The following is a 116806-nucleotide window of genomic DNA, read 5'->3' as shown; positions in this document are numbered from 1 at the left end:
ATTTTTGAAACAAGCCCCAGGTTGGATGCTGTGCCACAACACTGGGTGAGATAAGGAGGCATCACCACGGGCCATCTGTTCCAAGCACAGCCGGAGAGCGCTCACCTTCCCCCAGCCCTGGGCTCTGCAGATGCCTGCCAGCAGCCAGGGAAGCCCTGAATCTGGGCTAATTGAGGGCATCTGCAGCCAGCCAGCTTCACATTTAATGGGGATTTGCTGCTGATGGAAGTTACAAGCGAATTACAGATTCCAGCACGTCATGGTCTCGCCAGAGTCAAACAAAAGCACGTGGTGATAAGAACAGAGTGCTGCACACTGGGACCTGAGGTCTCCATGGACCTCACTGCTTTGTTAAAGCATTGCTGATAAGCTATGTAGAGCTCTACGTCTTTCCTAGAGACTGTGCTTTCCTCAGTTGTGGTGATAATGCCATTTATAATTTCCAGCTCTCCTGTTTGTTTTTATAGCAGTGTAGGAGGGTTTCTTTCTCTTCAAATCAAATCATAGGGCCTCACCATTTCTAGCTCAAAGTCTCCCTAATGCTGCTAATCTCCTATTAACAGCCTACTGACACAGAAGAGACAACAGAAAAAGACTGATTGCCAGCCCTCTGGCCCTGTGACCGTGTGCTGGTCAGATCTGGATTAATAGCTGAGGCGATTTACCTCAGGAGGCCTTGCTACAGGTGCCTGGAACTCTAAACTCTCCTCCAACTGCCTGGCAGGAGAGGGAGGAGGGGAACCACTAAATCCACAGATGATGCACACACAAACAAGGCCCTGCTGAAAATCATTTTTCTTCTCCTATACAAAATGAGGATGACTGCAGGGAAAAAAAAAAATCCTTGACTTTATACAAAAGGCAACGAGGTGGGCATGGGCATTCCACCCAGGACACAAAACCTACTGTGGTACTCCTTCATACTATCTGTCACTGACAGCAAGTTCATTTAGCTTCTCTGGTGGCTAGAAATTGTTATCCAGGAGCACAGGCAAACACCCTGCTTCCCTCCTGTGCTGGTGCAGTAGGACAGATTGCCTTGCTGTGTAGCTGGGACCCTTTCAGCTTTAAGACAATTTAAGCTGCTCCCATTCAAGGAAAGATGGAAAAACAGCATCATTCCTATTTGGCAACAAGCGTCCATGTGACAGTCGGGTTCAGCAGCCCGAGCAGCCTCAGGCTCCCCTCCCGGGCTGGGCTGCACCTCCTGCGTTGGCTGTGCTGCTCCATGACCCTACATAGCAGGAGGAGGGTGCTGGCAGGGTGGGTGCAGCTGACCAGCTGCACTTGACGTCAGCCAGCAGCACAGTGTCCGCTCACAGAGCATCATCTGAGCTGCACCAGGACTCTGCCTGACTGCCAGCCAGGGACACACGGGCAGGAGCTGCTGCTGCCCAGGCCCAGGTCAGCTGAGGAGGATGCACACGTGCCCGACTATGGAGCTCGAGCATCCCTCGTCTCCGCAGAGATTATTGTGTTTCAGAATGATTTCATTTTGCTCGTTAACAAATTGCCGGTGAAATAGGTAATTGTTCCTGGCCTGAAGTTAAACAATCCTATTACTGAGTGTTATTTGCAGGTCAGAGAGCTGCAAGAGGTTTGGCCTTCGAGGCGCCACACTGTCCCCTCTAGGAAGAGGGGTGAAGTACAAAAACATTCCACCATGCCTTACAGAGAAATTAATTTGACCTATAAGCATTGGTATTACAAGGCTGCTTGTCCACCTTGGCTTCTCACACAACCACACATTGCAGCTCATACGGAGCTGCCATTCAGAGCAACTCCACCCTTCCCCTGACCTTCCCAGACTCTAAAATAACTGCATCAGTGTTGTAGCTCTCTCTTTCCATAGGTCTCCATTCATCAGGTGCATCTGCAGGGAAACAGGATCTGACTGTTCGCTGCTCGCTCCCCCACCTGAAACAACAGCCCTGTTCCAAAAGCTGCCTCCGTGACAGCAACACCTACTGCAAACACCACCAGAGCAATGCTGGGCTGCCTTCCTAAGGCACACAACACTGCTGGCTGCTCCCCGTGAAAGAAATCCTTCAAGAGCATCTTTGAGTGACACAAACTTACCTTGTTTTTGTGCTGTCTCACTCCTTTTCTGAGTCTCAGTGAGGAGCATCCAGCCAGTGAGAGTCTTTTTCAAACTTGATTCCTTATCCATATTTGGGAATTTGTGCTGGGCACTAGCTGGTACGAGGCACGTTCTTCCCACAGTGCACTTTGGGACTTGTAGTTCCCAAAAAGGAATGTTGTTTTCCAAATTGCAAAGCCGAGCAACAGGAACAGAAATCTGAAACGCCTTTACCTCTGCCTTTGCTCGCTGCTGGGCCCTTTCACATGTTTTCTGTGCAGTGGTTTCATCTCAATCCTCCAGGAACCTCTTCCACAGTTAGGGGCGGTGCGCCAACCCCTTGGATGCACCACTGTGTAAAAGCTGCTGCTGCAGAGTGCTCCTGCTGCAGCCCAGAGGGGCAGGTACATGGTCCTGCCTCCTGGAAACAGCTACCTAGAAAAAGAGAGCTTTTAATCGTATTCGCCACACTGAGATGGTATAGAAAATCCCCTTTGTAAGATATGTTTCACTCTTTAGCATGTTTTGTATTTGCCCATTTGATTTTTTAATTACATAATCATAGTAGGGGGACAGATAAATGTGTCAGTTGTTCAAAAAGGTTACAGGGTAAATCAATCCTGTCTCTCCTGTAGAGATCCATTTTTGAAGAGCGTTCGCGCTGACTGCGGTAATTACCTTGTAACCAAGACACCCTGTTGTTTTTAAATAACAACCCAAGGAGAATGAGAACCGCTGCCTGCCGGGTGCTGCTGGGGACGCTGTCATTACGCCCGAGCTGCATTAACAGCGTGATGTGCTCCGAACTGCGGACACGGGGAGCCGGGGGAGAGGTGCCGGGAGGAAGAGGCGGCCGGGAGCGGAGAGCATCCATCACCGGCCCGCTCTCCCGTTAGCATCGCCTCTGCCCGGGGCGAGGGGAGCTGGGACACTCTTGGGGCTGGGACACCCTCGGGGCTGGGACACCCTCGGGGCTGGGACACTCTTGGGGCTGGGACACCCTCGGGGCTGGGACACCCTCGGGGCTGGGACACTCTGGGGGCTGGGACACCCTCGGGACTGGGACACCCTCGGGACTGGGACACTCTCGGGGCTGGGACACTATCGGGGCTGGGCTGACGCCCGGCGGCCGCGGGCAGAACAGCCGAGACGGGCTGTTCCTTCCTCCCTTTGCCTGGGCAGCCACACGAGGGAGGAGATGAAGGGAGCGCGTTTTGGCAGGGATGGGCACCGACCCCGGTCCCGGAGCTGCGGCCGCAGCCGCTCGGAGCGCCCCCGGAGTGCCCGCTTGCCACCGCTGATCCCCCCAGAGTGACAGTGACTGCAAGGGAAGGGACCACAGTGGGTCATCCTGTGCCACCTCCCTGCTCAGTCAGGGGCATTGCAGAGCACACGGCACGGGAATGCATCCCGGCGATTCTGGAATATCTCCATAAAGGGAGACTCCACACCTTCTCTGGGCAATCTGTTCCAGTGCACGGTCACCGCACACTAAAGAAGTTCTTCCCCCCTGTCCAGCAGAATTTCTTGTGCATCAGTTTCTGCCCATCGCCATTGTGCAATTGCTCGGTACCACAGAGCAGAGCCTGCCTTTATCTTCTTAGCACCGCCCTTTAGGTATTTATACACATTAAAGAGGTCCCTCCTCAGTCCTCTCTTCCCAAGACTGCACAGACCCAGCTCCCTCAGCCTTTCCTCGTAAGGGATGCTCCAGCCCCGCAGCCATCCCCGTTGCCCCCCGACCCCGGTCGATGCCCTCCTGCAGCCGTGACTACACGTCCCGGCGGCCCGCGGGGCCGGGATGCTCTCCGGGACGGCCCTTCCGCTGCCGGGCGCCTCCATCCCGGCTTTCCGGTGCCTGCCCGAGCCGAGCGGAGCCGGGCCCCGGCGGGGGCGGTGGCGGCGCTGGAGCCGGAGCCGGAGCCGGAGCCGGAGCCGGAGCCGGGCCCGTGCGGGGCCGGGGAGAGCCCTCCCGCCGGTGCCATGAGGGCCGAGCCGCCCGCCTGGGCCCCGGGGCCGGCGCAGGCGGCCGCGCTGCTGGAGGAGGCGGCGGATCTGCTGGTGCTGCACCGCGACTTCGCCGCCGCCGTGGAGCGCTGCGAGGCGGGCTGCGACAGCCTGGGCCCCGGCCCCGGCCCCGGCCCCGGCCCCGGCCACGAGAGGTGCGGGCGTGAGGGGTTGACGGGGTGGTGCTGGGACGCTGCTCGGTGCCGCATCAGCGCCGGGCTGGCTCCCAACTTCAGGCCATGCCTGCACTGCTTTGGGGTTTCTTTTAGCCCCGTCGATATTAAAATGTTTAATCTGTGCGTTTTTGAGGGAAATGCGGTGTGCCCAGGAGCCTTCCCTTCGTTCTTTCAGAGATGCAGTCACAGTCCATATACTCGGAGGTCAAATTGGCCTTTTTGAAGGGGACAGATAGAGGGGAAGAAGAGAACTGTGTTCACTGAAGGTCACTGGAGAGGATGCAAGGGGAAATGTGGCTGTAAGAAGCACTTATTTGGGTGTCTGTTCCTCACCAGTTTTGCAGAAGTGAAATGCTCCCTTTGTGTTGTGGGGATCCAGGCGCTGGCCGAGATGAACCGGTGGAGAGAAGTTCTGTCTTGGGTCCTGCAGTACTACCATGTCCCTGAGCATCTGCCTCCAAAAGTTCTGGAGCTGTGGTGAGTTTCTGTCTGTTGCTGTCAGATATACAGCATATGTCTTATGGGGTCTTGTGTTAGGTATAACTGCAGGCCAGGCTTGGGTATTGCGTGATATTTCACTTTGTGTGGTGTGAGTGAGATCTGGCACAGGCCTGTTGTGTGTGTGCTGGAGCATGCCTGCAATATTGCTTCATGGTGATCAAGGTTAAAATGGGTGATCTCGAGACAGTAACATCAATAGCTGCACCTGTCGGCTGCCTCAGAATCCTTTTTGTGCTTTGATGTAGACCCTGATTGATACCTCATGGGTAATATCTGTCAGTGATGTCAGCTTCCACAGAGACTCGGGGATTTCTCATACTTCTCCCTTGCATCCCAGCATCCTGCTGTACAGCAAGGTGAGAGAGCCGCAGGTGATGCTGGAGGTCGGCAGCAGCTGGCTGGGATCCCAGGCCAACCGGAGCCTGCCCGAGTTCGGCTCGCTGCTGGAGCTGTACCTGGCGCAGGTGCTGCTGCCGCTGGGGCGCTTCGGGGCCGCGGAGGAGCTGGTGCGGGGCTGCCCCGCCTTGGACAGCGAGCGGCGCCTGCAGCTCCTCGGCACCATCGGCGACAGCCGCGGCCGCTGGAGGCAGGAGGAGGAGACGCGCCCGGGGGCTGAGGAGCAGCAGGACCCAGCCGCAGAAACGCTTCTGGGTGGGCTTTCCCTCTGTTGTTCGTGCCCCTTTGTTACAGTTTCAGTTTCGCTTCAGTTTCATTTCAGTTTCATTTCATTTCAGTTTCATTTCAAACTGGTGAAGTATTGACTGCGCATTAAGAATATTGCCATGATAAGCAGGCTATGAGGAATTCCCGTTGTGTATCACAGCAGGAAATAGAAGATTTAGTGATATCTTTGCTGAGAATTGAAAAGCATATTTAGTCTCTGCCAACATCTGGAAATGACAATTAATGCCCAGGATCAAAAGGTTTGGGTTTGGGTTGTTTTATTTTAAAGTAAAAAGAGGAAAACTAAGACTACCTGGCAATCCTTTAAGGGTATGTTTTGTTGGCTCTGTGTACAGTTTGCTTATTTCCATTTAGAGTTGAGTCCAAGTAGAACAATCCCTGCCTAGCATTTAAAGTACTGCTTCTTCTCCAGAGCTGTAAATCATTGGATGTTTTCTCCCTGGCACAACTGTGGTATAAGATCATGTTGTAGTAAACTAGGGGCCTAAAAAAAAAGTATAATGAAGTGTATTACAAAATTGTACTGTTTCTCTGTTGTTTAAAAAACCAAACCAAATCCAACTCTCATGCAGTCAGACTGCCACTACCTTAGCTTCTTATTGGCTATATCTGTGTGATTACTTTTTAAACTTTACTTTGCCCTAACAGCCTTTCTGTTCCTGTTTTCCAGGAGTGCTGTCCCAAAAGCTCCTGACCATGCTGACGTTGCTACGTAGAACACTGAGGTCCATGTCAAACCACTTCTATTTACTTCCTTACAAGAAGATGCTCTTGGCCACTTTTTTGCTGTACCTGGTGGTGGTGAGATTAGACCCAGGTATGGGATTAAGATTTCCAAATTTTAAAATTCCATTGTGGTTATGGAGAAGAAATGAGTTGTTTTTAATAAATCTGGTGTAAATATCTCAGGGAGACAAAAATGGGTGACTAGGATCTTAATGTGTTGAAGCTGAAGTGCATGTAGAAAGATGAAGCTCCACAAATGCCAGTTTTCTGCAAACTCTTTCCAGCAGCCAAGGTACAGACTGTGAGAGACAGGCAGAGCTGTCCTAGACTCAGCCTTTTCCTCATCAAAGGAGGGAAGAGAAATTGGTTTTTATTAATTCTAGCTGGGGGTAGTTCTTTCTTAGTATGTTTAGTGTATGTTAGTTTTAGCTAGCTAGTTTTACCAATTAGTTTTACCTTTTTGTTCTGTTTGCAGCTTCTCCCACGTCCCTGCCATTCATTTACAAACTGGTCCAGCTCTTCCGACAGGCTTGGGCAGCTGTGCTTTCTCCAGTCCACAGGCCTCCAATTGGAGACTGAGTGTCTGCCTCCACTCAAAGTGTCACCTTGTCTTGGCCATGTTACCAGGCTCTGTAACATGTTCAAATCTGAGCTGTGGACTCCTGGACTTTCTTCAGACAGGGAATGGTGGTGGATGAATTTCGAAGCCACAGCAAAAATTCCTGACATTTTGCTTGGTCCTGTCCAGCACTAGGGTACAGCCACTCCTTCCATACCTACAACTGAATAAGAATCTAAGAATATTCCTTTTCAAACACTTTGCTTTGGATGTGTCTCTTGAGTGAGGGTTGTGTAGCCAGTTATGAGCTGTGGAAGAAGTTCTCATCCTTGCAAATGCTGAGCAGTTCTCTGAACATGTGCAATTCCTGGAGGACCAATGATTAGGGGAATATTCTGTTTTCCCTGAAGACATCTGAAAAGCCTAGTTCCTGCAGCATGGGATTGAGGACAAGCACATGGAAGAAAAATACAGGAGAAATTCAAGCCTATTGCATTTTGAAAGCCATGGTTTCTCTTGTGACTGATGCCTCTTTGGACAGGCGTACTGGATTTTAATCATATTTAAGCCAGAAAGATGAGGGGGTGGGCCACAGAGACTGTTGTGTTGTATCTACTCTTCTTAAATTACTCTTCTTGCAAATTACAGCACTCAGTGCTTGCCTGATGCATAGTCATTCCCAGAAGCACTTGGTGGTGGTGGTGGTAAGGAAATAGACTTTATTTTTTTAAATTATATTCTATGTTATTGTCTAGTTGAACAACTGAAGTTGTTGCTTTGTTTTGCTCTTTCCCTACCTCTGGCTTTGTTTATGTAGATGTCAAAAAGTCTCTCTGTCTATCTGGAATTGCTCCCCAGGTCCCCAGTACCCAAAGCCCTGGGCTAGATGGGACTCATGTAGCAATGCTCTGTCATTCAGAACAAAAGAGGATTTTTTAATAGAAAAAGATACTTCTCTGACATCACAAAACTTTCCCCAGATCAGTGGCAGGAAAATTGTACACCTGCAGGTCTGTCACCAGACCAGCTCCATTTCTGACCACTTGGAGCAGAAATTGGAGGTTTGGGGTGATAAATTAATTTCTCCTCCATCCATTCATCCATCATCAATTGACAAAGGTAAATTCCAAGGAGGGAGCACTGATCTAACAAAATAATGCTTTTAAACTGTTTTGTGCTGGAGGGGACAAGTTAAAAGTGAGAAGCCAGGGACAAATTTGCCTCTATCATGCCAGCACCTGTGCCAAAGGGGTGTAAACTCCCTGATGCCAGCCCAAACTACAAAATGTCGTCAGAGCAGCCTTTTGGTGGGAGCACCCCAAAGCCAGTGCAGATCCCAGTGTGGTGTCTTGCAGCAGTAGTGCAATAACTGTAGCAATAACCATTCTCCAAGGTGGTGGCTGTTGCTGTTTTCTTCACACAGGGGGTGTTGGCACCCTCAGACTGTTGCTTTGCTCCCTGCTGGGGCACTTTGCAAACAGTCTCATATTCATTACTAAAAGTACTTGTTTGCTTCATCTTAAATTATCCCAAAAAGAGCTACACCCCAGCATTATCGTCAGACAAACTCAGGTTATTTGTGAGTGTAATAATGACCTTACCTAGTTGTCTCAAGAGATTTTAAAACCCAAACCAATCCCATATGCCTCCCCAAAGTTTTGTCTCTGCCAGGACTCTACACCAGGTCAAGTAGCCTATAGCTTTTCCATATAAAAAAGTAATTTCTTATATACTCTGCACACCCACGGAAGAGCAGCCTTTGATATTGCTAAATGTTTTCTTTAATCCAGCTGTAAGTGTAGTTACAACACTGAAGCCAACACCTGATGTGAAATCAGATAGAATGAAACACAGATGCTCTGTCTGGAGCTGAGCTCTTCCAAGCAATGACCAGGATCAGTCCTCTGCCCCCCTGCTTTGCAAGGCCTCAGGTTGAGTCCTTTGTAAGCCAGTTAATGAGATGGCAAACTTCACTCTGAAGTCAGGCCAAATTCTGATCAAAGTGACTGTTAGGTAATGCACACTTTTTGCTGTAGTCTTCTGGCATCATTTTTAGGTGGATGGCAGAGATGCTGTTCTGGAGGTTGGTTTGGACCAGTGGTTTCAACAGACCATACATAGCTTTTAGAATGCTGTTAAATGTCATTTACCAGGACTTCTAACATTAAACTTTATTTTATGTTGGTAACCTTTACTTTATTGGAGTACTACTGATTTAGAATGTATATTGTTTTTAATTCATCATGAGAGAGCAAGAAGGCAGAAATAAGCTATCAGGGTTTTTTTGCAATTAATACTAAAACTGCAGTATGTAATTTTTATAATAAAGTGACTACTGATTTACCTCTGTAGAGTTGCTTGTTTGTGCTGTGATTTGAGTATGTGAAAAAAAAGGGTTTATTGTATTGATACACTACAAAGTATATCAAAGTTTTCAATAATTGTTTCATATTGTTTCATAGTTTCAGCATGTTTGAATTGAGTAGAAAATGTCTTCAGTGTGAGATCTAATCCACTGATGATGTTGGCAGAGTGTAAGTCTGCATTTTGGCATGGCCAAGAGCAATACTACCAAGAATAAAGTACCTGGTATTCATCATTATTAGATGAATGTATCTTTATATTAGAACTAACTACAGTTCTGACCTTGCTGTATTAGGAGAGAAAACCTTAAAAATAAAAAGTAAAAATGCGTAACACAGTTCTCTTCAGGGATAATGCCTGAAAACCAGTATTTTATCAATGTAGCAGTGTTATACAGGTACTTAATTACTAGACTTGGGAAGTTCAGAAATCCTGAAATTAAATGCTCCTGGTTCTTCCAGCAGGTGGCAACAAACTAACAGAAAACAATTAGACAGGAACACAGGAAACTGTTAAAATCTTCATTCACTTACGGAGGAAGGTATTAAAATGAGTGGGAAATCAAAGACACATCCGAAATTAAAAGGAAAAGAGATTTTTGTGTGATCACCTAAGAGCTAAGAGTGCACTGTTTTGTAAAATGGCATAATAATGTTCTAGAATAATCCATGATTCTGACACTGCTGGTAAATCATTCAGGTAATGAGCCTGTAAGGAGGGAGCGATGTACATCCAGTAGAGGAGGAAAAGCATTCAACTGTCCTTCATTGGCCTCTTGATGTATTTCAATCTCCAGCATGTTTGCCCAGCATATTGAGTTGGGGGAAGAAGGAGAAATCAAACATCATATTCAGAGTGATGGAGCCCTGCAGTCCTGGCTGTATCTGAACACCTGCCTGCCCATGGGAAATGTGAATCTACTCCTTGGTTTGCTTTGTTTGTGTGCACAACTTTTGCTTTGTGTGTTAAACTGTATCTCAACCCACAGGTTCTCCCTGACTCTTCTGATTCAGTGCTCAGTTGCCAGCTGGGGTTAAACCAGTACAGCAGTACTTCTGAGTTCTAGATTATTAAAAAATGCCATTTTCAGAGATGTGTCTGTCTTTAGAGAAAAAGGCTTTAGGTTTCATATGGCAGAGGTTTCTGCCCACAGAGGTTGAATGCCAGCATCCATCATGACTTTCCAAGAATCCAGCAAAGAGTAATGATTTGCAGGTTTATGTAAAGAGCAGCAAAATGAAGACTATACCAAAGTGACTTTATAAAAACCAGTATGAACTAGTTCTAGGTGTCACTGTAAAAATGTAGGTGTTAAAGATACTTCTATGCTGGTTGCCAGCAGTGGCAGAACAATCTATTGATATCATCATGTCAGAGCAGACTAACCTACATTTTAGAAATTAAACATCATCATAAACAATTGATATATAAAGTCAGGGGATACATGATGCAGATTCAAGCAATTAAGTGTGCCTTCCTTTTGTTACTTAAGGGTTGCAACCACAAGGATTTCCCTACTGAGAGAAGCTGCTGCTTTCCAGTGGTGAACTAGTGCAGAAGGAGCAAAGTGGAGGAGGTGACTGCACTAATTTGGTGTCAGAATTGTTGGGGTGATGCCTCCACATCTGTCCTGCAATAAACACTGCAGTAAGAATCAAATTTCTTTCTGAGCTTGGGCAGAGAAGCGAGAGTCCGTACTGAAAGCTGTTCCATACTGCTGACAGCACATGGAAAGAGAAGTAATAGAAGTAAATTGAGATGTTAATAAAGAAGGCAGGAGATAATTTAAAAGCACTAGTAGAGCACACTTAAGAATGGTAGTTATGTTTACTTTTTTACTTCTCTATTTTTGTTTTTCTTCTATCCTTCTCTTTTCCATTCATTTGCTCTCTTCTGCCTTCTGCACTGGAATTCAGGTGTGATTTTCACCTACAGAAGTTTGTGCTGGCAGAACAGGGAGCTGGGATGCTGTGTGCGTCGCAGGTGATGTACACCCCCGAGGTGAGAGAAAGCACATGTACAACGTGTTCCACGGCCAGGCTCCAGATCAGTCAGCATGCCAGCCCTGGCTGCACTGGGTTTGTGTGGAGGGTTTGCCCGGGAGGGTGCTGGGGCAGCAGGGTGACCTCGTCCCCGGCGCTGTGACGCTGAAGCGCAGCAGCAGGTGCTGGGGCTGGGCCCTGGAGCTGCTGCCCTGCAGAGCCAGGCTCCTGCACAGACCTGCCGGCAGGGACCCCAAAGGGAGGGAAACACCCCTGGACACACCATGGTAAGGGAATGGGGGAGCCCTGGGCACCCAGGGACGGGGAGGGCTGTGGGGTCTGGTGTTGTTATCAATAGGTTTTGCCACCAAACCTGATCTCACACACCACTCACTACGTAAGGAAATGGGAAAGGAGTGCAGAAAATCTCACTGAAGCATTACAGCATTAAGTTTCTTCAGAGAGTCCTTAAATAGTGAGATAATATAAGTGAGATTTATAAGTTAAATTACATGTGGAGTCATAGCTGCTTGGTTCTTTCTGTGGAGACCATATTTTCTCAACACCAGTACATTTTCATACGAGACAATTCTTTTTTAGAAATAAACCAAAAAAGTCATTTGTCTTTGTGTCTGTTTCAAATTAATTTAGCCCCAGTGGCTATACTGTCCACAGCTATACAGGGTATGCATGTGTATTTCTGGAGTCCATGAATTCTTTTATATATGTATGCATTTAAGTAAGTGAAAAAATGCCCTTTGTTTTTAAGTTTTAGTGGTTTATTATAAATTCGTAGAAATCTCTCAAAATCGCTTAGAATGTGAAAAATCCATTTCACCTTGTACCCCAGTATATCTCTAGCACGGAGTCTAATTTTGGGGCAGAGGAAGAGCCATGTTACCTTCTGCCAGCTCATCTCACAGGCAAAATACTTCCAGGGGCTTCCCAGACTTAGGGAAGTGAGTGAGTTTGTGGAACAGCTGGAACACTAAACTCTCCCTTTTGCAGTAAATCCTGGAGAGAGATTGTCTTTTTAAGAGTCAAAGCTGTCCCAGGTGTAGTTTCACTGTTTCTTTGTTAAACCTGTCCTGGGTCTACAGACATTTAAGTGGTGGGATGTGAAACATGAGTTTGGAAATGGCTCCAAATTAAAATATCACATTAAAAGATCAGTTTACTCTGGCTGTGAGGCTGAAGAAGGCCCACCCTCTTCCCTGCTAAAAGTCTGGCATCTATTTTAATGCTCTTCACTATGCAAAGTCAGAAACCTGTTTCTCACTGTCTTCTCTCTTTGCCAGAATATTTCCGAATTATTGCTGGGGAAGGAGAAGATGAAATAGCTCAAAAAGCAGGCTTGAGATGTGGTTTCAAACTAGTGCTGCTGAAAACAGTCTGAAAAGTCTTCAGCTGCAGTCCTGTATGAAGTTTTTTATAATAACTTCCTCAGGCAGCACTTACTTGTTCTATCTGTGAAAAACAGACCAATTCCTCTACAGACCTGAAGAAATGAGCAGAGCAGTTAATATTTTAAAATACTGCTTGGCTTGTAATTATAATTTTGCTTTAAAAGATATTATTTTTTAAAAGCCAGCTGGCCTCATTGCTGTGTGTGAAAAGAAAAGAAACCCTTATTTTTCTTGCTGCCTGCCAGCCTCACAGATTCATACTGGGATTTGAAACAAAAGGCAGAAACCTGCCCTGTGGAAAGCCAGCATTAATTGAATTCTCTAAGCCCAAATATGCCTTCGGTGTCTCCTGAGTAATCCTCCAGATTGCAACACAGTGACTTATGAAGCCCCCCTGTCACTCAGATCACTCAGAAACTTTTGCACAACTCAGTTGACAAAAACCAGGGTTGTGCAAGAACACTTGAGAGCACATGCATTTGCGGAGTCAGCAAAAATTCTCAGCTTGGAAATTAGTACTGAATAGAAATGATTTATTTCGTTGAATAAAAGCTTTAAAAAGATTTAAAAGATTTAAATGTTCATGTTCATTTGAACTTCTGGGGATGACTAGCTGGGGCAGTGCTGACTTTTGAAATTCTAGTTGCTTCTGAAAAAAATATCTTCAGTTATGTTTCTTAAACACAAATTTATGCCAATTTGTGAAGAAAACGCTGCTCCATAGATGTTGCTGGTCACACATTGTGACTGAAAATTTAGTTTTTGGGGAGGATACATTAAATTCTCAGGTCACAGAATGATTTTGCTGGGTAAGCAGTTACAGAATTTAATTTAAAATAAAATTAACTGGTCAAATCTGATGGTGCCATTGGTTATCTCTAAATGCAGTATCACAAAACAAGGATGAGTGAGGACCATCCTCTGCTCTTAAAGCCAGGCCTGCTTCATAGCTGGGCATCTCAGTTCTCCTTCCCTCTCCAAAGCCTGGCAGTGGTCAGTGAGCTGCTCACTGGAAACCATTCTGGACAATGAGTTGTTTTCTGCATTGTCTGGATAAATATTATCTGGCATAAGCCAAAACTGTGCCATTTTTTTGGAATTATCAATCAGCACAGGAGATCACAGGCCAGTTTTCAGTACTATGATATTTTTTTACTCCCTAGTACAGACAGGGCCCTGGGGATCACAAAACCAGAGCTCAGGCAGCTTTAATTGCTCCAAAGCAGAAACCAAATCTGAAAAAATCCACATGCCTGAAACCATTCTCTCCTCAAAAAAATGCCTTTCACTACACCCAGTGTTGCAACTGCTGGGACTAACCCAGAAGTATTTGCTTTATAATTCTGCTTGTGAACTTATGAAATCCAGCAGCAGGGCCCTCATGCTCCTGCATGTGAGGATTTTAAGTGTACAGGATTTTGGAGCAATTGACAGCTGCCTGCTTTAGGCTGGTGTTACACAGTTTTCTCTTCCTGGCTGCCACAGAAAGAACACTGGAAATAATGAAAATACACTTCACTGCAATGGCACTGACAAGCAATGGAGTAAAATTGTGATGTAAAATTAATGGCTGCTCAGGAGCTGGAAGGAACATTTATTTTGACCAAGAAAATCTGGAATAATTTCCTTGGGTGAAAGCAGCTCTTCCAAATTTCCACACTAGCCTGCTGTCAGAGAGTAGAAGGATCAAAAGACATGATCTGCCTTGGGTTACCCAAGGGTGAGGGATGCCACGTGGCTGTGTCAGGTTCCAGCCAGGATAAAAATAAACTAAACTGGGATGTGCTCCTCAGCAGGGCCAGTCCAGGAAGAAAGGTGGGGTTTGAGTAATTGAAATTTATTTTTCCTGACTGTTTTAATGCACTTCTATAGTACAGCACACACGTCTCAATTTTTTAAAGAACTGTCCTGTCATTGTCATATTTTCTGAAAAATTCCCTTTGCCCAGGATTCTTCTCCTGGGAAGCTGAGAAACCTCAGAGAAAAAGGAAAACAATATTATCTCATTTGCTTCTCCTGTGATTTGCTCCTTTGGAATGTGGTTGGAGATTGTTTATCCAACATGTGAATTGTTTTGACTTAAAGACCAATCACAGTCAGGCTGTGTCAGACTCTGAGGAGAGAGTCACGAGTTTTTGGTTAGTATCTTGTTTAGCCTTCTGTAAGTGTCCTTTCTCTATTCTTTAGTATAGTTTTAGTGTAGCATAACATAACATAACATAACATAACATAATAATAAATTATTCTTTTAAGAACATAGAGTCAGATTCATAATTTCCTCCCGTCATTGGGGGACCCCAAAAATACCACACTGTCCCAGTGTCTGGCATGTTCAGTCCCATTGTGGTCACGGGGCTGAACAACCAAACAAACAGCTGACAGTGACAATTCACTGATTTTTTGGAAAAGCAATACACTGGGAAAAGGTGACCACCAGGAATAGGGAGGGCTAAGGCACATGGATTTTCCTGACCCTGCCTCTCCTCTCTCCCCTCAGCGTGAGTGCATCTCTGTCCACGTGGGCCAGGCTGGAGTGCAGATAGGAAACGCCTGCTGGGAACTCTTCTGCCTGGAGCACGGCATCCAGCCCGATGGCACCTTCAAGGACCTGCAGGACAGACTCAGCTCTGATGACTCCTTCACCACGTTTTTCAATGAAACAGCCACTGGGAAGCACGTGCCACGGGCTGTCATGGTGGACTTGGAGCCCACTGTGGTAGGTCAGTACAGAAACAAACCTGCAAAATGGAGATGAGATTGCTTTTCCTCACATCACCTTATATCTCCACTGGCACAAAGTGGCCCTTTGCCCCTCAGGCTACAACTAGGTAGCAAGAAATCAATTTTCTTGTGACACAGGATGCCAGATTCTGTCATAGGTCTTATAAATATAGGAACAGGAGGATCCCCAGCAGTTTAATGGCTGGTACACGTGGTGTGTACAGCTTCTCTTTGCATCAATATTTAATTTGGGTTTGTTTATCATGACATTTTTGCCATTCAGATTCTGCTTTTCTTCTGTTTGGATTTAAAGCAGGAGCCTGATCGCTTCCCTCCAATAATAGAAGAATGTCTAAAAATTGGGACACCTGAATTTCTTCACACTGTTTTTTTCTGGGGACTTGTGGATGCAGGTTGTACTTGTCACTGACAAGCTCATGAGAAGAGAAGTGGCTGAACTGAAGATGCACAATAAATCAAACAAATACAACAATGAAAAAATGCTCTGGAGACATTTCCCTTCTCCATCAGCATCTGTCTTTTGGCATCATGAGCTCCTGATGCCAACAACAACCAGAATTTCTTGGCACTGGAGCATATTCTTACTGTCACCATGATATTTTCTAAAAAATCCCTTTGCCAAGATTTCTTCTCCTGGGAAGATGAGAAGCCTCAGTTTCTCCATGTTTTGCTGCTCTGGAATGTGGTCTGGAGATTGTTTATCCAAACATGTGAATTGTTTTTAATTAATGACCAATCACAGTCCAGCTGTGTCGGACTCTCTGAGTCAGTCACGGGGTTTTACCATTCATTCTTGTTAATCCTTCTGATGTATTCTCTCTCTTTCTTTAGTATAGCTTTAGTATAGCATTTTAAAATATAATATAATATAATATAATATAATATAATATAATATAATATAATATAATATAATATAATATAATATAATATATATATAATATAATGAATGGAATGGAATGGAATAGAATAGAATAGAATAGAATAGAAATAATAAATCAGCCTTCTGAGAACATGGAGTCAGATTCTCATCTCTCACCTCATCCTCAGGACGACCCTCACAAAGATCACATTCTTACAATTTCTCTTTTTTCTTCAGATGAAGTTCGGGCTGGCGCCTTCCGGGAGCTTTTTCACCCAGAACAGCTGATCACTGGAAAGGAGGATGCAGCCAATAATTATGCCCGTGGCCACTACACCATTGGCAAGGAAAGCATTGACATGGTGCTGGACCGTGTCCGTAAGCTGGTAAGTGCCAGCAGCTCTGAAACAGCAGTTTGGGCTCTGCAGAAGGAAGAAGGGCAGAACTAACAGCTTGTTAATTGCAAATGATACCCATGGCTCAGCAAAGAGATTGCAAGTCATACAGATGGTATTTGGACATGGTACAGAAGAGAGAAGCCCAGTAGTTCACTTCCCAGCTGCATGATTCCAGGCTTTTTTATCAAGTGGTTATGAACATGTAATTTTTAATTATTAGCACAGCCCTACAGCACCTATACTGATACTGAAGGGTGGATTAAGCAGTTGTACATTGCTGGTTTCAGCTAGAGTAACAGAACAGTGTGAAGTTCAGAGAGAGAGAGGCTTGGACAGATCCTTATGTTATAAGTTGAGACAGTGAGGAAAGCAAAGCTTGGAACTATCACCAGCCCTTTCCCAGGAAAACCTGACATGAAATCTGTGCTGTATACTGCCTGTGACTGCTCACTCCTTCAGCTCAGGACAAGCGCACATGGCAAAGTCTGTTCCACCTTTTTCAGTCATTGCTGTTTCACTTTCCCTTTTGCTTTCCAGACCGATGCCTGCTCTGGCCTGCAAGGATTCCTGATCTTCCACAGCTTTGGTGGCGGTACGGGCTCTGGATTCACCTCCCTGCTGATGGAACGCCTCTCTGTGGATTACGGCAAGAAGTCCAAACTGGAGTTCGCCATCTACCCAGCCCCTCAGGTCTCCACTGCCGTGGTGGAGCCCTACAACTCCATCCTGACCACGCACACCACGCTGGAGCACTCGGACTGTGCCTTCATGGTGGACAACGAGGCCATCTACGACATCTGCCGCCGCAACCTGGCCATCGAGCGCCCCACCTACACCAACCTCAACCGCCTCATCAGCCAGATCGTCTCCTCCATCACGGCCTCGCTGCGCTTCGACGGCGCCCTCAACGTGGACCTGACCGAGTTCCAGACCAACCTGGTGCCCTACCCGCGCATCCACTTCCCGCTGGTGACCTACGCGCCCATCATCTCCTGCGAGCGCGCGCACCACGAGCAGCTCTCCGTGGCCGAGATCACCAACGCCTGCTTCGAGCCCAACAACCAGATGGTCAAGTGTGACCCCAGGCACGGCAAGTACATGGCCTGCTGCATGCTCTACCGCGGGGACGTGGTGCCCAAGGACGTCAATGTGGCCATCGCTGCCATCAAGACCAAGAGAAGCATCCAGTTTGTCGACTGGTGCCCAACAGGCTTCAAGGTGAGTGGATTCGGTAGATATCAAGGTGAGTAGGGCTGCCATAGCGGATATTTTTGCCCAACGTCCGGGAGGAATGGTGCATCTGACTCCATCTTATCAGAAGGCTAATTAATTTATTATGCTATGTTATTCTCTATTATATTACATTTAAATTACATTACATCTAAACTGAATCTGCCAAGCACCCAACTGCCCAGCATCTTGTGACTGTCACACACGTGGATCCAATTGGCCAATGACTCAAAACTCACACCCGAATCCAGTTACCAATTCCCTTCAGGTAAACAATCTTCCACAATGCATTCCACTTGTGAACAAACAAGGTGCAGCAAATGAGATAAGAATTGTTTTGATTATTCTTTGCTTCTCTCACTGCTTCTCTCAGGTTCAGAGAATGTGAATCTCACAGGGCTGCCACAAGCTTCTCTATAGTGTTGAAAGGGGAGGTTCAGCCCAGCAGAAAACTTGTATTTTTAAAGTTTTCTAGTAGAAAACTTGTATTTAAAGTATCTAATCTATTTCACCTATTTCCCCCAGAACATGGGGTATGGGGATACCCCAGTCATCAGTTTCTCTGGGTCTGGACTGAAGGCACTTGAGACAGTAACTCATGTTTGGACTCAGGTGTTGATTATTTCTTATCAGTAAAACAGTCTCACTGCTGTGAGTTCAGCAGCAAGGCACAAAATGGCCAGCAATCTCTGGTTACAAGGTCTTTTAAGACCAAACTATCCAATTAAGAACTGACACCCAGATTATTTTCCCTTTTAACCCAATAACTGATCCCAAAGAACCCTCAGTGCAGATTTCCCTGCCCAATTACAAAATGCCACCCAAACCCATGAAGAAGGAAGAAGAAGCACGAAGAAGAAACCCAGCACAACACCCTGTGCCCTCCATCTTGCTCCCATCCACAACACACTAAAAATCCCAAAACCTCAATTTCTCACCAAGTGATACAGCTACACTGCTCTCTATAATCCATTTCACACTTTTGTGGATTCCAGTCTATCTTGAAGTCTGGGAAACTTTCTCCATGGATGAGGGTCAGAGTCAGTGCTGCCCTGGGGGTCAGGGCACCCCAGAGCAGACAGAGAAATATTCCCTGTGCCCTAGGTTTCCACAGTGGGGGAATATAGATATTTCTCAATGAACGTAAGAAGGATGCATTTATATCAAATGTGCCTTTTCTCCTTTGGACATCCCATTGACACAGGCTCTTAGATATTTAAATAAGTAGAAATTAGAAGTGCACATGGGTTAAAATTGAAAGAAGTTTTAATTTCAGACCTGACCTTTGGAACAGCCAATGAGCATTGCCTCTGAGGCACAATCTAAAATTGAGGAAATACCAAAGTTGATAAAATTAATAAAGGAAGGAAACACTCATATTAGGGAATCTCTTAGTTAACCTAGAAATATTATACAGCCTCTTCCCACTGCTTACACAGCAGTGTCTGGAAATACATTTTCAACATTAATACAGACATTACCAGTGGAAAAGCATTTGTCATACAAGCAGCTCCTTCAGCAATGAAAACTCCCAACTGGGAACCAAGTTTTTATGTTAGTTTCTACAGAGTATCTTGGTGAAACACTATGTTCAGTATTGAGTAGCTGTTAAAAAAGCTACAAACTTGTCAGTGTGCATTGATGTCACAGACATATTTTATGAAAAATCCCTTTGCCAGGATTTTTTCTCCTGAGAAGCTGAGAGGCCTCAGAAACGAGATGTAAACAATGATTATCTGCTGCTGTGGAATGCAACAGGTGCATCTTTGATTGGTCTCATGTGGTTGTTTTTAATTAATAGCCAATCACAGTCCAGCTGTCTTGGACTCTCAGTCAGTCACAAGATTTTATTATCATTCCTTTCTTTTCTTTGCTAGCCTTCTGATGAAATCCTTTCTTCTATTCTTTTAGTATATAGTATAGTATAGTATATATAGTATATAGTTTTAATATATAAAAATATAAAAAATAATATACATATCATAAAATAATAATATATATATAATAAAATTATATATATCATAAAAATATATATAATAGATATCATAAAATAATAAATCAGTCTTCTGAAACATGGAGCCAAGATTCTCATCTCTTCCATCGTCCTGGGACCCCTGAGAACACCACCACACATTAAACAGTAGAATGGTATAGATATTAGAGTGAGTAAATAGATATTAGAGTGAGTTTCATGCTGTTTGACATTTGTGATGGCCTTTGCCACCTGGCACCACTCTACCCCAGCATTTTCTCTCACCTTCCTTCAGCTCTTTGGCTGCCTCCTGCTCCTGCTGTTAGGAAATAAATGGTACACATAAATAAGTGGTACAGCCTTTTCTCCCATCCCTGTTTCCAGGTTGGGATCAACTACCAGCCCCCTACGGTTGTCCCTGGAGGGGACCTGGCGCAGGTGCAGCGGGCTGTGTGCATGCTGAGCAACACCACGGCCATCGCCGAGGCCTGGGCGCGGCTGGACCACAAGTTCGACCTGATGTACGCCAAGAGAGCCTTCGTGCACTGGTACGTGGGAGAAGGCATGGAGGAGGGAGAGTTTGCGGAGGCCAGGGAGGACCTGGCTGCCCTGGAGAAGGACTATGAAGAAGTGGGAACTGACTCGTTCGAAGAAGAGAATGATGGGGAGTAATTAAAAAATGCATTTTGTGTCCGTATCGCTGTACGGCGTGTGTCAACAATCAGCTCAGCTTTTCTGTATGTTGTAAACATAAATTTAGGAGAGGGCATTTTTTATTAATTATCCTGTAAGATACCATCAGCTGTAGTCTGGGGTCCCTGGGGCACACACTAGGGAGGCACTGGGGAGCACTTGAGAGGGACTAGAGGCACTGGGGTGGGATTGGGAAGATGAAATCCAAAAGAGAATCAAAAAGGATCTTCCCTGTGCTGCCCCACCTGCTCAGGTGTGCTGCTCCCCTCTCTGCACGGCCCTGGGGCACAGGGATTGTCCCTTGGCACACCTGAACAATGCCCCAGGAGCACCCAGGTGTTCCCCCTGCCCTGCAGATGCTGTCTCTGCTGTCCTTTGGGAGATTCCTGGGGATCACCCCCTCCAGCAGGTACAGTAACCCCCGTGAAAGGTACAGTAACCCCCCTGGAAAGGGGGGGGGGGCAGCCCCTCCTAATCCTCACTGACCACACCTGGGGCTGCCCCGACCCTCCTCATCCTCCCTGACCACACCTGGGCTGCTTCACCCCTCCTCATCCTCACTGACCACCGCGGGGCTGCCCTGGACGGGGATTTCCGCAGGGGTTTCACTGAATCCCGCTCTGAGCCTCACTCACCAAGCCTCGCAAGCCTCGCTGCTTCCACGTTAAACCTGAGGCTGCCTGGGATGAAGAAAACCAGAACCGATCAGTCGGGATCGCAGCATCCCAGAGTTACCGGGATGGGCCGGGATGGGGCACCGCGGAAAACCCGGAACGGATGTACCTGGAATACGGAATGGGGGAAAACCCGGACTGTTTTTTTTTCCTGGAATACGGAATAGGGGGAAACCTGGACTGGATTTTTTTCCCCCAGAATACAGAATGGGGAAAAACCTGGACTGGTTTTTTTTCCTGGAATATGGAATGGGGGAAAACCCAGGCTGAATTCTCCTGGAATATGGAATGGGAGAAAACCCGCACTGTTTTTTTTTTTTTTTCCTGGAATATGGAATGGGGGAAAACCCAGACTGGATTTACCTGGAATATGGAATGGGGGACAACCCAGACTGAATTCTCCTGGAATATGGAATGGGGGGAAAACCCACACTGTTTTTTTTTTCCTGGAATATGGAATGGGGGGAAAACCCAGACTGGATTTTTTTTCCCCAGAATATGGAATGGAGAAAAAATCTGGACAGGATTTCCCCCAGAATACGGAATGGTGAAAAACCCGGACTGGATTTTTTCCACAGAATACGGAATGGGGGAAAAACAGGACTGGATTTTCCTGGAATATGGAATGGGTGAAAACCTGGAGTGGATTTCCCTGGAATATGGAATGGGGAAAACCCTGAAATAGATCATCTCAGAACATCAAATAGGGGAACCTGGACTGGATTTTCCCAGAATAGGGAATGGGGGGAAAGATGGGGGAAAACACGGTTTGATCCCAGTCTTCTGTACAGAAGTGTACAGCAGAAACCATGTTCCTAAACCACGCAAACCAAAGTGTTCCAGCAGTGCATGCTGCTCAAACACTCAACCATCACTGGAGCCGCCCAGGTGCTGTAAGAGACCGGCTGTTGGTGCTCGTGGCTTGAACAATCACTGGGTGCTGCTCCAGTGATGCTCGGAGGGGCCTCCCAGGTGCAGGGGATGTGCACACCTGGGGCTTTTTAGATCTCATCCTGACCACCAACATTACACTTCATTTTATTTGCAAGCACACTCAGTAATTAGGAGTCCTGCTCTTGAAGCAGTTAATGCACTTTTTGGGGTTATTTGGACATTAGGAGTGCCGTGGCAATTATCAGCAGCTAACAGCTTTTGTCCAAGGGGCGGGCAGTGTGTTTGGACACTCAGACACTGCTGCCTTTCAGTTTGAGTTTCCCTTTATCTGAGCCCATTTTCTGGGCTCTGCCTGCTGCCTGCTTTGGAAGGGCCGTGTCACGACTGAGTTCTGCAGGCAGAGCTTAAAACATTCTTAAGGCATAATACTCCTCCTAACTGAGTGCCCAGGCTCTCACAGGGGTCATCACCAAAAGCTGTTTCAACTGCACACTGCTTTAGCAACTTCCACCTGGCAGATCTAGCTCCTGTTCAGCCTCCAGTGTCCTTTTGCACTTTGCTCAGGTGGTTTCGTTCTCTCTGGCCAGTTTATGGCTTAGAGGTTCTCCTCTCTCTCTCCCTTCCTTTCTTCCTTCCTTCTACCAGCCAGTCGCCACACAAGCCAGTAATAGAAAGGGAACATCACTAAATTTAAACTATTGCTGAGAACCTCTGCCACAAGGCAAGGCACTGAGTTATTTGTGAAACTGAGCCCTTGCGCTCAGAAGTCCCTACAGATACCCACATCCCCTCTGTGACGATTCAGGACAGTTTTCACTGTCCCTGTGCCTCCACTGAAGACCTGCTAAGACTGAAGAGTTGTGCTGCCTCTGACAGAGCCAGGCAGTGTGAGCAGAGGGTTTGCAGCTGGAACCCCTCCACAAGGACATCCCTGATGGGCTCCAGATGACCCCTGTCAAATCCTCCCGTGCGTGTTTCCTCCCCACGGCTCCGTGGGGCTGCACAGAGGTCCCTGACACAGGGCTGGGAGCGCAGCTGTGCGCGGACAGCTCAGCCTCACAACGCTTCCCCCAGCGATTTGCATGAAGGGACAAAAAACCAGCAGTGAAAACCCCTGGGTCCCTTTCTCCCAGCCCCCTCCGTGCCTGCCGGGAGGCGGCGCAGGGCGGCTCCGAGTTTCACTTTCTGTGTCTGCTCCCGGCCGAGCGGGAAATGAAAACTGAGCGGCTCCGAGAGCGGGGCGGGCGCTGCCGCTGCCTGACGCGCTGGGGCCGCCCCGCTCCGCTCCGCCCGCTGCCCTGCCGGCTCCCTCAGCCCCTCAGCCCTGCCGGCTCCCTGAGCTCTGCCGACTCCCTCAGCCCTGCCGGCTCCCTCAGCCCTGCCGGCTCCCTCAGCCCTGCCGGCTCCCTCAGCCCTGCCGGCTCCCTCAGCCCTGCCGGATCCCTGAGCCCTGCCGGATCCCTGAGCCCTGCCGGCTCCCTCAGCCCTGCCGGATCCCTGAGCCCTGCCGGATCCCTGAGCCCTGCCGGATCCCTCAGCCCTGCCGGATCCCTCAGCCCTGCCGGATCCCTCAGCCCTGCCGGATCCCTCAGCCCTGCCGGATCCCTCAGCCCTGCGCTCCCCCGGATGCTCGCTCCCTCCGGTGCGCCGTGCGGGGCTGCCCCGTGTCAGCGGGCGCGCTGCGAGCGTGAATCGGTAAGAAAGCGTTTTGCTGCTTTGTGAGATAGGATGCTGGAGGCGCACTGTGTCAGGAGGGGAGGAAATAGAGAGGGAGATAATAACGGAGTAGTTTGGCAGCTAAGTGGGAATTCTCCTTGCAGTCGCATCCCGTTGAAGTTGGAGGTGATGCGCTCTTAGGCGCTTCCTTCCCCTCGAGGGTGGTCGTCACGCTGAGTCTCTGCTGCAGCCAGCACGGACCATGGAAACACAGAATAATTTGGGTTGGACTTCGAAATCATCTAATTCCAGCCCCCGTGCTGAGAGCAGGGACACCTTCCACGAGAATAGATTGCTCAGAGCCGCCTGGTGTCCCTGCTGCAGCCACTGCCTGCCTTAGCATCATCATCGGCACCCCAGGATCCCCGGGGAGGAAAAGGAGCTGGCAGGGAAGGGACAAGGGCCGGAGTGGGAACCCTTCTTGGGCACAGTGAAGGGACAGCTCAGGGTTTGTCGTGAGAAGCCAGAGTCTTGGGCGGGCAGATGGAGACTGGAGCAGGGCAGGGAGAAAAGGAGAAAGGGCTGGGCTGGCTGAGCGAGAGGAGTGTGAGCGTTGTGATGATGATGATGGACTGGAGGGTATCTCTGCTCCCTGTTCTCTGCCCAATGCTGGTGCCAGCTGGGGCACTGAGGTACCAATCCCACCCCTGACCTGCAAAGGAAACCAAAGCAACGCTGCTGCTCCAGTGAGAGAGGAGAAATGGGGATCAGGAGGAGAGCCTGCTGCTCAGTTCCTTGCCTCACTCACCTGTTGTTTTATGTACCTGTGCAGGGAAAAGGAGGTCAAGTGCAAGTCTTAGGAAGGCTGTATTTCTGAAAGCCTAAACAAGGAGGTTCCAAGGGTTGGGAAGTTCTGTTTGTGTCCCTGCTCCCACAACAGGATCCCCAATATTGGTGACTCGGAGAAAATTTCATGGAACCAGAGACACAAATCCTCCTGGATCCCCCAGCACCTTCCTGCCCTAAGATCCCTAAGATCTTTCTACCTTTTCCTCAAAGACATCCAGCCCCATGCTTGCTCTTTAATCCCACTCTTAGTCCTCCCTTTCCTGTCAAAACCTGTGTATTGCATGTTTTCTTTATCCCTAGCTATTTTTAGCTACCTCTGTGCTCTCTCCTTTCTGTCTCTTTCAACATCCCCACTGCCCGGGAGCATCCCTGACCTCCTGGCTGATTCTACACCAGCTAAACCCAGCTCACTTTCAGAAACCTGAATGTGCCATTAAATCGTCCCCAGGAAAACAGGCAGTCAGTGTTCAGGCTCTGTTTTGGCAAGAGAGAAATCAGATTAAATTTATCTTTTCCTGCGTAGCTGTTCTATTCACCATGTTTGGGTATAAAAAGTGATGCTCTTCACTCTGTCTTTGAGAGTTTGGGTTTTTTCCCTCCAAAAAAAACTTCTCAGCAAATTCGACAATATTTGGTGAATCTTAGTGTGTGACACTTAGAGATCAAAAGAAATCTTCAAAAGTAAACAATCAAAAATACAGTTGGAAATAAATATACTTAAGCCTAAAGGTAATAATCAGGGAAAAAACCCCAATTTCTAGCTTTTCTGCCTGAATCTTCAGTAACTTTGATATCTGACACTATTAGGCATAGTTAACCCAAAACCATGCTTTTAAAGCAAAGATTTTTTTTTAACATGAAAGACAGAACCAGGATTTTGCTTATTTCCCTTTCTTAGTAGCTTTTCTTCATTCTTTCAGTGCTTCGCCTTAGGCTGATTTTATGTGCTGTTTAATATTTGTAGAATAATGATTTCTGAGCTTTTTTTGGGTCTCCACCCCCCCTTCCTCTGTGAATATCCACTTTTTTCTGATTCTGTCTCCATGCTGGCAGTGATCTTTTAGAAAGTTTCATTTTTGCGTAATTGCATTTGAATTTTTATCAGATTGTTTTGTTTGTGTATTTTAATTTTGCTTTAGTAGCTTTACTTTAGTGAGTTTTTGCTCAAAAAGCTTTTGCTTTTTGAGTCCCAGGAGACTCTCAGAGTAATGGTTTGTTGAATACTCGCTTAAAAATCAAGGCATTATAATGGTTCTCTTGTGTGAACAGTTACTTTGCCTGTGATCACTTGAAGGAACAGAAAAAGAAACTGGTTTGTTGGTACTTAAATATCTTTCAAAATTACAGTCCAAAGTGCCAGAGCAGTGCTGTGACTCAGGGCTTAGAACCAACGCAGGGAGCCCAGTACAGAAACCAAAGGTGCTCATCTGGCCAGAAGAGAAGGTGAAACTTGACCTTTTCAATACTTGGGCTACTTTTTATTTATTTTTTTTTTAATAAAATACTGCTTTTTCCAAAACAGAGGAGTTTTGCAACATCTGCTTTTGGGCAATTGTAATGGTCTTATTTACCAAATCTTCCTGAACTGGGATATGTGGAGTTCCTTGGCTAGATGGAGCTGTTTCTGTGGAACTGAAGGCTCATTTATTTATTTATTTATTTAGCCACAAGAGGAAGACAGCATCAGACCCCATTTCTGTTCCCTTAGTAATGTGATGTTAATTCAAATATCCCATCTGCTCTTGCAGTGATCTTTTTTATTGATATTCCAGGCTGGGCTGGATGGAGCCCTGAGCAACCTGGTCTAGTGGGTGACAGGGGGTTGAAATGAGATTATCTTTGAGATTCCTTTCCAGCCCAAAGCATTCAATGGTATTTTGATTTTGCCTTTTTCATAATGGGAAGGTCTCTTCTGTCCTTGAGCAGTGTTGTTGATGGGACAAATGAGTGGACATCAAGAAAGAAGCGAGAAACCAGAGGTGGCACCAAGGGAGGTCATGGAGGCAGAAATTGAAGTACAGAATAAGAAAGAGGAAACCAAAGAGGTGAAGGCCAAAACCCAGAAGTTGATATCGGTCTTTGGTCTGGCAGACTTAAAAAATGGTAATAATGTTTTGCCTATTCTTCAGTGTCTTATTTTCTATTTCTCATGCCTGCTGTTCCCTTCCCTGTCCATAGGCTTAATTTTCTTCTATTCCTTATCTCTTCACTGAGGAATATAATACAGATAATTCTCATTTTGCCTTGCCAAGTAACTATTTTGAGTTTTTTCAGAATGGAATACATGAAGATCTCAGAGCTTTTTTCTCAAATTGGCCATTGCAGCCAAAAGTGCCTAGCTGCTGGCTCTGTCTCTCTCCAAACACAGCCAGCATTGCTGGATTTGCTAAGCCATGGATTATGAGGCATTATTAAGCCATGCCTGTATGAGGTTATTCTCCTCATACAGGCAGTCTTTGCCTCCTGTTGTTCTGTTTTATGTTTAGGTGTGTTATGAGAGGACAATAGAGGAACCGGGAGAAATCTGAGAAGCATTAGCCAGGTTTACTTGGATTTTTCTGCCAGTTGCCAAACAAAACCAAATGTTACCTGCTTGAGCAACAGAAGGATAGGTTGAACAATTGATCAGATTCAACCAAGATGCTGAGCCCATAGACTGAATGGCTGAATGTGCGCAAGAAGAGTTTGCCACTTTCAAATAACTTTCACTTTCCTTTCTTGTGCCTATCCCAGGCCTCACTTTGCCTCTTTCTCCCCAACAGAAGCTATTGGACTGTACAACCTTGGGCAGAGCTGCTGCCTGAACTCCCTGCTCCAGGTGTTCCTCATGAACATCCACTTCACAAGGATACTCCGGAGGTACCTCCTGTTTCCCTCCCTGGGATTCCATTGCTGCACTCCTGGCTCCACTCCTCCTTTCATATGGGATGTGCTTTTGAGGGCTTGGATCACTGAGGGGCTATCAGGATGCTTTTGGTCCCTCAGCAAGGTCTCTGCCTTGTGGTGTCTGTCATGCACTGACAGGCCCTGCAAAGGTAGAAGCTGCAGTGTTCAGACTTGTAAATCATCTCTGATTCGTGTCCTGAACTGACTCTTTGTGGCTCTTTTCCCTAACAGGATACATATAATTTTATAGATAATAATTATATATATAGTAATTCTACTTATTTAATATATTTATATATTATAGAAATATAATAATTGTAACATATATAAAATATATAATGTATAATTATATTATATATATTATGTAAAATATATAAATATATATAATAATTAATATTAAATATAATTATAAAATATATTAGAAAATATAATTTATTAATAAATTATTCATGAATAAACTAATTATTATGAAACCAATAATTTATTAATAAATTATATAATTATATAAATTATAGTTGTGATTTATAAATTTATATAAATATATAATTATTATATGTAAATTATTATATAAAATATTAAAATAATATATATTTCTATATTCTGTATTATATATATATAAACACATAAAAACACACAGACACACACACACATATATAAAACATATATATTATTTTATATATATATAATATATATAATTTTATTCCAGGTTTACTCACAGGCCTTATAACAAAGGACATGGCATGTGTAGCCATATCACTATTAATTTTGTCACTTGAAGCATGTAAACACAAACATACCCTAATCCCTGGCCTCCAGGCCCTGACAGAGAAGTGTTGCAGATCATGAACACTCAGCATTACTTTATTTTGCTTGACTGTTGTCCCTGTGTGTTTTGAGGAGGATTTGGGCTCCTGTCTCCCTACTGACCGCACTAATAACTGCTTTGCTTTGTTTTCAGTTTACTCACTCCACTGCAGATTTAGTTATCTAAGTGGATCATTCCTATTCAGTCCTTTCTTCCATGCTCACTGCTGACCAGAGGAGAAAAGACAAATTTCAGATATGCAGAAATGATAAGTGTCATCAGTGGGCAAAGCTAAATAATGTAGACTCTAGGTTACCATGCTTATTTGAAGAAAGAAAAACCTGTGGGCTACAATGAATTTAGGGAGAATGTAGATGTTTTGTTGGCATATAGCTGAAATAGGAGCATTATGATATATGTGCCTGTGAAATTTTGAGGGCATGTTGAGAGTGAGGATATCAATATGTGGGAAGCAAAAAAGGTCTGGAATTGGATATAACTAATGTTGTTTCTAGAGACACAAAGCACTTGAGGTCCTGCTTGGCTTGTCTCTTATTCAGGAGCAAGCCAACTTAAAATTTTGGCCTTTTACTTTAGAGCTGTCAGCCTGCACTGTGGGATTCCCTTTCCCTTCTTTAGCTGAAAACATTCCCATTCTGGTTCCTCCTGAGCTGCTGTCCCTGCTGCTGACCTGTGCTCCTTCAGGTGTGATGTGTGACATTTCCCCTCCAAGCCCCTGATCACCGCTGGTGTTGCTTCTCCCCCGTCCAGGATCACGGTGCCAGCCTCCCCGGCCCACAGGAGGAGCAATGTCCCGTACCAGATGCTCCTGCTGCTGGAGAAGATGCAGAGTGGCAAGTGCAAAGCTGTGGGCCCCACAGAGCTGGCTTGCTGCCTTTCAGAGCACCGAGTGGAGTGTAAGCAGCCCTGCCTCATCATGCCCACCTCTGTCTGCATTTATCCAGCACTTTCAAGCAGCCCAGACTCCAGCATCTCCTCCAGGAATGCAGAAATGCCAGGAGTTAGGTTCACAGTGGCACAGGGCTCCTTGCAGCTGCCTCCCAGCTGAGTTCAATGCTGTGTCTCACTGAAGAGAGGAAAAAAACAAACCCTGCTGGATGTATTTGCTGATATCCAGAGGGTGGGAGGACTGTCAGGCTGCTAGAAGATTCAGCTGTGGATGCTGTGCAGGGCAGAGAGCACAGTTCATAGTTTGATGTGTTTTGCTCTACTTTATCATGATAGTGAAATAGCTGCTTTACTTGCTAGAAGAAAGGGATGGTGTGGAAAAGAGAATGGGTTTGCACAAATCCCCCTCCTGCTCCTTCTTGTAGGGGCAGAGAGAAGAATTTGCAGGATAGATCTCCCAGCTGGCCAAAGTTCTAAAAGAGAAAGGTTTGTAATGCACGAGTGACCAGTGACAGTGGGATGCCAAGAGTCTGTCTGTGTGCAGTACAGAGGGTATAACCAAATGCCATCTTTGCCATATAAAAGCCCAAACAGCAGTTTTCAGAACAGAAAAGGGAGGTGCCCTGACCTTTATGAAAGAGGAACACAAGACAAACTCAGTATCCCTGTTTGCATCATTTTTCTCCTGACTCTGAGTGGCTTTTCATTCAGCCATCTCTCTTCCAGTTAAAGAGAGATAGGGATCAAGGGGTTTATCTTATCTGTGTGTGAGACATGTGGGTATACCCTGCTGTCATTTTAATCTCAGCACTCAGGAGCATTTTTGCCTTCCTGGGGTGTGAGGGGATGGGAAAAACAGGTCTGTGGAGTAATAAAGGTGAAAAAGAGAACAGAATCTTCCCTGTATGTTTCTGAGGAGGATTCAAAGGGGACTGTTTACAAGGGCATGGCAGGACATGTGACAGAAGTGATAAGATAAGGGGTTATGGCTTGAGATGTAAACCAGCTTGAGAGCTGGTTTAGATTGAATATTGGGAAGAAATTTTTTATTGTGGGAGTGGTGAGACCCTGATGCAGGATGTCCACTGTGGGTGCTGCATCCCTGAAAGTGTTCAAGGCCAGATTGGAAGGTGTTTGCTGGAAGGTGTCTTTGCCCATGGCTGGGGGGAATGGAACCATATGAAATTTAGGGCTCCTTCCAACCCAAAGCATTCTCTGGTAGGTATTGAGCATCCTCTTGTCCCTCATCTGGTGACAAGATTTTTGCACTGGGTGGTACAAACACTTCTGTCTTCTCCCACTGCCTGCTCAGGCCACATGGAGCTGGTGCCCAGTCTAAGATTCTGTCCCCAGCAAGGGACAAGAATCTGGGTCTAAGAGGGGACAATAAATCCCCCTTTGCCATTTGTGGGAAATCTGTGCCTGGTGCTGTTCATGATACTGACTAAGGTTGTGTTTTCTGCTCCTGCAGTGTTTGTGCAGCATGATGCTGCTCAGCTCTTTCTGACTCTCTGGAACTTGTTAAAGAAGCAGATGAAAAAGCCAGAGCTGGTAAGGATGGTGACTGAAATGAACCTTTGCCCCTTATCATGTGTGGTTTCCTCTGCTCCTTGAAGGATCCCATTCACTGGCAATTGTCCTAAGTTAAAGTTTTAAAATTATCTCTTCTTTCATTGCATCTTTCAAATGGGACAGAGAATCTTTGTTTCATAAGATTTGACATTTTGAATCACAGTTAAGTTTTGTTCATTCTGCTTTCAGGCCATGCCAGTGTCCATTCTAATGGGAGAGCTGATTAATAACTAAAACATTGATCTTTTTGCAACATTGTATGTAGTTATATTGAATTTCTTTTTTCCCCCAAATTTCTGTAAACATTTATTGGTGTATGTTGACTCAGCTTTTCCATTCTTTGAAGTCAGCCACATGCATTTCACTCTAATTAGTCACTGATAGGATGTGATGTATATAACAGCTCCTCCCATGGGACTGGGAAAAGTGACTCTTCCCTGACTGTCACAGTTTCATTAGTACAGAAGACAGACTCCTGTTGCAATTTCAAACAAAACAGAACAATTCTGCATCAAAGCAGATATTTTACTCTCTGATCTTACAGGCTGTGTTTTCTCCCTCTGTTAGGGAACGAGGGGGAATTGTTCTCCTTTAAACTGTGGGAAGTACCCTGTCCACATAAGTTATTGTCACATCTTGGTTCCAACCTCAAAGGAATAATAATCTTGCTTGAAATGTGTGACCACAGAGACTTTCCCACCCACAGGGAAACAGCTCAGGTGTCTTCTTCTTCATAAACTTTGTTTTGGCTTTTTTTTTCCACCCCTCCAGGTTAAAGAGCTTCGAGATTTGTATACAATCTGCATACAGGAGCATGTGGCCTGTCAGAAATGCTCTTTTGAAGTAAAGAGCAAAAACACCATGTTAACCCTTCCACTCCCAGTGCTGGATGCCAATTCTCACAGGCTGAAGTCTCTGGTAAGTTTAGCAGCAGCACTTTTTCCTTAGGAGATGGTTCTGTTCTTAGTGGATTTTTCAAATGCCAGCGGACCACTGGATCTTATAGATTCTCTGACCACTTTATACTGTTTCAGCATGAAGAAGCTGCTTTGAAAACCTTTAAGGCTCTGAAAGTATAAAAGACATTTATACATCAATACCTTCTTTGTGGAATTTGTGTAGCCCTTTTTTTCCCAACTTTTATAATCACATCAGCAGCTGGGAGAAATGAGGTACCTTTTGTTTCAGGCTGCAGTGTTTTGTCCTTTGAATAAAACATGCCTTCTGTAACTTTGCTGTTTGCTTGGACCCCCTGAAATAATGTAGAAATAAAAATCCAGCTGAAGGAACTCAGTTGAAAGAAGTCTCTGTCTTCTCAGGAGGACTGCCTGCAATACTTCTTCCATCCAGAGGAGCTGACTGGACAGAACATGTGTTTCTGTCAACAGTGTGGGAGGAAAACACCTTTTCTACAGGTAATTGGAGAATTATTTCCCCATGTCTCATACCCAGAACTCCCTTGAGGACTGGGGAGGGTGGGGAAAGGACTCAACCATAGCAAGTTTAAGAGGAGATCAACACCTCAGATTTGCCAGCAGAGTGAGATATAAACCACAGACACCTCTCCTCCTGTTAGGAAGGAGGTCCTGTGCTCTGATGTCTCAGGAGGTTGATTTGCCTCTAGTGCTACCAGCATGGGGCTAGGAGAGCACATGGGAAGTGAAGCAGCCCTTGAGACACCCAAGGCTGGGTGCTGATGACACTGAAGCTGAGAAACTTGGCTATCACAGCTCTGTTTTGTGTGCAGATGGGCTACCAAGGTTTGGCATCTGCTGTCCCTGGGAATTAGCAAATATTTACTGGAGCACTGGCTGTTCTCCATTCTGCACACACGGGGTGGCAGTGGCTGTTTGCACCCCGCCTCCCCAGGGTTTGGCCCCAGTTTTCAGCTGCATTATTGATTCTTTCCAGAGCATGAAGCTCGTCCATCTGCCACAGACCCTGACCTTGCACCTGAAGCGCTTCTGCTTTGAGAGATCCTCTCGCACGCACAAGCTGAGCCACTCCCTGCCTTTCCCACAAGAGCTTGATCTCAGGCAAGTCTTGGCAGAAAGTCAGTGCCAAGCAGATGACAGTGAAAAGGTGAGATAATCCTGTTCAAAAAGGAAAGACTTTCTTCTCCTTTCTGCTTCATTCTCATAAAAACGTAAGACATCACACCAATACTTGTCTCAGTTCAAAGTACCTGTCTTAAAAATTTGTGTCTCAAACTTTGCCTGTGCCTGGTGTTGTCTCACATCCCATTGTTTTAACCGATTCAGCCATTATTCAACATTCTGTGCTCATATTAAATCACCAAAGGCCCCATAACTGGAGTTTCCTGCTTTAAGGACCAAAGCCCGGCTTTGCAGATCTCACCTGTCCAAGACAGGGGAACTCTGCTCTAGTTATTTCTCATGCAGTATTGTTGATATTTTTGGCCACAGAGTTTGGCACTGTTGGCCACATCAGCTTTGCTAGGCAGCTGAGATGGATCTGCCCCACTGTGGGTCTGTTTCTCTTCCTGGGAAATAACAAGGGGGAGTGTGGCAACAGCAGAAGTCACCGCTGCAGGGTTGGCTGTGGTGAACCCTTTGCCAAAATGCACATCCTGGCTGCCCTGGCTGCTGCTTCTCTACAGCCCACGGCAGATGGGAATTGCTGCACTGCAAGTGTCTCTTTGTGTCTCTTGCAGGCTACCTGGCACTATGAGCTCTTTGCTGTGGTGGCTCACTCAGGATCAGCCAGCTGTGGCCATTACTGTGCCTACATCCGGAGCCTCACAGACTGTAAATGGTATTGCTTCAACGATTCCGAGGTTTGCCAGGTGAGCAGACCCAGACACGTTCCCTTTGTGCCTTCCTGGACAACCCTGCAGCTCTCATCCTGTCGGACTGGTGCTGACTGAGAGAACCAGGAAAGGAAACTGAGGCTTTTTCCTCCTCTGCTACAGGATGCTCCGGGCTGAGGGCAGAGTCACTCTCACTTCTGCACCAAACAAGGCCTCAGGTTCTGTTTTGTGTGGGACTCACATTCTCTGAACCTGAGAGAAGCAGAGAAAAGAATGATCAAAGCAGTTCTCATCTCATTTGCTGCTCCTGTGCCGTGCCAAAGTAGAATGCAATGTGGAGATTGTTTACCCACAGTGATGGGGTTTTGTTTCCTTGGCTGACAGGGCCAAGTGTGTGTGTCCAGACTGTTGGTCAGGAGACAGTGACAAGATTCTGGGCAGTGGAATTGAGTTGGGTGCTTGTGCAGTTTCAGTTTAGATGAGGCGTAATATAGTGTAATATAGTATAGAATAATACGATATGATATAGTATAATATAGTATAATAAAGTATAGAATAATACAATATGATATAATATAATATAATATAATATAATATAATATAATATAATATAATATAATATAATATAATATAATATAATATAACAAATATAACTTCATATCATATATTATAATATCAAAAATATAATATAGTATCACATATAGAATATATAATATAATATATAATCCAATATATAATATAATATAAATAATATCTAAATAATATGACATATAGCATCAATAATATATAACATATAACATATAATATAGTATATGCTATACTATAATATACTATGATATAATATACTATGATACAATATGATATGATATAAAAGAAGATGATATAATAGAATAGAATATTTAATTAGCCTTCTGATATCATGGACTCCTCCTCATCATTCCTCCCACCAATCAGGCAAGAATTATACCTGATAGTTTTGTGCATTGCAGGACACAGAAGCATTCTGAATATTGCAGAATATTCAGGATATTTGCTGAATATCCTACTTGTTGCACTCTACATCTGTTTAATGTATACTATCGATGATATTTTTGCCCCTGATGAGTGGGAGAGAATGATGCATCTGACTCCATCTTATCAGAAGGCTAATTAATTACTTTATTATACTGTATTATTCTATATTATATTACACTCCATTACATTGCATTTAAACTGAATCTGCCAAGCAATCAACTCCACACACAACTGCACTCATCTTCACACCGTCAGCCCACAGTCCCGACTCACACACACACCTGGCCCTGACAGGCCAAGGAACAAAACCCCATCACTCTGGATAAACAATCTCCATTATGCATTCTGCTTTGGCACAACACAGGCACAGCAAATGATAAGAATTGTTTTTCCTTTCTCTGAGGTTCAGAGAATATTTCTGGGTTTCACATTCTTGGGAAGAGTTGTGCCTTGCTTTTCTCTGTGAAGAGAAATGTGGTGACAGTGTACATTCAGAACTGCTTGTCCTCGAAGAGTAAAAGCAATAAACCAATTTATTAAGAAGTGTTTAGTTCCTGGAAGTGCCACTTAAACCACTCCTATGAGAATTCCTGGGATGGTATCAGAATTTTTCCGTCTCCTAAGAGTTTTTACCAGCCTCCTCCTGTGTGTTTTTCTTCTCTAGGTATCGTGGGATGATGTTAAATGCACCTATGGACGTTCCAACCTCTACTGGTATGCAAATGTATCCCTGATTTTTCCTAATGCTGCTCTGGGCTTTGGGATGAGGGTAGCAAAGAGAGGGGAGACAAACTGGTCTGGGAACATTGCCTGGGGTGCAGTGGGGATGCAGGAGATGTGTAGCCAGGATTTCTCCACGCTTTTTGTTTTGATGCATTGTAAGAAAATGAGCTCACAGGAGGGAGATAATCTCTCCTATAAACCAACAAATCTTGGGAACATGGAGAGGACCAGCTTGGTTGACCTAAAGCTCAGGAAGCTGAGCAGGAGCAATTCTGGGATGTTACCTAGATTTTTCAAACACACCTTGTGATGTGCTTTCTCTTTTCCTCCGCAGGAGAGAAACAGCATATCTCTTGTTTTACATGAAGAAGCACCCTCAGCAGCCCTGGCCAGGACTATCAGGGTGTCTCTGACAGCTGTGCACTGTCCCTGGAGCTCAGCACCTCTGTGCCAGTGAGGACATGCACAAGTGTTTCACAGGAAAGACATTCTGCACTTAGTAACCTTCAGGCTTCACAATTTGTGCAAAAAGTGCAGCAGACACTCAGCTAGAGAAAGGATGAGAAAGGATCTAGGAACTGTTGCAAATAGAGAACTTTTCTTTTGTGTTTTTTTTTTTCTATATTTATGTGACTCTACATGTTCATTTCCTTTTTAAAAGATGGTGAAGTTGGTCCTTGTCTCTGCTGCTTTATTTTCCCTAGTGCTGATGCCTGGATCCCATTCCAGGGGAAGTGTTTGCCCTGAAATCCTGTGTGATGCTCCAGGGAGGTGTGTGCTGTGACTGGAGAGCTCTGGGAGCCATACAGAGCCAGCAAGAGCTTGAGATTGACTTTGTCCTTTTAGCACCATGTTAGAGGCTGGCAAACCAGGCAGGAGACCCCAAAAATCACCCCAGAAACAACTGGGGGAAGGATCAGAACCCTTATGGTACACACTCCTTAAAACCTCCCTGAAAATGGATCACTGTAGGGGCTGATATGTGCTGAGAGCTGTTTTAAATCAGGAGCTATTGGAGCTGTTCTGACTCCCAAGATGAGGTTGTTTAAATTTGTGCTGGTGATTATTATTACAACAGGCTTATCAGGCTTTTGGATGCATTTTCTTTTCTGTAGAGGAAAATATTCAGAGCAGCAGAGATTCTGGAACTGGTTAGTGATTTTGCACAATAAAGGCCATACATGGTGATGAGGAAAGTGAGATATCCTGATGTCCTTGATTTTTTTTTTGATTTTTGGTTGTTTGGCTTTTAAAACTCTCTTGCTGCTCCTCTTGGACTGAGGATCCCAGCAGTTTGGGATCTGGATGCACCCTATGACTGTATCTTTACAAAGGTGCTGTTTCTGTGAGATTGAGCAATTATGAAATTATATTAAAATTATGTAAATTGTATTAGACTCTAAAACTAATATAGATATACTGCCATCTATGTATAACCTAATTTTTGTGAAGTTCACAAATCATGTCCATTTTCTGAAGGTAAACTGAAAAATCTTAGAGCAGAGCTGTGAAATTACTCTTTCATAGTTTAGCAGGTATTTATTTCACTGTATTAGCAAGGTCCATTAATCTGTTCAGCTCTGTATTTGTATTATTTATTCTGTGGGAAAAAAAATCCCAGTGTATTATTTGCCATCAGGATGAGGAATTTTCAGCCTGTTCACCTTCAGGAATGCATTGCACCCTTTCTAAAGCATCTTGCAATGGGTGAGTAAGAAAACAAAGTTTCTGTTTGCTTTTCCAGCACTTTGCCTTTGTGAAGGAGCTGAAAAAAAGCTGCATTTTTCTTAGCTGAACTGAGAAGTTAATGGGATAAGAGACTGACATTTCTAATTAGCCATAACTTGAAATTTAAAAACTTCTGCTCATGAAAAAATTCCTTAAATACATCATAACCTTCCAGGGATGTCACCCATCAAGGAAACAATTACATAGATTTATTTAAGAATCTTTTCAATCTGAGAAAAAAATCCCCATTTAATTCCAATGAAAAGTAATCAGTGTTTTTTTTTGAATAAAATATTATGGGATACATCCCTTAAAATCAGTCTTGTGGTTTATTCTTGATCTGTTCTTCCTAAACACTGTTTAGGAAGGTCAAGTATTCAGGGTAAAGCTGCTGTTAATGTTTATCTCTAAGATAACCATGGGGTCTTGGTTTGAAAAGACAGGTTTTTGTTAAGGAAGGCAGGAGCCCTCCTTGAAATGGAAAATGTAAACCCACTCTCTCTGAATTATTGTAATTTTTGAAACTAAGAGGCTCTCAGGAAAAGATATGGGGATAGGAATAACAGTTCTTTAGCAGGAAAATTAAAAATACCAATGCAATAGTGCTGCAGATGGGCCTGGGCTCCCTCTGGCAATGCAAGGCAGCAGAAAGCTGCTCCTCTGGCAATGCAGGGGGCAAAGGCTGCTGGGGTGTCCCAAACCTCAGATTGTATCCAGGTAGGAATGCTTGGCTCCTCCCCTGGGCGGAGCATCTCCCCATGGGATGCTGGAATTGGATCAGCCATGCAGGGACACTCAGTGGCCATGGACAGGAGATAATTAATAATTAATGGCCCATGAACAGCAGAGATCTCCTGGAGGGAGGATTGGTTGTGGAAGAGATAAAGAAAACTGCCCAAAGAACAGAAGATAACTGCCCCACATCTGACAGATGGTAAATAAAATACTGTCATCCTGTTTTTTTCAAGTTTTTCTAAGCCTTCTGAGGTCTACATTCTTGTAACAAACTTTCTCACTCCCTTTATGTAAACAGCTTATTGTTTTGCATTCTTTTATGGAGGAAGAGAAATTTGATGGACTGTTGGTTTGTCCAGTCTCCTTGGAGAGGTGGCACTGTCACCCTCCAATCCACTGTCACTTTTGGAAGTCTATAAATGTTAGAGTTAAAAATGAAATACCTTATTTTTTAACCTTAAAAAAAACTAAGCAAAAAACTAAACAAAAACCAAAACAACAGAATATCCCCCCAAACCATATCTTACAACTCAGGACACAGGGAAAACCAGCTAAATCTGGGCACTTCACCCTTGTGCTGGAGGCACTGTGAGTTTGTTTTCAGGTTTGTTGTCACATGAAAGCTTCAATTGCTTCCACGTGGAGATGGGAGAGAGGGAGGGTGAGTGAACTGCAGTGCAAAAACTCCAGTTTAAAAATTGCCTGAGCTGAGTTTCTTCTGCAAAAAGCCACCTTAGCTGCCCCTGTGTCCACAGCAAAGCCCAGCCTTGTGCTGGATGAGCTGCCCAAGGAGTTATTTTCATTTCAGCCCAGCGCCTGTGGTTCAGGGCTGGTGTGCTGCTGAACAGGAGAGAGGTGGGAACCTCTCCCCAGCGCTGCTGACATGAAACAGCTTTAGCATTTCTGCCAGAAACACTTTTCTACCAAAAAATTGCTGCAAAGGAGCTGGGGTTATTTGCCCTGTGTTTGAGTCACTGTGCAAATGAAGCCCAGCACCAATGGCAAGGGTTTTGAAAAGCCAGATAAAGGCAAGAGGATGTGTATGGAGGGATTATTGCAGGTCCTGGTAAATCCTCATTTCCCTTTTTTGTTTGGTTTAGGATTACCATGCAGTAGCAAATTACACATCCTCTGCTCCATCCCTGACAGGCTCTTCCTCAGATTCAGATATTCCTTCAAGAAATGCACAGAAAACCAGGGGGAAAAAAAGTAAATACATCTAATAAATGTCTCACAAAGGTATTAATTTCTAAAACGTCAATATGTAATTTACAAAATCACTGAAGGACAGGGAAACAATGACTCAGAGTCATGGTCATCACAGATCTCTCCTCTACATCATCCCCTTTTCTCACAAATCAGGAGAAAATCCATGTAGGGGAATGAAATCTTAACCTAGCAGCTCTGAGCACTGCAATTGCTGGCTAGACCCTGCTTTTATTGCAGAATTCAGGCCAACAGACTTGATCTTTTTGAAATAAGCCAGAAATAAAATTAAAAGAGTTCTGGAGTGACCACTTATCATATAGTGGCTGAGAGCAAAAGCTATGGGGAGCCTTGAGATCAAATATATATATAAAAGCAATATAAAAAGGTATAAAAACATACATGCTTGATGCTGTGGGGATAAAGATATATTGGGAATTTTTAAAAAATTATTCCTCCTGTGGACAGGTTGCTGCTTCTTCCTGAGACAAGCAGCTCTCCAGCATTTTCTGGTGATGTGTTCAGAACAGGTGAGATGAGAAATGGTTTTGGGGCATGTGCCACCTCCCCAAATACCACATTTCCTGCAGAAAAGCAGAGACTGTGAGGTTTACAAAAACCTGCAACCCCCACCAATGGAAAATTGCCAAAATTGCCATGATGAGCTCAGTCAATAAATTCATGAGGAGTCTGCAACCAGTTTTTAAGTTCTTCAAAAGGTGAGCTAAACCAAAATCCCTGCCTCCTCTTATGACACAGCCCTTCTGCCCATACTTTCCTTGTCTGCAGCCAGTCAGCAGGCAGGAGGGAGGGGCAAAGCTGATTTAAAAGGCTTTGCAGGGGCCCACAGCCCCTCCTTGCCTGACTGCCCATGGCCACTCACCTGGAGCTGCCCGCTGGTGGGAGGATGCCCATCCTGGGACTGGGCACCTGGCAGGTACCTGCTGCAGCTGGGCCCCTCTGGGTGCTGGGAACCATCACAGTGGATTGCTGAAAAAAATCTCCTCTTTGGGTCAGGACAATGCAGCAAATCCCCTGTGAAACGTTTCCTTTTGAAATAGCTCAGGTAATGCAGGGATTTATTCCCAGCCTTCAGGAAATCTTAGGGGTGAGTGGAGGGAGTGGAGCAGGTACAAGATTTTTTTTCTTAGCTATGGAAAAAAAAAATTACATGCTGCAAAAGTAAAAGCTTCTGCCTAGCTAACTTTTCTTTGTATTTTTATTTTGTTTTGGTTTCGTTTGTTTTGTTGCTTTCTTTCGGCACTGTGTTAACATCCCAGCATGTCATGTAGGTGTCATCTGTGATGAGTGTGTGTAGCTATAGGAATTTAAGGGGCAATAAGTAGTTTTGGAAATGGGAACTCACAATAATCCCTTAGAGACTTGAGGATAACTTGTTTTTATTGGCAGCAGATGAGAGTGCAGCACTTTGCACCAGTTTGGGTCGTTCTTTACCTGCAAATATTTCCTAATGGACTTTTGGTAAGAGAGAGTAGGTTAAGAATATACTGAATTATAAATGTAAAAGGAGTCTGGAAATGAGCTGAAAATTTTAAGAAACTGATCTTAAGAAAGATAAAAATATTTTTGAAAGTGAACTTTTCCCTGGATCTGAGACTGGAAACAAAATATGTCAAATCACAACTTCCCAGCTCCATGAAACACTTTTCCAGTCTCCACAAAAATATCTTAAATTCCTGCCATATTTTTGGGCCATTTGATCTAATCAGAATTTAACTTTATGTGCACAAACGGGTGTGAGTTTGTTTAGCCCTTTCAGCCTTTATTTTTCTGATGACAAAGGGACACTAAGAAGCCTAAAGTAGTTCAAGTAGGCTTTAAAAACCAAAGTGTGCCTTGGGGGGGCCTCTTAGGGCCCAGTGCTGTGATGGGGGAGCTCTCTGAAGGAACCTGTCAAGTTGCTAATAGAAACTGGTCAGGACTGAGTAGAAGGAACATTTTGGACACATGATCTCTGTTATGCAATGAAAACAAGGCCCAGGCCCATGGTGATAATTTCATTAAAGCTCTTTGGTTTCAAGGTTCCCACAGCAGCCTCCCCTTTACCTGGCAGCTCTGACTCGAATCTGCGCTCAGTGAGCACCTGAGCAAATGAAACAAGGGATTATTTTCTCTGGAAAACATCTCACATGAGAGAGCTTTATGTAATCTCAAGGGCAGGTTGTTGTCTTTGCTCACATCCAGGGAGGGATGGACGGGGAAAGGGACTGCAAACAAAGAAATCCTGTAAAACTTTCAACAGTCTCTTTTGTTGTGTGCTGAAAAAAAGTGGTATTTTTTCTATGTTGTTATTAATTTAGGTGAACCAACTAAATGCCCTTTGACTGGAAAAACTTGGAGTAGTGATATAATTAAAAAAAAAAAAAGTAGGAGGTTGTTACTGTCATATTTTTTGAAAAATCCTTTTGCTAAGATTTCTTCTTCTGGGAAGCTGAGAAGCTTCAGCTTCTCCATGTTTTACTCCTCTACAATGTAATTTAAAAAATTGTTTACCCAGCATGTGAATTATTTTTAATTAATGCACAGTCACAGCCAGCTGTGTTGGACTCTCCATCCCGAGTTTTTATTATCATTCTTGTCTAACCTTCTAATGTCTCCTTTCTCCTTCTTTAGTATAGTTTTATAATATAATGTAATAGAATGTAATAGAATGTAATATAATATAATAATCAGCCTTCTAAAAAATATGAACTCAGATTAATCTCTCACCTCGTCCTAGAGACACCCACAGCACCGCAACAATTAATAACCACAGGAGGTGATCCTGATTTTGAATCCTGTTTCTGTTTGGGGTGCCATTTTCTGGATTCAGTCACCAAACAGCTCAGCGGTGTCTCCAAGCCAAGAATCTGAAGTGGTTTGTTTTGCTATCCAGCACCAAGTGTGTGTTTTACCCAGGAGATGGCACTGTCTGTAGTGTTTTGAGTCCCCTCGCCTCCCTGTCCTGTGTCAGCAAGAGCTGGGTTGTTTTTGTGCAGGGCCAGGGCACATTCCAGAGGTGATTGGTTTCCTCGTGTCGCCAGTATGTCACACTGAAGTTGCTTTTCATTTCTGGGGAAATTAGAATTTATTTCAAGGTAGCCTCGTGTCCCAAAATGAACTTCCAATACTTAGAAAAGGGTGGATCAGCTCAGGCACCTCATCAGTGCCTCCCTTTGCCATTTGATCCCACAAAACTAATGAAAGCCAGATCCAGGCTGGTGTTGGAACCCTAAATGCTGAGGATTTTAAACTTTCTGTGCTTAAAGGCACAGACCCACAAGAGAACACTGCATTTGACCTGAGACTGTGGAGAAATCTTCCAAAACTGATAGCACTGGGATTATGGGTGTGTAGTTGGTTAGAACTGTGTAATATCACAGGCTAGAGAACTTAGAGTTTGGAGGTTTAGAATATAGTAATAAATATGAAGCAAAATGGAAGTTTTAGGGCAGGACCAGGTTGTTCTTCTTTACCTTCTTCTTCCTTCTTCTTCATGGGTTTGGGTGATATTTTGTAATTGAACAGAAAAGTCTGCAGTGCTGACTTCGAGGAAACAGTTATTAGGTTCAAAAAGAAAATAATTGAGGTATCATTTCTTAATTAGGTAGTTTAGTCTTAAAAGACCTTGTAACAAGAAATAGCAAGCCTTTAGCAAGCTATTAGCAGGCCATTTTGTGCCTTGCTAATAAAAGACTACAGAACTCACTACGGTGAGATTATAACATAAATAAAAGTATTAAACACCTAAAGCTAAACAGATAAATAATAATACTAAACACCTAAATCTAGACGGAAACTATAATCTCAAATACATTCAATCCTAACCCCAACAAAAAAACCCTCAAAAAACAACAAACAAACAAACAAACAGATAACCCACAGCTGGAATATCTCATTATTCTAGGAGCTTAAAATTGCCAGATTTTCAGAATAGCAAAGCTCTTAATCTGCTATTTAGCAAATCACTGTTTTCTCTCGTGGTTTCAGTCTCTGCAGGGGGCAGCCAGGGATGCAGTGGAGTTTGCCATCGACGTGGGGTACCGGCACCTGGACTGTGCCCACATGTACCAGAACGAGAGCGAGATCGGGGACGCGCTGCGGCACAAAATGGAGCAGGGCGTGGTGCGGAGAGAGGAGCTCTTCGTGGTCAGCAAGGTGTGTCCTTGGAGATGGCTCTCACGTGGGGCCAAGCTCAAAGTCCCACCACGGAAAGTGCCATGGGATGTGTTGGAACCCAGGACATTCCTCTGACTGCCCTGGAGGGCTTGAGACCCTGGCAGGGGCTCAGAGACCTTGGCACGGAGTCACAAACACCTGTGCCTTGGATTTTAGCCCACGGAAACAATTAGCAGCTTTGTGTGAAGATTAACAAGGCACAAGGGTTTGAGTAGAATGATAGTGAATTTGTCACAGGGTGAAAAAGTAGAATTTTGGGTTTTTAGAATGGGGGTTCAGGAGGCAAGATGGAGGAATCTGAGTGTGTCCAGTCTTTCTCCTTCTTCTTCTTGTCCTTCATCTTCTGTGTGATGGTGACATTTTTAGATTGGTTTAGAGCAGAGACAGACTGTCTGACATAGGTGATAGGTATTGGGAATTATTGTAAATAAAGTACAGGTAGTTTTTAGTATAAAAAGATAACACCAAGGACAGTCAGCGTGCCACAAACCAACCTGCTGGACAGACCTCAGTGGGTTGGAGAAAGAATATTGTAGATAAGAGAAAAGAAACAACCTTTAGAATGAGAGCCAAGGAATCCTGTCTTCTTCTTCAGTCTTGGGGCTGGGAAAAAGAGACTTTGCAGCACCTCAGGGTCATCCCAACACCAGGGATGAAGCTGGGAATTACCTCCTCTGTCAGGGCAGAGCAATCAGTGGATGGTGAGGGGAAGGAATAGGTCACCCCCTGAGAAACAAAAGGCTGGGTTTGAGAGGGGTTTTTTTGTAGTCCATGTCCATTGTCAGCCATGGAGACAGGAACTGAGGCCGTGCTCCTGGTGGCCTCTGGGATAGGAAGCAGGGCTATTGTTTTTGTGGTCACTCCTGCTGCGCTGCCGGCCTCAGCCTGTCAGCTCCTGTATGTTATGCTTTGTTTTGTTTTTTCCCCCAGCAACAATGGTAGGAAAAATAAAGTAACTTCTATCTGCTGGAAGCTGGTGGGTCGATTTTCACCAGGTTCACTTATTTTCTTTGTTTTAATTGTTGCAATAATTGATGGAATTTCAGAGTATCTCATTCTCATTTTAGTTACTTAACAGTGCCACAAATAAATTGAGGTGCCTCAAGTGGCACCTCCTCAAGGTGAGAAGCTGTGCCACACACACCCTGAGCTGCCTCTGTGCCCTGTGTTTGCCTGCCAGGGATGCTCTGGCACTGTGAGGGCAGCAGAGCAGCTCCCAGGCTTGTGTTTGCCCACAGCTGTGGTCCACCTTCCACGAGAGGTCCCTGGTGAAGGAGGCGTGCCAGAAAACACTTGCTGCCCTCCAGCTGGATTATCTGGATCTCTACCTGATGCACTGCCCCATGGGATTCAAGGTATTGCAACTTTAAATCCTAGGATCCGTCTGTCAGGGCTCTGCCCCTTTTGCCTTTGGGACCAGACATCTCTTTAGTCTTCTCCAATGAGGAGTGTGGGTAAATCTCATTAGGACATAATGATAAATTTCTGCAGGGAGAGCCCAGGAGGAAAGGAAAGGTCATGGCTGCTTAAATTAGGTTGGTTTTGTAGTACAAAACCTCCCTGGCCTTCTCTCAACCTGAGGCACACAGAAGTGCCTGCAGGACAGAGTCTCAAGGGACAGATTTTCCTGAGGATTTCTCTGTTGATACAGGCTGGTCCTTTCAGCCATGTCTCACCCCACCACAAACATAATTCAGGATATCCAGCTCAGTGTCTCCAGCTCCACTCGCTTGCCCAAATTTCTAAATGATTTCTTGAAGTATTTATAATTCAGCTGACCTTCGTGTTGCTTTTCCTTTTGTGCTGCTAGGCAGGAGAGGAGATATTTCCTGCAGATGGAAACGGAATGATCATTCCCAGCAATACAGATTTTCTGGATACGTGGGAGGTACATTCATTTACAGGCCAAAAATATCTTGCTAGTTTGAAATAACAGCCTGAAAACTCTAAGCTTTCCACTGTGGGAATTGTTCTGAGAGAATTTCTAACATCAAGTATTTGAGATTGCTGATTTCTCTGCGTCCTTGGGCTCCTTTTTGTGTCAGTGTGCCAAAATTTAGGTATTTTTATATCTACTGCTTACTGAACTGACTGGGTTGGCATGACAAGAGGAAATCTTTGACTCTGTGTGCACCCTGCAGTGGCTTGAGCTAACAAAGGCTGTCTCTCACATCCCTACCCCACTCTGGGCAATTTCTGGTGGCTTTAGTTGTAGCCATGCTCATCTCTTGTGGCGCCTGAGCTCTCCAGACCCCGGCAAAGCCAACATGCCTGTGCCAGTGTACCACAGCACCCAGATTTCTGTCTCTGGAAGGAGAGGGACTTGGCCAAAGTCCTTTGCTAAGCTCTGTGAGCAGCACAGGCTGCCTGGGAGGCCAGGCTTGGCTGCGAATTCCAATTCCTGCTTGGCTGAGACTTTGGGCTTCCTTTCCCTTCCACTCCCGTGTGCTCAGCACAGCCAGGCCAAAAGCAGGTAAGAAACTCACCAGAGTCACAAGAATTCACTGCTGCTTTTTGCCTTCTGTCAGGTGAAGAATAATGCACATTTTTGTTGTTTATTTGAGGGAAAAAAGTGGACATTTCAGGCTGCTGCTTATGACAGCAACTTTAAAGTAAAATTATTTCTGCTTTGGAACAAGGGTATCTTCTGCTCTAAAGGCTGCTAGCAGATTATTTCCCCAATTCTTTTCTGCTGGATGTGACAATCTAATTAGGGCTGTCTGGCTGTTTTATTGCTCATTAGGGTGAAAGAAAATAGGTGATGGAGGGGGAACACAGTGCTGCTTATCCTATAATCCAGCTGCTAAATGGTACATCTCTCTTGGGAAATTAATCAGTGTTGATCACCAGTATCCATCCTGTTCCAGATGTCTTGTGACAGCTCCTTGTTGAGCTGCTCTGTCCCAAAGAAGGTGCTTTTTATTATGGGATGATTATTTGGTTAGCTGAGGAATTACTCTAAAATAATCTCTTCCATGTGTCTGAAGGTTTGCCTGGGATAGTATTTCAAAATAGTAGTATTTTACTGAAATAACAACAACAACAACAACAACAATAATAATAGTTTAGGGGTTGTGTGAATATTGCTGTTATGTATCTGTATGGTGACACAGAATGTGAGATCTGAGTCTGACCAGAGCCCCACTGTTCAGGTACTGTTCTCACAGCACAGGATGATTTTTACCGCTCAAGTTTTTGTGTGGGCATTTTTTTCCATATAAAAATGAAAGAACTTGATAGGAATTGTGGTTCTGTGGTGTTTCTAGGCTATGGAAGAGCTCGTGGATGTGGGAATGGTGAAGGCTATTGGAGTCTCCAACTTCAACCAAAAACAGATCAATCAGCTCCTGGGCAAACCAGGCTTAAGACACAAACCTGCAAACAACCAGGTAAATTGTCCTGCAGCTCCTCAGCACGGACATCACACCTGTCTGGGCTGTTGCACTGGATGGAACATTTCTTAAAAATCCCTTAAAAACCCGACACCTGCAAAAAGAATCACATTTTCAAAGCTGATGTGGCACAGTGATGCTAAACCTTGAAGTACCTTCTGCTTTTGAGAGGTGAAAGATAATTTTTTTTCTTTTTTTTTTTTTTGAGATTGAGAGCCACCCCTATCTTCCTCAGAAAGAGCTGATTAAGTTTTGCCAAGCCAAAGGGATCTCTGTGACGGCATACTGTCCCCTTGGAGCACCCAACTGGCCAGGGTAAGAATGTTTTGTGAGATTTCTTAGATGTAGACTGAAGTCAATGCAGTAAACCAGTCTTAGGATGAAACCTCTGAGAAAAACTACTGTAATTAAAAAAGGACTCACTAATTAATTAAAAATCACACCCACAGAAACCTCACACTTATTGTGATATTCAGTCCACCAGTTTCATATTTTGAAGAAAAATGATCAATTGGTTGATGAAAGCAGAGAAGAGAATTCTTAACTGAGTTTTGCTGAGCTTATTAAACATGTAGGAGAATTTCTGAACTAAAAAAAAATAAAACACCCACAACAAACCAAACAAAAAACCAAAGCAGCAGATGCTTATGAAAATAGCAACTTTGCAGTCCTGCTGAGACAAAGGGATTAAGTTTGTAAATGGGGAAGTTGCAGAAATTTTGCTTTTACTCCCATCCTCATGGCTTTCTCTGACCTGGGACAGGGCTTTTGCCAGAGCAGCTGTGCTTGTAAAGGACAAGATGAAATTCCTGGGATCTGGATCAAAGAGATTTCCAGCTTGATCTCAGGCTGGACATAAATGTGTTATATGACCTGTTTTTACTAGAAACTACAGGCCTCTTCTCATGTGCTCCCTTGTTATAAAAGGGAAGAATGAAGGCAGGAACTGAAGTAACAAGATACTAAATTAAAGAGTGCAAGATTATGGTTTTTAATAATTTAAACAATATTCTTATGATACAGGGCTTGAGGGAGAGGGAGTGGGTTATTCAACTACTGAAGCCTGGTTTTTTTATTTTTACAGGTCCAAGCCTGACCATATTTCTCTCCTTGATGATCCTCAAATTAAGCAAATTGCACTCAAGCACAACAAAACCCCAGCTCAGGTTAATACTGCTCAGAGCTGTTTTCCCTGCTGACATGTATTCTTCCCACTTGTGCTAAAGTAACTGCTTACAGAGGAATTATGGAATAATAATAATATGGAATTCCAGCTGTATCCTGTACACAGTTTAATGCTTTAGAAAAACAGTCTCTCTACCTCAGTTTCAGTGATGGACAGAAGATTGGCAGTGGCTTTGGGCTTTAACTGGCACTGGCTGCCTCTCCACACAGCATCCTGCCAATCCTGAGCTCTTGCTCAATGCACTCCCTTGTTGTCATCTCAGCCTCAGAGATGGGTGAGGATTTAATGAGCTCATGCAGTAATTAGGAAGGGTTTAGGTAGCACTTCTCCTCTGTGAGCCCTCTGGTTATCAGCAGAACTGCTCTGTGTGACCATGCAGACACCTTTGCTTTTCAGCTTTCACAAGACAGGCAGCACTTCTCATCTGTAAATTCCCTGTGTGCTCCTGCAGGTGCTTATCCGGCTCCAAATCCAAAGAAATGTCAGTGTCATTCCCAAATCTGTCACTCCACAGCGTATTGAAGAAAACTTTAAGGTAAGAGGGCACCTTACAGAGTCATTAATGGTGTTGAACTACACAGGAAAAACCCCACTCTGCCAATGGTACAAACCACCCCTCAAACTTAGAGCTGCCAAAACCTTTGTCAGATCCCACATAGATTATTACTTCTTTATGAATGCAAAAAGTCACTTTGAAAAGTAAGGAGTTAGAACACATCAGGTAAGAGCCAAACTCTTCCACCTTGTGGTACAGTTTTGCTGCAGGCAGAGCCCACCACACTGTAACCTTACACATTTATTTATTGCTCTCCCTACACGTGTGTCCCCTGCACATCTCCTAGTGCTTCAGCCTGCTTCTGCTCTTCTTTCTGCACATAAACTTCCTTGTCTCACTGCAAACTGAAGTAACCCAGCTGTCTGGGACCTTGATGCAGGTGTTTGACTTTGAGCTGAGTGCAGAGGAGATGGAGACCCTCCTTGGTTTCACGAAGCGCTATCGCATCTGTGCGTTAACCCAGTGAGTACCTCCTCCTGCTGCAGGCTGCACCAGGGCTGGATTTCCCCTGGATAGCTTGGATTATCTCTTAGATATCCTCTTAACAGACACTATCTGATAGCCCCTTAAAAATAAAAAGAGAGGGAGGCTCAGCCAACAGCTGGTCACATCTGCTGGAATCTCACCCTTGGGTTAATCAGAGTATTGCCCATCCTGTCCAGGTTGGGAACACTGGGATTTCTGCAGGCACAATGTTCCTAAGATGTCCTGTACTGGATGCATACCAAACTGCTGCCTGAAAATTAAAATCAGCTGGAAATTCCAAAAATAAATAAGCAGCCATTTCCCCCCTCCATTTTCTTTGGCTCCTTTACATAAGGGACAGTCAGAGTAAATAAATTCCATTTTAAGAATGAGAGTTGTAGGGTTTTTTTTGAAGGGAAGAGCAGTGCCTATGTACTCCTGCCAATGTTATCTAGATAACAGAATGGTTACAGACTCACCAAGACCTGCATTTTATTCAGTTTTCCCAGGTTACCCACTTGTCTAACAGCACCCTTGGGAGTTTCCAAGACAAAGGTTTAATATCTCAGGGAATTTTGGCAATTTCAGCTGAGCATAAGATACATTATCCTTTGAGAAGGTCACTGATACATGCAAATGTTACAGAGAATTCACTTTCCCTGCCCAGGATAAGGAGACAATGTGTTTTTAATGTAGTTCAGTTTCAGTTCTTTTACCAGGGGAAAAAAAAACCTTTTCTCTAAACAATATCCTTAAAATGTTCTAATCATGCTCTCTTTTTCTAGATGCAAAAATCACAAGGACTATCCTTTTTTAGAAGACTGACAGAGACATCAGCTTCAGATCTTCTGGGGGATCCAGACCATTTATTGTTATTTCAAGCAACTTGCAATACTTTGTGCATTAATTCATAGATAGAAGGGGAATATGTATTAAAAAAATGGGAGAAGGTAACTCACAGATATTCTGAAGAGTCATCTTTGAACATGGATACATTTGCTTCCTTTGTATCAACCAGTTGTATCAGTCCTTTATCTGCTGTTTTAACACAATTTTCAGTTGCAGCAAAATCTATATTCTCTCTTAATGTAGTAATTATAATGAAGTTTAATAAAGCCACAAATTGGGATTAGGGAAAATCATTTTTTGTCTTAACTATAAATCTGACTAAGTTTAGAGAAAATTTAAATTGTCTGATTAGTTCTACTTTTGGACAAAAGATCAATAAATTTACTATCTTTTAACTATCAGTACAAGACAATCCATTTAACATCAGAGGATCTCAATGACATGACATGCTGCTTGAGATGCTGAGTTCAGTAATTGCAGTGTAACAAACCAAAAAAAGCTCTTTAGTGGACACTGCTGAATTATGATTCAGGAGCTCTTAATGGGGTTTCCTATTTATGAACTGCTAAAAACTAATAAACTACTAGGAGATTTGTATGTTTGGTTTATAGTATCTGCAAGAGTATATAAATACTGTCTTTATCAGTAGAACAGCTGCAGTTGAGACTGCAAATCTCCTAGAAAATCCAAAGTCTGATAAAGGAGACACACAGGAATTATTTTGTTTGGCAGCTGTCATATTTAGCAAGGAGAAAAGCTGGGCAGCTTCACAGAAGGCAACAACAGATTTCACTCTCCTGTACTGTTCCCTAGGTATTGCTTGCTTGTGTTTTGACTCAAAGGATGTCTCTGGATGCTGTTGTCTGGCTAAAAAAAAAAAATTAAAAGTCAGTGCTGCTGCAGGCCGTGTTGGTGTTTTAATGAGGTGTCTGTTAATTAATACTCGCTCTTTAACAATTGACCCAAAACTTGATTTAGGCTCTTGCAGATCAGGATAAGAACAATGTGGCTCAGCACTGCATGCAGAGAGAAGGACAATGTGGAATCAAGATTCAGGACTAGGATACACACTTAATGGATATCCTTTTCCAACTGATTTTCTTTGTAGTTAATGAAGGAAATGATGACGTATCTTTGAGCTACTTCAGGCTTTTCCAAGATGTTTGAATAACAGGTACCCTAGAAACAACAGAGCAAACTCCCACCAAACTGGATTTCCCACAGCAACTCCTCTAAAGAAAAAGGTCTGAAAAATCTACCAGGAATTGACTCTGAACAGTTATACTGCAGTGATATGGACAGGAAGGTGCTGGTAATGAACATTTTCTTTTTTTTTCTCCTCCTGAACATGCTACATTAACAAGGCCAGTTGCAGGATATCACCCTAGATGCAATTAGAAAGTGAACTCTGTGGAAGGTGCTCTGCTGCCTGTGGTCACTTGTCAATCCACAGCAGTGGCAGAAATCCCCTCTTAAGGCTGAAGGATACAGCCTGTCTTGAAATATTCTCTACTTCATAGGAATTTTCTAACCACATTCCAATTTAATCACAGCTATCAGACTTGAAGCTATTTACAGGATGTTTATAGACTGTGGTAGGCAGGAAGTCAGACTAGATGATCACAGTAGCCATATAATAGTAAAAAATTCAAAACAAGTTAGAAGCCAGAGATTGTGCATTTGTTTCAGAGACAATAGATCTTTTTCAGCTGCAGAGACTTTAGTAAAGGTAAAAGGAGAAGAATTTGGGTGGTGTCAGCTGCTGGGAATTAAAGCCCCCCTGTTTTGCAGCAGAGCCACAGCCCTATTTACAATGTGCCTTTCTAGAAGAGAAAGCAAGCTCACAGCAAGCCACAGCCAGGAGCTGTGGGGAAAGATTTACAGTATCCCAAGTTAATTTTCAGTTTCTATCAGCTGTGCAGCAGTGCTCTTGCACCAAACCCACACATACATCACTCCTAGTCAGCAGTGACATTATCTGAGCCCAGTAAAATGAAAACACCTTAGCTTAGCATTTTGTCTTTGTATCCCAACACACTGTCCCATGACTTCAGCTTTTTATTGTGGAGTTCATCCATTCTGGTAGAGTCAAGCCTCATGAAGAGTTCCAAAGGGGCTGGGTAAAAAAAGTTAAATGTTATGTCTGTGTTTTGGAGGGGAAACTGGACAAGACAGGTAATGAACAGGTAAAAATCCAAAACTCTTTGCTGATCATGGCTGCTCAAGTTTTCCATCTATTGGAATTCCAAGCTCTCTCATGTTGTTCAAAAGAAAACTGATTGAGAAGCCAAAGACTGTCAGATACAAACCTATTTAATGAGATTTTTGCATGCAATCCTACACAAGAAGTACTGCTCCTTGCCTTCCTCTGAATCTTAAAAGACTTACATGATAATCAATGTCCTAGGAGTAATTTATACAGATGGCAATTAAGATCTTCCTTGACCTGACACCAGTACAAGGAGCTGCGCCAGATGTTTATCAAACGTGCAAAGTGTAACTGGAAATAGACCAGTTATTATTTCCTCCACTGTAAAAACCAGCAGAATCAAATGAATCTAGCAGCAAATCAGCCCAAAACAAATAAGGCATGGCAATTCTTTAAACTGTGAGTATGAAACATCATGCCCTTGGAACATAACAGATTCAGAAGGTAACTGAACAGCAGAGAGTAAACTGGTGGCTGTTAAACATAAAAGAACAAGCTGCTGTCAGAATACTTAAATAACAATTTGCTGCAATGCTCAATTTACTCATCTTCAGCAACTTATTTTGACCACAGCTGGAGACAAGATGCTGCAATATGTAGATACTTAGTCTCATTCAGTTCAGCTGTTCTTATGAGCAACTACCAGCTGGCTTGTAATCAAGCCTGTTTCAGCTTAGAAAAGTTTGATTTTGCAATCAGCTTTTTTTTCCTTAAGAATTTGGGGGTAAAATGGAGTTTTGCAGCTGTTTGCACTCGTGGTTCTGTACCATGCACTTGAACAAGTTGAAATGCAAGAGCATTTTAATGTGGCCTATTTAAGGGTTTTAAGAGGTGCCTCACAGCTAAAATAAACAAGGTCCTGCCAGAATAAGACAGGGCTCTGTACTTTTAAAGAAACCAAGGACAAGGCAGAGGGAGAGATGACAAACAGTTACTGACAGTTTGTAGGTGACATACTAAGGGAGTATTAAGTGACTGAAATGAAAATAATTTGTCCCAAGGTAACTGTTCTGCGCCCCAGTTAAGCAACACACTCCAGATTTCTAGCTGTATGTTCAACACAGTGAACACTGATTAAAATCCAAAGATGGGACTTTCTTTTCCTATTTTGAATACTGGAGTTTCCTGTGCCCCAGTTTTCACAAATGAAAACTGAAACAAGTGCATTCCATAGCATTTGTGCAGTCCTGTGAGCTGAGCAAGAGAAGTTCTGTCTCCTTCTTCCCTGGGGGAAGCAAACACCAAGTTAGAGAGCATAATTTGAAAGGTGATTCCAGCCAGGCAGGCCTGTGTATTTGGGTTCCAATACCAGAAGTAAAGCTACTTTCTATCAAAGGAACATCAACTGTAACCTGAAACAAACATGCTGTGCCCGTCAGACTGTCTGTGCTGTCCTACCTTCAGCCAGCAAGATGCCAATTCCAAAGAATTCATGTATTCTCCTCTATTACGCAAAAAAAATTGCAAAAACAGTATCTTGCCTTCTCTAATGAGATAATTCTTGATTTCCTTTACCTGTTTTCCCTGATAAATCTGTTCACCATCATTCCTTGCTACCAAGTAAATGGATTTGTCCTGTGAGAGCCATTTTCTCCTAGACATGAAATATAGGCATGCCTGTTAATCTGGTATCGTTTGGAGCAGTGAGTGCAGCTGGAAGTGAAATAAATTTTGTGCAAGTACAAAATTTCAACTGCTTTCAACAGTTCCAAAGACAAAGTTTTAACTGTTTGCTGCTCTTAATCTTTCCTGTAGGCTGGAAATCCTCTTCCCAGGGTTTGCTACAGGATCACACCAGCTCAGCTGCTGCAGCAGAGTCCCCAGAATGTCTAGGAAGAGGCCGACAAGGTGGAGCTGAACTACAAGTTCTCAAATTAAGAACACAAAACAAAACACAACCAACTTTTCATTGGAAGAGCTACAAGACTGTATTTGTCCTTACAAAGGCTTTGATCAGAAACCCAGAGATCTGTCAAATCACAATACCAAAACAAATGCTGCGAACAGCTTCAGCAGGAAGAGCTCAGCTGGCAGCAGTGCTGAGCTCCGGATACTGAGCTCTTTGATCTTTCCACTTTACCTTTTAGGAGATGAAAGGAAATCTCTGCTCTTGTAGGCAGAGCGAGTGGCACAATAATGGGGGTACAACAGACTCTATTTTACTGTAACAATTCCTAGATCAACCTAGACTAAAGGCAGACTGCCTCTTCATCCATCTCAGCCTTAATTATATGCTTGGAGAAGCAATCCAAAACCATTAATCCATATTCAAAACCATTGAGGGTGACAGGGTTTCCTGTCACTCCCTTCCCAAGCTTTCTAACAGCCTGCTTTCTGTTCAAGCTTGTGCACCATCACCCCTGCACTCAGGTGCTCCTCTGCTTTCCCTCTATTCCCACTGACACTTCAGGTTCCAAGCCCTCTGCCGGCTAAGTGCCACACTGTGTCCCAGAACGACCCTCGCCAAATTCCTTCCCTCTAAGTCACCCAGTGAAACACAGAGAGAGCCTGTTACAATGCCACTCCACCCCGGTGCTCTCCCTTCTGCTGAGGAGCCGTCTGCCTCCAGTAAAATTCCTACTTCCAGAATGGAAAATTTCATTTCAAACTTCCATAAAGCTGCAGTGAAATGAAAACAGAGGAAGCTCACAGAACCTGATGTACTATTTTGGAAACCCTGACCCTCAAGGTAACTCCTTGCCAGAACACACTCATCACAAAAATGTTATTTGCAAGCAAGTCAACATTGCCCCAAACAGTTTTGTGTCACAGCTCAGACTACGCAAAGAACATCACATCTTCTGGCCTTTTAGATGCCTCAGGACTTTTGTTTATCACATTAGAGATTCCCAAAACCACTTGCAGAGCTGAAGCTTTCTGTATGTGCTTTTAAGTCCAGAATTTAAAGTGATTTATAATCAATTTATATTAGAAGAACCAGCATTAGAGGAGCATATTGCTTCAAGTCAGACACTGATTCTTTCCTCCTCATATTTTAAGTGAACTCAATCTTGTCTGTTCAGCCTACTGTAAATTATTGTGACCAAAACCATGTTGCAGGCTAATTCTGGTCTTAGCATTACTGGAAAGATTTTTAAAAATACTTTTAAAATTTTCCTCTAATAAACACTAACTATTACATTGAGAAAGCCAATTTTAAAAAAATAATTTTCAATCAGTATGACTCCTTAGACTAGTTTTGCTCAGAACCAGGAAAAAACCCACCAATTTCATAAATACTTTGATATCAAATTTCTTTCATGTTACATTTTAACCTGGCCAAGTTCACTTTAAGGTTTGCTATACAATTATGGAATCCCAATCCTACATTTACCATTTAGATTGATTAGGCATTAACAGCCCTGGTCTCTCTCCCTTCTTCCATCTGTTCAGAGAGATGATTCACACGCCAGATCTACTCAGGCATCTGAAAAACTCTCACAGAAAAATTCAAGAAAGCCCCCCAACATCAGCCACTGTTTTTACCAGAGCCCAAATGCATTTTGTGAACAGTCTTGAGCAGCTCTCAGGTGGCAACAGCTTTAAAATCACTATGTGCAAGCATTGTGAAAACCACAAAGGGACAAACACAGCTCACAAAACAGAAGTTCAGTATCAGCCTTTTTTTTTCTGTGCTCCCTGAACAAAGCTTTACAGAGGATTTTCTTGGAAACCGATTTTTACTATATTTGCCAATGGTATCTTGTACAATCACAGAATTCCTTCCTGCATCATGTGCTCCCTGCTGGAGAGGGCAAGTTTTCTACTGCTTATTAAAGTCTTCAAGTCTTCAGTGGAATGAGTTTTCTACTAGCAAAAGTACACTATCACCTCAGTAAGATAAAAACTGAATTAAACTGCGTTGCCTGTCAGAACCAAAGCAGTTCTATTTAAAGAGAGGCACAAACAGACTCACTGGCCACAAGTTCAACCATGAGAACAGCAGGCAGCTCCCAGGGCACATGCAAGAAGTCAACATCAACAGATGATTTCGTGGGGGATGGTAATTTTCTTGCTTTTGTGTAATCTCTAGAGACAGCTGATATTATACAGCTGCTCCAGCATTACTACCATTAGAGCATGACTGAAATAACCATCTCATTTCACACAGTAATGAAACTGTATTTTATTATAAGCAAAACAGCTTTTATATCACCAAGAAACCAGGATCTATACACTTTTCAAAGAGCTACCCATGTAGAAATCACTTAGAAATCAACTTATACTTCCAATTAGAGGAAAAATAAAAAGGTATGGAGTGTTAAAAAGAAACAAAACCAACCCCAAAAGTAACAAGAAAAAAAAAAAAGCAAACCTCATTATGCAATATCTGCCAATATCCTGGTCCTTCCAGACAACAATAGTCACTAGCTCCAAATCACAGTATTCCAAAATAAAAGTGACTGCTTGCTCAAACTTGCTCAATGCTTTCTGCTTACCAATTCCAGACTTGCTGTTTGGCAAAGAAAATCTACCAGTCCACACATTGTGCTCTCCAGAACCATTTCAGCATTTCCTTCTTCCAAAAAAGAAAACAGCACAAAGTCATAGAGTACATATACTGCATCTTTGTAGGGGAAAAACAAAGCAAAAAATGGGGGTGTGGAGGGGTGTCTGATGCAGTGAAAAAGCTACACAGACAACTCAAAGGCAACAGCAGAAGCATATCTGGGAAGCCTGGAGAAAGGCAGGGAATCATCTTCAGTATTCTGCATTGAAAGGGTAACCCTTGTGAGTTTTGCACCTGGAGAAAATCAAAAAGCAAAGATTATCTCACATCCAAAGGCATTGTATGCATCTGTAACCACTTCAAAGAACCACCAAGGGAAGAGATTAACTGTATAAAAGCAAAGCCTGCTTCTCTTTTCCTTGGTGACATGCTGCATTTCCAAACAAAAAGATTCTGAGTGCCTTCTGTTGTTTGGCTGATGGGATCTAGAGGTGTTTTGTAGACAACTAAGTCAAAGTTTTGCTATTTACTGACAGGAAGACCTTTTTTACAGCCTTCCAAAAAGATTTCATATCTGGATCTACACTTCCAAGTAGCAAATCCTCATGTTACATTTGGAATGTTCATCTACCTTTCCAACAACTCCTGAAGAACACAGATTTTGTAATGTACTTCAGACAAAACACCACAAGCAAAGCTAATCAAGATTTAAAGTCTGCATCATGCTTACTCCTCCAATATGAACAAGAAAATTACAAATAAGAGGCCTCCTGTTGCAATTCCAGCTACAAATAGTTTCTTGGCAACTGAACTGAAGTTTGCTCCATACTCATCATGTTTTGGTTCACAAAATGAAGATTGAAAAAAAATCTTACTCTAGAAAATTATTTAGAAAATGACCCCTTTGAAAATGGAGTTTGCATATCCTGAATTTCAGTCAATTTCAGCTACCATCTGTAGCTTCATTTACTGAATTATGTGATAACTTAATAGTTTAAAGAAAAGGAAGTGCCACTTACACAAACATTTCACAGGCTCTCCAGTTTCTATTAAAGCTGAGAATAGTTGCCATCTCATCTTTAGTCAATTCAAAGTCAAACACCTATCAGGAGAAAAAGTCAGAAATCACCTCTTTGAAATCAGTGCTTGTAAGCAGGAAAAAGAACATAGGAAAAAAAATAATCCCATAATTACAGAACAAGTCCACAGTGCAGGTGCTTGTTGGAAGTGACTGCTTCACAAGGGAAAGGAAAAATACAAGACTCCCTGGATTTGTGAGTCTCCTCTAGCTGCAGTGGGAGAGGGAGATGAGCAGGAAAAAGCAGGAATAAGAGAATCTCAAGTTGCAGTTACAAATGCCAGTTGCTTGAAGAAGTTTGGGGAGCACTGTGTAGCAGAATGCCTCCATCTCCCATTTTTGAAGAATGCATCTTTCTGTGTTAAGCCAAAGTAGTAGCTGCAAGACCTCCATATTCCACCTAAAGCCACTGAGTGTTTGGAAGCAAAATCCTAATACTGGGTCCAGTCCAGGACCACTGAAGCCAGAGTAGCAACACAGTTTATGGACATCAGCACTATTTCCTTAAAAGTGCTTGCTTTACAGAAGTCTTTTGGGGTGTGCTACTGCACTCAGGCCCCAAATAAGCTGCCAAATGACTCATTCACATGACACAAAACAGGAAGAATCACAATGTGACTGCTCAGATTATCAGGATAGAGTGTTTTCCAAAGCTTTGGTCACTCTTGCTCTCCCACTGTAATCTTAAATTCAGCCCTCAGGAGACTGTAGGCAAACACATGGAGGAAAAGCCCAGAAGAGCACCTGGGAAGGATGAGAAAGGCTCCCTGCTGGCTGTGCAGGAGAAGCCCAGCCATCCCTGGACATGCCATGCAGCAGCTCACTCCTGATCCCTCACCTGGAAGTTCTCCACAATGCGCTGTGGGGTGACAGATTTGGGAATCACAATCACATTTCTCTGGATGTGGAAGCGGATGAGAACCTGCAAGAGGCACAGCACTGCATCAGAGAGGGGATGGCTCCTGCTCCATGCAACACAGCCTGTTTAGCTCTGCTAAAGAGCAAGTCATTTACAGTTACTTACTCTAAATGGTACAATTCAGCAAAACTAACCCACTCTGTGGAGCTGCTTTTCAAATTTTATCTGAATTCTAAACAGCACTTCCTGAAGTGCAAGTAGAGGAGTGGTGGAATCCCACAAGGCTTCCTTTCTCCTCTCCCCTCACTCAATTCCTTTCCTTCTCACCCAGATTTTGAGTAGGATATTCAAATGTTCCCTTCTTTGCAACAACACTTGAGATGGCAAGACAAACATGGCAGCATCTCAAGATGGGTCAAGAAAATGTTTCTTGTGATGATCAGAGCATCCTTGCAAGCATGCAAGGAAGGCCACAAACCTGCACTGCTACCTAACACCACAGCTGACAGGGGACAAAGAGCCAGCCTGTCCTCTACAATGTCATTAGCTTGTGCTACAGGAAGGGGTACTGTGGCACCCACCCACCTGTGCTGGGGTTTTGTTGTGCTTGGCTGCAATCTCCTTGATCTTGGGGTCATCCAGCAGGGAAGGATCCTCGGGCTTAGCCCTACACAGAGGAAAAAAGATCAGCGGCAAGAAACCTCCATAGGTCCAACCTAGTAAAGATCTGTATCTGGATGAAAAATTAATGCTGTACATTAGCAAGTAGTCTCAGTTCTTCCAGAATATCCCTGGCAAAGCAGCCTTACCATGGTCTGTCAGGAGAGCCCAGGGGGCTGTAGGCTGTCACAGCAATCCCTTTGGATTGGCAGTACTTGATCAGCTTCTCCTGGGTAAGGTATGGATGACACTCCACCTGCCAACATAAAAATATAGAGACTGACAGTGACTTAACTGCTTTAACATGTCCCAGGGATTAGTTTAATCAAAGGCTGATTTTTGTGCTAACTCAATAGTCTCTAAGCAATATTATAGTCTGTATTTTCTCTATGCACCACCCCCTTACTACTATTTATAGGAGCTCTCCTTGCAGTGAAGGGTCCAAGGACTGTGACAAAACTCCTTAAAGCTTTGCTGATCTGGATCATCTCCAGCATATGGGTGACCAGCTACACAATTGCTTTAATGGGACAGTAAAATGCACACCCAGGAGAGCTGTAAAACCACATCAATAGGACTGCAGACCAAAGTTCTTTTTTCACCCCTAATTAAACATGCCATTATAATTTTTTTACAGCTACCATATTAACTTCAAGGCCAGCATTGTTCCATTAGTCTTTATTTGCTTCGTGTCAATACTCACACTAAACACCTCTAATCTGAGAATGTTGACAATGGTCGGCTGCTACAGTTTTAGACCTTCAGCCCAGTGCCCATTACAGACCTTTTACAAACACACGTGCATTTAGCATGAACTTCCACAAGAAGAGCTGCATAATGGAACACAGACTCCTTCCCAGTGGGTGTGTGCTCTGGCAGGCACATGCACAGATAGGGAGTGTGGAACAGGAACTGCTCACGTGTCAGGAGGCAGGGAATGAGCATGAATATCTGATACTTTGCACAGAGGGACTTTCAGGATAGCTGCACACCAGGGAGCACTACTTTTCTTCCAGCAGGCAACAGCAAGAACCCTTTGGACTATGCTGCCATTTGAGCCTCCTGCAGCTGCACTCTGAGGGCAGTCCCTGGAAACTTGTGCTGCTGGCAGGTGGAGCAAGGCAGTGCAAAACATGGAATCAGTTTACAGCCTGGAGTTCTTTATTTGTGGTTCTAGCTGCCTGCTGTTATCAGAGGCCTGCATGCCTCTTTCCCCTCTGAGACATGCTGGAATATTAAACAGAACAGAGAGCTCCATTTTTAGGACATACTATACATATTTATTTTGCTTCAGCAGTTGCAGAAAGACAACTATTTAAGAGTAATAGAGCATCTAGTTTTCTCAACTATCCAATAAGTACAATTTATGCAACAAAAGCAAGGCACAGTCATCCTCACCTCTCCACTGGCACTCAAGTTGAAAAATTAAATTAGGTACTAGCATCATCATTATGTAATTACTACCTTGCCAAATTAATTTCTCACTACAATTAAAACCAACACAATCTGGCTGCAGTCAAATAAAGAACGGGAATGACAAGAAAGACAGTGGATTACATGTGAAATATCTGCAAAGAGAAAGTGTTTTCAGGAAGCACTCTCACTATTAGCCCAACTGGTAAGTGTTAGCAACAGCAAGCTTTCAGGCTTGCAAAGATTCCTTCAGAAGCCATAAAGGACAGTTCCTTCAGTTTATAAAGGACAGGGACCAAAGACCCAATGCTTTGTGCTAAACTTGATTACAGACAATAATCATTTAGAGCCTGAGGGCATTTCCAAGTGTGAGAGGTCCAAGATCAGTGACCCCTATGCCAGAGAAGGTAATTGATAGGATAATAATTATATTAATGATATGATATAAACTATAATAATGTAATTGTCATATAGTGATCGTGGCAATGAGGTGTGGCAGATGTTGAAAGCTTACCATAAAACTTACACTAAGCTTTCTGAAAGTGCTTTGGGGCAGATAATGCACAAGTCACCACAATAAATGACCCAGTTTTAATAATCAGTAATTGATTAGAGTTCTTCAAATACCATAAGAGTTAAGGTCCACTCTAGGTAGACCTCACTGAGGCCTGTCCTGGGACTTGTCCTCTTCAGCAACCTGTGCCAGTCTACAATCATATCAATCTTGTAGATGATGTCAAACTGGGGAACAACCACTCAAGGGCAGGACTGCCACTGCAGCAGAACCCATTCAGGCAGAAACAACAGGCAAACAAAACCCTGTAGGAATTCAACAAGGCTGCACACAGAGCCATGCACCTGAGAAGGAAAAGCCCCTGGCAATAGCACAGGCTGGAACCTGACTGCCTGTAAAGCAGCCATGCTAGAAAGGACTGGGGGCAGGACAGGAGCCAGCAGTGAGCCCTGGCAGCAGGGACACAGCCAGCAAACTGTGAGAAGTGATCATTTGCCTCTACTCATCCTTGCCAGACCACCTTCTAATACTGTGTCCAGTTTCCCTCTTCCCAGCTCCCCTCAGCAGCAGAAATATTACAGACTGCCATCAATTCAGCAGAGAAACTCCAGCATGGGGAAGGGCTGGAGAACCTGCCAGACTGGGAAAGACAGAGAGCTGGGCTTCTTGTGCCTAAAAGGGGTCATTCAAAGACAAGCCAAGCTCTTTAGTGGTGCTTGGAGGAAGGCAACAGATGAAGCTGAAAACAAGAGAGGTTGAGACTGGATTTAGGAGAACTCCCCCTCCTTGTCATACACTCAAGGGGCTCAGGGAGCAGAGCACACTGCCTGGGGAGGCTGTGCAGTCTCCATCCTCACAGCTTTTCAAGATGGATAAAGCCCTGGAAAACCTGGTCTGATCTCAGGGCCAATGTTCCTCTGAGCAGACCATCTACCAAGGTCTCTTGCCACCTGAATTTTCCTAAGATTTCATTCAAGTGCTGTCTATAAAATTTCTACTCTATTGTCCACCCTGCAAATCCATCTCCTCCTAACCCTCATTAACTCTCGAGTCCATAGAGCTTGTTCCTGATCAATTCCCTCAATTCTCTGCAATAGGAACTGCCTTCTCCATACAAGTGTCATGAAAAGGTCATCCAATTCTCTCTATAAACATACACCAAGTCTTACTCTACTGCAAGGAAGTATTTTGAGCTCATCCGAGTTCCCCCTCCTTTCCTCCTACAAGGAGGGATTCCGGAGCTGCTCTTTGCCAGATTTCCAAGCAGTGGCACAGAGTTCATAAACCCAGCACCTTGGCATCACCTGGAAGGTGAGATTGAAGAATATGTAGTCTATGAAATAGAATATGCCTATTCCAGTCTCTTTCTATAACCTTATTTCAAAGTAAGATCTTTGTAATTTTCTTTAAAATACCCACAACAAACGACCACACATAAAAGAACACCACCAAACACTTGCCTCTGCCACTTTGCAGCTCACCTGATTATTTGCAGGTTTGTACTTCAGTCCTGGCTTGTTCAAGATTCTTTCAATCTGCTCATGGTTGAAGTTGGAGATTCCAATGGCTTTTACCAGGCCAGCATCCACCAGCTCCTCCATGGCCTGGCAGAAAAGAAGCACAAAATCAGCATTTAATACACAAAGGCAGGGCCTGAACAGCACATGCTTCCTGAAATGCCTTGTTTCCTTCATAAGACACCTAAATGAAGTGTTTAGATTTTCAGAGTTCAAGTTTGAGGGAAAAAAACCCCAGAACACTGGTGTAGATGTTCCATGCCTCCCATACTCAAAGGACTCATTCTTTGAGATTATGGAAATCCATAAGTCAGAAATAGAAAATGATGAATTGATACATGACAATTTGTAATTCCATGAGGGAGTCTTTCCAAGTAATTCCAAGTACATGAGATTTCCTCCTGCTCTCAGCAGTCTCTGATGCTCTCATTACCTCCATCAGTCTAACCTTTCTCCTGCTGTGGCTGAACTTACCTCCCATGTGTCTAGAATATCTGTGTTGCTGGAGATACCAATGCCTTTGTCATCTACAGGGAACAGGTCCTCTCCTGCCTGTCAGTGAGAGAGAAATTGCTTGAAACACACAATATTGGGAGGTTGGGTTAACACCAGCTGAATACCATGATCCTATAAGCACTTATTATACTAATTAGCTACATATGTGTTAGACTTTAATACTATCTATACTCTTCAGTCTTTTCTTTTGTGTTCCCAAGGTACTGTGGTGGTTTTTTTGCCTACAGTCAAGCCAGTAAGGACAGATACTTCTGATGGACACTGTGTCCCCTGGCTCATCAAAATCCATATTGAAACTTAAATCTCCACTTGTAATACAGAAAGTAGAATTATAGCCAGTTTACAAAAATATAGAGCTGTTACCTACTCATAATGAAGTGTTTTAGTGAAATGCAAAATAAGGACCCACTTAGGACTTGGAATATGTTCACTGGACCAGATTTTCTGACAGATCTTTCATGGGGGGGTCTCATTGTTTAAGTTGCTGGCACAGGGAAGGTCAGAACACCCCGTGTCCCTGCTAGGACTATCTGCCAGGTATCAACTTCATTCAAAACCAGTTATTTTCTACTCACTCATTATTTACACCACCACACATTTTCACTTGGATAGTTCTGTCCATGTGAAACTAATTTTAAAAACACAGATGTTATAAAGAACAGTTCATCTTGGTAGCAAGAGGTAGAAAGAAAATCTTGACCAAGTTCTCACTGAAAGCCTAAGCTTGGACATATTCAAACTGAGACATCAGTTCCTTTGCATGCAGGCTGTGGAAGAGTTAGGAACTAAAAAGTTTAACTCCTTTTAGAGTTAAAAAGTTTAACTCTTTTCAGCTCTTTTTAGAGCCTGTAGAATGTTAAAGCTCCTATAGCAAAGGTCAGTTCAAGCTGGGTTGTATTCAAGGGCTCAGTGATTGAAGACAAATGAAAGACAAGCAATCTCTTATTTTGTAACATGCAGAGGAAAGAACTACAGTCAGACAGCAAAGTATAGTCCTCTTCCCACAAAGAGGGAACCACACTGAGTATAACTTTGGGCTTTAAGAAGGCAACATTAAGCATTAATAAAAAGAAAAGAAATACAACTTCTGCTTCCAGCAGGGAAGCCTATCCCTAGGGTTCAAGGTCTGCCTCTTTCATGACCAAAATGCCAAATGTAGATGCCATGCAAGCAGGGATCTCAGAGGCAAAAATGAACAGCCTGGCTCACATGGGCACAGTAAAGCTGAGCACCAGATCAGTCCTGTTACACAACACACATAGAATGATCTGTGCAACTGAAGCAATCACTGGGCTATAAAGCCATACAGCTCCTCATAATTGCTACTCACAGAAAAAGCCAAGGACACTGCTGCTACTGTACCTTCAAACCAAGGGGCCAGTGGATGAGGTACAGATCCAGGTAATCCAGTTTGAGGGCAGTAAGAGTCTTCTGGCAGGCTCCCTTCACCAGATGCTTCTCATGAAACGTGCACCACAGCTGGGGACAAAAAGCCAGGCACATTGTGACCTCTTGGGTTAAAGCTCTTGGGACTCTTCTGTACTGTGCAGCAGGGTGCCTGTTCCCTCGGGAAAGTGATGTGAAACCAGGTCATCCTACAGCTCCTCCAGTGGGGCTGTTCTGTGAGCAGCCCTGGCCTGTGATACTGGGCAGTGTGTGCAGTGGCAGCACACAGGACTGCACCGTGTCCTGGCACACAGCAGAAGTGGTCTCGATTCACTTACTGAGACTAAAGCAGAAAGCATCACCCAAATGTCTGGTATGGACCCTGCATAATCCTTAATACAGGATGAGGTAAAGCAGGAATCTCCAGAATGGCTTAAGTGATGCTCTGAATTGTTCCATGCTGCACAACCGAGTAGGTAAGTAAAGAAGTGGGGAGTTACTCTAAAATAAAAAGGTATCCCCTGGTATATCCCAGATTACGAGACCCATACCTTACTGACGACAAAGAGGTCCTCTCGTTTCACAACGCCTTCCTTGATTTTCTGCTGGATGCCCTCCCCAACTTCGTTCTCGTTCTGGTACACATAGGCACAGTCCAGGTGGCGGTACCCGGCATCGATGGCAGCCGTCACCGCGGCTGTCACCTTCCCTGGCTGCGACTGAAATAGCGATGGCAAAAAAAGCGCTCATCAACGCAGTATCGAAGAGCTTTCTCATGGCAAGATAAAGCTGAGAAAGCCACCACATCCACAGCAAACCCCAGCTACAATAAAGCCAAATCCCAGCGGCGGCCTGGCCGGGTGTCGGCGGCGCCGGCCGCGCTCGCAGGGCCCGAGCCGCGCTCGCTCCTTCCTCCCCCGCTCCCCATCGCCCAAGGCAGCGCCCCCGGTACCTTCCACGTGCCCAGGCCCAGGATGGGCATCTTGGCCCCGGTGTTGAGCTGCACGTAGGTCGCCATGGCCGCGCCAGCAGCAGCACCACCGCGGCTGCGGCCGAACCCCCCGCCTTTAATAGCGAGCGGGGCCGGGCCCGCCCCGCCCGGCGCGGCGCGGGGCTCTCGGGGCGGCGCCGAGCCTGGGGCCGCGGCCGGGGAGCGGAGCAGGCCGCGAGTGCGGCTCCGGGCTGGGACATCGCGTTCACCTCACACGGACCCTTCCTACAGCGCCTCAGCCCCGGGGCGGCACAGAGGGCATGGGACACGGCTGTCCCCGCTGAGCCCCAAGAGCTGAGGGCGCTGAGCCCCGTGGTGGCCCGGGCTGGACCCCCTTGCCGGAGTCTTGTGGTCCTGTGTGCTGCTGCAGCGACGTGACAGCAGAACCCTCGGTGGGTTCTGAGAGCCAGGAGAAACCTCGCTGGTTTCTGAGAGCCAGGAGAAAGCTCGGTGGGTTCTGAGAGCCAGGAGAAACCTCGCTGGTTTCTGAGAGCCAGGAGAAAGCTCGGTGGGTTCTGAGAGCCAGGAGAAACCTCGCTGGTTTCTGAGAGCCAGGAGAAAGCTCGGTGGGTTCTGAGAGCCAGAAGAAGCTGTTCCTGCCAGCCAAGTGGGACAAATGCAGTTTCCACTGCAAGCTGTGGGTTAGGAGTAATTTAGGGCAGAGTGAATCTAAGAAAACCCCCAGCTTTATTTTGAATTTTGGAAGAGGTTTTTTGAAAGTGTTTTGAAAGTCTCAGAAGAGGAACAGTGACTTTTTAATGAGTGACATAATGATCGTGCTGTCCCTCTGCCTTTAGGGAGGTGCTGAGGACATTGCAGAATAAAATGCACAATTGTAATCACAGGCAGTAGTGGCCAGCAGTGTCCCATCACAAACTGGCTTTGATGCTTTTGCAGACAAGCATTTGCTGTTTTGCTGAAGACGTCACAGTGCAATGGAAAAACCCAGACTTGCCTGGGAGGCTTCGCTGCTTATTCACATGTGAAGAGTTTCTTCAGGTGCGAGCGTTTGCTCTGGGTGCCTCTCCCTGCTATCTGCAGCTTCATATTTTTTGCTCCATTTAACTAAGGACAGCAAGATAATTGGTTTTCCTTTTAATGTTCCTCCTGTTTCATCTCAGCACCATCAGGCACCCCTGTCAGGATGCAGTGTGCTTTCACTTGGAGCACAACTTGGTGCTTGGTTTGAATTTTCCCTTGTGGTTTCAAGTCAGAGAGATGCCTCCGTCCTGTCATAAGAGGCTTCAGGCAGAAGTTCTGTATTTTGTTTTTGCTGTTCTGTACTTTGTTTAGCTCTTGTGAGCTGGAGCCTTTCCCCTCAGAGCTGTAAGGCCAGTCAGCTTTCCACTGTTTGCCTCTCCCCAAGGTCTGGTGGGGGCCTTGGGGGAAGAAGTACTGCTCATGTCATCCTGTGACAGCCAGCCTGCTAGATCTTGTGCCCTGTGTCCTTGATAACGTGACCATGTCTTTACAGAGAGCACTGACATTGAGGAACTGCAAGGGGGAGGAGGGTCTTGCTTTCTTATTTTTTTTTTCCTTGATCCACGTGCGCTGGAACAGGAGGAGTAATCTAATGAGTTTTCAGTTTGTTTTGCTGACTTTGCCTTTAGCAACTGTAATTTCCCCACAAGTTGTGACTTTGGTGAGCAGCAGTGTTTGGAATCTGAGAACAGGGCCCAAAATAAGGGAAGTGGGTATGTCCTTATGGACAGCGTTCACCAGAGAGACCCACTGAGAACACATGAAGGCAAAGTAGGGAGGTGACAGTGTGGTAAGGTGTGATCATACCTACAGCTAAGGGGAAGAGCTGCAGAGGTCTCTACAGATACAGGCATAGCTTAAACCAGGGTTTGGAGGTGAGGGCATGCAGGTTTCACGCTTGAATCACTGGGAAGCACAGCAGGAATTTCTGCTTTGCTTGGAGGGGAGATTTATCTTGCTCAGTGGGGGTTCCAGTTCCACCTTGGGATGCCAGGAGGCAGATCTCAGGGGCTTGGCCAGCCCTGGCTGTAGAAGACCTCGGCCACTTTTTCACTCTGAGCTCAGATCAGCCCAGGAGCATATCTTGGTGGCTCTCCTATATCCTCAGAGCTGATAAAGCTTTTTGTCCTCATGCTTTTGTGCTTTAATTGCACTGCTGAAATAACAAGCCCTGAGCACAGCCAAGGATGAGGAAGTGATCTTGCCACCCCTCTGTGGTGATTATTGTGTGGGAAGGGCAGGTTTGGTGCAGCAGGAGAAGCCTGGACAGGGGGAACCATGAACTGCCCCAGACTGGTCAGGGCTGATTCTGGCTGGTTCTGAAACTGGCGCTGCACCTGGGATGACTGAGTTCTGGCACATGGGAAGCACCTGTGTGTCCCCAAAGTCCCCCTGGCCACTGAGAAGGAGGGCAGCACCTGTGGGCTGGGCCACCCCTGCTGGGCAGCCCTGGGGACAGCAGAACACCCACCCAGGAGCTCTAGGACACAGTAAGCAGAACTGAGTGGTGAAAGGAAACATCAGGCACCCAGCATCACCCTGGGGACAAAGGCATTTACTCATTTGCTCTTGTGTGTTCTTCTCTCCTCAGTTACCCTGAGTCACAGCCCAGAAGTGGAGCAGTGAGAAGAACTCTGGAAGCAGCAATGATCCTGGGAATGCACAGTCCTGGAAGTGGAGCAGCCAGTGCATGTCCAGGGGGGAGTACACACAGTGTGCAATTGCCTGAAGAGAGGAGGCACCTGAACAGACCAGTGCTGGGTGGGAAAGTGACTTGGAAGAGAGAAACAGATGCTTTCTGAAAGCTGATAGCAAATGAAAACAAAGCCTCTTCACCGAGTTGCTAGGTTAGGTAGGCCTGTGGAGGTGGGAGTGCTGCTGCCCAGAATCTGAGGGCTCTCTGACAGTCCTTTGCTCAGAATGAAATTGCAGAAATGTTGAACACTTAGTGAACCGAATCTGCAGTGGCTGTGTCCATGCTCAGAAACTGGGATACAGGTTTTTGACCCACCAGTGAAGGGCTGTGGGGAGAAATAATCTGATTCTGCTGATCCCACGGGTGAAACTCCCCTGCAGTTGCTTGGACTGCTGGGTTGAGTTTACAGGCAAGGGAAAGGGACCCTGAAAGAGAGGTGATCACTGATGCTGTTGCCTGAAAGCTGCAAGGTCTGAGCACAGTTACTGCTGGTGTCCCTTGACAAGCTGTTGGGACCCCAAGGAGTACCCACAAGCCTTGTTCTGGATGGTGCATGCCAGGAGATGGGCAGATGAGTGCCACAAGCAAGGATAGTGCTGGGAGTTCAGCTTGGAAAGCATTTTAGAAGTGGTTGGAAGAGATGTTGACTGTTGCAGTGCTGATCCTGATAATTTTGTCTGTGGGAGAAGGGCTGGGTTTGGGATATGTGCCTTATGTTTGCACTGGTGAGGTGTTAACTACACTGGTCTGCAGGGGCAAGGGGTGGAGTTTGTAGTGAATATGCAGTTAGATGATGATTATGTTAAAAATGGAGTTGGAATAAGGGTGAAACAGTTCTTAACACATCTTTCAATAAAGTGCAGGGTGGGATGTAAAGAACATAGATTGCAGATGGCATCAAGGGATGGCAGTGGTGACCTGTGTGAGGACCACTGAAACAAACACCCTGTCCCATGCCAGAATTGAAGCTCCCAGTTCTGTGACTCAGGAATACTTCTGGAGACACAGGTGCACTTTTTGAAGGAGATCCATGCTGAAAGGACTTAATTCCAAGGGGACTGCAGCTGGTGGATGAGTTATACTTGAACAAGGAAACCACTGGGCGCCATATGGGCACTAGGTAACCTGTGCTGGAGAAGGTATTCTCTAAAAAGGCTTGTGCATCATAGTAACATTGTACCTTTATTGTTCAATAAAAATGTGTATTTGATTTCTGCAGAGCTAAGTCTCACCTCAGTCTGGGGATTACAGAAGGTTTTATGCGTTGCTTCCTTCAGGAAGCTGCAAAACAAACGTTCTTGGATTACATTCTCGTGAATTGAAAGTGGACATTTTGGAAAAAAGTCTACAAGGTGCTCATTTTCCTCAGCAAAGTTTTTGATCTTTTGCCTTGAAACTGTGTGCAGCTTCAAGATTGTGTTTGGCCACCTGCCCAGGCGCTGGGATGGAAAGGTGCAAAGCAAATAGCTCCTGATGTCACCTGGGGCTGTCACCACGGGCAGTGGCCGGGCTGAAGGGGAGGAGGATGGAGCTAGAGGGAGAGCTTGGCCCCGAGGCTGCCAGGGCCAGAGGGGATGCTGGCACTCTGGGGGCCGAGCTGCCCGCGCTGTGTGACACGGGGACATCAGTCCCTGCACTGCGGGGAGGGGACAGCGCGGGTGGCTCAGGGATGGCCGCCCTCTGCTGCCCGCAGGGCAAGGGGAATGTCCCTGTCCCAGGGAAAATCCACATGCTCAGGAGGAAACCTGGCTGAGAATACTGCCAACCACACACCTGTCTGTTTTCTGCTTATGAAGTTGTGGGGTTTTTTTGTTTTTGTTTTTTTTTTCCCCTAAGGGAAGGTTTTTCCTAAGTAGGAAAATCTCCTTTCTCAGTTACTTCTGGAGTAATAAAGCTCCTGGTCTTTAGTTCACATTGCTCAGATTTTTCTCCCATAACTGCCAACTATCCTCCTCAGCCTGTTGTGTTGAAGCAAGAGAAATTAAAAATGTGAACGTGTAGTTCAAAGTCTCTCCCTCGCCAAATGTGGATTACTCAATCCACATTTTGACAGAAAATGATTACAGCCATCATTTTATTCTTTTGGAGAAACTTTATTGTTTCTTTCAGAAAGAATAAACGAAAGATGATCACTGAATACATATGCTGTGACCTCACTGGCTGCAGGAGGAGAAATGCAATTAGAAAGTCAGATAAATCGATAGGAAGGATATCAGACCAAGCTCTGAAGGAGGGCAGGATTTGAGCATATTCAGTATTCTGCATTGAATGGGTAGTCCTTGTGAGTTTTGCCCCTGCAGGGAATAGAAGACTTCATTTTAGTCATGATTTTCCTTTCTTGTTTTGCTTAAAGAAGCCACTAAGGTGGGATCTGAACTCTGAAATTGAAGGCTGGATTCAGTCCAGAATTGTTTTCCTCTATAGCATGTCTTTTTTGTGCACTTGGAACATCCCAATTACTTCATCATTCAGGCTCTTTGCATTCTAGGCAGTATTTAGATATAAAATCTCTGTGTATATAGTATTCTTAGCATAGAGGTTTGGAGAAGAATACTGAATGCTACCACTTACATGCTCATTGTATAGACTCTCCAGTTTCTGTTAAAGCTGAAAATAGTTGCCATCTCCTCTTTGGTCAGTTTGAAGTCAAACACCTGAAAAGAGAAACAGCTGGGAATCACCTCTTTGAGCAAACCAGAGAGGTGGTAAGCTCACAGAGGCTGTAAGCAAAATCCACAAAATTAAAGAGCAAGTCTGCAAGGGAGGGTAGCTGGTTAGAAGAGTTGACTGCTTCATGAGAAAGGCATCTCTGTATCACCAAGAATGCATTGGTAGAGGGAATAGAAAAATTCATCCAAAGTTGAAAGTTACACATGCCAGCTGCTGCAGGGCACTTGGCAGGCTCTTGCACCTGCCACTTGTGAGAGATGCATCTTTCTGTCCTGTTCCACAGGCACATCTACAAGATTGCCATATTTCACCTAATCTGTCTAGGCTTTTTGAAATCCCAGTGACCAGCTGCAGCCAAAGACCATTGAATTAACAATAGAGCAGCATGGGTTGTGAACACCACAGCTGTTTTCTTAACACTGCTTGCTCTACATAAGCCTTTTGTGGCTTATGTACATAGACATAAGACACATATACAAGACATCACATAAAGTGACTGTTAGAATTATCAGCATACTAAAAAAAGACTTGGTTCATTCCTGCTCTCCAATTGTAACCTTTAGTTTAGCCCTTAGGAGAGTGTGTAAGCAGACAAAAAGCCTGGTGTTCTTGCCTGAGCAGGGAAGAATGATAAAGGATCTTTTCCCTTGCTTGCAGGGAGAAGCCAAGCCATCCCTGAGGGGCAGCCCCTGCTCACTCCTGATCCCTCACCTGGAAGTTCTCTGCAATGCGCTGTGGGGTGACAGATTTGGGAATCACAATCACATTTCTCTGGATCTGGAAGCGAAGGAGAACCTGCAAAAAGAGACAACTGAATCATTCCTCTTGCTCTGGAGGAAATAGAGCCTGTTCCAATAGCTGTAATCCCTGTTTCCAATCATTCCTGTCCCTGCAGCCCTGGTTGCCCTTCCTGAGGAGCAGAGAGGGAAGTGGTGGAGCCTCACATGAAAGGGCTCCTTTCCCATCCAGGTTTGGGCCAGTCAAGCCTTCCAGCTCTCCCAGACTTCCATCAAGATTTCATTCTCTGCAAGAGGACTTCAGATGAAGACTGAAACATTGCAGCACTTGAAGATGGGTCAAGAAAATGTTTCATGATGACACTTCAAGAGCTCACTTAGGCAGTGTACATTGCCACACAGAAAACAGAACCTGCACTGCTGCCTCTTACCACAGGTGATGGGGAAGAAAGAGCCAGCCTGTCCTCTACATTGTCATTAGGTGTCCTGTGTTACAGGAAGGGGTACCCACAGTCTGTGTCGTTCAAAGTCTCTCCCTTGCTAAATGTGGATTACCCAATCCACATTTTGACAGAAAATGATTACAGCCCCATTTTATTCTTTTGGAGAAACTTGACTGTTTCTTTCAGAAAGAATAAACAGAAGATGATTACTGAATACATATGCTGTGACTTCACAGGCTGCAGGAGGAGAAATGCAATAAGAAAGTCAGATAAATTGATGGGAAGAATATCAGACCAAGCTCTGAAGGAGGGCAGGATATGAACATCTGGCATCCATGTACCTGGGCTGTGGATTTGTTGTGCTTGGCTGCAATCTCTTTGATCTTGGGGTCATCCAGAAGGGAAGGATCCTCTGGCTTAGCCCTACACAGTGGAGAGATAACACCCAAAGTCTGTTTTGAGAACAATGGCTAATAGTACACTCACTGTCTCAGTGCTGCAAGCATTACCCATGCCAGCTCCCTCACCAATTGCCAAGCAGCCTTACCATGGTCTGTCAGGAGAGCCCAGGGGGCTGTAGGCTGTCACAGCAATCCCTTTGGACTGGCAGTAGCTCACCAGCTTCTCCTGGGTAAGGTATGGGTTGCATTCAATCTGCCAGCAGAAGAGTAGAGATTGATGGAATCCAGCTGTACCTCACTGCAGGGATTATCCCCTAATGATAATAATCCCCTTAAAGGCTGCTCTTTGTCCTCATGGGCCACTCTTTGCAAAGTGTTATCAGCTCTAGAGTTCTACAGTGACATTTCTTGTATGTCTGGGTCTTTGTTCTGCATTTCATAAGGCTCACCTCTGGGTTCTTTGGCATGTTCTGAGGTCCTTCTCAGATTTCTAAGCAGTAGCTTAGCAAATATTGAAGACCCCAATGCCCTGTATATTCAGCAATAATGTGGAGTGGGATGAGAAGGACATGCTGCATCTGCTCTGTTCTCCCACCCATCTGTTCTAGACATCAAAGCTCCCTTTCTCAGGAATTGGTGCCCCTTTGTCATGTGCCATAGGAAGGAAAAAGATGGGGGTTTTTTTTCCCTTTCAGCATGCTCTTTTTTTGTAACTACATGCAGAGGAAGAACTGGCAGGCTCTGGAGACTGAGGGAACTCAGTACTCTTAGTGAATATGCAAAAAGTTCTGAATTCAGAACTGTAAGAGTTGTCCGAGTCTGTCCAAGCCCCTTTGAAGGGATAAACTTCTGCAGCTCCTACATACAAAGAGGCAGTGGCTGCTGTATGCAGACAAAGACTAGGTGATTTATATATATGTGTGTGTGTGTGTGTGTGTGTGTGTGTTTAAAAACACTTTATTTTTTTATTTTACATAAATCAGGGTAGATACCAGGAAGCCACTAGTGTGTCAGTAAATGCTGCTTCTGTATAGAAGTTAAAACTGACCTCCCTTTCCAACTGGGTGACTGAATTGTGGATTCTTACATGACAAAAACCACATGATAATTGTGTGAACAATCTTCTATTAATAACAGATTGATGCCATTACTAATAACAGAACAATTACTTTAAGAAGTTCTGGTGTAATCTGTGTACCACAACTTCATTCCCTATCAGAACACAGATCTACAACATCTTTATGAGTACTCAGAAATAATCACAGGCCGTAATTGTGCTGTGTCTGCTTTGTTCTTCCTCTTTGCATCTCCTCATGCAAATTACAAACTGTAATTGGATCTTTATAATCCCACAAAACCTGCGGTCACTCTGCAGCTCACCTGGACATTTGCAGGCTTGTGCTTCAGTCCTGGCTTGTTCAAGACCCTTTCAATCTGCTCGTGGTTGAAGTTGGAGACTCCAATGGCTTTTACCAGGCCAGCATCCACCAGCTCCTCCATGGCCTGGCAGAAAGGGGAGCACAGTCAGCACCAGTGTACAAGACAGACCCTGAAGGAAGTATTAACGATATTATTATAGCCTTGTATATGATTATATACAAGGCCATGAAGGAATTATTCCTTGTGTGGCTTCATTTCCCTTCATGGGCAAGGAAAGACAACTGTTTGGAGCTGCCAAGATTGTCTCTTGGGGAAGAGTGACCTCTGGTGTATTTGTGCCATGTCTTCCATCTCACCCAAACCAAGGGCTCCTTTCTTGAGATGGCAGAAATTCACTCTCAGTTATTTTCACATGGGAAATAAGGATGATCAATGATGTGTTCTTGAGCCAGCACCAGAGGGCTGTTGTGCAGGCTGTGGGTATAATCACAACTAATTTATTTCAGTAGAATGTATTTGAGCAATTTAAGAACAGTGGAGAGGACAGTTCTGTTATGGTCAAGCAGTCTGGCTTGCAGATTCACTAAAGATTATCAACTTGATTGAATATGTATGTTTTAAAAAAGCTGCATTGTATATGGTGCAATAAATACAGAAGAACTTTGTGGCTGCTGAAGGCAATGAAAACATGGAAAAGGCTGCCAGCAACAGAAAACACGATTTCCCACCCTGGCTGAACTCACCTCCCATGTATCTAGAAAATCTGTGTTGCTGGGTATAGCCATGCCTTTGTCATCTGCAGGAAACAGCTCCTCTCCCGCCTGTCAGTAAAAAAAATAAAAAATATTTAAACACTCTTTTTATTAGTTAAATATCAACTTAATACCAAGACAACTGAAGACCATGATGGCTTTAGCTACTAGTACAGAAAATATTAATATGTGTCTACATTGTTCCTGGCAATTTTACCAGCAATCACTCCTAGTAGGAATTATGCAGAATCATTCCTACTAAGAATGTCAAGTGTATCTCCCAGACCAAGCAAAATAGTGACTCACTAAAACATATACAGATAAACAATTGACTAATTTATTGTGGAACAAAAAAGCTTCCTGTAATCATCTACTATTCCTTTAAGAGAGAACTGGGGTAGGTTTTTTTTTGAAGGATCTGTTAAGGTCCCAGGAACATTTAAGTCAGGTTTAAGCTGAGCCACATCTACTGAAGAAGGTTTTATGTAAACACACAGGTGGCCTGTGAGGGGAGCCTCAGCTTAAGCTGGTGGCAAATCAGAACACCCCAGATGTACAAACTCAGAAATAGAACCCCACATCTGCACATTGCTTCACATCCAGTGTGCAGCTGTCAGAGTATTTTGCCATGTCAGAGTATTATGACACTTTTATTCAAGCTCTTTGTTCCCATAAAACTAACCATGACAGCTTTGCATGTGTGACAAACACCTGACAAGCTCAAAAGCAACAGATAGGATGGAGGTCTTAACCTGTCTGCAGCAGAAAGAAAAAGCCAAGACTAGACACAGACTGAGATATCAGATCCTTTGAAGTACATGAAGGATGAGATGTATTTCATGTACTTCTGACATGGATGTCAGAAAGTCTCACCTTTTGAAATCCAAAGTCTGTGGAACAACTTTAAGGCTCCTACAGGAAAGGTCAGATCAATCTGTGCATATTAAGAACTCAGTGATTAAAGAAAGAAATGGAAGACAGAAGCATTCTCTTGTTCTGTGATTCTGTAACACGCAGAGGAAAGAATTTCTGTCAGGGAAAGAATTTCTGTCAGGCAGCAAAGTACATCCTTCCTTCCCTCAAAGCAGGAAAGGATGATTTAGCCCCAAGTTAAGCAGCATGAGTCAGTCTTGCAGCCAGAGGCCTGACCTTGGGGGCTGCCTCTGCCTCTGTGTTATCAGGAGGGCAGAGGACGCTGTGCAGGCAGCTCTGGGGCAGAGATCAGGGCACAGCAGGGCAGGGTGGGCAGCCCTGGGGTAGAGATCAGGGCACAGCAGGGCAGGGTGGGCAGCTCTGGGGCAGGGCTGGCACAGCAGGGCAGGGTGGGCAGCTCTGGGGCAGGGCTGGCACAGCAGGGCAGGGTGGGCAGCCCTGGGGCAGAGATCAGGGCACAGCAGGGCAGGATGGGCAGCTCTGGGGCAGGGCTGGCACAGCAGGGCAGGGTGGGCAGCCCTGGGGCAGAGATCAGGGCACAGCAGGGCAGGGTGGGCAGCTCTGGGGCAGGGCTGGCACAGCAGGGCAGGGTGGGCAGCTCTGGGGCAGAGATCAGGGCACAGCAGGGCAGGGTGGGCAGCTCTGGGGCAGGGCTGGCACAGCAGGCACAGGCTCCTTCTGGAGCAGCAGTGGTGCTGCAAGTGCTCCTGGCTCTGCTGAGGAGCTCTCCCAGGACAGAAAACCCAGGGCCCTGCTGCTACTGTACCTTGAACCCCAGAGGCCAGTGCATGAGGTACAGATCCAGGTAATCCAATTTCAGGTCAGCAAGAGTCTTCTGGCAGGCTCCCTTCACCAGATTCTTCTCATGAAAAGTGGACCACAGCTGGAGAAAAAAACAAAGCAGACTCTGAGCTCCTGGTTAATGCTCTTTCCTGAAGGAAAGAAAGCTAGCACACTTTCTGGGACCATTTCTGCTTAATATGGTTTTTGAACAGTCCCATGAAAATGGAGAATGTGGAACACATCTTAAATAACACTCTATAAAATACAGTGACAAAAAAAAAAAAAAAAAAAAAAAGATTTTACCAAGTATGGGCCTGAACTATTCTCCTAATTACTCCACCCTACAGCACACAGCCTTTCCCCACTACTCTGAATTTCCCCCTATGCATATATTGTCACAAAGCTTTCCCCTGAATCCTCGGTCACCTTACCTTGCTGACAACGAAGAGATCTTCTCTTTTCACAACCCCTTCCTTGATTTTCTGCTGGATCCCTTCCCCAATCTCACTCTCATTCTGGTACACGTAGGCACAGTCGAAGTGGCGGTACCCGGCATCGATGGCAGCCATCACTGCAGCTTTTACCTGCCCAGCTGCAGACTGCAAAAAGAAGGTCAAGAAGATCCCAAATCAAAGCATACAGGCCATTTCTTAGTTATCTAGCAAGTAAAGAAACATACAATTCAAGTAAAATTTTTCCATGCCATGTTCTTAAAGCACTCATCATCTTAAAGATGCAGGCTGCTATAGGAATGTGCTCTTTGTTGACAAAGTGACAAAACTATCTTTTGTCCCTTCAAAAAGGAAAGAAGTTCAGAAGTTGGTTTTTTTTTTCTTCAATTAAGTGAAAAAGCCACTTCATAGACCTAGGGGACTTCACCTCAAACTTAAGGATAGCTAATTGGACAGAAGCCAAAAAGTCCTGCTTGGGCAATTTACTAGAAAAAGAAGAAAGAAACTAATGGCTTTTGTGAGGTGTTTTACCAGGAGCAAGAACCTCTTGCACTTGGCTCAGTTTGTTATTTATTTTGCCTTTTATTAATCTTTTTTGTTTCCAACACTGCAACAGAAGCTATCTTGCTGATTTTATGTTTCTATTAAGTAGAGTTTTTCCATGCCATGTTCTTAAAGCATTCATCATCTCACAAATGCAGAGTTTGAAGCCAGCCTCCAGCCATTTAGCCATAAGTCCAGTCCCAAGCAGGCTCAGCCAACAGCCAGGTGGAGCAGAGCTCCCAGCACTGCCAGAGATGGACCAGGGAAAACCAAGTTTTGTGCCAGGAGCTCTGCAGTGCCCCTTGCTCAATGCTCCTCACTTCCCAGTGCTGTGTCTAGGAAGAGAAACAGCCAAATGGCCCAGCTGGGAGAATTTTAGTTCTGTGGGGAGGGCAGTGGTCTACACCTTAGTCATCCACATCACTTTGGAGTGTTACACTGTGCTCTAGCCCAGCTTGTCCTGGGGCACATCCCACCTGTAATTGGAACCTTATGTCAGCTTCTTCCTTCAGAGACAGAGGAGGTGTGCAATTCTGTGTGTTTCTGTACCCTGCAAGGGCGTGTAAGAGCTGTGCACAAGGAAATGTTGGCATATCTTGTTCACACAAATCCAGCAATGTTTGTTTCTAGGCATTGTACAGATCAGTGGTTTTGTAGCCATCATAACAACGGTGCAAACCTCTTTGTCAGAACTTGCTCAAAACGCATGAATGGTCTTCTAAAGCCACCGGGTGATTCCCGGGGACCTCGCCCAGATTGCACAGCACGGGAGCAGCAGGGAGGGGCTCCAGTGCAGTGGCACGGGAAGGGGCAGGGAGAGGGGCCCGGGGAGCCTGGTCAGGATAGCAGGGGATGGATGGAGGGATGGAGGGGATCCGCGCATCCCTGGCGGCTACGGGAGGGACGGAGCCGCCGCCTCTCCCAGGCTGGGGACACCCAAGCGCCACCTCTCCCCCGCGCAGGAGGGGACGGCAGGGACGGAGGGCACGGCAGGGAACGCGGCTTGGAAAGCAGAGCCGGGGCTGTGCCTGCGGGGACCACCGGAGGGACAGGGCATCCCCGGCAGCATCCGGGGCGGGATGTTGGGGATGGCACCGGGGACGTGTCACCGAGCCGAGCTGTCCCCGCTCCCTGCCCACCCCCGAGCGCTCCGGACCCTCCCGGGGAGATGGCACCGGGGACGTGTCACCGAGCCGAGCCGTCCCCGCTCCCTGCCCACCCCCGAGCGCTCCGGACCCTCCCGGGGAGATGGCACCGGGCGCGGAGCCCGCCCCTCTGATAGCGGCCGCTGTCCCCGTTACCTTCCATGTGCCCAGCCCCACGAGGGGCATCCTGGCCCCGGTGCAGAGCTGCAGGGAGGTGGCCATGGCTCCAGCCGGGAATGCTGCCCGGTAGTACCGCCCGCCGAGCCTTTAAGGACGGCAGAGCCGTGCCCGCCCCGTCCCGGGCCCCGCCCGCCCGGGACAGCCGCAGCCCCGCGGCCCGAGGGACACCGGGCCGGGCCGGCGCTGCTTCTCCCCGAGCCCCCGCAGCTGCAGGGCGGGCTCTGGGCTCCCTCCGAAGGCGGGATAATGCTCTGGGCAGCATCTGAGCATTAACAGGTACCAGTTCCACCAGGCACCCTCTGCCTCTGTGCTGCACCAGACATCTGCTCAACACTGCTGATCTGCCCCAGTCTCTGTTACTCTGGGCTTTTAACAGCCGGACAGCAGCACTGGCTACCAACCAAATCAGTGCAGAGATTTCCAGCAGTTTCAGGTGTTGGTCTCCTGTTGCTTGTTAACCCACAGTCCATGCTAAGGCTTGTGTGGTGGGGTTCGATGGTCTCCAGGATGAGGGAAGAGGGAGAATCTTGACTCCATGTTTCAGAAGGCTGATTTGTTATTTTATGATATAAATTATATTAAAAATGTTGTACTAACACTATACTAAAGAAAGGAGACATCAGAAGGCTAGAAAGGAATGATAATAAAAAACCCGTGACAGCTCACAGCCTCAAGAGAGCTGGCTGTGATTGGTCATTAATTAAAAACAATCCACACAAGACCAATCAAAGATGAACCTGTTGGTAAACCATCTCCAGACCACATCGCACAGCCAGCAGATAATTATTGTTTACATTTCTTTTCTGAGGCTTCTCAGCTTCTCAGGAGAAAAATCCTAGCAAAAGGATTTTCATAAAATATGTCAGTGATAGGCTTGTCCTGCTCAACTGTTCTTTTCAGCATTGCTGTGTCAATGCTTGTTATACCAAATTATTCAACTTTTGATCAAGACAAGGTCTCAATGCTCTTGTGACATAACTGAAAATTGAATAGGGATGATTATTCCCAATTACATTGTTAATGCAAGCTTCTTGGTTTGTTAATTTTAACATAAGAATAGAACTTCCAAACCAGCAGTAGTTCAAATATTTTTTATTTTGGTCAAGAATGAAATTGAACATCAATCTCTATACAGTTTCAGCCTGTAAAAAAGGGACTGAAATAAGGCCCAGTATGAGTTGTTATTCCTCTATAAGTCTGGACACTTCTCCCATTCATTCTTATTTCCCAGAAAGCTTTGGGCTGTACTCTAGAAGTTAATTTTGTCTTTTACCTTCAGTCAGTGATTATGTGATTATTCAGGATGGATTTTTCTCCTGCACTTACATATCCTTAACCCTTCAGCCTTAAATGGTGCTGATGCAAGACAGCAGATAAAAATCAGTTGTTAGTTCCCTTATCTGTTTTCTCCTTTGCTATTACAGCCATGCAGAGACACTCATGTAATGAGAATTATCACAGCCCACATTCTGCTCTTCAGAACAATTGTACAATTCCCTTCCACCAAAGAAGAAACTCCAAAGTCACTGAACACATATCCTATGCCTTTGCTGGGAGGAGGGATACAGTGTGTCAGCTACATAGTGCACAGTTTGAGGCAATGGTAGAAGCTCATTAGACCCTGGGGCCTGAGAGAGGCCAGGAAAAACACTATCTTCAGTACTCTGCATTGAAAGGGTACTCCTTAAGGTTTTTGCACCTGGAGGAAATCAAAGAGGAAGGATTACTCAAGGCTAAAATAATTGCTATATAGAACAACAGTGGGTGTACAGAGGAGCCTTCAAAGGAGGCTCTGAACTGAGTAACTGCAGAGTAAACTTAAAGAGACTTGATAGTATAGAAACAGCCTACAGGACCAACAAGTTCCAGACTTGTTTTGTAATTCAGGCACTGAACAGTGGTGGGACCAAGTTACTTTTTAGATACAGAATTAAAATTCACACTGCTTACAGACAGCAGCAGTTTCTGTGGCCTTGCAGCCAAGACTTCCTGTCTTGGTGCACATTCTGCAAGCAGCTGCGCTCTGTACTGCACAACAGATGGTCATTCCCCACCACAACCACCTGGGTAACAGCCGACATCAATTTACAATACCCCACAGAAAAAAATTACCCAAAGTTTAAAACTGCCTAGTGCTCGCTTGTCCCATATGGACACAGCCAAAGTTACCAACTAGAACTCTCATTTTGGAATTCTAGGCATACAAAGTTTCCTGGAGAATGGATTCACAATGAACACACAGCATGACTTACACTTGCCTCTCAGTCAATACAGTGGAAGTATAACAATAAATGCTTCATGCCCAAAATTATTTCAGATTTCAAAATATACCCAATTCAACAGCTACACCAGTTCCTGTGAGATCAGGATAAAGATCATTGAAAATGTAAGAGTTTGAAGGACACAAACTGTCACTTACGTGACCATTGCACAGATCCTCCAGTTTTTGTTTAAGCTAAGAAGGGTGGCCATCTCCTCTTTAGTCAGTTCAAAGTCAAACACCTAAAAAGAGAAAACCAGCTGGATTTTACTTATTTGAACAAATCAAATCAGAAGCAAGATTCACGAGATTAAAGAACAAGTTCGTATCAGAAAGGATGCTGGGTACAAATGATGGATTCATGAACACAGAAAGGAAAAGAAATACTTTTGGATTTTCTAGACTCTACTGGCAGAGGGAAGAAACAGAAGAAAAGGAGACACCATGTAAGGTGCCTGATGGAAACAGTGTGCTGATAAAACTAACAGCTCTGGCTATTCTTCACTGTAGTTTTCACTGTAGCCTGTAGACTTCCAGACAGACAGGAAGAGCCCAGGCCTCTTGCTGCAGGATGCCATGACAACGGTGATAAAGGATCCAAGCCATCCCTGAGGGCAGCCCCTGCTCACTCCTGATCCCTCACCTGGAAGTTCTCCACAATGCGCTGTGGGGTGACAGATTTGGGAATGGCAATCACATTTCTCTGGATCTGGAAGCGAAGGAGAACCTGCAAGGACAGACAACTGAATCACTGCTCCTGTTCCAACAGCTGCTTTCCTCGAGATATCCCCATTTCTGTGGAGCTGCATTTCAAACCATCCCTGGCCCTGGAAGTGGTGGAAGCCCCCTGGAAGGTCTGGCTTTGGGCCAGTCAATTCCTTTCCTTAGCACCCAGAAGTTTGGCACTACATGCAAGGTTTTCATTTCTTCAAAACAACTTGAGAAATGATAACTGAAGATGAGTCAAGAGTTTTTTCTTGACTGATGGCCAGAGTTAGTAGTAGCATATCTTGCAGGCCACAGAATGTCCAGCCTGCACTGCTTGTTAACAAGACAAAAAAGCAGCATTATTCACAGGTAACACCACAGAGGTTGTTCCCTCTCTTCAGACAGGTTTTCAAATTTCTCTGTTACAGGACGGGGTATCCACTGTCTGGCACCTACCCACCTGTGCTGGGGTTTTGTTGTGCTTGGTTGCAATCTCCTTGATCTTGGGGTCATCCAGAAGGGAAGGTGCGTCTGGCTTAGAACTAGACAAAGTGGGGGAGAAAAGGATGAAACAACACAGAATCACTTCACAGAGATTCTATCTAGCCCCATGAATAAAAAAAGAAAAAATTTATACACCTGCACCATTACTCAGTTAGTCATAAATCACATGAACCCACTTGGAAATTACCCATCAGGACGTCCAAGGGGACAGTATGCTGTCACAGTGATCCCATTGGAGTGGCAGTAGTCAATCAGCTTCTCCTGGGAAAGGTATGGATGAGACTCAATCTGCCAACACAGAAGCATAGACTTAGAGCTGCAAAACTACTGTAGTTTTCCCTTGCTCCAGAGGTTTTTCTGAATCCTAATTTCCTAATTATAGGTTGCCTTCACCTCACCCTGCAGGTGGCCTATGTGACAATACAAGATTGTAATTGTAGTACAAGCTCTGTCTACTTTGTTCTCCCTTTTCCTACCTCCTCATTCAACTGTAATTGGACCTTTATAATCCCTGAGAAGTATTGCCCTGCAGTCACTCTGCAGCTCACCTGATTATTTGCAGGCTTGTGTTTCAGTCCAGGCTTGTTCAAGATTCTTTCAATCTGCTCACGGTTGAAATTGGAGATTCCAATGGCTTTTACCAGGCCAGCATCCACCAGCTCCTCCATGGCCTGGCAGAAAGGGGAGCACAGTCAGCATGCAGTGGGTTAAGACATGACTGAACACATTTTTCCTGACATGCTCTGTTTGTTTTCATGGGAAGAAATGTTTAAATTTTTAAACAATTTTTTAAATGAACATTTTTTTAAACCACATTTTTAAAACCGTGTATTTCCGTGAGTTCTTTCCAATTAATTCTGCATCCATGGCTGAACATTCTGCAGCTGCTGAAGCCAACAGCACTGCTGAGCACAGGAGATGTGACTTTTCCACTTGAGATGAACTCACCTCCCACGTCTGCAGGATATCTGTGTTGCTGGGGACAGCCATGCCTTTGTCATCTGCAGGGAACAGATCCTCTCCTGCCTGTCAGTGACACAGAAAGGGCTTGAAAATCTCTTGACAAATCCACTTGAGTGCTCACAACCACAACATCCTAAACTTCTAGAGCAAGAGTGCTGGTCCTTGTCTACACCCAGTCATTCCTTCTGAGAAGCGCAAGGAATTTAAAGCATTTTTGCCTGTGGCCATTCCCAGCAGAACAGGTTTTTCTGCTGGACCCCTGGAAGTGATGGCTCATCCAAACACCCACAGGGAACAAATCAGTCAGAGCTGCAGCCTCCAGGCTCACATGTGCTCCCTTCAGGGGCTGCTCTTTAGTTCCCACTTAGCAAGAACTGCTTTTATTCTTTTTCCAGGAGGGCATCAACACTTTGGTCTACACAACACCAGATCTACTGAAAAGAGTTATTGTGTGCACTAACAGTTCTTCCATAATGAAACTCAGTGCAAAGCCACCAACACTAGAAAAGTTGGAAGAGGCTCTGTGTACAAGTTATGAAAAGATGCCAAGATTGAACTGTGTTTAGCAGCTGTTTGCTGCTGTCACCACGAGGCAGTTTAATTTTCATGGCTCTGTTCATATAAAGTTAAAATAAAGCATGCAAAAAAGATGAGCATCTCAAAGGCAACAGGTAGAATGGGGAGGGATCAGACTGAGAGGATAAAAAGGCTGTGACTAGAAATATTCAAACTCAGACATCAACTCCTAAACACTCTCACAGAAATTTCACCTTTTAAATTCCTGTCTCAGTGGAACAACACTAAGGCTTCTCAATCTGTACTGCATTAAGGACTTGGTGATTAAAGAGAGAGATGGAAAACAGCAATGCTTTCTTTTGCTCTCTGATTGTCTAGCACACGAAGGAAAACTGCAGAGAAGCAGCAAAAAGCAATCCTGTTCTCACAAGGGGTGATTTTTAGATTAACACACATTGGATTTGCAAGAGAAAAGGAAAGCAACTTGTCTAATGCTTGGAGCTGGGAGAGCTGTTTCTAGGTTCTCTGGTTTTCAGGCCATCATTCCCAGGATCAAAAGGGTACGAAAACAACTGCTTCTGGAGCAAAAGCCTGAGTCACACAGGATCAAGAGGAGCACCAGAGCAGTGCTGGCACAAATAACAGACATGTAATTACCAGCCAGAACAATTGCTGGGCTGTTAAGCCAGGCAAAAGAAACGAAGTTAAGGGCATTGCTGCTACTGTACCTTGAAGCCAAAAGGCCAGTGGACAAGGTAGAGATCCAGGTAAGCCAGCTTCAGGTCTGCAAGAGTCTTCTGGCAGGCTCCCTTCACCAGAGGCTTCTCATGGAAGGTGCACCACAGCTGGAGAGAAAAACAGGGCAGATGTGAGCTCCTGGGGGAAAGCTCCACAGTGCTCTCCTGCACAGCACAGCAATGCTCCCTGTTCTTGGGAATGAGCTGTGCAATGAGGCCTGCCCAGTGCTCTTCACACGCAGCGAGCCTGGGCTGTGTGGCAGCGCAGGAAACAAGAGAAGGGTATCAAGAATTAACTCATTTACTTTACAAACTTTTCCAGTGCTACGGCGTTTAACTGTGTTAAATGTTAGATGTTCCTAGCACAGGTAAAACCAGTGTGTCCATAATCCATGACCATCTGATCCATACCTTACTGACCACGAACAGATCCTCTCGTTTCACAGCACCTTCCTTGATTTTCTGCTGGATGCCCTCCCCGACTTCCTTCTCGTTCTGGTACACATAGGCACAGTCGAAGTGGCGGTACCCGGCATCGATGGCAGCCATCACCGCAGCTGTCACCTTCCCTGGGGGGGACTGGACGGAAAAAAGGGGAGGACAGGTCTCGCTGAGGGATTCTCAGGCGCTGCCCCGTCCCGCAGCGCGGTGCCCGCCTCACCTTCCATGTGCCGAGCCCCATGAGGGGAGCGCTGGCCGCGGCGCCGAGCCGCACGTACCCCGCCATGGCCGCCATGTTTACCCCGCGCCCGCAGCCAATCAGCGGCGCCGCCCAGCGCGAGCCCGCCGCGCCAGCCAATCAGCAGCGGAGCCGGCAGCTAATGGAGCCCGCTGGGCGGTCATGGGGGATGTAGTGAGGGTGGAGCCCGTGTGGGAGGGAGCCCGTGTGGGAGGGAATCCCGGCGTTCCCCAGGGAGAAGGGTGAAATTCCTTACGGAAGGATAAAGGCTGAGCGCAGGGGTGTCCCTGCAGGGATCAGGTCCTGCAGCGCTCTGTCCCTGTGTCCGTGTTTATCCTCCTCGTGCCATGTCCCCGGGTGTTCTGACGCTCGCTCGGTTCCCTGAGAGTGACACCAACATGGCACAAACAGTTTCACTCAAGGGTGTTTGCGACTCATTTCGGAAATGATAAGTACAAATCAGTTCCTTTTAAACGCTTTTCCTTTCAGGGAAAGTGTGTTTTAATGTGTTTTCAAAACTCCTGAAGAACGCTGAGTTTACAGCGAATATCACAAGGATCGCATTGTCCCTGTGCCTTAGGGAAGTGCAGACCGTATTTCAGAAGGAAACACACAAGTGTACAAATAAACGGTAGGCGGCCTTTTAATTTCACTTTAGAAACTGACTTTGCAATTTTGGAGAGGCAAAATATGCTATACAGATTGGTTGTTGAAAGTGCAATGAAAAAGAAATTAATTTATCAACAGGATTCTCCGAGTTCTCCATAATATCCCGTCAGGGCTGCTTAGGAGGCTTTTCTGTTTGCTTGTGCTTGGGGAATTCCCTCAGGCACAAACATAAATCTAAAATATATACTGTTTTCTCTGGATGCCTCTCCCACCCAAGATTTCTGTGCTTCATTTAACTGAAGGCCGACAAGATAATTAGTTTTAATTAAATGTTCCCCCAGGTTTCTGGCAGCGCTGTCAGCTGTCCTCTGCAGGATGTGGCGTTGCAGTTTAACCACACAGGAGAGCAGGGCTGAGAAATGCAATTTGTCCTTCGCTCACTTCATTCTGTGAACTGATGTTCTCCTGTGAAGGCTGGTGCTTGTTTTTCCCAAGGCATGCTGTGAGATTCACCTTGGTGTTTTAAGGTTTTAAGAGAGGATTTTGGGCAGAAGGTTTTGTGTTTTGCTTTGTTTGCCTTGCCCAGACCATGCCAATCCCCAGGAGGTGACACTGTGTCTGTCCTAAAGGTGTGGCTGGGGCTGTGAGATGATGGCAGGGCCTTTGAAAATAGAGTATATGTTGGAACAGAATGTTTACATTGCTAAATAATGTGCATTGGTTCAACTTCCAGATGCTTGTTAAGGCAGGAATAAAACAGGGGGGTAGAGATTCAATCTGATTTCAAGACATTTGCCTCTTTCTTGCATTGAGTCCAGATCAAGCCAGGAGCATCCTCTGAGATCTCACCAATCTCTCTGTGTCTTCTCAAGGGTTTTTTTGCAAGATCTGCGATAATTCTTGTATTTGTCTGTTAAAAACAGGACTGTGGCTGGTGAGAGGGGGATAAGGTGGGTGCTGAGGGATGGCAGGGGAAAATGCTGAGTGTCCCAGGCAGGATCTGTGTCCCCACAGTGCAGCCCACCTCTGTGCATCTCTGGGTGCGAGGGTTTTGGGTTTCTCCTACAGTAGACAGAAAACTTTCTACCAATTAAGTTTTTGCATTTTAAAGTTAATTTTATTTAAAATGCATGACACCTTTGATGAAATTGTGGATCTGTGGGGTGTGTTTGTCAACATCTGGTTTCTGCTGATGCAAGACTGAAGGCAACCAGTGAATAGTGGTGCTGTAGAAAATACTCTTTCCTTCTTCCAAAAGCCCTAAATGTTGTGGGATAAACATCCTATGTCTTCCCTGGCAGATGGCACCAGAGGTCTGGTAAAGGCCACGTTACAAGCACCTTCAGTATTCTGCATGGAAAGGGTATTCCTTGAGATTTTTGGACCTGAAAGACATGAAAGTGACAATGTTATTTTCACCCATGATCTAAATGTGATGTGGAGTTACAGCAAGAATAGGTGGAGATACATGTTCTCCTTTCTCTAATACACACAGAGATGAGTTAAACATCCCATTTTTTTTGTAATTCAAGAGAGTTTCTTGAAAACTAAGAATTAAAAATTACAATGTAATTTGGTTTAAATTTTGGTTTGATTTTTTTAAATTAAAAAAATGTTGATTGTTAAAAATTTTTTGTATTTTGGTTTAAGTTTTGATTTTTTTTAAGAATGAAAATATTAAGCCCTCTCCTGAAAATGTGATTTTTTTTTGGGACAAACCAAAACCAGTTGGAGTTTGAGTTGGTATAATTAAAAAAAAATCAATTTCATGTTACCTAGAAGGTGTGACACAAAATTCCTTGTAAAGAATATTCAGAATTTAAGATTTAGAAGAAAACAAGCAGCATCACTTACACGTTCATTTCACAGATCCTCCAGTTTCTGTTGAAGGACAGAATAGTTTCCATCTCCTCTTTAGTCAGTTCAAAGTCAAACACCTAATTAGAGATACAAGTGGAAATCACTTCTTTGAACAAACCTAAGAGAAACACAAGAGCAGCTCCACACTGCTCCATTTTCACACATGGACCACTGAATTATGAAAAACAACTTGTTTTATGGACAAAAGGGATTATTTTATGAACATTACTGATTCTAGATAAGTTTCTGGCACGTTCTTGTGTGGGGATTCCAAGCAAGCTGTGACCGTGATATTTTCTGAAAAATCCCTTCACCAGGATTTCTTCTCCTGGAAAGATGAGAAGCCTCAGCTTCTGCATGTTTTGCTACTCTGGAATGTGATTTGGAGATTGTTTATCCAAACATGTGAATTGTTTTTAATTCATGACCAATCCCAGTCCAGCTGTGTCGGAACCTGAGGAGTCAGTCATAGGTTTTTATTATTCATTCCTGTTAAACCTTCTGATGTATCCTTCTCTTTCTTTAGTATAGTTTTAGTATAGCATTCTTTAATATAATATATATCACAAAATAATAAATCAGCCTTCTGAGACATGGAGTCAGATTCATCTCTTCCCTCGTCCTGCGGACCCTCACAAACACCACACGCATCCATCCACAAGCCATGGATCAGGGAATGCTATCATGCAAAGATTGCTGATTAAATTCTCAAGAAGTAGGCCTAGTTTAACACTCAGTGAAGTATATCAAGCAGGAAGAAGCCCAGGCCTCTTGCTGCAGGATGCCATGACAAGGGTGATAAAGGATCCAAACCATCCCTGAGGGCAGCTCCTGCTCACTCCTGATCCCTCACCTGGAAGTTCTCCACAATGCGCTGTGGGGTGACAGATTTGGGAATCACAATCACATTTCTCTGGATCTGGAAGCGAAGGAGAACCTGCAAGGACAGACAACTGAATCACTGCTCCTGTTCCAACAGCTGCTTTCCTTGAGATATCCCCACTTCTGCAGAGCTGCATTTCAAACCATCCCTGGCCCTGCAGTCCAGGTTGCACTGCCTGGAGAGCAAAGAGGGAAGGGGTGAAGCCTCACAGGAAACCTCCCTTCCCATCCAGGTGTGGGGCACTCCATTCCTTCTGTTTGGGATTTTAGCAGTCTGTGCAAGGTTTACATTCTCTGCAAGAGGACTTGAGAGGGGTGTGGTATTGACATGCCCTCTGAACAGAGAGAAGCTGTGAGAGAAGCAGGGAAAAGAATTGAAAACAATTCTTACCTCATTTACTACTCCTGTGTTTGTACTCATGTAGAATGTGTTCTAGAGATTGTTTACCCACAGTGATTACTTGATTAGATTGTAGTAGATTTTTTTAATGTTAATTAGTGTATCAAGTCCAAGCTGTCAGGAGACAGTCAGGAGTTTTCTTTAGTATTCTTAAATATTCTTTGTAGTATTAATATATTATATATTATATATTATATATATATATATATAACATATATAATATATAATATATACTATATAATATATATTATATATAGTGTGGTAATATAATATAATATAATATAATATAATATAATATAATATAATTTTAATGAAAGGAGTGTTCAGCATTCCAAAGCCTTAAAGTCAGATACCAATAATTTCCTGCCTCGGTGGTCACCTGTGACTACTATAGAGGGGAAGTGACATCTGAAGGTGGTGAAGAATCTTTTTGATGGCCAAAGAGTTAATAGTGTGTCCTGGAGGTAATACAATAAAAAAAAAATCTGCATTGTTATGGAAAAATGAGAGGAGTGACACAATTCCTGGGGAAGGGACAGAGACACTTTCTGGAGCTCTGTTGTCCTGCATTGGGAAGGAGTACCCACCTGTGCTGGGGTTTTGTTGTGCTTGGCTGCAATCTCTTTGATCTTGGGGTCATCCAGAACGGAAGGATCCCCAGGCTTAGCCCTACACAGAGGAAACAAATCAGTGGCCAGAAACCTCCACAGAAAGATCCAGCACAGCAACAGAGGTCTGTGTTTAAATAAGAAGTGAGTGGTGTATGTGTAGTATCAGGGCTTCAGTCATAACCCCCAGCACCTCCCTGGCAGATTGCAAAGCAAATTTACCATGGTCTGTCAGGAGAGCCAAGGGGACAGTATGCAGTCACAGCCAGCCCTTTGGACTGACAGTACTTGATCAGCTTCTCCTGGGTGAGGTATGGATGAGATTCAATCTGCCAACACAAAAACAAAGAGTCTGACAGTGGCAGAACTGCTGCAGTATTGTTGTGCTCCATAAATTATCTCCTGGTCCAATTAGAGTCTGCTTTTCCCCCCTAATTTGACCTCATCCTTGCATGATGATACCCATCCTCGTTATTAAGCTGCCTATTTTGATACAAAGGGCTTATACAGTTTTTGCTGGAGGGGTTTTACAAAGCTCATCTCTGGGTTCTTTATTATTCCAGAAAGGCTGTTTTCAGGGAACTTCTCCAGCATCCTTAAACAGTGGTTGAACAAGGTGATAAAAAAAATAGGAGTGTCCAAGTGGTGTACTCTGAAATGTCCATAGAGAGGGATTTAAAGTACATGCTGTATCTTCTCTGTTCACCCTTTTCCCATCTCCTCATTCCACTGTGGGATCTTTACAATCCCACAAATCCAGTCACCTGCAGTCACTCTGCAGCTCACCTGGACATTTGCAGGCTTGTGCTTCAGTCCTGGCTTGTTCAAGATTCTTTCAATCTGCTCATGGTTGAAGTTGCAGAATCCAATGGCTTTTACCAGGCCAGCATCCACCAGCTCTTCCATGGCCTAAAACAGCAAAATCATCATCCAATGTGCAAGGCAGCTTGTGATGATGTTCTTCCTAACGTGACTTGTTTCCCACCATGAGCAGCACAAAGTTAGAAATTGCAAAGTTCTCTGAGGGAAAAGCAGGTGTTGGCACATGAATGCCATCTCACCCAAGCCCAAATGCTCGTTCCCTGAGTGTGAAGAAATTCACACTGAGTTGCACGAGGAGAAGAATGATGATACTTGGTAATCCACTGTTGTGCAAGCTTTGGAGGGCTGTCCCACACATTATAGGCCAGATCTCAACCTAAAATGTCTTTATTTCTGTGAAATTTGTTTGAGCAACTCAAGAAAGGCCCAAGAGCAGTGGTGAAAACAATTGTACAGTTGTTATCGTTCCACAGTGAACTTTTGCTAGCTTCAGTCTGGTGTGCAGCTCCACTGGAAGTGCTTGTGCAGCTCCAGTCAAGTAAGAGCTCAGAGAATAGGGATAACCAGGGAAGGATTGAGTATGCCCATTACGAAAAGCTGTTCTGTGCTGCCTTATGTTCCTTCCAGGCAATTTTGTGTGAACAAGACAACAGATCTGTGACTGCTGAAGGTAATGGGAGCATGGCAAAGACTGATGAGGACAGAGGGCGTCCCTCTTCTGCTGTGGCTGAACTTACCTCCCACGTCTGTAGAAGATCACTGTTGCTGGGTATGGCCATGCCTTTGTCATCTTTGGGAAACAATTCCTCTCCCGCCTGTTAGAGAGAGAGAGAAGGCTTGAAATAATCTCTGCTGAGACATTAGCTGTGTGAAATCACCCAACAGGGATGTAAGGAGCTAAAGCTAATATTGCATTAAAAAATCAAATAACTCTCACCATAACTTAACTAGTTCTTCAGTCACTTCTTAGTTCATACATTTTTGTCATCTATTATCCCAATAAAGACAGGTGTTTCTGCTGGACCCTCTCAAGTGATGATTCAGAAAGTGCATGCAGGGAAGTGGTTAACTTATAGAACCATGTTCTGAAGTCTTACATGAGTTCACTCCATGTATTGTTCAAATAACAGTTTCTTTAGGTGTTTTTAAAAAGCTCTGTGGAGGATTGACTTTGGCCCTGTGAACACATTTATACTGGAGTGCATCTGCTGACACAGGTCCCATGAGGAGGCTCACTATTGAAATTGCTGTATTAGAAAGTTTATAACAGCCTGTGACTAGACAGTATAGCCAAAGTATTTTGAAATATTGGAATTATCTAAATGGCACAATATTGTGCAGTTTCACTTGACAACTTTGTCCATGTAAGGCTGACTAAAACAATATTGGAGGAATGGAGTTGAGTTCAAAAGCATAAGGGAGAATAGAGATTTTGACAGGTATCTTTTTGAAATCCAAAGTCTGTGAAACAACGCTAAGGCTCCTACAGGCAAGGTCAGCTCAATCTGTACTGTATTAACAATTTGGTGATAAAAGAGAGAAATGGGAAATGGAAGTGTTTACTTGCACTGTGTGATTCTGCAACCTGCAGGGGAAAGAATTCAGGCATCAAAATGCACGCCTCTGTAAAGGAAAGGGAAGGGAAAGAGGCACAGCTTTTGCTTGCAGCCAGAGGCCTGACCTTGTGTCTGGGGCTGCCTCTGTGTTATCAGGAGGGCAGAGGACGCTGTGCAGCACTGGGGCAGAGATCAGGGGCACAGCAGGCACAGGCTCTTTCTGGAGCAGTGCTCCTGGCTCTGCTGAGGAGCTCTCCCAGGAATTCTCTCTGGAATCTCTCTGGATTTCAAAAGGACCTGCTGCTACTGTACCTTGTAGCCAAAGGGCCAGTGGATGAGGTAGAGATCCAGGTAATCCAACTTCAGCTTGGCAAGACTCTTCTGGCAGGCTCCCTTCACCAGAGGCTTCTCATGAAAGGTGCACCACAGCTGGAGACAAAAAGGGCAGGTGTGAGCTCCTGGTTAATGCTCTGGGTGCTCTCCTGCACAGCTCAGGAATGCTCCCTGTTCTTTGGAAGGTGGTGTGACATGAGGCCAGCCTAGTGCTTGTCAGATGTGGCAGGCTCTGGGCTGGGCCTGGCCTGGCCTGTGGCTCTGGGGGCAGTGTCAGTGCCAGTCTCTGGTTCCATGAGCTCACCCATCATTTGTGCTACCCCTTTTCTCAGGGTGTGCCTTGGCTGTAGGGGGCTTCCAGAGGCAGTGCTGTACCTGAGTGTTGTTCTTGAGCATGCACAGAGCTCTGCACTGCATGTAGCAGGCAAAGCCAAGAAGGTACAGGACAAATCACAAAGAGTGGTTGCCACCAACCTTAGGTAAGAATTAACTCCAGATTCCAGCTAAGTAGTCTGATTTTTGTAATAGGAAAGAAAACCCCCCAACTCCACCTTCCCCAGGACATGTGCTGAGCTGATTACAGTGTCCCAAGGTGCCCAGAACACTTCCTCCCATGTCAGGGACACCCCTGTGGGAGTGCTCTGAGCCCAAGTGCTGGAACAAGCAGCAGGCAGTGACAGCCTGTGTGCTCTGCTGTGCTTTAGCATCAGCAGGGTGTGATCAGCAAACTGCTAATGACACTGAGGGCTCTCTGACCTCTGCATCACTACCTTGCTTGGGGCTACCTCGTCCCTCTGCCTTTTCCTGCTTCCCTTCTTTTGCAAGAATCAATCCATCCCCCAGGACTGCTGGGTCACAGCAGGGTGCAGACACAGTGTATCCTTCCTAACTCTCCGTGCAGGATGGGTGGAGCTGTAAGCTTGTGTCAGGAGCGACCTGAACGCTGTTCTGATTTGCTTTATCCTACCGCATCAAGTTTGTCTCCATTACTTACCTTCCTGCTAGGAAAATACTCCACACAAAGCATTCCCTCAGCTGTGCTCCAGGATCATTGGATCCTTACCTTGCTGACAACAAAGAGATCTTCTCTTTTCACAACCCCTTCCTTGATTTTCTGCTGGATCCCTTCCCCAATCTCACTCTCGTTCAGGTAGGCGTAGGCACAGTCGAAGTGGCGGTACCCGGCATCGATGGCAGCCATCACTGCAGCTTTTACCTGCCCAGCTGCAGACTGGAAAAATGCATAAATATTAAGAATCTCAAAACAGTGCTTGTAAAACATCTGTATTCTAGCAAAATAAAACCATGTTAAGGAAAGAAATCCCCCCCCCCCCCCCCAATCCATGTTGGTGGGTTGTTTTTTTCCCTTTACATAAACACTATTTCTTGCAGTGATAAACATGGACTCCAGGGTTGGAAATCAACCTGCAGCCATTTATCTGTAGCTCCACTCCAACTCACTCTCAGCCCAAGAGCCAGGCAGAGCAGAGCCCCAGGCAGCAGGACAGCTCTCCAGAGCTGGGCCAGGGGCACTGCAGCTTTTTGGGAGCTCTGCAGTGCAGCTGCTTTACTCTCTCTTACCTTCCAGGTGCCCAGCCCCACGAGGGGCATCTTGGCAGAGGTGTTCAGCTGCACATGGGCTGCCATGGTCCTGCACTCCCTCCTGGCTGCCTCACCACAGCTGCCTCTTGCCTGTCTGGTTTGACAGTGGCCACTGGCCAGGGCAGGGGACAATGCTGGGCTGTCACTGGTGCTCTGGGTCCTCCCATATCCAGCAAACAAGGCTGTGGCTTTTCCCCTGCACACCCAGCTCACAAAGGTTAATGTGAAAGCTGAAATCAATTAAAAATTGACAAGGTGATTTACTTGGGGCGTGGCAGCAGCGCGCCCTGCGGACCTTTACCTTATCAAAAGATAAGGCTTGAGGGCAGGTGTGTCCTGATCAGGCTGGTGTTTCTGCTGGGATCAGCTCCTGTAGTGCCCTGTCCTGTCCCCGTGTCTCTCTTGTGCCATGTGCTGAGTGTTCTGATGCCCTGTTGCAGTTCCCCCCATAGATTTCCTGAGAGAGAAGGTTTCCTGCAGTGAAAGTGCCCAGGTTTCATTCCTGCCCAGTCCCTGGGCAGGGTGTGATGCAGAGGCCCCTCATTTCCAGAGCTGCTCCCTCACTGCTGGGTGTGTGAGTGTGGGCTGAGCCCTTGGTGCGTCCCCACCACAGTGCTGGTGGCCTGGGCTGGTCTCACATTGACAGAGCCTTGTCACTCTGTGTGCTGATGCTGGAGAAACCTCAGTGTGAGGTTGCAGAGGTGGGAGTTCCTTTTTTTGCACCCTCTCCAAAGGTGTTGGTAGCCACTCCTCAGGCTGAAAGGTGAGGCACTGTGTAGAACAGGGAAGTTCACACAGGGCAGGCATGCCAAATGTGGGAAGTAAAATTAAATCCCTGTTTTTCCCCAGTCTTAACAGGATCATTTTACCCTCTGGTAAAATTCCAGAACTGCTTCTTCTTTTCTTCTTTCTTTTCTTCTTTCTTTTTTTCTTTCTTTTTTTCTTTTCTTCACTTCTCCTTGTTTTATTATTGTGAGCAGCAGTCATATCTCTATGGCTTGTTTTTTTTAGCAGCCAGTGCAGTCATAAAAGAGTTTAATAATGCAAAGACATGTGAGTGTAGAAGAGAAAAGGTGTCCTATAGCTTCATAGTCATTTGGAATGCCATATATTATTACTGCCACAAACTAACACACCCTTTAGCACAACACCAGAGCAGGATCCAGGGTGGATGGATGTGTTTTAACGTTTGCACACACGGGGGCAGAGTTAAACTTGTGTGTGGCCACAGCTTTTACATTTCTTCAGTCCTAACTCAGCAGATTGAATTGGGTATTGTATTCCTTAGATTTTGTAATAAGGAGAAGTAGGAAGGTCTCTCTTCCTCTGCCTCTTTTCCTAAAAAAGGATAGGAAGAAAAAAAATAAAGGTGGCTCACATTTATAATAAATAGACCTGAAAACTTTCTGGTAGGGACTCAAAAGATACAAACCTGAGGAAATTAGCCAGTTATCACTAACATACCTATCAGATCCTTAAATTAAAGACACAAAAACTAATTTCCTTTTCCCTGCTGTCTTTTGCACTGAAATATATGAGACAGTCTCCTGCTTCAGCTCACCACTCTGTCTCAAAGATGTTCCCAAACTTGCACTTTTAAGCATTGTTATGCACGTGGAGGGGAAATCAAGTCTGTTTTCTCCCTCCTGTTAACAAGGCACTTACCTTCAACATTTATGTCCAAGGAGAAGCAGGAGGACTACCTAAAATTTAGTATGGTTGGATTTCCTAAAGCTGTGGGGACTGTGGGCCATGTGCAGCTGGTGGGAAGCGGAGTGTGCTGCACAGACCTGGGCTGGTAACTGACATTTGCAGCCAGGGGCTGCTTCCCTTGGGAAGTTTGCCATGGATCCAGCAGCATGGAAATGAGCCATTTGTTAGAATGTCTGCCAACAGTGCCAGCTCTTTGTTCTATCAGTGCAGCACCAAACTCTGCCTAACCTATTCTGCATGTTGTGATTTCAGCACTGTGCCTCATCCCCAGAGATCCCCTGTGTTCCCCCTGCAGCTCACAGTGCAGCGGTGGTGGCTCAGCAAAATGGGGAGAGAAAATTCCTCACTCTGCATCCCAGTGTTGGCCTGGCCATGCTGGCCTCTGGGGGACAAACCAAGAACAGAAAGAAGAAGGATTGACCTTTTCCTTCTTCCCAAGAACATTCCCCACTCTGCAGTCTAAACCAGCGAGCTCAAGAGGTGCTGGGATATCATGCAAAGCTGAGGAAGTGGCTGCTCAAAATGGCATTTTTTATAATTTCTCTCACTCACTGTATGTCAGCCTCTGGAGCAAGAAGGGCTTTCCAGAAGGAATAGTCAAAGTCTGACCTTTACAAGCACTGGGCACAGCAGAAGTTGTTTCAGAAGTTGTTTCAAAAGACTGAATCTATTTAGGGTTCTGAGAAAAATCCAGCCAGTTGTGTTCTGAAGCTGGAGTAATTTTTCCTGTTGCAAATAGAAAGGGGAAAATCTGGGGAACACCAAGTTGAAGCTACCCTGAAGAGGAACCTTTTAACTTAGCAGAAGTGCAGGAAGCTGCAGTTCTTGAGAACTACATCAAATGGGGTGGTGGTTTGGTGTAATTTGCCAACAAGTGGGTACCTGAGGGTAAACAGGACGGGAAGATATAGTTAATAAAACTGTCAGGCAGTGGGGAGCAGACCCCTGGAGGCAGTGGAGGAGGTGTTGACAGCAGACAAGGGCAAAACAAGGCATGTTCATGATATTCCCAAAGAATAATATAGTTATATTTTCTTCTTAGTCTTGTCTACATGAAAATCTTGCACTTTTTCATTATGCTGATGCAAATGCCTTTTTTGGACACATATCAGTTGAAGTGTGTTGTGTATTGATTTAGCTTAAATCCCTTCCTTACCACTTCAGTTAAAACAGTAGAAACTACTCCAGCAAAATAACATCAATCCTCCTAAAGACTTCACATTAATTTAACAGCATCAGCTTTTGAAATGGTTTAATTAAACTGCAACTTCCTTGCACAGGCCAGGACTGGTTGCTGTGGGAGCAGAAACATGTCAGTGTCTTTTGTGTCTTTTCTTTAACTTGTAAAAAGAAACCTTCTGATCACAGACTGGAGAGGTGGATTAATGTGGGACTGGCAAATACTTTGCTTTATTTTCTCTAGGTCAAGTCCTGTAAAAAGGTACCAAAGCATCAGCACAGACCAAACCTTCTCAGTTGTTTCTGTGGGAGAAGGGGCTTTGTAATGAGGGGAGAGGCAACCTCAATTAAATAGGAAGAACATCATGGCCAGCATCCAAATCCATCTCATCTATAAATGGAAAATTTGCCCATCCCAGACCTACATTCCTGTCCAGTTCTGTTGGTAGGCATGGTTATCACAGGAATGGGATTTTCCTTTCTCCTATATGCAGACTGTAGGTTTTCCAAAGCTCATCACTTTAGAGAACAGTTGACTATTTTTCTTGCCAAGTAGAGGCTCTTGTTCTCATGGAAAAATATTTTCATGCTTCCTTTCAAGTTTCAGCAGTAAGTCATGTCTGGTTTTGACAAGGAAAGGGATGCTTTGAATGTCCTAAGAGTGGAGGAAGAAACATGTTTTCCCTTTGAAAAAACACAAAAGTTTTTAAGAGTGTCATTACTATTTTCCTCATGTTCGAAAAACAAAACAAAATGAAGCACGCAGTAAAACCAGTGAGTTCATCTTGATTAGGAACAACATGAAAACTACCAGTGTGGGATCTGTACAGTTAGAGCTGAATAGAAATTGCTTTATAACTGGAGCTCGTACACAGCAGGGGAGCCAGATGGTTTTAGCTGACTGGGTTACTCAGGTTTTGTAAATCCGAGAGCAGAACCTCATGTGGTGTTTCTCCCGTCACATGGCAGGACCCGTGGGCAAGCTGAACATTTAGTGGGGACGGGGAAGGTCCAGTGATTGCCACAGAAGTTGGGCTCATTGTCCTTCACTAATCCATGGCTGTGCAGTTACTGCACTCTGTGCTCCAGGTCTGCTCTAGGGCTGGTCAGATGGGCTCCTGCACTCTCAGCATCTGTCATTTCCAGAAGGAACTCAGGATGTGCAGGGAGGTTGTATTTGGGTTGCCCACAGACATAGGAAGGAATGATGAATCTGACTCCATGTTCTCAGAAAGCGAATTTATTATTTTATGATACTATATTATATTAAAGAATGCTATACTAAACTATACTAAAGAATACAGAAAGGATACTTACAGAAGGCTAAAAAGATAATAATGAAAAACTTGTGACTCTTTCCAGAGCCTGACACAGCTTGGCACTGATTGGTCATTGAGTCAAAACAACTCACATGAAACCAATGCAACAATCATCTGTGGGTGAACAATCTCCAAACACATTCCACATGTGAGCACAACACAGGAGAAGCAAATGAGATAAGAATTTGTTTTCCTTTTTCTCTGAGGCTTCTCAGCTTCCCAGGAGCAAAATCCTGGGCGAAGGGATTTTTCAGAGAATGTGAATGTGGCAGGGAGGAGGCCATGAGCTGAAAATTGCTCTAGCATGAGGCTTCCAGCAATGGTCTTGGCTGGGGACTCTGCTTGTCCTGCAAGCAGGACCTGTGTGGAGCCCCAGGGGCTGGGAAGGGATGGTGGCCATGTGTGGGTTGCTGCAGAAGCCAGGAAAATCAGGAAAATTGGTTTGGCCTGTGTGTGCTCCCAGCTGCCCCCACAAACCACATGCAACCATAAGAGCAGATAAAATGGCTTATTCATCTCTACAGTTTCTGTATCTTGAGAAGGGCAAGAAGGTCCAACAGTGTGGACCTCATTTTGCGGTGTCTTTTAGAGACATTATACCCTTCCCCAAAAAGAACACTGTTGTTGCCAGATGTTACCCACTTCAGTAAATTCCTTCTTAAGAAGGGCAGGACCATAGTGCCCATTTTGTCCCTCACACATCCCTTGCATTGACCTTGGCTCAGTCCCTTGTTTGACACGTTACAGATGCAGACTTGTACAGCTAAGAATAAGGACAGCAATACTGAATGTTTAAGCAGGTATACTTGACCCATCCAAAATGCTGAATGTTGGATAGTGCTGAAGCAGAAAAGTCTCTTTCTTTGTAATATAAAAAGGAGATACTGAATTACAGGCAAAATATTTTTTCCTGGCCCTTCCATGGATAGCTAGATCTGGTGACAATATAGGAATAGAGTAATTCTGAATAGAAAAAGAGGAATAGATTAATTCTGAATAGAAAAAGAGTGCAAGTCAGGCACAAAATTATTTAAGTGAATGGTTTCCCATGTAAGTAAAACAGATGAAAATTAGAATTGAAAAACTCTGGGAAGTAGAATATTCTGACTCCCCATCATGCATGATTTATTAGTCCTGTCTGACTTTCCACTCATGCTCCTTTTTTGTTAAAGAAATGAGGTGGGGTGGAGGGGGAGGAAGCATGAATTAACTTGTGATACACAGCTATTTATTTAGCAACCCAACTCCTAAAGTTTCCTGGGAAACAATCCTGTAAAAGAGAGGCCTGATTTTGTTGCTTTTTACGGTCAGGAGCAGCCCCAGTGAATTCTGAGGAATTACAGTAAAAGTGGAAGAACAGTGTGACTCAATCCTTGTCTTGATATTATTTAACTATGACACATAGGACAGACTTTTCATGTAGGAAACTCATTTTTGTGCTCCATTCAAAACCAAAGTGAGCTTCAGCCAGTCTTGTTTTGTAAACTGCTGTGATGCAAGAGAGCCACACACCACGGGCAGAAACATAAGAAAGGTCTTTGTGGTTTGTCGAGTGTTTGTGAGAAAACAAACATCATAAATACAGACAGAGATAACTCCACACACACATCAACAAGGTGATAGTTAACCCACGGTTCATTGTAACATGGAAATAAAAGACTTTAGAACAATTTTTTGAGGTGAACCATTCATTTTTTGTTTTAAGACATTAATAAACACAAACTTGAGTATGTGTGGTGCGTGTTTGTTGTTCTCACCATTCTCTGCAGTGACACTGAAGTTCCCATTTTACCCTTTTTGGTTGTATTTGCCCAGATTGTTATGTGCTGTCATCATGCTCTAGTATCAGCACTATCCAGTCTGTTTTCAAAATAACTTATCATGACTAGACACCACCCTGCTGCTTTCTTTTTTTCAAAGCCCTTTAAAATTATCTCTTCCCAGACAGTTCCTTACTGACGTCTGGTGTCTGGAGCACTTTGTTTATCATGGGGGGAAAAAAAGCAGATTAATCACAGGATTTTCTTTGCTTTTGATGCTGCTACAAGAAGTTAATTTGTACAATACTGAGACTAAAAACCAGTGAAATGCTCCAAACCAAAATCTGAAATGTACACTCTCCTAACCCACAAAGTTTCAAAGTGAACCTTGTAAATCTTCTTGTGTCTCTGGCTCTAGAAATGGGAAAACTTTTGATTGTGAGAAAGAAATTTGTTTTCCCAGCCATTGATACCTTGTAAAACTTTTTTTAGAGGCATTTTTGAAGCCTACAGCTGTATTCATGACAATTTCTTCAGAACATTGTGTTCCACACACTTTTTTGTATGTTCTAGGCACCTGCTGTGCTGAGGTGTTTATTTGAAGATGACAATGTAATGGTTTTAAGGGCATAGAGAATATAAAGTTTTTCCCCATGCATATGTTCTCAGCTTGGGATATGTAAAAATATTTTTTTAGTTAATATTTCAGAAGAACAGACAGAAGTCACTTTTTAAACTTCAGAATAACATTACCATTACCTAGCCATTGGGATTACATTAAAAATTCAGTTCCCACTTCAGGTTTAGAATATGATGCCTCCCAAAGCAGTTTCCCTCCATCTGTTTTGCATATAATGAGGGCTTTTATGTATTTTCTTCCTCCTTCTCAGTCATTTATTTGGTATTAATGACTCAGAAAAACTTCTGCACTTACTTAAAGACTAAAGCTCTGATTTTGGTGACAAATGCAGAGTGCTTACACACTCACATTTTTTTTTTAACAGATTTTCCCTCCAAGTAATGCAGTTAGAGAGAGAGAGAGAAGAAAAAAAAGGTAGAGTACTTAATTTTCTCTTCACACGGGCCTTACACTTCTGGTTTTGATATAAAGAGAATCTACTGAAGTTGTGTATTGCCTCCATACCCAAACAAGATGAACGCCCCACTGCGTTAAAACACTAAAGCAGCATTGTTTTAATATTAAGCAGGTATCAAACAGTGCCTAAACCAGTAAAACAAAAGGTGCAAAAGGGCCTTTGCTAAGGAGCTTAAATTGCAATTGGGTGGCTACCTGGTGTGCAAGGTGTGCCTCTGGGCTCTGTCAGGTGCACCCCAAGTTTGAGGTAATCCTAGGCTGGGTTTAAGATGTGCTGGTGTGATATGTTGACAAACAGGGGGAGGTGTGTGATGAAAAATTCCCCACGCACAGGTGAGCTCGAGCCAAGGAAATGCTGAGAAAGAATCACAGGTGTGGGTCCTGCAAGGGGGTGTGTGGCTCCAGCAGAGAGAAGGGAGCCTTTGCCAGGAAAAACGTCCTTGCCAGGAAAAACGTTCATTCTCTTTGTGTTAGTCCATGGTCTGGTGTGTAGAGATGTATAAAGAGATGGATTTAGGCAGGGTCGTTTTACAGTGTTGTAATTCTGAATGCTCAGGAGGCAGTAAGAGTGTTTTTGTCTTTGTAGTGTGTTAGACTCCCAGAACTTCCTCCATACAAATTTGTCTGATGGGCCATCATCAGTTGGGGTGCTGTGAGGTCCCCAGGACAAGGTGAGAGATGAGAATTTCACTCCATGTTCTCAGAAGGCTGATTTATTATTACATTACATTACATTACACACTGAAACTATACTAAAGCAAGAGAAAGGATACATCAGAAGGCTTTACAAGAATGACAGTGAAAGCTCATGACACCTCAGAGTCTGACACAGCTGGCTGTGATTGGTCATCAATTAAAAACAATTCACATGGAACCAATCAAAGGTGCATCTGTTGGTAAACAATCTCCAGACCACATTCCCAAGCAATCAGATAATTATATTTTCATTTTTTCATTATTTTCTGAGGCCTCTCAGCTTCCCAGGAGAAAATCCTGGGCAAAGAGGATATTTCCAGAAAATATCATGGTGACAATCAATAGAATAGGAATGTGAGACAACAGCATGGATAGCAGACAGTATCTAGGTCTTTTGTAGGGGAAAAAAAGTCAAGTGTTGAAAATGAATGGGCCTGCACCCCAGAAAAAGGTGAGGGAGGATTCCCTGGGCACACATCTGGGTGGCAGAGAGAATGGGCTGGTAAGGAATAGGGACAAATTTTCTCTAGAAAAGGAGACAAATTCGTGCAGTAGGAAAACACACAGGAGAACTTTTAGAGAGAGGATTTCAGGGTTATTAAAGAGTGCAAGGACTTGATTACAGAACTTTATTTTGAACGTGAAATTATTAATGAAGACAGATCATGCATCAAATACTTGTAAACAAAGAGCTGAGGGTTTTCTGGAAATTAAAATGGGTATGTCTGCAATGCTCTGTGGCAACCACTGGATCTGGCTTTGAACAAAGTAACTATTCTGTGAGAGAGTACCAAGGGCATAATCACTGAAGAACGCTCCTGTTTGCCACAGTTTTAATCAATCATTAATCAGCCTTTCTTCTTTCCAGTTCTGTTTTCTTCTGCTTCTGCCTTGCTCAGCTCCAGGACTTTATTCAGAGTGGCGCAGTTGCACTGGTGCCCTGGCAGGAGTTTGTGCATTGAGGAAAGGAGTTTCCTGGACTCGTTCTGCCGCAAACATTCCAGCTAAATGCAACAGCCTGGAAGGGCTCCAGAGCAGAGACCCTGAAAAATACAACCCAGCTGGTGTGAGAGATAATAGCTGCCAAGTGAGGGTAGCTGTCTGCAAGGAGTCACGCACAGGGATGTGGCCTGGACTCGCCTGTCCTTGGATATGCTGAAATGTGAATAATCAAAGTCATTAGGCTGCTTTTGCCATGCTAATGAAATGGTCTTGCCTAAAGACTAAAGGAGACAAAAATCTGTATTTAATGGCCACAGAGGTCCTGGACTGTGGCATGGGTTACTGTCTACTCACTAACAACTGCATATTGGCATAGAATGGTTCTTTCTGTTAATTGTATTCTTACAGTGCTGATATTCAAGAAAAGACACTTTTTCCTTCTATCTCTAGGAACTTTGCTTCTTTTCCTTGCTAAATCAGTGGACCAGTTTGCCTGAAGGCATGGTGACTGCAGGTGTGTGGTTGTGCACACCTGGATGTGGATTTGGGAGCATTTCTCTTCACCAGCTTGAGCTGATGGGTGGCAAATCAAACTCTTCCACACTCTGAACTTGAGTACTGCTTCAATTACACAGGCTGCACTGGGTTAATGCTCTAAGTTCTGGCTTAGATAAATCTGACAGAAATGAAATGTATCTGTTAATATTAAAGTTGGTGGGTGAGGTGAAAAGGATTTTATGGGTAACTGTTAAGAAAAATGCATATCCAGTAGAAATATTCTGCAGAAGTAGCAGATTTTATTGTGGTTCTGTGGTGAGGTCAGGAACAGCTCTATCACGAAAGGCACTGAGAGTATTCTCCCTGAGATGCTGAATGCTTTCTGGAGCTTCCCAAATGAATGAGGAACAAAGGGCAGTAGCCACCAAAGAGAAGCAGGATGCTGCTCACCAGCAGCCTGGCTGGTGCTGTGAGCCCAGCAAAGCAGGTTTCATCTGGATTAGCCTTCTTTCCCACTGATATCTTAGCATCTGGATATCCTTGTAAATGTATAAGTAAAATCCTTGTAAATGTACAAGAAAGTAAAATTTTTCCTCACAGCACACTAGAGACATTATTTAATACCTCTGCCCCAAATTTTCTTGAATTTAGTCCTGTCATTCTTTCCTATCAGAATCTGAATCCCCATCTTTTATTTTCATGGACTATTTTTTTAACTTATTAAAAAGGGAAGATCACCTCCGTCCCCAGTAGGGAAGGATGACAGAGCACATTTGGTGTACATCCAGTTTGTGGCCCTCTGAGCTTTACCTCGTGTCTGTTCAGGGGTAAGCATTTAGAGAAGAAAATGTGACTGATGTGGTATCAAAGATGCGCCCTGGTAATTTTTAGAAATAAAATCAGACCTATGGCAATAGGACACTGCCTTCCTACACCACTTCCCACTTGTTTTTATTTATTTCAGATTGGGATTAGAAGCCTATGGGAATGAGGGATGCATGATCCTTAAGAAGATTCAAGTCTATTTTTTTTTTTTTTTTGGCTAGTGATTTCATTATAGTAATTAGAATTTGGCCCCTTGCTTTTCACCAAAACATGAAGGTCCTAAAGCGGTTTCGGGAGGTTTGGACGCCTCGGGTCGTGCTCTGCGTGCCCGGACGGGCGGGGGCAGCCAGCATTTCTGCGGGAATCCCTGGCACGGGGACCCGCTCCGGGGCCGGGCTCGGCGGGGCGCCATGGCCGCGGCACCCCCGGCCTCGGCCCGCCCCGGGCACCGCGTCACCGCCCCGCGCCGCCCCCATTGGCTGAGCCCGCCGCCAGTCCGCCCGGCCGGCCAATCAGCGCGCGCCGCTCTCGCGGGCGCGGAGGCGCCGCGGCCGCAATAAGACGCGCGGTTCGCCCGTGGCCCGGCCCGGCCGCGGCTCCGGCGCTCCCCGTGAGGCGGCGGCGCGGCGTCAGCCCGGTAACTCCCGGGCGATTGGGCACGGGAGGAGGAGCGGCGGCCCTGGGTTCGGGGGGGTTTCCTTGGCGGGGCTGTTCCGGCCCTCCTGGGAGGGATGGTGGTGCTGTCCCCCGGGGGAGGGGGCGGTGGCTGCGGGGCACCCCCTGCGAGCCCGTGGCCGTGTCTGTGTCTGTGTGCCCGTGTCCCTGCGGGCCCGTGGCCGTGTCTGTGTTTGTTTGCGCGGCTCCGGGAGGCGCTGCCCTGCTTGTGGCCGAGGCCCCGTGCTCAGGAAGGGCTGGGACACGCAGGTGCTCCGCTCAGGGACGCCTTGGGAAAGGGATGAGCTCGACCCGGCTGGAGCAGGAGTCCTGGAAGTGACCGCTTTTGGTGTGGGACCTTAAAGCTGTGCTTGGCCCAGAGATTGGCCGGTGTAAGATGTTATCTGTCCTGAGCACCGTGCGCTGCTGTGCTGAGCTGCAGCTCTGCGTTTCTGTTCTGTCTTAGAGTGAACCGCAGGATGGTTTGGGTTGGAAGGGACCTTAAAGGCCATCTAGTTCCAGCCCCGTGCCATGGGCAGGGACACCTTCCACTAAACCACATTGCTCACACTCCAGCCAGCCTGGCCGTGAACACCTTTAGCGATGGGGCACCCACGGCACCTTCTCTGGACAGCCTGTTCAGTGCCTCTGTGCTGGCTCCACATCTGCTGTCTATATCCTCCCTGGTCCTCCGGAGATTTTAGTAGATTTCTGCACACTAAACCTATGGTAATTGCAGCCTAAACAAATCTTAGGGAGCAAATGATGTCCCGGGGCATATGGGAGAGCAGAAACTTTCCCTTGATGGAAATGCAGGAGCTGTGGCATCTTTTTGGGAGAAGGCATTTGGTGGCTTTCCCAGCCCATACAAGCAGTGTGTGCTCTATTTTTTAACAGCTTTGAGAGCAAATGGTGCTGGTATGGCCGTTTGCACTTGTGAGCTCTTTCTGTGAGCACTGGTGTTTATTCTTTCCCTGCAGGTAACCAGCCAGGAGTGTGTGCTGGCCTTGGTATAAAGCAGCTCTTGAGCCCGAGCTGGGATTTGTGTAGGTTGTTCCTTTGCTGTAGGAAAGGTGAGTAGGATTATTTCCATGTGTTGCTCTAAGGCTTTCCTGTTTAAATGCTTCCAGAAGTGGACTGATACTCAGACAACACTCTGACTTGCTAGTTCTTTCTAAATTTGTTTGAGAATTGTGCTTCTGCCTAATGCTTTATAGAAGTGAACTGGAATTTATAGCACCCAGATACTGTTTGGTCTTTGTATAAGTATATCTTTTATACTAACTAAATTTTTTATTGTTTTTGGCTAAAATGCCAATTAAACTTTGGCAAACAGGTGCATCACCCCTATTGTTGGGTCTTAATTTGGTTTTGTAGCTTGTGTAATCTCTTCCTGTGAATAACAGAATCAATTAATCTGAATAGTGAAGTATTTGCAGAGATAGAGCTTTCTGTGCAGCTATTTTATGTGTAGTAGCTCATGCTGTGAACACACTGCAATTCTTTAATTGTATCTTTGGTATGTTGAGTAAGGATCGGTTGCTTTAGGTGGAAATGCTGTCAAATACTTGTGTTTGTTATAAACCTAGGAGCTTACAGCATGCAGCTTAGTGTTGGGTCTGATGTGACACCTGAATCCTAGCAATAGCTGATTTCTTTGCTTAAAGTGCAGCTGATTATTTGGAGTGGGAAAAGTGGACCATGCAGGGGGTTTTGTCTGAGATGTTTCTTGCCCTACACAAATCCCAGCCTGCCTTTGCATGAAATGAGACTTTCTTTTGTATTTTTTAGCTGTCTGTTGGGTGTCAAACAATACCTCCTGATATTCTGTGAAAACCTCAGTCCTCAAAGGCTTTTTAATCCTGAGCTGTGCCATTAGGCAGAAATCAGCACTGGGGGGGTTTGCAGAGTGCCCTGGTTTGATGTAGACTTTGTATTAACGTAAGATTAGAGGAGAGCTAAGCTGCTGTTACAAGCAAGATGAGATTCCTGAGTCTGTTAATGAATTCAACTTTTCTAGACACTTTTTTTTGAAAGCCTGTTAAAATGAATGCTGGTATTGTGCTGGGTGTTTCCCAAAACCCAGAGTGCATGGGCCTACCCCATCCTGCTGACCTAATTCAGGGTCACAGAGGGCCTGAATTTGAGACTCCTGGAGTGCGACTGAAGCAGCTCCAACTGATTTGAGGTGAGGGGAGCTCCTTCAGTGTGTCATGGAAATTCAGCCCAAGGCTGGGAGTGCAGAAATCAGAGCTCAGTCTGCCACTGCCCGTGGTTTTGAGAGCACTTAATATTCATCTGAGATACAGCAGTCTCCCCAGTGCAGAGAATTGTATTTTTATATTTTTTCCCCTGCTCTGTCCATTGCCATCTAGCCTTGTCTGAGGTCAGAGAGATTGGGTGGGGTTTTCAGAGTTGCAGTCCTGTGTTAGATGGACCTTTCAGGCATCCCAGTGTCTGCTGGCAGATCTTTGCCCACCTTGGCAGACCCTTGGGTGGGTGGTCAAAATGCATCTGCCATTGAAGACAGTCCAGAGGAGATGTTGCTTGAAAGGAAAAAGAGGAAGGTGCTGTTTGACCTTATGAATGAGGACAGCAAACAGGCTTTTTGTGCCCACTCCCAAAGTAAAAACATTAATCCTGGTGCCTAAGAATCTGGCATTGTAATTCACAGACAGGAGAGGAGAAATAGACTTGAAAGTCAGGAAGAGGGTGGGATAATCTGTGAGGTCACTTGGGGATTCAGTGAAATGAGGACTCACTGGCTGTACATTGCATCCCAGAGTATCTGTGCTGTCACACGTGAGTGTGGAGGCATGATGGAGGAGGTGGCCTGGGGAAAAAGTCAAGCATAGACTGGCATAATTAGCAGGACAGGATGGGGATATGAGGAAATTCTGCAGAGTGTGACTGTGTTGACACCTCCTTTGAGAAGAGCTGATAAGGTTTTGTGTGTTGCCAGCTGCTGTCCTGTGGTGCCACTCTGCAGTTCCTCTGGCTGAGGGCCACAGCTGCTCTCTGTGCCTGCATTCCCTTGGAGCAGAGAGGATCTGGACAGCCCTGCTGGGCTCCAGCTGCCTGGGGCCCCTCAGAGTTCCCCAGTGTGACAGGGGTCCAAGGAAAAGGGAAGAGAGAGGATCTGACTCCATGTTTCAGAAGGCTGATTTATTATTTTATGATATATGTTATATTAAAACTATGCTAAAAGAAAGGATTTCATCAGAAGGCTGGCTAAGAATAGAAAAAGAGAGAATGAATAACAAAGGCTTGTGGCTCAAATAGTCTGAGACAGCTGACTGTGATTGGCCATTAATTAGAAACAAGCACATGAGACCAATCCCAGATGCACCTGTTGCATTCCACAGCAGCAGATAATCATTGTTTGCATTTTGTTCCTGAGGCCTCTCAGCTTCTCAGGAGAAAAAATCCTAAGGACAGGATTTTTCATAAAAGATGTCTGTGACATCCCAGTGAGGGAGATCTGCTGCTCTGGGAGCCTGGGATACTGAGTGAGGCTCTGTTTGAACACTTGAGGCAAACTGTAGGCTGGAGCAGCTTGTACCAATCTGCTCCTGATCAATGGTTTTAGTGGGCTAGTTGCAACAAGCTGGGTGAAGGATGGCACTTTCCTTCCCACATGGAGTCTCCTGGTTTGGAATTCCTCCCACTCTCCGTTGTAAAATCACGCTCAGCAGGCACTTGTTTCCTTGCTTGTTTTGATTCTGATAGCTGTTTACTTTTCACTGCCTTATTGCTACTTGTACTGCATTGTCTGTGGGATGTTTGACGTGTCTGTCTCGTGTCTCTGTCCAGATGTGTCGCTGTTAGATGCCAGACCAGCTGCCCTCTGTGCCAAGCTGCAACCAAGATGGCAAAGTACAGGCTCGTTCTCCTGAGACATGGGGAAGGAGCCTGGACCAAGGAGAATCGCTTCTGCAGCTGGGTGGACCAGAAGCTGAGCAGTGATGGCATAAAGGAAGCTCAGAACTGTGGCAAGCACCTCAAGGCCCTGGGCTTCGAGTTCGACCTGGTCTTCACCTCCGTGCTGAGCCGCTCCATCCAGACTGCCTGGCTGATCCTGCAGGAGATGGGCCAGGAGTGGGTGCCCATCCAGAGCTCCTGGAGGCTGAACGAGCGTCACTACGGGGCCCTGATCGGGCTCAACAGGGCAGAGATGGCTCTGAACCACGGCGAGGAGCAGGTGAAGATCTGGAGGAGGAGCTACGATGTCACCCCGCCCCCCATCTCTGAATCTCACCCCTACTACGCCGAGATCTACAACGACCGCCGCTACAAATGCAGCGATGTGTCACAGGAGAACCTCCCCAAGGCTGAGAGCCTGAAAGATGTGCTTGACAGACTCCTTCCCTACTGGAATGAAAAGATAGTGCCAGAACTGAAAAGTGGCAAAATGATTCTTATTTCTGCTCATGGCAACAGCAGCAGGGCGTTGCTGAAGCACGTGGAAGGTAAGGGCCTCTGTTCCAGCCTTCCCCTCTTCTCCTTGCTCAATGCCTTGGAGCTTTAGGTGTTGTTCTCTAGTGTCAGACCCAGAACTGGTCTTAGAAATGACTTATTTGGGACTTTATGATAAAAAACATCCTTTTCATTGTTAGATTCTTCCCTCTCTTCCTCTTTCATCTCCTGGCTTCTTGGCCATCCTACACTGGAAGTTAAACTTTATTAATTTCTTTGTGGGTAGAGCAGGATTCAGTGATTATATATGTGTGAATGCAACCTGCTGCAGTCCTGGAAGAGTTGTAGTTGCAGTTACAAATGTGCACAGACTGGATTGTGTCCACTCAGGTTTTTTTTTTTAGTTTTAAAATCCTGTGTTCTATGGCTCTGCCTGCTGATTACTTTTTGCATTTGGCCATGCTGGAACAGTCAGGAGTCTGAAGGGTGTGAAATGAGCAGGTACAAATGGCTTTTGAGACTAGAGAGGCTGTGAATCCTGGGGTGCAGATCATGGATGGAGGAGGAAGAGCTGGTTCAGTCAGTTCATGATGTGGTCACAGTGGTTGTCCACACTGTGTGAAATGATAAATGAAGAAGGGGAAAGGGGATCTGGTGGCTCCCCTGCCTCCCAAGAGCTGAACCAGCTCCATGAAACCGTGCTGGCCAAGCCCTTTGGGGGTGGCATGGTGACAGCTGAGTGTAGGTTCCAGCAGAGATCCTGGGAGGGGACATAGCCAGGAGAGCTGACCCAAACTGATGATCCCAAGAGGGATATTCCTTAGCCCTTATGATGCCTGCCCAGCAGGGAAAGCTGTAAGGTTTTCTGTGTTGCTGTTTAGGTGGCCTGGAAAGGCCCAGGGATGGCCTTGGAGAGCCGACGCTTCAAAGGACGAGGAGAGACTTCTGATCTTGTCTCGGTCTTGGTGTTTATTAATTGTTTATCTAAAAGATTTTCTTTCAGCCCGACAGAGGTCTGCACAGCAAGTCAGCCATGGGCACACTCTCGAAGCCCCCGGGCGGTCACTTATCTTTATACCCTAAGTTACGTGTACAATATTTATCATTTTACTCCAATACCTTCTACCCTTATTAACCGGTGCACTTCTAGTAATGACCAATCCCAGAGTGCCACCACCACCACAGAAGATGGAGGCCAAGAAGAAGAAGAAGAAGGACAGGACACGCCCCAATTCCTCCATCTTACTTCTTTAGACCCCCCTGTACCAAAATCCTAAACCCTGTGTTTTACACTTTAACTAACTTATCCCTTCACCATTCACCCAGTGGAATCCTCCCAGTCCTCATACAGGTCTCATCTCCTGTGTAGGATCAAAATCCTGCCACCAGACACTTCTGGCAACATTCCAGGATTCCCGAGCCCCCCAAGGGTGGTCTCGGCCTCTCTGCACCTCCATCCTGAGGTGCTGAGATCCCACAGAAAGCTAAGAGAAAGGAGGAAGGGCATGTGTGATGCCATTGAAGCAGTAGCTGTGCACACGGAAGCCCTGATTAGTGGCAAGTGATTGGATTGCCTGCTGATGGGAAGTAGAGAATAAATCCTTTGCTTTCTTTTGCTTCTGTGCTTGGCCTCTACTAGTGCTTTAGTAAACTGCCTTTACCTTGACCCACAAGTTATTTTTGCATATTTTCTCCCCACCCATAGAGCTGAGCATGGGAGTGATAGAGCAGCTTGGTGAGCAGCCACACCACCAACCCACCACAGTTTTTTTTTGGTGCCCCACTGTAGCCCCCTACTACTAAAGCCTGGTGTGCAAACCTGATACAGACAGAAAGTCTTGGCAGACATGAGTGGAACAAATGTAAATTATACACTACAGCCATGGTTGTAGCCCACCCATCTTTCTTTCCTTAAAATTTGCACAGCAAGGTAAGAGTCTGTCAAGATGAAAAGCCAGATTCTAACACTGTGCTTGTTTCCCTCCTCTGCTCTGTTGAAGTTAGATCTGTTCAGCCTGCAGGGAGGGCAGAAAGTGGCTCTGAATATTTTCCTTACCAGGCTAAAGCTTTAGTGCTTCCATTAAGCATATGGGATGCTATGACCTGGTTTAGAACTCAGTTACAAAGCACCAGTATTAAACAAGCTTTTGTGGCTGAATTGATGCATTTGATCTTGTGTATGATCTTTTATTGGATGAATCATCTGGACATGCAGAGAGGAGGGCTGTTGTTATTCTCAACAGCTCTTGTGGGTTTTGGCTTCCTCTGACCATAAGAATAGGAGGGAGGAACCTGGTAAGAGCAGGTGAGAGGGAAGGAGAAGCTGAACCAGCCCCTCTGCAAGTGCTGTAGGTGCTCAAAATCTGGGATTTGTCTCTGTAGGACTTTGCAAGGTCCAAATATTTCAAAACACTCCATGGGCTACCACATGAAGGTGAGTTCTTAAACTTGCCTGGAGTTATTTCCAATTTGTGTGTTTGGTTACCCAGTTTGGTTAAATGGAGAGTAAGTGAGCTGGGGAGGAATTCTGAATGTGATTTTGAAAGGTCTCTTTTATAAAAAGTGCTGTACCACGTTACTGTAGTGTTTCTGTACCTGACTTCACAGGTGGGGAACAGTGTTCTCAGGACAGAGCATGGGATATGTTCACTTGAGGGTGCAGCTGCCTAGACAGCATTTTATCTGGGCTCCTCAGGAAGTCATCTTGAGTATTTCACTAATGTCTGTGGGTTCTCACAACTATAAGTAGGTAGGACCTGTTTTTTAAACCTTCTTGGGTAAAAGCTGCTTCCAGCAGCTCAATATTTCAGCAGTGCTGAGAGCCAGGCTTTGGTATTAAACTGGAGGGAAGCATGTTATGTCTTCAGTGGTCTTATTTACCACTGCACCTTGGAGCCAGCAGTTGAGGTCTTGCCCTGATTTCACCCTTCTTCCCTGTGCCATGGGCTGGGTTGTGACTCAGGCCAGCTCAGATGGAGCTCAGGAAAAGGTCAGCTGGTTCTGGTTACAGCACATGGAGTAACTGGATAGCACTCAGCTCACACTGCAGCCATTGGTGTGATCCCTTTGGTGTCCTCCTGTCCTGCTGGCTGGGGACTGGTCTGGTGAGCTCTCCTGCAACTGAAGAGCCTGTGTGACCAGCCTGCTCAGCCTCTTGCTTCCTGGAGAACAGAAATGCTACACACAGAAACAGGCACTGTTGTTTCTTTAGGATTTTCATCTGACTTCAGCTTGTGTTTCCAGACTGCTGGCTGTGGGGCTGCACTTGTGTATGGGGAAAACTCCTGAGGAGAACACCATCATGTTTGCTGCTGTGTGTTTATCCTAGGCTGCACTGTTTTGCTTTGTAAATCAATACTAGCTGACATTGTGGTCACTCTGTGTTCTGTAAAAACAGCAAAATGCAGTTCTGAATCCGTGTAGCTACAGCTAGTTTTGTTTAATCCGTCTCCAGAGGAAACTTTTAAATATCATGTCTCCTGACCACATTATGTGGTTTGCCTAAACTCTCCTGCATGACCTCATCTGCTGTGTGTGTATGTGACTGGTTTAGTCTGGGAGACTGAGCTTAGGAGGTGGCCAGATCACTTCCTAGGCATGGATTCCCTGGGAATATACATGGGGATGTGGGTGTTAAAATCTAATGCTTCAGAATCCTTGAAATAAGAGCTCAGGCAGCTTGTTTTGCAAACAAAGTCCTTGAGAACAGTGGCTGGTAAATGGATGCATTATTTTCCCCACCCATTTCTGTGCCATTTTAAATTCTAGGTATTCTTTGAGATTTTTCCCTGTAGGTCTGATTCTGTGGCCTACACCAGGTGAATTATTTGTCCCTTGTATGCAAGAATTGCTTGAGCTATCTGAGTGTGACTTGTTTCAGTGGACTGATGCTCAATATGTAACAAGGTGTGAGTTCTTGGCCAAGGTTTGTTTCTGGTGCTCCATGCCCTTCTGGAACTTAGGGCTCACCCAAGTGCTGAGCATGAAGCAAGAATAGATCACCCCAAAAGCTGGGTGCTGGTGCAGTCTCTGGGCAGGGGTACATGATCCTCACCTCATGAGCAATTCTGTTTTTTCTGGCCTGTTGTCAGCCCACTGTTGCTGAGTTGCTTGACTGGTGTGTGTTTTCCTGTTAATGTGATGGCTCTGCTGTTCTACTTAATGTGCAAATCTCTGGTGAATTTACACCCCTGTGTTCTGGGGACCATCTGTTTTGTCAGCTGCTGCAGGAGGATGTTTGCTTGCTGCACCTTGGTCTGGTCCATGTGGTGTCATCACTTCAGCAGCTTGTGGTGTGTGTTTTCTGAGAGAATTACTCAAATCTGCCCTGCCTCACAACAGCAGGCTGCTGCTGGGACCTCAGTGCTTCCAAAAGGGGGTGGAAAAGGAAATCTTGACATTCCCAATGACACCAGCTTGCTTTTGCCTGATTTTTTTAAAGGATAATATCTTTGCAGTCAGTGCTTTTAATGCAATTATTTAGACTTTGTGTGGAAGCTTCACCAGGATGTTTGGTCTTGGAGGCTTTGGATGTGTGTTTGATATAAAAATAAACAGCAATTTCATTGAGATGAGAGCCCAGAATATTTTAATTACATGTCTGCATAACATAAATATTATTTTCCAGGTACACATTCCTTTAGTTAAGTGGAAAAAAAAAAGAATGCTCCAAGCTGTGCAAGTTGACTTTCTGCCTCCTTTTTCTTCCCCTCATTTGAAAGTGGAAATGAATATCTTATATGCAGGAATTCTGAGAACAGTACTGTGGACTTGCTTGTGAGAAATCAGATGTGGGCAAGGAGTGATTCTCACACAAGCAGAATTAAATACTGTTTTTTGTGACAGTTTGTGTGATAAGAGTTGCCCAGAAAATTTAAGAGAAAAATGAATCTTGTTACCCTGCCTCTTTAATGGGCTGTGTAGCAGAGGTTGTTTCATGTTGGAGTAGCACATGTGGGCTCCCATCTTTTGTGATGTGTGAGTTGGGAAATGATGGAGGGGAACCTATTGTGCTCCATGTCCTGTATGAAAGGAACAGTGTAGTCTCCTGGGCAATCTCTTCCTGTTTATTGCACACATGGGGGCTGAAAAAGTGAAGAAACTTCCTCACCTGGATGGGAATTCTCCTCTTCAGCTGCTCCTGAAGGACTTGGCAAGTTGTGGCCTAGCTGGGAATTGACCCTTGAGTGGCTGGTGGTGTCCATGGAGGCTGGAAGGTGTCCTTGACTGTTTGTAGACTGGGTAACCTCAGAAATAAGGCAGGAGGCAGTGAGGAGGCTGCAGGTGTAACTCTGTTTTGTTTTTCTTTGGCAGGCATCTCCGATGAGGACATCATCAACGTCACCCTCCCCACTGGTGTGCCCATACTGCTTGAACTTGATGAGAATTTGCACCCTCTGGGCCCTCACCAGTTTCTGGGTGATCAGGAAGCTATCCAAGCTGCCATCAAAAAAGTGGAAGATCAAGGGAAAGTGAAATCTGCTGAGAAGTTAAATCCCACTGTCTAACACAGCTGTGTTCAGTGTGTGAGGATGTGTGAATGACTGCTAGGTTGCACTGTGTGAATGTCTCAAGCACTAAATAATTAGCAGGGACAATTGTTGAGTCTCAGGTTGGTAGCTTACCCCTCTGCCTTTTCAAAAACTGGAATTTAGATTGCAGTGTGTGAGGTTTTCAATGCTGGAAAAGGAAGAGATGATTCAGGTAAAGGAAGCTGGCAGGGCAGCCTGCCCCAGATCCACACTGAGGATGGCCCAGAGGAATAAAGGGATGTGATATTGGTGTCAACAACAATCAGTCCTGATCTGGTAAGGAGAAAAGCACCAGCTTACTGGACTAATTTAAGTCCAGGATGTTACGGGCACTGAAACTGTCACTGACAAAAATGTCACTGTTACCAACTAGTATTTTTCTGTGTCACAGTAGCTGTGTCAGTTTGTTCATCTGGACAACTCTCTGCCTTTGTTATTTTGAGTCTTCTGTGGCCAGTTCACAATCCAGAGACTTTTGTAGAGATGTTCTGACTACTAGAGTTATCATAGTTAGCTTTTTTTACACTCTGTTTGGTTTTTAAGGAATGCAGATGGAATCCCTTTTCCTCCACCATCTTTGCAAAGCCATCACTGCATTTTGCTGGCTTGCAGTAATAGGATTTAAGTCAGTCTTTAGTCCACAAAAGAAGCACAAAGGTTTTCTTTTGCTCAAATTTTAAATTATGTAGCTCCTAGTGAGGCACCTGAATACCTTTGAAACACTTGGGTAAGGTGCACCAGAGGTTTCATCACCCCTTAGTCATTTGATAAATAATTCCTGCTCACCTCAGCCAAAGTGACATAGGAAAAACCCCTCTAAGCTTTCCTGAGTTGCAAAGGTATCTTGATAAATGTGTTCCACAGTAACATCCATGTGGCATTATCTATGTCCAGCTCTCTGAAAAGCTGGAAGTGGTGCGTGCAGCATGTCACAAGTGTTGCAGCTTGTTCAGCCATCCTGCTGGTAAGGAAAGCTATTCTGCCATGCCTGAAGGAGTTCTCCTGTGAAGCTCTCCTCACAATCACAGCTTGATTCCTGCTGTGTGTTTGGCACTGGATCTGACCAGTTCACCCTGAGGTTGGATGCAGTGTGGCAGCAGTGGCAGCCTGGTGTTCTCTTCATGTACACCAGCACCAGGGTAATTCCACTTCTGAAGGGTTGCTCCTCATCTTACTGCAGGTATGAAACTGATAAAAAGTTTACATCTGACCCACTGTGCCAACACCTGAGCACCTGATTCTGACCTTGGATGCCAACATGGGTGGCACCTGTGTGTGTGCTGCGTGAGCTGGATATGTTCTCAGCATGGCCCAGCTACAAATCTCAGTGTTGATGGGAGTTTCCTTGATATGAGTATAAAGTTTTAAAATCCTGCTTTGCAGTGAGCAGCTCTGTAGCTTGCTTTGTAAGTGTGAGAGGATGTTTTTTCCTTTTGAAGAGAGCAGTGTGACAGTGTGGTGTGCCTCTGACAGCCTTGCTGATGTGTGGAGCAAGACTTTGCAGGTCTGATGCCAGCTCACATTAGAGTAGCACCTACTCCATAGAAGACTTCTTGCTAGAGGGTAGTTTCTCATGCATGAATGGTACTTGGGCTTCTCTTTGTTTTTGTGAAACAAAGTTACATGTTTTTCTTTTAAACATAAAGCTGGTAGGTTTCATCTTTCTTTGTACAAGAGACATATTTCAGTGTTTTTTGGTTGCTTTGGTTTTTTTCCCCCTCTGAAATGCTATTAGCAGCTTCTCTGCTACTTGATTTGATACTGACTTAGTTTCTGGGGTTTTAGTTTCAGTGCTTAGAGTAACTCTGGCTCTTAGTTGATAGTTTCCAAGTGAGTGTTACAGTGTTAGATTGCTGATCAGCAAAAGTTCACCTGTGAAAACCCTGGGAAGGGTCACTGGCACTCAAGTGAGTAAATTCTTCCCCAAACAGTAAATAATGTGTGAAGCTTAATATCAAGTAAATGCTACTGTAGGCTTGTAAACAGAGCCACCTGTTGCCAGTGGGAGCTGGGTGCACCCAGGTGTGTGAGCACACAGGCCATGTCCGCATCCCTTGGGCACTGTGGAATTGGAATGCAGAGCTGCTTCAGGATGTGACATGCAGCTGCAATGTCCTTGGAAATGACCCCAGCTGAGCTGGGAGACAGACTCTGTCCTCCCCTTAGAATCCATGGTCTCTTCTGTGGCTGGAGAGGGGAATGGAAAGGTGGGTGAGGGAATTTAAGGAGCATTAATTGCAGCTGAAATCATCCTTTGAGTCGTGGCCAGGATGAGGAGAGCAGCAGTGTGATGTTTGCAGGAGGTGCTGTTTCTGCAGTGCTGCTTTTGACAGTGCTCTGGGCAGTTTGGCTTTGTTTGCTTGGGCTGTGGCTCCGCAGTGATGACAGGATTTTATGTGCACATCTGGCAGCAATAACACCTTGCAAAAGTATCAAATGGAATTGGGGATTTCATTCTGCTCTTCAGGATTATTTTAATGCCTTGCAATTCCAAGTAACCTTTTTTTTAAAATCCTGATTCATAAACCATGTCTAGTGAAGAACAGACACAAGTTCCAAGGTGTCAGACACCAAGATCTTCAGGCATAGCTACATCAGAGGGAGAAATGAGAATCTTGCTGTAGAGATCAGTGGTTGGGAAGCATTTTTCCCTATGTTTGAGTGTGCCTCACAGTCGTCCTATAAGGTAAATGGTGTTTTTAACATAATGGATGTGGTTGATTTGGTTTGTTTATGCATTTTTAACATGTGGTCCAGTAGCAGTAATAGCTCTAGATCCTCTTGAAAACCTTTGTAAATATGGTGGAGCTGGCAGGTTCTTTTTAACTCAATAAATTCACCTGAAATAGAATTTAATTTGGCTTCAGTAATTTTTTTTCTTCTGCTCCTATCCCCTTTGTTTCCTTTTCAGGGCTGGTAAGTAAATAAAACTGACCTTCAGTATTCCAAAACTTCTCAAACACTTGTTTATCACACATCATGCAGTCAATTGGGTTAAAATAGTGCTGGAGCCAACACTTCC

At 45.0% G+C, this 116806-nt stretch overlaps 9 protein-coding genes across 9 annotated transcripts; 5 read left to right on the top strand and 4 right to left on the bottom strand.

Annotated features, from left to right (window-relative positions):
* Nucleotides 1-4012: 4012 nt before the first annotated feature.
* Nucleotides 4013-9313, top strand: PEX26 (peroxisomal biogenesis factor 26). Its single transcript, XM_058805363.1, has 5 exons — nucleotides 4013-4242; nucleotides 4600-4740; nucleotides 5102-5415; nucleotides 6119-6265; nucleotides 6650-9313. Exons 1-5 carry the CDS (start codon nucleotides 4064-4066, stop codon nucleotides 6751-6753), a joined length of 885 nt encoding a protein of 294 aa, XP_058661346.1. The 5' UTR covers nucleotides 4013-4063; the 3' UTR covers nucleotides 6754-9313.
* Nucleotides 9314-11280: 1967 nt separating this feature from the next.
* Nucleotides 11281-20373, top strand: TUBA8 (tubulin alpha 8). The gene is made up of 5 exons (XM_058804735.1): nucleotides 11281-11366; nucleotides 14983-15205; nucleotides 16324-16472; nucleotides 17022-17702; nucleotides 20071-20373. The coding sequence occupies exons 1-5, from the start codon at nucleotides 11364-11366 to the stop codon at nucleotides 20356-20358; spliced, it is 1344 nt and encodes a 447-aa protein (XP_058660718.1). The 5' UTR covers nucleotides 11281-11363; the 3' UTR covers nucleotides 20359-20373.
* A 3037-nt stretch (nucleotides 20374-23410) lies between these two features.
* On the top strand, nucleotides 23411-35695 carry USP18 (ubiquitin specific peptidase 18). Its single transcript, XM_058805678.1, has 11 exons — nucleotides 23411-23642; nucleotides 26379-26555; nucleotides 27215-27311; nucleotides 28915-29060; nucleotides 30524-30603; nucleotides 31396-31542; nucleotides 31944-32039; nucleotides 32536-32706; nucleotides 33299-33430; nucleotides 35073-35122; nucleotides 35466-35695. The coding sequence occupies exons 2-11, from the start codon at nucleotides 26387-26389 to the stop codon at nucleotides 35542-35544; spliced, it is 1167 nt and encodes a 388-aa protein (XP_058661661.1). The 5' UTR covers nucleotides 23411-23642; nucleotides 26379-26386; the 3' UTR covers nucleotides 35545-35695.
* A 3971-nt stretch (nucleotides 35696-39666) lies between these two features.
* LOC131557428 (aldo-keto reductase family 1 member B1-like) lies at nucleotides 39667-49822 on the top strand. The gene is made up of 10 exons (XM_058804635.1): nucleotides 39667-39737; nucleotides 42791-42958; nucleotides 44218-44334; nucleotides 44790-44867; nucleotides 46246-46368; nucleotides 46580-46686; nucleotides 47456-47537; nucleotides 48009-48092; nucleotides 48493-48575; nucleotides 49364-49822. Exons 1-10 carry the CDS (start codon nucleotides 39672-39674, stop codon nucleotides 49401-49403), a joined length of 948 nt encoding a protein of 315 aa, XP_058660618.1. The 5' UTR covers nucleotides 39667-39671; the 3' UTR covers nucleotides 49404-49822.
* A 5915-nt stretch (nucleotides 49823-55737) lies between these two features.
* Nucleotides 55738-65143, bottom strand: LOC131558401 (aldo-keto reductase family 1 member B1-like). The gene is made up of 10 exons (XM_058806114.1): nucleotides 64982-65143; nucleotides 64581-64748; nucleotides 64006-64122; nucleotides 62602-62679; nucleotides 62092-62214; nucleotides 58833-58939; nucleotides 58609-58690; nucleotides 58003-58086; nucleotides 57106-57188; nucleotides 55738-56380 (listed from the first exon to the last, which is right to left on the bottom strand). Exons 1-10 carry the CDS (start codon nucleotides 65045-65047, stop codon nucleotides 56338-56340), a joined length of 951 nt encoding a protein of 316 aa, XP_058662097.1. The 5' UTR covers nucleotides 65048-65143; the 3' UTR covers nucleotides 55738-56337.
* Nucleotides 65144-69777: 4634 nt separating this feature from the next.
* LOC131557937 (aldo-keto reductase family 1 member B1-like) lies at nucleotides 69778-78183 on the bottom strand. Its single transcript, XM_058805442.1, has 10 exons — nucleotides 78093-78183; nucleotides 76228-76395; nucleotides 75780-75896; nucleotides 74072-74149; nucleotides 73329-73451; nucleotides 72095-72201; nucleotides 71889-71970; nucleotides 71079-71162; nucleotides 70269-70351; nucleotides 69778-69991 (listed from the first exon to the last, which is right to left on the bottom strand). The coding sequence occupies exons 1-10, from the start codon at nucleotides 78156-78158 to the stop codon at nucleotides 69949-69951; spliced, it is 951 nt and encodes a 316-aa protein (XP_058661425.1). The 5' UTR covers nucleotides 78159-78183; the 3' UTR covers nucleotides 69778-69948.
* Nucleotides 78184-79192: 1009 nt separating this feature from the next.
* On the bottom strand, nucleotides 79193-84543 carry LOC131557936 (aldo-keto reductase family 1 member B10-like). Its single transcript, XM_058805441.1, has 10 exons — nucleotides 84466-84543; nucleotides 84216-84383; nucleotides 83796-83912; nucleotides 82537-82614; nucleotides 82137-82259; nucleotides 81776-81876; nucleotides 81545-81626; nucleotides 81020-81103; nucleotides 80536-80618; nucleotides 79193-79815 (listed from the first exon to the last, which is right to left on the bottom strand). Exons 1-10 carry the CDS (start codon nucleotides 84538-84540, stop codon nucleotides 79773-79775), a joined length of 954 nt encoding a protein of 317 aa, XP_058661424.1. The 5' UTR covers nucleotides 84541-84543; the 3' UTR covers nucleotides 79193-79772.
* A 1698-nt stretch (nucleotides 84544-86241) lies between these two features.
* On the bottom strand, nucleotides 86242-93233 carry LOC131557598 (aldo-keto reductase family 1 member B7-like). Its single transcript, XM_058804939.1, has 10 exons — nucleotides 93135-93233; nucleotides 92617-92784; nucleotides 91533-91649; nucleotides 90402-90479; nucleotides 89629-89751; nucleotides 89065-89171; nucleotides 88822-88903; nucleotides 87806-87889; nucleotides 86947-87029; nucleotides 86242-86477 (listed from the first exon to the last, which is right to left on the bottom strand). Exons 1-10 carry the CDS (start codon nucleotides 93198-93200, stop codon nucleotides 86435-86437), a joined length of 951 nt encoding a protein of 316 aa, XP_058660922.1. The 5' UTR covers nucleotides 93201-93233; the 3' UTR covers nucleotides 86242-86434.
* Nucleotides 93234-103721: 10488 nt separating this feature from the next.
* BPGM (bisphosphoglycerate mutase) lies at nucleotides 103722-116605 on the top strand. The gene is made up of 4 exons (XM_058804888.1): nucleotides 103722-103820; nucleotides 104818-104910; nucleotides 107651-108306; nucleotides 113567-116605. Exons 3-4 carry the CDS (start codon nucleotides 107706-107708, stop codon nucleotides 113758-113760), a joined length of 795 nt encoding a protein of 264 aa, XP_058660871.1. The 5' UTR covers nucleotides 103722-103820; nucleotides 104818-104910; nucleotides 107651-107705; the 3' UTR covers nucleotides 113761-116605.
* Nucleotides 116606-116806: the final 201 nt, after the last annotated feature.

This window comes from Ammospiza caudacuta, chromosome 5 (assembly GCF_027887145.1).
Source record: "Ammospiza caudacuta isolate bAmmCau1 chromosome 5, bAmmCau1.pri, whole genome shotgun sequence".
Taxonomy (NCBI): Eukaryota; Metazoa; Chordata; class Aves; order Passeriformes; family Passerellidae; genus Ammospiza; species Ammospiza caudacuta.
Note: the sequence above shows the minus strand (reverse complement) of the source record. Positions and strands in the feature narration are given on the sequence as shown.

Bases quoted from the DNA above. Each gene is read 5' to 3' on its own strand.
- PEX26 (XM_058805363.1), top strand. From the start codon at position 4,064: ATGAGGGCCGAGCCGCCCGCCTGGGCCCCGGGGCCGGCGCAGGCGGCC. The intron at 4,243-4,599 runs GTGCGGGCGTGA...GTTCCTCACCAG, and splicing joins CCCGGCCCCGGCCACGAGAG to TTTTGCAGAAGTGAAATGCT. The intron at 5,416-6,118 runs GTGGGCTTTCCC...CCTGTTTTCCAG, and splicing joins AGCCGCAGAAACGCTTCTGG to GAGTGCTGTCCCAAAAGCTC.
- TUBA8 (XM_058804735.1), top strand. The intron at 15,206-16,323 runs GTCAGTACAGAA...TTTTTTCTTCAG, and splicing joins CTTGGAGCCCACTGTGGTAG to ATGAAGTTCGGGCTGGCGCC. The intron at 16,473-17,021 runs GTAAGTGCCAGC...TTTGCTTTCCAG, and splicing joins TGGACCGTGTCCGTAAGCTG to ACCGATGCCTGCTCTGGCCT.
- USP18 (XM_058805678.1), top strand. From the start codon at position 26,387: ATGGGACAAATGAGTGGACATCAAGAAAGAAGCGAGAAACCAGAGGTG. The intron at 26,556-27,214 runs GTAATAATGTTT...TCTCCCCAACAG, and splicing joins TCTGGCAGACTTAAAAAATG to AAGCTATTGGACTGTACAAC. The intron at 31,543-31,943 runs GTAAGTTTAGCA...CTGTCTTCTCAG, and splicing joins CTCACAGGCTGAAGTCTCTG to GAGGACTGCCTGCAATACTT.
- LOC131557428 (XM_058804635.1), top strand. From the start codon at position 39,672: ATGGCCACTCACCTGGAGCTGCCCGCTGGTGGGAGGATGCCCATCCTG. The intron at 42,959-44,217 runs GTGTGTCCTTGG...GTTTGCCCACAG, and splicing joins AGCTCTTCGTGGTCAGCAAG to CTGTGGTCCACCTTCCACGA. The intron at 44,868-46,245 runs GTACATTCATTT...TGGTGTTTCTAG, and splicing joins ATTTTCTGGATACGTGGGAG to GCTATGGAAGAGCTCGTGGA.
- LOC131558401 (XM_058806114.1), bottom strand. From the start codon at position 65,047: ATGGCGACCTACGTGCAGCTCAACACCGGGGCCAAGATGCCCATCCTG. The intron at 62,680-64,005 runs GTACAGTAGCAG...TCTCACTGACAG, and splicing joins ACTGGCCCCTTGGTTTGAAG to GCAGGAGAGGACCTGTTCCC. The intron at 58,691-58,832 runs GTAAGGCTGCTT...TCCTCTGTGTAG, and splicing joins GGCTCTCCTGACAGACCATG to GGCTAAGCCCGAGGATCCTT.
- LOC131557937 (XM_058805442.1), bottom strand. From the start codon at position 78,158: ATGGCCACCTCCCTGCAGCTCTGCACCGGGGCCAGGATGCCCCTCGTG. The intron at 71,163-71,888 runs GTACATGGATGC...CTCTTTTTGCAG, and splicing joins ACAACAAATCCACAGCCCAG to GTTCTCCTTCGCTTCCAGAT. The intron at 70,352-71,078 runs GTGAGGGATCAG...TTCTCTTTTCAG, and splicing joins GCATTGCAGAGAACTTCCAG to GTGTTTGACTTCAAACTGAC.
- LOC131557936 (XM_058805441.1), bottom strand. From the start codon at position 84,540: ATGGCGGCCATGGCGGGGTACGTGCGGCTCGGCGCCGCGGCCAGCGCT. The intron at 82,260-82,536 runs GTGAGTTCATCT...CCTTTCTGCCAG, and splicing joins ATATCCTGCAGACGTGGGAG to GCCATGGAGGAGCTGGTGGA. The intron at 81,104-81,544 runs GTGGGTAGGTGC...CTGTCCTTGCAG, and splicing joins ACAACAAAACCCCAGCACAG to GTTCTCCTTCGCTTCCAGAT.
- LOC131557598 (XM_058804939.1), bottom strand. From the start codon at position 93,200: ATGGCAGCCCATGTGCAGCTGAACACCTCTGCCAAGATGCCCCTCGTG. The intron at 92,785-93,134 runs GTAAGAGAGAGT...GCATTTTTCCAG, and splicing joins TGGGGCTGGGCACCTGGAAG to TCTGCAGCTGGGCAGGTAAA. The intron at 87,890-88,821 runs GTGGGTACTCCT...CTGTCCTTGCAG, and splicing joins ACAACAAAACCCCAGCACAG to GTTCTCCTTCGCTTCCAGAT.
- BPGM (XM_058804888.1), top strand. From the start codon at position 107,706: ATGGCAAAGTACAGGCTCGTTCTCCTGAGACATGGGGAAGGAGCCTGG. The intron at 108,307-113,566 runs GTAAGGGCCTCT...TTTCTTTGGCAG, and splicing joins GTTGCTGAAGCACGTGGAAG to GCATCTCCGATGAGGACATC.